The 144179-nt window shown below is 35.7% G+C and overlaps 2 protein-coding genes across 2 annotated transcripts; one reads left to right on the forward strand and one right to left on the reverse strand.

The window, feature by feature from the left end:
* The first annotated feature begins 6123 nt into the window (after window positions 1-6123).
* On the forward strand, window positions 6124-14033 carry LOC100375509 (EF-hand domain-containing protein D2-like). The gene is made up of 4 exons (XM_085508618.1): window positions 6124-6446; window positions 9046-9193; window positions 10718-10852; window positions 13630-14033. The coding sequence occupies exons 1-4, from the start codon at window positions 6274-6276 to the stop codon at window positions 13759-13761; spliced, it is 588 nt and encodes a 195-aa protein (XP_085364744.1). The 5' UTR covers window positions 6124-6273; the 3' UTR covers window positions 13762-14033.
* A 5724-nt stretch (window positions 14034-19757) lies between these two features.
* Window positions 19758-94895, reverse strand: LOC100375660 (ATP-dependent translocase ABCB1-like). The gene is made up of 26 exons (XM_085508619.1): window positions 94408-94895; window positions 93533-93784; window positions 86470-86521; window positions 84179-84520; window positions 81220-81353; window positions 80416-80587; window positions 75650-75774; window positions 66367-66483; window positions 65865-66033; window positions 46010-46120; window positions 45214-45339; window positions 44535-44738; window positions 43660-43830; window positions 42239-42446; window positions 41645-41772; window positions 36092-36235; window positions 33900-34082; window positions 33079-33162; window positions 30388-30591; window positions 29899-29999; window positions 29354-29494; window positions 28852-29008; window positions 27799-27996; window positions 25635-25838; window positions 24835-24981; window positions 19758-20501 (listed from the first exon to the last, which is right to left on the reverse strand). Exons 2-26 carry the CDS (start codon window positions 93640-93642, stop codon window positions 20304-20306), a joined length of 3930 nt encoding a protein of 1309 aa, XP_085364745.1. The 5' UTR covers window positions 93643-93784; window positions 94408-94895; the 3' UTR covers window positions 19758-20303.
* Between the last annotated feature and the right edge of the window lie 49284 nt (window positions 94896-144179).

A 144179-nucleotide genomic window follows, 5' to 3' on the forward strand; every position in this document is an offset into this window, starting at 1 on the left:
ATTATGGATATTAAAAACTGCTAATGTTTTATTATGGCTATTAACAACTGCTAATGTTTTATTATGGCTATTAAAAACTGCTAATGTTGTATTATACCGGTAGTTATTAAAAACTGCTAATGTTGTATTATGGCTATTAAAAACTGCTAATGTTTTATTATGGCTATTAAAAACTGCTAATGTTGTATTATACCGGTAGTTATTAAAAACTGCTAATGTTTTATTATGGCTATTAAAAACTGCTAATGTTTTATTATGGCTATTAAAAACTGCTAATGTTGTATTATACAGGTAGTTATTAAAAACTGCTAATGTTTTATTATGGCTATTAAAAACTGCTAATGTTTTATTATGGCTATTAAAAACTGCTAATGTTGTATTATGGCTATTAACAACTGCTAATGTTTTATTATGGCTATTAAAAACTGCTAATGTTTTATTATGGCTATTAAAAACTGCTAATGTTTCATTATGGCTATTAACAACTGCTAATGTTTTATTATGGCTATTAAAAACTGCTAATGTTTTATTATGGTTATTAAAAACTGCTAATGTTGTATTATGGCTATTAAAAACTGCTAATTTTTTATTATGGTTATTAAAAACTGCTAATGTTGTATTATGGCTATTAAAAACTGCTAATGTTTTATTATGGCTATTAAAAACTGCTAATGTTGTATTATACCGGAAGTTATTAAAAACTGCTAATGTATTATGGCTATTAAAAACTGCTAATGTTGTATTATGGCTATTAAAAACTGCTAATGTTTCATTATGGCTATTAACAACTGCTAATGTTTTATTATGGATATTAAAAACTGCTAATGTTTTATTATGGCTATTAAAAACTGCTAATGTTTCATTATGGCTATTAACAACTGCTAATGTTTTATTATGGATATTAAAAACTGCTAATGTTTTATTATGGCTATTAAAAACTGCTATGTTGTATTATGGTTATTAAAAACTGCTAATGTTGTATTATGGATATTAAAAACTGCTAATGTTTTATTATGGCTATTAAAAACTGCTATGTTGTATTATGGTTATTAAAAACTGCTAATGTTTCATTATGGCTATTAACAACTGCTAATGTTTTATTATGGATATTAAAAACTGCTAATGTTTTATTATGGCTATTAAAAACTGCTAATGTTGTATTATGGTTATTAAAAACTGCTAATGTTGTATTATGGCTATTAAAAACTGCTATGTTGTATTATGGCTATTAAAAACTGCTAATGTTGTATTATGGCTATTAAAAACTGCTAATGTTTTATTGTGGTTATTAAAAACTGCTAATGTTGTATTATGGCTATTAAAAACTGCTAATGTTGTATTATGGCTATTAAAAACTGCTAATGTTGTATTATGGATATTAAAAACTGCTAATGTTTTATTATGGTTATTAAAAACTGCTAATGTTGTATTATGGCTATTAAAAACTGCTAATGTTTTATTATGGATATTAAAAACTGCTAATGTTTTATTATGGCTATTAAAAACTGCTAATGTTTTATTATGAATATTAAAAACTGCTAATGTTGTATTATGGCTATTAAAAACTGTTAATGTTGTATTATGGCTATTAAAAACTGCTAATTTTTTATTATGGCTATTAAAAACTGCTAATGTTTTATTATGGCTATTAAAAACTGCTATATGGCTATTAAAAATCTGCTAATGTTTTATTATGGTTATTAAAAACTGCTAATGTTGTATTATGGCTATTAAAAACTGCTAATGTTTTATTATGGATATTAAAAACTGCTAATGTTTTATTATGGCTATTAAAAACTGTTAATGTTTTATTATGAATATTAAAAACTGTTAATGTTGTATTATGGCTATTAAAAACTGCTAATGTTTTATTATGGCTATTAAAAACTGCTAATGTTGTATTATGGCTATTAAAAACTGCTAATGTTGTATTATGGCTATTAACAACTGCTAATGTTTTATTATGGATATTAAAAACTGCTAATGTTTTATTATGGCTATTAAAAACTGCTAATGTTTTATTATGAATATTAAAAACTGCTAATGTTTTATTATGGATATTAAAATTATTAACGGTAATGAAGTAAAGGAAAGTTATAGCAATGGCAAAATGCCTGTCGACAAAGACAAGGTAAGACGTGCATGCTGCGAAGATGTCTGTATGCTTAGGATGTGACCCGTGAGGCACCATTTCTACACTACTCCAGGTCAGGTTCGCTTAGGCAAGTTCTGTGGTGTAATGGTTCTTCTGCATATGGTTGTTGGCCTCCCTCTGTTTCGTTGACCCTGTGGTGTCCAGCGGAGTGCTGTTTTGGGGATTGAGTCTTGTGGCATTCTAAGAACATGACCCAACCATCTCAGTCTTCGGCTCTTAATTTCAATAATGTGAGAGTTTTTTCTACCAGAAAATAGGATGGTTGTGTGATCCTTTGCCGTTGTTGACCCTGATCCTGTCCAACGGCATTCACTGACTCCAAAAATGTCAAGATTGTATTTGTACAATTAATGTCTTGATCCGTTTTAGATGGTTCATGCATAGTTCTTACATTCCAAGTACCAATACGAAGTTTTTGTTTGGGCTTCAGAAAACTGTCCATCGCACGCCTGACTTCTCCAATGGAGCTTTCATCAGAAGTGGCCAACCTGCCGGTTTCCCGGCTACAGTTCCCATTCTGCCTATTTGTATTAATTAGTTCCTTTCTTGCAGTTTCTGTAACAATAGTTTGAACTGGGCGGGTTGTTGGCCTTCCGCAGTAGGTTTCTTTTTGGGTTTTCCTTCCCTTAACCAGAGCCTCGTTTGCCTAGGACCGTGAGGAGCTAGTTTCCCAGGGTGTACCACGGGCAGGTGAGGTTGACTTGAATGCTCTACGGTTTACTGGCAGGCAGTCTTTTCACTCAAGACGAGCTAGTCAGTCCCAACATCACTGTTTGTGATGCTGAGCGCTTGCGCACCCCTGTCACCCTATATACATACTAAAATCATACTGTTTCCAAGTTGAGGAAAAATGAATTCATGAGATTCCTTTTTTCACATTTTATATTTTAAAATATTTGACCCTAAACACGGTACACACCCCTTTTACGCATTGTTTTCACTTCAGCTTAAGGTAGCGAGACTATTATTTGTGTTGAAAATTACGATTTTCACATTTATTTATTAATTGATGAAATGCACTATAAACTTTCATCTGATAAAGTCAACGTAACATATAATGTCATGTAAGTTGGTTAAAATGTAGATTTTCTGAAGGGAAGCAAGGCAGCTTCAGTAGTGTTTTCCAAAATCAACAACACAGGTTTAATCTGTGTGCCTATAAGTTTCAAAGATTAACTCAAGACAAAGCAATGTTAGGATGTGTTATCAGTAGCTTTCTGACACACAATGAGTGTTTCAAAACATTTGAGTGGTTTGTCTCCGCCCCTGTTTATTTCATAGATTAGTCATTTGCATATGAATGTGTCAGACACAAGGTCACACAGCCACTGAAAAAAAATCATTGATTTTGGTGTTTTCATCTGCCGATTTTATCGAACTATAGCTATCCCATTCCTTTATTTTTTTGGTTTCCAATAGCCTTACACATTTAGATGCCCCTACACATGTTAAAACAGACCTTGATGGGAAAACAAATCGCTTGTGCAGATAAACAAGCTTGAAAATCTTTGCTGTGACTTCATCAACGTTTTCTAGGAGTTTATATTTTTCAAAATACAAGGTCTTTAACAAAAAATAACGTATACTTATTGTCGTCGAATTAACACCAAATTTTCACAGCTTTAAGGTGACAATGAGAGGAACTTGAATGTGTCCAGACAAACTATTTCATGAATTATTTACCGATGTGTTGTGGTTTGAGGTGGGGGCAATGCGACTAAAACAGAAATTAAAATTCAGGACACTACTTTTCAAAACGCGTTGCTTGAATAAAACTGACCAGACACATTCAATTTACCAGTCTATTAAACAACTAGGAAAAGTGAATATAAAACTTCTTATCACCAGCATAAATGCGTAATTATTTTTTTTTACAAAAAAAGTAATTTTTCACTTTTGATTAAGTAACATACTGTAGAATGCAGATACGGGCATGGCAAACACACCTTTGAAAAGCTTGAAGTCTGGCGTTTCCAAAAATATATACTTTCCTGGGTCTATTTGTAGTCATTTGGTCACAATTAGAAGATGAAAACAAGTATGCAAATAATAGTCCCGCTACCTTAAGTACCATATTTTATTCAGAGAAACCCCCTCCAAAAATACAGAACTCAAATTTCAACTTTTCAAGAGAACTTGAATAAATAGCTCGGATAGACCTACTTCGGTTAATGTAGAAGATGATATCTCAGAGACGTGACAAAGCAACGAACTATGACGAATGGTAATACCAGCCAACGATATATGTTTGGCAATGATAATATGAAATGAACAAATAATGTGAACCGTAGTATACTAGTAATCGAGGAAAGACAGCTTTCCATACTTCAATAGTCTGCATAGATAAGGTTTAAATGTCGCAATGTAAATAACGCTGGCTGACTGTATGTCTTTTTATTTACTTTTTTCAATAACTCACCCCCTCCCCACGAGGGGTTGAAACAAACAAGAGTTTAGAAACGAAAACAAAACAGAAAGCAGCAAAAAATAAATGATTGACCTTGTTTGATTTTGTTTAATATCTCGTTCACATGCTCCTGGTACTTATTACTTCTGGAAAGATTTCATCTTCTACCTGATTCTGATTACACCGATTACACATTACAAATATTTTCTGGCAGGGTATACTGGTTGGGTGAAGTGAATGCAACAAGTGGTCCGTGTTTACACACGTACGTAGGTGACATACTCTACAATACAACAAGGTACTGATACTGGGTCAGCAATTTCTGAAATCCCTATTCTCAAATGGATACGATTTTAAAATGAACACCAATGAATAAGCGGAATGAATCTTAAATATGTTAACACCTTTTTCTTAAAATTAATTCGAGGCGAAGCAAAGGCATTTCCTTAATCTTTATTCATAATTATAAATTTCAATGGCAGTTGAATCCAATTAGCAAATTAAATAACATATTACACAACGATGTCATTTAAAAACGTTCCAATGTTATGTGGTAAACACGTAGACTTCGTTAACAGTGAGTTTACTGACATTTTTAGGTAAGTCGTTTAGAAAGTTGGACTTCTTACGTGTCCTTAATATTATAATAATTGCCCGACTAACACATCCTATATTTAATTTTATAATTAACTTTACACATTTTTAATGGTGCCAAACACCTATCTAGAAATACCATACTGAAGTAGTTGTGAACATAAACTATTATGCCACAATTTATCAGATGCAATAGTTTAATTTCAATCTTGTGTTAATAGTAATGTACCGTGTTTTAGTGCAAGGTTGGGGGAAGAAATCGCAAGTACATGTTTTTTATGTTAGAAGTTTAGTGCAAGGGATAATAACACGTCCATTGTCAAAGTTACCATAGTGACCACTAACACTGAGCATGGAGCTAATTTTTTTTTTAGCTCCTTGCACTGAGATACCACGTTGTCCATGTCATGACCGGGATGCATCATGGGATCGGCCGCTAAGACACCTGTACGTGAGTTGTCCCTTCCTCATATCCTGCTCTATGTAAACCAGAGATTGTTGATCTACGATATATGAAACGATAACTTCCTCAATGTTGATAGGGTATTATCTATAATCAACAAGTCAACGTGATACCGATGTGATGCATAGTGACCAAAACACGCTGATGGAACCAGACAACTTAAATACATGTACAGGGGATGGGCATTTGAACATCCTACTAGTATCTACAGCTTCACGATAACGTGAACAAATTTGCATATCCACAAATGTAGTGGACGAGACCACTTTCAGTAGGGTCCACGTTATTTGAATATTCTTGCGCACACGCCGTTTGTCTCTAATAATTTTCTGACCAAGGAATTAACACCATACACGTACGCCCATACACACACATACATATGTATTATTTATAATACTATGTAGATTCATTAAAAAAAAAATAATAGAAACGACACAGCGAAATTTCACCCGCCTTGCCAACGAAACAATAGAATAGACCGTTGGGTCATGACATACATAAACATGCGTGTTGACGAGACTCCGGAAACGGTGAAAAACTACTTCCTCTATGCGATTCTGTAATTGTTTCCTCGTTGTATCCCTCTTTAAATACATTTAATATTTTCACCCATTGCATGTAGTTTTCGGTGATAGATCCGACTGTATAATAACCATGGCAGTAGAAGACGAACTGTCGAAGAAATTGGCCAGAAGACAGGCTCTTAACGAGGGCGAAGAGGTTGAGGAACTGCCTGTCTCGCACTCCATGGCCGTATTCAATCCATACACCGAATTTAAAGAATTTTCACGAAAACAGATCAAAGAATACGAGAAGATGTTCGCCAAGTGAGTACCTGGTTTTCTATAACCCAAATTGTGATCACTAGTATGATTTGGTTACTAGTATGAATTACAAGATCACTGATTTTAATTGGGCGTGTCGTTGCGGGTGGCCATGAAAACCGTAATCTGACACTTCCATGTGAATCCCTGTCGCAGTAATAGCGGTGTACAGTTCACGTAAAGAATAGTCAAAGGAGATACAAAAAAGTCTTCAAAAATATTTTCTTTTCACAAGAAAAAGGTATGTTTGCATACATACTAAATGAGAGAATTCACATATCACAGTAATCGTAGATTTGGGTCAATCATGGGTCAGTTCAAGTGGCCTGACACCCTGTTGTCTATCCCAAACCGCTACTGTTCAAAACTCAAGCGGGTAACTAATTATCGACGGAAGACGACGTCACATTTTCATGGAGCTAGTTCCATGCATTTTCAACTTTTCTGTAGTATATGGGATTTTCACGCCCTGAGGGAAGGACAATGAAACCTGAGAAATGAAACACCAATGGATTATTTACTTTAATCTTTTGTTAAATAGTTCAGTGAAATATGATGAATATGGCACAAATTTTTGTTTACATAGTTTAGGAATGTTGTTGTCTGAAACGAAACATGGTTTCAGCCAGAATAACATCACTAACTATTCATTGTTTAGTTTTCATGAATTCTGAATTTTCTAAATTGTAAACATTAAATGTAATCACTTAGCTGGACATGCAGAACTGCTATGATGTAAGTTAACTTTGTCATTATATTGTACACAATATGATCACAATAAGACGCATTTGGTTTTTGGGTAATGTGGGCATTGACCTCTGTGACATGCTGTTGGAAGGATGCCATTGAGCAATTGGCAGGCATTGTCAACAATTTTTAAAAATGTAGCCACGAAATGAATATTCATGTTACTGATAATTTCATGCGTCAGTTTCAAATCTGTGAATCTCAGCTGTATTTAGGTGTATTTGTCAGCTGTTCAAAAAAAATTAGGTTGAATTAATAAAATTATTTTAATTAACCAACGAACAATTTTAATCATGCTTCAATTTTGAGGAACATGAAATATTTTTTTTTGACCTTGTATGAACTTACCTGAAAAAAACATAGTAGAACTCGCTTCTTTTTTTTGTCTGTTTTCTACTTGAGTGTAATAATGTAAATTGTACTCAGGGTCATGTTAATTTTTGTTTATCCAAACGTCATAGCAATCGTTGTCATATTTCAAAATAAATATTTTATTTTCTTAAGACAGTTTTACATTAAAATAAAAATAATTATAATTTCTACTAAGTCAAAAATAAATATAGGATTTCATCAGAAATTATAAAAGGAAAATTATATGAGAATTAGTTTTCAATTGCAAATATTATTTATATTTAATACATGACTCAGTTGAGATGACTCACCCAGTCTTGATGTGACTGTGAATAGATGTGAAAACACAAGGACACTGATGAGATTAATTCAATTGATGTAGAATGAGATGGGAGGAGTTGTTGAGAAATGAAATGAATGGCTGTTTATGTATAAGTGTTCACAGAACAATATATGGTATAAAGCGGTATAATTCAAATTCTAAAGTAATTCTCTCTAGCAGCTGTTTGTTGATATAGCTTGGTCAGCCAGAAATAGAATATTGTGACCTGTCATAGACACATACAACAAACAAACATACTTCATTGCTCAACATAAATTGACTATCTTCTTCTTTTAAACAAATCTACTGCTATTAAATTTGATGTCTTAATTTCCTAATAAAGCTTTATAAATGTGGTATGCTAATTAGGTATTATTAATATACAAATAGGCCACCATGTTGGGACATACAGCCGAGTTACTTTTGAGTCCCCGTTTCAGGCGCAGCCTGAAAGACGAACTATTAATTTGTATTTCAAGTGTTCGTCTGTGACGTCTAACATTTTCTCAGAAATTCTGCAGCAGATATCGATGAAACGTGGCAGGTTGATGAACAAGTCTCTGCCTAAGTGGGTCTATTTCATGATTTTCATCCAAAACTACCTCTCCCAACACCACTGAGAGAACAACTGAGCATGCTCAGAATAAATAATTAACTTGAATTGTAATGCTAGGGTTTTTAGTGATGTCATGACCTTGATCTGAATCAGTGACAGATGGGTCGTACCATTACCAATCTCAGTGGAAAATGTAAGAGGTGTCTCAGGGCTACATTTTGATGGGAATTATAGTGGTAATACTGAAACAAACCCAGGTCCTGGTAATATACAAAGACCTGAATTAACAAAGAAGTGAAGTTGTTATTAAAGGTACATCAAAATTTACTGAGATTTATGAATGCAGTTTCTTGAGCATGTATGAGACATAGTTTGATTGCAATTGTGTACTCTGAGATTTTAGACCCGGGTCAATGACAGTTTTCAGTTATCAGATTAAGGGAAATCACTTTATGATGAGTTGTACCCACATTGAGTACATATTAATTCAATTGTTTGCAGATGTTCCATATAGTATTTTAACATGAATATTTTTTAATTAAATAACGGACTGTGACATTCATGTCTTGTTTTTCTAGGAACAAAGGTACTGTCTTCCTTGATACTAATATTTTTGTTACATATAGGTATGACGTTGGCGGAGACAAATTTATTGATCTCATGGAACTGAAACTGATGATGGAGAAACTTGGTGCTCCACAAACACATGTAGGACTCAAGGAAATGATACAAACTGTAGATGAAGATCATGACGGGAAAATTAGTTTTAGAGAGGTACTTGTTTTGTCAATTTTTTAACTCAAAGTTTCTGAAATGCTTGGGTACTATGATAATCAAAATAGACAGGAAATATGAGTTTGAACATTCATAATTGAAAAATATTCATATTTATGTTTGGTTGAAACGCATAGATAGATTCAAGCCTGCTTGGCTCAATAACTTGATGTGGTGATGTGTCATGTGACATATTGCTGATTGCACATTGACCAGCTACATTGAAAGGATGAGTTATTTATATAACTTTGTCGCCCCCTTGTAAAAAAGAATTATATCAGTAAATGACGAAATGTAAAATTCTTAGTTTTATTTCAACGTATATATCATTTGTAACATGTTTAAAATTGTTTTTTGTAATATCATTGAAGTGATAGAATATTGAGACAATATTCAGACATCGTGATTAGTGAAAACATTTATTGTTATTATAATTAGCGCATTTTTCTCATGGTGTATATATTTATCAGTCACATGGAGGTTTATGTGTTGACAGCATCATGTCATCCTGTACATAAAGTGACAATTATGGATTTTACACTTTATTTGTCTTTGATTACAAACAAAGAAAACACTTCTACTTAGTTGTTGTTGCCCCTGTACTGTCCCAACTCTCGACGCAGCTGACGTAAACATTAAACTGTGTGTACCATAATGTAATGTGTACTTGTAGAACACTGTTATCTTAGTTATAGGTAATACTCACGCAACAGTTCCAGTGTAAACATTGACTGGCAATCTTGGAAGAGCTGAAATAATACAAACCATGTCCATATTTGGGGGCGTGGCTTACCCTTTGTTTTTTAGTTTTTTTATGTCTTGCATAGGGATTTTAAAAGTGAAATTAACAGCGCTCATTCTTGAAAGGATTAACAGTAACATATATTTAAAGGCAATGATAGGCACTTAACTTTAATGATTTAGTGCTAATGTCCATTTCAAGGGGCTGTGAATGACCAGTCATCTATACACTAAACATAATGCATAGGCATATATTTCTGGGACAACCAGTTCAGGACATTTTTTGTCTACCTAATAAATGATATGAAAAATATTGCCCTCACAGTTCAAACACTAAACTCACAAATGGATAAGATTTGAACAAAAATAGCACACTCAGTTTTATTCACTCATGCACTGAAATCTTAAAAAAAGGCAGACTTTGAATGAGATCATTGTAGTTTTTTTGAGAAGAAGACTGTTTTTACTGGCATTCTCATACAAAATCTATATGTACTGCTATTAATATTGAAACAGGAAATGTATTTTTGTATTTATTATTTATCTTCATGGTTGTCCCATGTTGTCCAGGATGATCTCAGACTGGTATTGACAATAAGTATGCATATCATTTTTTTTATTCAATCAAAAATGTATATGAATTATGCCCATATCACCATATACATATATGTGTGATATTGAATGCATAAGAAAATTGATATCATTCTGAAATTATTTTATTAATACCAATTATCTAAGTTTCATTTTTTTTATACAGAAATCCATTTATTTATTTTTTTCTAGTTCCTACTGATATTCAGGAAAGCTGCTGAAGGTGACTTGATTGCAGACAGCGGACTTAGTCAGCTTGCCACTTTATCAGAAATTGATGTTGACAAAGAAGGAGTCAAAGGAGCAGCGGATTTCTTTTCAGCTAAGGTAATAATAATATATTTGTGACAAGAATACAACAAAATACTATCAAAATTTGAACCTTTTAATAATTAGTTATAAGAAAATACAAAATTAAATTGAAATTTTGACTGGTTGAATTATCAGAGGAAAAATCAGTGAAAACAATAAGTGACATGCATTGTATAAGATGCATCATTTGTTGTCACAAGATTGCAAGTAAATTAGTGTAAGTTTATTGAGTTGAGTACGTAATACAAGTCATCTGTTCATTTTATCATGAAAGTTGTTAAAACTCATTCAATACTTGTTCTACTTTTTGAAATATACTAATCACATTATGCAGTGAAATCAGTGCCAATACTCTGATTTTGATAATAATGAAATTCATTTCCAAAACAAGCAGAACTTTATTTGCTATCACCAATATTCAAACAACTGTACCTGACTTTATCTGATTGGTTAATAGCATTCTTGATAGCCATGTATCAGATCAAAGGTCACTGTGCCTCAGAAAATATATGGCAGTCCTGAGATTTGTATGAAATTGATCTAAAACATTTGTTCATGATCAAACTGAATAATATTAGATATAGCCTTGAAAAGTTATTTTTTTCTGTGTGTACCTCTTATTTTTAGTTAATGTTTGAAAACATGTCTGGGCAGATATTCAAACTTAACATATGCATGTCCATTTGTTTTATATTTTGATTCAAGATAGCCAAAAACATTTTTTCTGCTTAAAATTCATCAAAATCAAACATTTTTGGTTGTGTATTGATGCATTTTGTTCAAACTACAAATGTAGGTACGTACATTAGACATAATGAGACTATGATTGAATTCAAAATGACTGACTGGTGGCCATTTTGATTTACTAAATATTGTTTTGGAGCCATATCTTTAACATGCCTTGACCAATCACATTAAAACTTAATATGTCTGGTGACCTCAATTTTTTTTCTATTTTTGATATCCTAGTGGCATTATAATTATAGTGAAACATAAAGATGATAACATTTAATCTTCAGTTCAACTCCTAAAAAACTTGCCTAAAGCAGTGATAAACGGTTTGAAATTGAGTGAGTAATGTGTGACTGGAGAAAAAAAGTGACTTTTGTTTGTGGAAATTAAGACCTAAAAAGCATGTCAACAGTGACGAAATAAGTAAAAACAGATTGGTCCACTATTTCTGGTAGTTTGTTTGGTGATCAGAAACATTACTTGAAACATTAAAAAAATTCTGACTAAGACAACTTTCCAGGGACATTCACTAATTTAGTAGCTTTGTACTTCCCAGCACAGCTTTTGGCCTTTGTGGGTGTGTGACAAGATGAATGGGGGAACACTTTGATTAATTCTGAGAATGGCTGCTTGTCTGAATGGTTTGCTGTCTGTTATTACCTTGCCCGTACCATCAAAGATGGAAGGGAAAGGTATATTAAGCGAAAGATTTTGTCCGGCGTTGTCGTTGTCGTTGTTGTTGTTGTTGTCGTTGTTGTCGTTGTTGTTGTCGTCGTTGTTGTCGTCGTCGTCGTCGTCGTCGTTGTCATCGTTAATAATTGTTATTGTGTGCATAATAACTTTTATTACTAATTCTATTCCAAACTTCATCAAACTTGGTCACCTTATTCATCAGTATAATGTCTTCCCTGAGTTTGAACAACAGATGTCCTGTATGAAAATATCATGCAAAAATTGAGAAAATCTGATAAAATATTTTGACTGTTTCTACTTGACTGATCACTGGTGATACACATCAAAGGTCACTGATCTCAGTGGAAATATGCATTGTTGTATGTGTTCAATGAAGCAAATGATTTATCTTGTAATAATATCCTTGGTAATCACATTTTTAAACCTACCAATAAAATCTTTACAGAAAACAGATGTCAGAAAATCAATATAAGCACTCCTATGAACTGGGTGCCAAACTTTGATCAAGATATGAAGCTAATAGAAAATATGTTTAGTTATCAAATCAAAAACAATACACAAAAAGCAAAACATTTCATCCACATTTTAAAAAGAAAATTGTTCTAAAATATATGTATTCTGTATTTGACAAACAGTTCATTCGACAAATGAAAACTCGCAGGAATATGTTTCAGCTATTAGAACAGAATGATAGTTTTCATAATACTAGTTCAAAAACGCACTTCGAAGATTGCAGTGTTTGAAGATGTAGATTCTCAGGAGGCAACAGTACTGTTGACTTCTCCCTCCACTGGACACCAACTATTTAAGTTGATTTGCATACAAAGCAGAGCTTGCAACATGATAGCTATTCATAAAGGGTGTTTTTTTACTTTTCATATAATACAGTAGTCACACAATGAGGCAGTTCGTATTTGTCTCAGTGAATCATTATTTTTTGACAGACACCTGTACAAAATATTTGGACAAAAGCCAGCTTAGATTTTCTGTTATCTTGCATGTTTTATGAATCTATTCACATCTAAATGCAGAACTTTTTTTTTGCGATGAGGCATTTGTTTTTATACTAAAATATCTGAATTACTTTGAATAAAGCTGGAAATTATGTCCCTTAAAATAATTAAACAAATAAGGCACCAATGTTTTTGTAAGAAATTTACATCTTTTAAGGACATTCGGTAGACTGATTCCCCACTGTTGGTTCAACCCCAAAACTTGTTTGTATTCAAAATTAATTATGACAATGCATATTTATATTGAAACAAACTGTGATAAAGGGAATTATATTATATAACAAAGGGCAAGGTCACCAGAGTTCAACTATGTTTCTTATAGCAGTTTGTAATCATATTTCTTTTAATTCATAGATTGATGAACAGTCTCGTGGTATGAAATTTGAAGAGGAAATAAAACAAGAACAGGAAGAAAAGAAAAAAGAACTAGAAGAAAAGAAATTGAGACGTCAAGCTTTTAAAGAAAAACAGTCCCAGTTTATTTAATGACTTTTTTTTTCTCATTGAATTGTCTTCCTGTCTTATCAATTGACAAGAGTCATTAGTCCTGAAATGTTTCTGATCTGGGATTGTAGAAGTTTTTCTTATTTTTTTCTATATCCTCACATCCAGGGACTATATTCAGAAATATTGTTTATATTTAATGCATGTAAATCAAATATGTGGGTGCTGTATTGTGTTGGTGCATAATTGGCTTTGTGGATGTTTAAAATGTCAAACTTTTAATAATAATAAGAAACACTAACATAGTACCGAAATTCTTGATGTAGTCAACCTGAAGTGGGTGCTGCACATTATCCTGGCCAATTGGTCCTATACATGTACTGATTCATATTTAGTGGACATCTCAACTCCCCATGGAATATGCAACTCTGCCTGTCACATTCCATACCAGGGTCTCATTTATTCCTGGGTGGATAGAAGCATTAGGAGTAAAGTATCCTTCTCCAAGGATACTACAACATCAAGGATTAGCCAGGACTCCAGGACAACCCTGTGATTCCCAGTCCAGTCCAGTGATAACCATTGTACCATGGCATAGCCAAGATTCAAACTCACAACCATGTAGTTCCCGGGCCTTTATGCAAAAGCCAGGTTGCAAGACTGGGCCTTTATGCAAAAGCCAGGTTGCAAGACTGGGCCTTTATGTGTCAGCCATGTCACAAGACATCACATTTATGCAAAAGCCAGGTCGCAAGACAGGACCAGGTTAATGTTCAGCAACACTTTAAATATGTGTATTAAGCAGGCATGATTGACTCATTACTCAATCATGTAAATTTACTCATGAAACTGGGAAAGCACTTTGTTGGTTGTTACAACTTTCTTACTATACTGCATGGGTACATTGCAGTTACTGATTCCAAGTTTTGATATAACATTCCCCTAATACGTTACTTTAAAATAAACTGTTTTACATCTATAAGCCTCAGCAATGCATTCCAAGTTACATTAATAATCAAATCTACATTTTGTACATTTTTTATCCTTAACCAAAAATTAAATTGGAAGATTGCAGCTTATGTTATTGAATTATTATTACATTATTTACAACACAAAGACATGCAGATTTGTAGCAACTATTGTCATGCCTTTGGGTTTCTATAGTAACTATTGTCATGCCTTTGGGTTTCCATAGTAAGTACTGTAATGACTTTGGGTTTCCATAGTAACTATTGTCATGCCTTTGGGCTTCCATAGAAAATACAGTTGCAACATTCTAGAAAATGTGTTGAACAAGAAAATCATTTCTTGTGAGTTGAATGTTCTTTGTGTATTAGTAAGAATATCTGTAATTGCGTAATGACAAGTGTTTGGGATTTATAAACCGTGCCACTGTACCCCACGTGTAATATTGTAAGGGGGGTGGCTCAGAAATGTTGGCAGATTATTGTTTTAAAAAAAAATGATAGGCTTGTGTACTGCACATACATTTTATCTTATTTGCTAAATTGTTCTGTGATTATACCTTGCATAAATAATGGTTCAGACCATTTGTGTCCCATTATACTCCAGTATCGATCAAAGAGAAACATTTTATGGTTTTCAAATCTAATATCATTTTAACAAAATGAGTTTGTTACTAAGTTTACTTTATATTTTACTTTTTACATTAAAATTTCAATTTCAATCAAAGTCCTTTGAGTTGTGTCTGTGTGTACTTTTAACTTGTTGCTAAGGTAACAGACAGATGCAGGATGTTCTGTTAAAGAGGGGCATGCCTTCAGAATGTCACTGCTGCACTGTATTGGGGGGGGGATGTATGTGCAACCACGGATTTAGAGGTGCATGCGCCTCCTGCAGTCTACCAGTGGTAGATTTAGCCTTCCTAAGCTCTGCCATCGACTTTGTCGAGCAGATCTTATCATACGAGTGATTGTCCGTTGCGTCAACTTTTTACGTTTTCGACTTCTTGAAAACTACAATTCTTATTCTTTGATACTTGTATATGTAACCCTTGGCCTTCAATGGCGATATCTTTAATTCTCTAATTTTGATGAAATATTTTGTAGATGAAATCACTAGACACTAGGCAAGGCATATTTCAATGAAACTGTCAAAATAATCTCATACCAAAATCTGATCACATATTTGTGAAGTAAAAACTGAATCTCACTAATTTGCATACAGGCATTTATACAGGCATAAACGCAGGCATGTAAATTTGTTGGTTAGAACATTTCATAAAGCAAGTCAGATAAATCACATAATGTACACGCAACAAGTTTGTTTAGACAAAACTCCATCAAATTAAATACTGCCTTTACAGTATTGATACATTATTTTGGCTACAAGTATCACCAGGCGGTTGGGAGACATCACTTTCATGATGACAGAGACTGGTGATGTGCAACTTGTGTGAGTTTTTGCTCAATACAGTAACTTAAAGGTTGCTCAATAAAATTCATGGTGGGTTTGAAATGAACGTGAAGGCTGTTAAGCTTGTGAACATGCGTTAGCATTGGGAAAATTACTGAATCTGTCTTTAAAAATACCCCTTCTCTATTTTCAACCCAAACTAATTGTAATTACCACAGAACATACAATGTATCAAGTCTGATTAGTGATTATTTAGATATGTCAAAAAGGTAAAAATATACTAATTTATGCAAATTAGATAACTAACATGCACAGATTCCAAATAAAGTATTAGCAGATCTTTGCATTGTCCCCAGACACCTACATGTATGTAATAAATTACAATGAAATGCAATGATTGGTAATTTGATATAGTTCTTTAATATTGATATATTCTATATCAATATTAATTTTGTGCCTAAAAACTAATGACATTTTTGCATTGTCCCTGGGCATCTGAGACAAATTTCCTTGAAATGCGATTAGTTAATGAGAGATCAATGGAAAAGCAAAAAGTTAGTTGATATTAGGTGATTAATATGCATTACCTCAAAACTAATCTCTGGGTTTTCCCAGAGCCTCTATATGTATCAAGTGATTTGTTCTTCACATATCAGAGAAACAGACCGTACACACACCCACACAGACACAGTAACTGCAAAGATATCCATCACACATGAGTCAATAAATGGGAAGTGGAAACGATCAAATGTGTTGAAAATTGAATTTATCCCACAATTTGCACATATTCTCTACCGTTCACATAAGAGTTGCAAAACTTCAAATGAACTTTAAATCTTTGACACTCATTTTAACACCAAATTTTACAACAATCAAAGTAGTCCAATTGTGTTGCTCATGTTTTTGCCCCCAAAAAATAAAGTATTATGCATAAATTTTGACTGAAACCATATCAGGTCTGCGCATTATTACAAAGCATCATTGAAATCTAATAACACACATAAATCACAGACATCCATAAATACATATGAACTAAACTGTAGAACTTCACACAAGTTGCATACATACCAAGTATCAAAACAACAAGTCATTGTCAATGACACGTCCCCGTTCCGTTCATATTTGAGTGACATATACATTCAAAGCAGATCATGACCGAAATGCACCTGCATATGTACAACACATTGTACTAAATCTGAACAAAATCCATCCATGCATGACTGAGATCTGGTTCCGGAATTGTGAAAATACGTGATTTTAATGCATTTTCGGTCTTAAAATGGCCATCATTCAGCTATTGTTAAGCGGATCATGAAACAAATGCACATATCTATTTGTGACATGATATACCATGTGTGTGTGAAGTTTGAACTTGATCAATCCAGACATGTCTTGGATACGGATCCAGAACTGAATTCTTTAAGAAAATGGCCGCCAGTCGGCCATTTCGAACTTGATCCGGGAAAAAAAAATAATGTGCATCAAGGTCCTATTATGTTTAATGTAAGTACCAAATTTGAACGAAATCCGTCCATGCATAACTGAGATCCGGGTTCGGAATGGTGAAAATGTGCGATTTCAATGCATTTTCGGCCTTAAAGCGGCCGCCATTTGGCTATCGTTAATGGGATCATGAAACAAATGCACATATCTATTTGTGACATGATGTACCTTGTGTGTGTGAAGTTTGAACTTGATCAATCCAGACATGTCTCGGATACGGATCCAGAACTGAATTCTTTAAAACAAAATGACCGCCAGTCGGCCATTTCGAACTTGATCCGAAAAAAAAAATGACGTGCATCAAGGTCCTATTATGTTTAATGTATGTACCAAATTTGAACAAAATCCGTCCATTCATAACTGAGATCCGGGTCCGGAATGGTGAAAATGTGCGATTTCAATGCATTTTCGGCCTTAAAGCGGCCGCCATTTGGCTATCGTTAATGGGATCATGAAACAAATGCACATACATATTTGTGACATGATGTACCTTGTGTGTGTGAAGTTTGAACTTGATCAATCCAGACAGGTCTCGGATACAGATCCAGAACTGAATTCTTTAAAACAAAATGACCGCCAGTCGGCCATTTCGAACTTGATCCGAAAAAAAAAATGACGTGCATCAAGGTCCTATTATGTTTAATGTATGTACCAAATTTGAACGAAATCCGTCCATTCATAACTGAGATCCGGGTCCGGAATGGTGAAAATGTGCGATTTTGATGCATTTTCGGCATTAAAATGGCCGCTATTCGGCTATCGTTAATCGGATCATGAAAAAAATGCATGTGCACATGTCCCATATAATGTGTGATGTATGAGTGAAGTTTGAACTTAATCGGTCCATGCATGTTCGAGATACAGGTGATCACGGACGGACGGACGCACACACGGACGGGCGCACACAGGGCAAAACATAAGTCCCCGTTTTCGAACTACGTCCGAACGTGGACTAATTAAGCTGGTAAGAACTAGAGATATCATTAGAAAATGAACAATATGTGTAGTATCAAAGCAGTCAGACTTGTGGTTTTCAAGAAGAAGTCAAAAAAGTAAAACATTGACACGAACGACGACGGACAATCACTCATATGATAAGCTCCGCTCGTCAAAGTCGACAGCAGAGCTAACAAAACTGATAGAAGTCAACCCAATACATGTGCACTGTCAATATCAGCACTGTAGCCCAAACAGTGACATAGTAGAAGTCATTTATTAAGCATTTTAATAGTGTTTGGTATCTAATTTGCATAATTTTTGGTAGATCAACTTCTCATTAACAATCTATCTACATTCATCAAGGCAAGCACAGAACAAAGAAGTCAAATGGGTCAGCGGCTTTTGAAAAGAATTCACCCACATCGAGATCGAGAGAGGAAGAGAGAGAGAGATCGAGAGAGAGAGAGAGAGAGAGAGAGAGAGAGAGAGAGAGATCGAGATCGAGAGAGAGAGAGATCGAGAGAGAGATCGAGATCGAGATCGAGAGAGATCGAGAGAGAGAGAGATTGAGAGATCGAGAGAGAGAGAGAGATTGAGAGATCGAGGGAGAGAGAGAGATCGAGAGAGAGATAGATCGAGAGAGAGATAGATCGAGAGAGAGAGAGATCGAGAGAGAGAGAGATCGAGAGAGAGAGAGAGAGATCGAGAGAGAGATCGAGATCGAGAGAGAGAGAGATCGAGAGAGAGAGATCGAGAGAGAGAGAGAGATCGAGAGAGAGAGATCGAGAGATCGAGAGAGAGAGAGAGATCGAGAGAGATCGAGAGAGAGATCGAGAGAGAGATCGAGAGAGATCGAGAGAGAGAGAGATCGAGAGAGATCGAGAGAGATCGAGAGAGATCGAGAGATCGAGAGAGATCGAGAGAGAGATCGAGAGAGAGATCGAGAGAGAGATCGAGAGAGAGATCGAGAAAGAGATCGAGAGAGAGATCGAGAGAGAGATCGAGATCGAGATCGAGAGAGAGAGATCGAGAGAGATCGAGAGAGAGAGATCGAGAGAGATCGAGAGAGAGAGATCGAGAGAGATCGAGATTGAGAGATCGAGAGAGATCGAGAGAGAGAGACATCCATCTAGACGCCAGACACAGCTCAGTGGACTTACAGAACTACACCCATTGTTGGTCTGTCATGATTACACTCAATTCAGTTACTGGTAAAAATCTACATTTCTTGTAATTACTTTATTGATAATATTTGCATTCATTACAATCAATTTCAGATTACATCATAATTTTAATCTTTGTACTTGTTTACTAAAAACTCATCTATAAATTATGAAAATATGTATTTAAATTAAGTAGAATCAAAGTTTATGTAATTTTAATGTTTTTTTTAGGGGACACAGGGATGAAAGATTATCTCAATAAATGTCATGTTAAAAAATGTTTATAATGCAATAAAACGTGTGTTCAAAATATTGAAAATTTCAATTAAAAATATTGATCATAAAATAAAATTTAAAAAATCATTCAATTATTGCAAACAAAGATAGTACATAAAAATGATGATGTATTTACGATACTGCCATATATAGAATTATTGAAATAACTGGAGAATACTATTATAAGTACCGTACATGCCATATATGGCAATCGTGAAAAATATATAGATTTGGCAATTAAAAATAAACTGGAATGTTGAACACTACTAAATATGGTAATAATATGGGAATGGACATCATCAGAAAAAATAATACAATTCTTGAAGTTTATGTTAACCGCTGTCCACTAGTCAAGGTGTAGTATGCCCCCTGCATAGCTATGAGCTGTTTATGCGTTCCTTGTTCAATTACACGACCATCTTCAATTACTAATATCTGATCAGCAGACTGAATTGTTGAAAGACGATGCGCTATTACGATGCACGTTCTTCCCTCCATGGCTTTGTCCAAGGCATTCTGCACAATCTGAATATAAACATGTTAAAACTTCATTATTTACAATTGTGGTGATACAAGAACTGCTATACATAATACTGTATGTGGAGCAGAGTGTGAAACAATCATGCTATCTCTCAATGACAAAATATTCTCAAAAATCATTCACACCAATCCTAGCAGTAGCATAAACTTTGTGTTGTTTACATGGATTCAGTAGCACAAAATGTCATGAAAGGTTTTTAAATACTTCCACTATTTTTGTTATGCCAGCAAGGCACTTTATAACAATACTAGCTAATGGTATGAAAGCCAGCAAAAAATGGATTATTAAATAGAAAATTAAATGCTTGTGGCCAGTGTTTCTTTCCTTGTTTGACCATATTTGGACAAATGTTTTTGAATTGAAGCAGCATTTCTAGTCAGGTAAAATGTCTTGTTGTGTGAAATACCGAAAAGTATGCACGAAAACAGTACAGTGGGAGTATCGACCAACATGCAGCGGAGGTCGATCCAATGGCATACTGTCTGAGTGCATACTTCGTGGTATCCTCGTAATAACCTTATTTTTATACATCTTTTCCTCCCAGGAATACATCATGGGAATGCTGAAATCCAAAAAGTTTAGAACAGAACTAGCTGACTTCTTTGTGTGTGGAGCCCGGTCAAACCCTGGGAGCTGCCATGTTTGTTTTTAATATTAGAGGTCGTTCATGCGCGTAATCGCTCCATATTTGGAATTTGCATTTCCTAATATGGTGGGATCAAAATACCCAGTGCAATACTTCAAAATTTCGGCACGCTGTAACTTATGACGTTATGATGACAGATGTATAATAATACATATTATGTTGTGTGATTACATATTATGCAACTACAATATTTGCATAAATCATCAGAATTGAGATTAATAACAAAATCAAAGAAAGCTTAGAAAGAACTCCCATGTGCTGAGAGTATTGGAGACACATTAAATATAATTCGAAATTACTTAGCTGAAAACTAATTATGCAAATCAGAAAATTAATATGACCAGATTTGAGTGTAAAACTAATGAGGTCTGCGCAATGTAACAGAAAATCTATGTCTCCAAGTTTAATTGAAATGTGATTAGAACCAAAAAATTATGAATTATTATGCTTATTAGGGAATTAATATGAACAGATTTTTACCCCAAACTAATTAGGTTTGTACATTGTCCTAGAGCATCTTTGTACTAAGTTTCATTGAAATGGAATAATTAGTACCGTGAAAACTCCAAAACTTCGACCCCTCTAAAAATTCGGCCGCCTATTTATTTGCCGGGTTTCGGTGTTTTATTTACCTCCAAATTTTCGACTCCACTAAAAATTGCCGACTCATTCTTATTCGAAAATTGCGACCAGTTTTAGTTTTCCCTCAAACGAAAAAAAAACCGATGTGAGCGTTCAAACGGGACCTTCCTCGAAGGCATGAATCCGGGTTTCTGATTGACTGAGAGATTTTTATTTTATTGGTAACGAAAATATATTCTAAATAAACGAACACAAAAATCTCGGCATGCTGCGTTTCTGAATTGTTGATTATTACTGTACTCAGTAGTGATTATAATAATGTACACAAAATAAATTTGTTGAATGGTTATGAAATACAAATAAAAGTCAACTTAGTTTCATCGTAAGCGAATGATTCCGGTCTCGTATAAACGTTTGATGCTGTAGGATATCCGCCATGTTCTCTTAGGTCAAATAGGTCAAATCGCTAATTAACCAATCAAAAAGCTGGATGATGCCAACGTGTTCAAATTACCATAGCTTATTTAAATATGTTATGTTATTGAACGCAATGCGGAAGAGATTGATGTTGTAGTACGATATTTTGGCTTGGATTTTGATGCGAATACGGCATGATTTTTTTTAAATAAAAAAATTAGTTGTTTTTAAAAAATAAACTGGTCATCTGAAGAATAATTTAACATTGTTCACAGTGATAACAGCTCATTCTCGAAAGGAAGCTTACCCGCTCACGCTAGTCACGATAAAAATCATACACGTGTACTCTTGAATAGACAAACGTCAATGACTACGGTAAAACTTAGACTATTTTAGCCGGCAGGATTGATTGAAATGTTCGAAAAATGACGCCAAAATACACCTTAAAAGTCCCATTTTATTTTCTTAAATCCCATTTTATTTTTTAATCCAGGGGCGAATTTACGGCAGAATTTGGTCCCTCAAATAAGGGACACGTGAGCTTTGATTCTAACCGGATACATTGCACTGGGTCGGGGAGATCGTTTGCTAAACTTCCATGTATCTTTTGTCCAATGGGTACCTGTACTTCGAACATTCGCAAGTTTTCCTAGGTAGTGCGAGACAGCTTTGTCTTTTGACCTATTAGTTTTGTGCTGACCTCTTCTCGCGTCTTGATGTTTTGTTTTGCTTGTCATAATACTGATTGATGACTTTGTTTAGATTTTGAGTTACAACTCGGCCACGACCTTTGCTTTTACCGTGAAACATGAGGAAGTTTACGTCAATTGACAGACATTGCATTTTTTAAAAACTAATGAAGCACACTGTCTATCATCCCCATTTTTTCATTTGCTGATTTCTATTCTGAAAAATTCGACCGTCCGAAAATGCACCTTAATTTTGACTCTAAAAACACGTCACATTTCTAACACCAATTATTTAAAACCGGTCGAAATTTTGGTGTTTTTACGGTACTTTAGATATCAGTGTGAAAGCTTAAAATTGGTTAATTATGCAAATTAGGTAATTAATATGTACAGATTTTAACCCACAATTATTCAGGTCTGTCTATTGTCCTACAGCATCCATGTACATTCATTGATATGTGATGTATAGTACCTGAGATATCTGTGTGAAAGTTGGTTAATTATGCAAATTAGGTGATTAATATGCACAAACATTTACCGGAAACTAATTGGGTCTGCATAATTCTAGATTCATTGAAATGTGATGATTAGTACTTTAGATATCAGTAGAAAAGCTGAAAATTAATTATGCAAATTAGGTAATTAATATGCACAATTATTTACCCTAAAACTAATCAGGTCTCTGCATAGTCCTAAAGGATCTATGTACCAAGTTTCATTGAAATGCGATGATTAGTACTTGAGATACCCGTGGAAAAGCTGAAAATTAACTAATTATGCAAATTAGGTGATTAATATGCACAAATATTTATCGAAAACAATCAATCTCTGCATAGTCCTTAAGTATGTAAGTACCAAGTTTCATTGAAATGTAATGCTAACTACTTATATCAAATGCTGAAAATTAATTAATTATGCAAATTAGGTAATTAATATGTACTGATATTACCATAAAAACTATCAGGACTGTGCAGTGTCGTATGACATCTATGTACCAAGTTTCATTGAAATGTGATGATTAGTACTTGAGATATCAGTGGAAAAACCGAAAATTGACTAATCATTATGCAAATTAGGTAATTAGTATCCACGGATTTTTACCAAAAACTAATCAAAACCTAGCATTAGTTCAGAGCATCTATGTACCAAGTTTCATCAAAATCCAATGAGTGGTTGTTTAGATATCAGTGGAACAGTCATGGAACCACTAAAAAATAGCTAATTATCATGCAAATTAAGTAATTAATATGCACGAATTTTTACCAAAAATTAATCAAATCTGCGCATATGTTCAGAGCATCTATGTACCAAGTTTCATCAAAATCCAATGAGTGGTTCTTTAGATATCAGTGGAACAGTCATAGAACAGCTAAAAATTAGCTAATTATCATGCAAATTAGGTAATTAACGAGCATGGATTTTTACCAAAACCTAATCAAATCTGCGCATATGTTCAGAGCATCTATGCACCAAGTTTTATCAAAATCCAATGAGTGGTTCTTTAGATATCAGTGGAACAGTCATAGAACAGCTAAAAATTAGCTAATTATCATGCAAATTAGGTAATTAACGAGCATGGATTTTTACCAAAACCTAATCAAATCTGCGCATTGGCCCAGAGCATCTATGCACCAAGTTTCATCAAAAACCGATGTATGGTTCTTGAGATAGCAGTGGAACAGTCGGACACACATACACACACACATACACATGCACATACACACATACACACATACACACATACACACATACAGACACACTAACTGCAAAGACTCCCATTTTGTGCTTCGCACATGGGAGTCAAACAGCAGTAATTAGTTATTTCTCATCAATTAATCTGAATATGCAAATGTTAAAATTAATCCCCACCCCCCCATGCATATAGTGCAATGTAACATAGCTTCAAAAGTTGAATTTCTCCCCATAATGCATTGCACATATGCTCAGTGGATTAAAATCTTGATAGGTATCAAGAATTCTCACCTTTTCACTCTCTGTATCTAATGCTGATGTGGCTTCATCTAGGAGTAGTATGGTTGGATTGGTTATCAGAGCCCTCGCTATAGCCACTCTTTGTTTCTGACCACCTGACAATAAAGAACCTTTCTCTCCAACAACAGTTTCATACCCCTGTAATCAAAAGTCATACGTACAGTTACAGCTCAGTTTTACAGTAAGTTTAACACAAAATGAATGTACCTGATACAATTATGTGTGCACACTCCACCTGTGAAAAGGTGTGAAACTCTGGAAAGTCTTTTAACAAGCTTCAAAGAATCTGAATCTGTTTCCCCAATAGGGAACTATTTTTAATCAGATCAATAAATGATTGTGTATGTGTGCCGTAAGATTTAACTCACAAGTATTTGAACAAATTTAGACCATAGATGGTTCGGTAATAACATTTTTGAACAAAATGTCCATACATATAAATAATGTAATATTTGAGTAGGATAATCAAATCAATCTTTGAGTATGTAATAATCTTTACATTCTAAAATTTATGCAAAAAAAATGAATCAGGAGGTACATGTATATTCAATTATTACTGTATTTGTTCTATTAGAGACACACATAAACCATTTCTTTATTGTATGCTGGAACTTCTAAATATGACAATATTTTGATCACAGCCACTACCGTTATCGTTTATGTAAGTCACTATAAATACAGCAAATATGGTGAGAATTTTACAATTACTCATAAATATAAATTGTATTTATTGTATATCAATATTAGAGAATTTATAAAACATTAAGACTATTGTGATTATTTGTTTGTACCTTTGGAAGTGATACTATAAAATCATGTATGTTAGCGGTTTTGGCAGCCTCTTCAATCATAACATGGGGAATGTCTTCTTCAACACCATATGCTATGTTCTCAGCAATTGAACAGTTAAAGAGAATTGGTTCCTGACTCACAACACTCATCTGATGTCTCAACCAATTCAAATTAATATTACACACATCTTTCCCATCAACCATCTGTAAAAGTGGAGAGATTGGAAAAAAAATTAATGACAGATTTATTGAGAATAACGGCAGACACAGACAACTACTACAAACTAATACAAATACAGATTCAATAAAATACAACTCAATAAACTACAAATTGGGCAAGGGACCCACCTCAACCCGCCATGATAGCATGTGCCCCTGAGCACTGGATTTTGGGATCAGAATGAAGGAGGGGGAAAACCTGCATGAGGCCACCCAACCTTGAAATGGGGGTCAGGATGAAATCTAATGCCCAAACGAGGGAACATGGCTGCTAGTGGAGCCGAAGCGACCCCCATGAAATAAAGAGACTGAAAATGAAATAATGGGTTAGTAGAGTGACTCAAACTTGACAAAGGAGTGGTGCGGAGGGAACGGATGTTCACGGTCTGCGTGGTCTGCTCAAGAATACGATAATTAAACTGTGAACTTCTCATGGCCCAGAGGACATGAACTGAGCGACACAGGGGGAGGTAGCAACCTCGCAGCCTGTGGGGCAGCTATGTGCGGCCTGGAGGGGGTGGGGGTGGTTGGGCGACATGGAACTGTGAAATACAGGTGGAGGGAAGTGCCTCGGGCCTGTGGAACAGCCATGTGTGGCCCATGATGCTGGTGGCAAATGTGCGAACCACGGTTCTATCTCTAACAAGCAATCATCACGAAATCTGAGAGGTTTACCTGAGGTACCTACATGTATAGTATCAAAGCAATCAGACCTGTGGTTTTTAACAAGAAATCAAAACAAGCAGCCTGTCGGCTGAGATAGCTCTGCTGTTAGCAATGCACATTTCAATTAAGAACTAGAGATATAATTAGAAAATGAACAATATGTACAATGTATAGTATCAAAGCAGTCAGACTTGTGGTTTTTAACAAGAATTCGAAAATATCACTTTTTACTCAAAATGACAAAAATATTCATCAAAATTAGAGAATTGAATATATCATCACAAAATGAAGAAATTTGAGAGAGGTCCACATGTAGTACCTAGATACATTGTATGTATAATCAAAGCATTCTGACTTGCGGTTTTTAACAAGAAATCGAAAATATCACTTTTTACCAAAAATGACAAAAATATTCACCAAAAATAGAGAATCTGAGATTTTGACATGAAATGAACAAATCTGAGAAAGAACCATCCAAGGTACTTGCATATCAAATTTGAAATCATTCTGACTTAATTGCGGTTTTGAAGGAGAAGTTGAAATTGTAAAGTTGATGACGGACGCCGATGACGGACAATCAGTAATATGAACAGCTCCGCTGTGTTGACAGCGGAGCTAAAAAACTACTTCTATTTGTCAAATCGTGTTTTAGGTTTGATCTCCTGCATAATATAGGGTCTTGCACTTAACGGAAAATGGTCTGTTACCATTTGACGATTGTTTGTCTTGTAATAATTAAGAAGGTGGCCATATTCAAGTCATAACATGTAGTTTTCCATAATTTTTTTTTTGCATTTAAATTTAAGGTGTAATTTCACAAACATTTTTTAATATTACAAAATCAGTGTCAAGTGAAAGTATCCCTCAATAATATAATATAATATAATATAATATAATATAATATAATATAATATAATATAATATAATATAATATAATATAATATAATATAATATAATATAATATAATATAATATAATATAATATAATATAATATAATATAATATTTTGTATAAGTCTTCTCTTGAACTCATAATATATTTAAATATCTGGACAATTCTTCTTGAATATTGTATTTGACAAATAGAAGTAGTTTTTTGGTATTTTGATCCGAAATGTGTTCTGTGGGTTACATGGGGAATATTTGTACCAAGTTGAAGACTTTTCCCTTGAATTATAAGGCCTGCGAGCTGTTTTACAGTGGCACACGTATAATAATTTTGAAAATATAATTATTGATATGTAGCAGTCTTGTTCAATTTAACAGCAGAATAAAACTTACAATTTGTCCATCATAAGGGTTGTAAAACCGTTCCAGTAAAGACACCATGGTACTTTTACCACATCCACTGGCACCAACTAAAGCTACACGCTGATTTGTATTCACATTAATATTAATGCCTCTTAACACTTTAACATCAGGTCTACTTGGGTAATTAAAATAAACGTTTCTGTAAGTCACTTCACCAACAATGTGGTCCTAATAAAAAAAAAAAAATTATGTACTGTAAAAGGATTAATTATTCACTGGGTTTTAATTTTTCTTATTTCGCTGACTGGAAAATGCGTTAAATTAAAACCCAGTGAATATGTAAAATTTAGCATAGAACACATTATCTTAATGATAAGACCGTGAATTTAAAACCCAATGAATATGCCTGAAATGGTAAATCAGCGAAATTTAAGCCCAATGAAAACTAGTCATTTTACAGTATTAAGAAAATTACAAGTTTTTGGAACACTGGTACATGTGTAGAAACACTAACACTGTTTAAATCAAGGAATTGCCATATTTGGAACATCAAATATAATAATTTGCCAATTCAAATGCTTCATTTACATATGTTCATCATTTAATTTACAAATAATGGTCATTTGCATAATTAACTAACATAAATTCCACAATATTCTAAACTTTATTATTTTTGCTGCCAGAAACATATATGATTTATTTTTAATACAGTTTGTTACAAGATTTTTGGGAACTTGTATCCACTAATTTGTGAGCTGCTTAAAATTGTGTTCACAATTTGTATTAAATGTACTATAAAACTATTTATTTTCACTGGCATTTAATTTCACTATTTTCATGTTTTGAGCAATTTCACTGGGTTCATTAACTTGGCAGGGAAACAATAAATTCTTCATGTTCATGAGAATTTAATTTAGCAAATATTACATATCAACAAAAATAGTGAAATTGAAAAGCAGAGAATAATTCTTGTGATGCAAACCAAATCACACATTCTAATGTACAGTGTTGCATCCATCATTGTGACCAGAATAAACATTACCGTTGCAAAATAAAAATTGTTATAATCCCGCCTGTACTTACTGGTTTCATGCCATCCTGTGAATAGATGTCTATTGGTGGAACCGTGTCAAATAATTTGAATATCAGACCGGCTGAATGCTTGGCTTTTGAGTAATCAGGAAGGAAGGAAGCTGATTGGCCGAGAGCCATACCAGCAAATGAAACCGCAAAGAAGACCCTGTAAGTAATTTTAGTTAAAATAATATCATTGTATAATTAATTCATTCAAACTTTTAATTTGTAACTAGAAATAGAGTATTGCTGAAAAAACAGTGAAGTATAGTGAAGCCCAAACAAATATTAACATTTTTGATCATCACCTGTATCAGTTAAAAACATGGGCTTCTCGTTTTTTTGGATATTTTGACAGAATTTAAAATAATAGGCTGCCTGTGCATGTTGATTTCAGAAAACAGATTGACCAGAAACATAATTTGCTTTTCTTTCTTTCTTTGGCCTAATTAAGCATTTCAGTTGCAACTGTTTCCAACCTTTGTACATACCCAGTAGTATCACAACTTACTTGAAAACATCTGCCAGTTCTATTTCATCAATACCGACTAAAAAAGCTCCAAATCTAAAAGCACCAGCATACAGCAGTAGCATTATGCCTTGAGCAAATCCAAACGATATACCATAGACATGAGCATTTCTCATTGCATTGCTGTAAAGTCAAGTAAATTAGTGAGTTATTAATTTTCATGGTTAATTACATAATTTGCATAATTATTGTTATCATCTCAATTAAATTGCAGTAGTAAAAACAATTGTTTTTTCCAGAGCACAGAAAAGTATAAAAATGAAAGTAGTTCTTTTCAAGTGCACAAATTAAAATAATAATGTTTTTAAAATTAAAACAAATAAAAAGAATGCATAGTTTATTTTTTTATTTTTTAGGAATAAAAACTGAACATCAAACATTAACTCGATTAGATCCAGCATCAGTCAGTTGGGCAAGAAGATCATGTGCTAAGCATATCGAAAGAGGATGCTAATGGACAGTACATACATTTCAGCCAAAAAAATAATGAATTAACATATTCATAAAAATAGTTAAGATATACATACAAATAGGGTTTTTTCAAATGTTTACTGTAAGTTTCATAAAATGTTGGTTCCCGAGTCAATGACGCTACTGTTCTCATATTTTCAATTGCTTCAGATGCTGTCTGTAACAAGGAGAACAAAAATGCAGTTAATTTAGTGGTTAAAAATTGAAAAGAAATCTGACAAGTGGAAAAAATCATTTTATCCATAAATGACAAAAATATTCCCAAAAAATAGAAGTTATATGCCACCAGTTCTCTCTTTTCATCACAAATCCACAACAGTCATGTTTATAGTCTGCACTTTCCTTCAGAAGACTGGGATAAAAATAGCCATATTTTTTGAGTAAAAACTGAAAATTGATTCAAATTTTATCTGTTGGCTTCAATATTAGGGTTCATATCCAGAAATATTGAAGAAAACAAGAAAAATTTTGGACAAGAAAGTCAGAAATTCACAGTTCACAGCGTTCTCCAGATATAATACTTATATCAAAATAGAATGTCTCACCTTTCCAGCATTTTCCAATAATTCTTGATCTTTCTTTTGGTGACCATGAACAGCCTTCATGTTGAGGAGTCCGGCAAGTCCTACCAATGGCACGCAAGCAAGCAATGCTAACGCCAGCTGCCAGCCATATATGAAAGCTATTACCATAGCAGCAACCATAGAGAAAAATGCTTGTAATATTGTACCAATGCGAACACCTGTAGCCTGAAAATTGTCAATCACACTGATATAATCACTTACTAACTTTTAACCTGTAGACTTTTTCTCCCAAAATTGTGGTGCAAACTTTTCAGTATTTGTTATGATTTTTTGATCAAATGGACTAATTTTCTATTGGCTAGATGTCTTGAAAAACAAGCCATGCATGGCACAGTCCCTGTTAGTTATCAAATTTAAGATATATAGTTTTGTTTATAGTAATATAGCTGTAATATAACCATGTCAGGAATATGATTATGATGATTGTTTAACATTAAAATGATTGACATTTGTATCTGATCGTCAAACGAGTATTGAGAGATATTGTTCTGGAACAGCATTAATTAAAACAAAGTCAGCCATTTTGAATCCGATCTGAAAAATAAAATGGCATGCATCAGGAACACATAATGTCTATTGTATGTACCATGTTTGAACAAAATCCATCCGTAAATGCCAGAAATGCTTGATGTTTGATGATTTTTTTAGCACAAAAATGGCCACCATTCTGCCATTTTTAATAGGATCGTCAAACCAATATATCTGTATATATGAATATTTAAAATTTGAACATATATGCATATGTATAATATCATGTATGATGTATGTGTGAAGTTTGATTGTGATTGGTCCAGGCATTTCTAAGATACAGGCACGGATGCACGGAGGTCAAAACATAAGTCCCCGTTTTCGGACTGCATCCGAACGGGGACTAATAAAACAAGCAGCCGCTCGCCTAAGATAGCTCCGTTGTTAACAATGCACATTTCAATTAAAGAACTAAAAATATCATTAGAAAATGAACAAATCTGAGAGAGGTCCACCTGTAGTACCTATATATAATATCAAAGCAATCAGACTTGCGTTTTTTAACAAGAAGTCAAAAATTTTACCAAAAACGACAAAAATATTTATCAAAATTAGAGAATTGAAGATATCATAACAAAATGAACAAATCTGAGAGAGGTTTTCAAGAAGACGTCGAAAAAATAAAATAACGACGGCCATCGATGTGCAATTACTCATATGATAATCTCCGCTCGACAAAGTCGACAGTGGAGCTAAAAGTTGACAGGAATGGTGACAGACAATCACTCATATGAAAAGTCGACAGCGTAGCTAAAAAAACAATTATGAGGTTTCCATTTCATGAAATATGTTCTCCCATAAAGAATTGCATATATGTGCAGTAACACGCTCAGTAGTTGGCTCAAACTACCTTAGCAGAGTAGTATTAAGTGCATATAGTTACATAACATAGTGGGGAAATAAATAACTTTTGTTAACATTCTATTCAAGTGTTTAATAGTACCCAAATTTTGGATTCATCAAGTCCAGTTATAGAATATGTCTGTGAATTAGTAGAGAGTTTGTCTTATGACACAAAATAATCTAATCTAGAGGTTAACCAAAAGTACATATATACCACGATTTAAAGCAATTGGAATAGAAGTCTTTAAGAAGTTATAAATACATTTTTGAGCAAAAATTGTAAAAATATTCATTAAAAATAGAGAATTGAAGATATTATCATGCAATGAACAAAATTGTTGGAGGTCCACCCAAGGACGATGGACGAACCAATCGCGTACATGAACAGCTCCACTCTGTCATCTTGAGAATTCTAGCAGCAAAAAGGAAGCTATTACATTTTCTCTTGAGTCAAAATGTTTTACACTGCATACAATACATGTATAACAGATTTGCACCAACCACTTGGAATATGTCATATAGCATACGATTATAGGTTACTATATACAATGACAAGCCATGCTTGTAAATGACAAGCCATGCTTGGCACAGTCCCTGATAGTTATCAAATTTAAGATCACCAATAATATAGTTTTGTTTATATTTGTTTGAACATAAACATGTCAGAGATTTGGATCAAGAAGCTGATGCTTGATTATGTTGATTTTTTAACATTAAAATGATTGACATTCATTCATTTTGTATCTGATTGTACTTGTCTGTGTTGAGAGATATTGTTCTGGAACAGCATTAATTAAAACAAATGGCCACCAGTCGGCCATTTTGAGTAGGATCGTCAAACTAATACATAATCTATGTCATGAATATATAAAATTTGATCATAATCAGTCATAGCATGTCAGAAATATGGCACTTGAACAAAATGGACGCCTATTGGCAATTTTGAATCCGATCTGAAAAACAAAATGATGTGCATCAAGGTCCCGTAATGCCCAATGTATGTACCAAGTAAATTTGAACAAAATCCATCTGTAATCAGCCAAGATCCTTTTCGGACAGTGTCTGAAGGGGGACTAATAATGACTGTTTTTTTGTTATATCAGTGGAACAAATATATAACTATATAATAAATATGCAAATTAGGATAATTAATAAGCTTTGAATTGTGCCAAAAACAAACAAGGTCTTGACACGTAATCATACTTTTTTCTGAGTTTAATGACTGCACGATTCTAGAATTCGTAGAGAAAGGTGAAACAAAATACATTTGACAGTTCTTACATTTTTTATATTAGATGCATCAGTAGCCAGTCTGGTTGTCAAGGCACCAGTATTGTGCCGTGGATCATCAAACCATCCGATGTCCTGCAATGCAATAACCCATTGAAGATATTAATAAATCGTTTGATCGTTATGCAACACAAGTAGATAACATATTTGTCAGTACTACTTGATTAAGATAGTTAAAAATTGTCTTGTAATTCGGGAATTCCCTGAAAGTTACTATAAGCATGGTATATAACCTATATATCATCTGAAAGCTTTGATATAGGCAAATACCTGACAGCATGTATCGCTATTAACAACACTGTTAACACTTCCTGTTATGCAAATGAAGCATGAATTGTACAAAATGTAGGATAGATGATCAAATCTGTTTTCCTTTGCCTTTGTTTTCTAGCTATGACAAAACAACTACAGGTATGTTACCAAAATCTGTTGCCAATAGGATGTATGTAGTTATTTATTCACAGCTAGATAAAAAAAACTAGACACTATTCTCTAGCCTACAGCATTATCAATGTTCTGTTAAGTTTATTCATGAGATTAGAAATGTGAAATTAACCATGAGGTAATCCCTTAAACAAACATTGGTACAGCATATGTACTATTGTACTATATATAGGTTGTTATAGTAGCATGCTAAGTAACTTTTAGAGAATGTCTGAATCAAGATCAATTTTTAATCCACTTTAAACTGCCTTATGAGTCACATAATGGCACCGAGTTGAGCTATCATTTATTCCAATTATAGATCAAGTCAGTAGTTAACAATTTTTTGAGATACATAGGACCAAATTCACAACATGACTTAAACATACCTGACGTAAAATAGCTTTAAACGATTTTGATCTCATGCGCAGTGTTAATTTTTCACCGGATACACCAAACATCCAACTGAAAAATAAATTTGACACTCCAAGAACACCACCGAGAGCTAAAAACATCAGAGCCCAGAACATAGCTTCCTTTCGCATCTCATTAGCATCTGTAAGCATGAATACCTAAATAGAAAATAGACATTGATGGAGATTTGGTAAAGCGAATATATATCTGTACAGATAATAAAGTTTAGGCTTTCAGACAATCAGTAATATGTACAGTTCAGCTGTCAACAGAGCAATAAAATAATACAATTTTTAAGATAACACAGATTTTCTAAAAAAAAATAAGTGAGAATTAATAACAAGAACAAATCAAAGAAAGCTTAGAAAGAACTCCCATGTGCTGAGAGAGTATTGGAGACACATTAAATATAATTTGAAATTACTTAGCTGAAAACTAATTATGCAAATCAGAAAATTAACATGAACAGATTTGATTGTAAAACTAATGAGGTCTGCGCAATGTAACAAAAACTCTATGTACCAAGTTTAATTGAAATGTGATTAGAACCAAAAAATTATGAATTATTATGCTAATTAGGGAAATAATATGAACAGAGTTTTACCCCAAACTAATTAGGTTTGTACATTGTTCTAGAGCATCTTTGTACTAAGTTTCATTAAAATGGAAATTAGTACTTTAGATATCAGTGTGAAAGCTTAAAATTGGTTAATTACGCAAATTGGGTAATTAATATGTACAGATTTTAACCCACAATTATCCAGGTCTGTCTATTGTCCTACAGCATCCACGTATAAACATTCATTGATATGTGATGATTAGTACCTGAGATATCAGTGTGAAAGTTGGAAATTGGTTAATTATGCAAATTAGTTAATTAATATGCACAAATATTTACCAAAAACTAATTGGGTCTCTGCATAATTCTAGATTCATTGAAATGTGATGATTAGTACTTTAGATATCAGTAGAAAAGCTGAAAATTAATTATGCAAATTAGGTAATTAATATGCACAATTATTTACCCTGAAACTAATCAGGTCTCTGCATAGTCCTAAAGGATCTATGTACCAAGTTTCATTGAAATGCGATGATTAGTACTTGAGATACCCGTGGAAAAGCTGAAAATTAACTAATTATGCAAATTAGGTGATTAATATGCACAAATATTTATCTGAAACAATCAATCTCTGCATAGTCCTTGAGTATGTAAGTACCAAGTTTCATTGAAATGTAATGCTCACTACTTATATCAAAAGCTAAAAATTAATTAATTATGTAAATTAGGTAATTATATGTACTGATATTACCATAAAAATTATCAGGTCTGTGCAGTGTCATATGACATCTATGTACCAAGTTTCATTGAAATGTGATGATTAGTACTTGAGATATCAGTGGAAAAACCGAAAATTGACTAGTCATTATGCAAATTAGGTAATTAGTATCCACGGATTATTACCAAAAACTAATCAAAACCTAGCATTTGTTCAGAGCATCTATGTACCAAGTTTCATCAAAATCCAATGAGTGGTTGTTTAGATATCAGTGGAACAGTCATGGAACCACTAAAAAATAGCTAATTATCATGCAAATTAGTTAATTAATATGCACGGATTTTTACCAAAAAATAATCAAAACCTAGCATTAGTTCAGAGCATCTATGTACCAAGTTTCATCAAAATCCAATGAGTGGTTGTTTAGATATCAGTGGAACAGTCATGGAACCACTAAAAAATAGTTAATTATCATGCAAATTAGGTAATTAATATGCACGCATTTTTACCAAAAACTAATCAAATCTGCGCATATGTTCAGAGCATCTATGTACCAAGTTTCATCAAAATCCAATGAGTGGTTCTTTAGATATCAGTGGAACAGTCATAGAACAGCTAAAAATTAGCTAATTATCATGCAAATTAGGTAATTAACGAGCATGGAATTTTACCAAAACCTAATCAAATCTGCGCATTGGCCCAGAGCATCTATGCACCAAGTTTCATCACAAACCGATGTATGGTTCTTGAGATAGCAGTGGAACAGTCGGACACACACACACACATACACACACACACACACACACACACACACACACACATACAAACACACTAACTGCAAAGACTCCCATTTTGTGCTTCGCACATGGGAGTCAAAAAAAGATTATTACCTTTATTACTTCAGAGAAAAATATAGCCCATATGGGGAAGGCCACTCCAGCTACAGCACTCCAAAAACATCCAAACAGAATGTATCCGCATTCAGGTAAATTCATTTTTAATATACGGAAATAATGGGGATTTTCTACTTCTTCCTGTTGAGAAATATAGACATTAAAGAGATTAATCACTATCAGCATCACTGTGTTGGTGTTCAGTTTAGACAGGTTTCACTGTGTTGGTATTCAATTCAGACAGGTTTCACTGTGTTGGTGTTCAGTTCAGGCAGGTTTCACTGTATTGGTGTTCAGTTCAGACAGGTTTCACTGTGTTGGTATTCAATTCAGACAGGTTTCACTGTGTTGGTGTTCAGTTCAGACAGGTTTCACTGTGTTGGTGTTCAGTTCAGACAGGTTTCACTGTGTTGGTGTTCAGTTCAGACAGGTTTCACTGTGTTGGTGTTCAGTTCAGACAGGTTTCACTGTATTGGTGTTCAGTTTAGACAGGTTTCACTGTATTGGTGTTCAGTTCAGACAGGTTTCACTGTGTTGGTGTTCAGTTCAGGCAGGTTTCACTGTATTGGTGTTCAGTTTAGACAGGTTTCACTGTATTGGTGTTCAGTTCAGACAGGTTTCACTGTGTTGGTGTTCAGTTCAGGCAGGTTTCACTGTATTGGTGTTCAGTTCAGGCAGGTTTCACTGTATTGGTGTTCAGTTCAGACAGGTTTCACTGTGTTGGTGTTCAGTTTAGACAAGTTTCACTATGTTGGTGTTCAGTTCAGACAGGTTTCACTGTGTTGGTGTTCAGTTTAGACAGGTTTCACTGTGTTGGTGATCAGTTCAGACAAGTTTCACTGTGTTGGTGTTCAGTTCAGGCAGGTTTCACTGTGTTGGTGTTCAGTTCAGACAGGTTTCACTGTATTGGTGTTCAGTTCAGACAGGTTTCACTGTGTTGGTGTTTAGTTCAGACAGGTTTCACTGTGTTGGTATTCAGTTCAGGCAGGTTTCACTGTGTTGGTGTTCAGTTCAGACAGGTTTCACTGTGTTGGTGTTCAGTTCAGACAGGTTTCACTGTGTTGGTATTCAGTTCAGAAAGGTTTCACTGTGTTGGTGATCAGTTCAGACAGGTTTCACTGTGTTGGTGTTCAGTTCAGACAGGTTTCACTGTGTTGGTGTTCAGTTCAGGCAGGTTTCACTGTATTGGTGTTCAGTTCAGGCAGGTTTCACTGTATTGGTGTTCAGTTCAGGCAGGTTTCACTGTATTGGTGTTCAGTTCAGACAGGTTTCACTGTGTTGGTGTTCAGTTCAGACAGGTTTCACTGTGTTGGTGTTCAGGTCAGGCAGGTTTCACTGTGTTGGTGTTCAGTTGAGACAGGTTTCACTGTGTTGGTGTTCAGTTCAGGCAGGTTTCACTGTGTTGGTATTCAGTTCAGACAGGTTTCACTGTGTTGATATTCAGTTCATACAGGTTTCACTGTGTTGGTGTTCAGTTCAGACAGGTTTCACTGTGTTGGTGTTCAGTTCAGACATGTTTCACTGTGTTGGTGTTCAGTTCAGGCAGGTTTCACTGTATTGGTGTTCAGTTCAGGCAGGTTTCACTGTATTGGTGTTCAGTTCAGACAGGTTTCACTGTGTTGGTGTTCAGTTCAGACAGGTTTCACTGTGTTGGTGTTCAGGTCAGGCAGGTTTCACTGTGTTGGTGTTCAGTTGAGACAGGTTTCACTGTGTTGGTGTTCAGTTCAGGCAGGTTTCACTGTGTTGGTATTCAGTTCAGACAGGTTTCACTGTGTTGATATTCAGTTCATACAGGTTTCACTGTGTTGGTGTTCAGTTCAGACAGGTTTCACTGTGTTGGTGTTCAGTTCAGACATGTTTCACTGTGTTGGTGTTTAGTTCAGACAGGTTTCACTGTGTTGGTATTCAGTTCAGGCAGGTTTCACTGTGTTGCTGTTCAGTTCAGACAGGTTTCACTGTGTTGGTGTTCAGTTCAGACAGGTTTCACTGTGTTGGTATTCAGTTCAGAAAGGTTTCACTGTGTTGGTGATCAGTTCAGACAGGTTTCACTGTATTGGTGTTCAGTTCAGACAGGTTTCACTGTGTTGGTGTTCAGTTCAGGCAGGTTTCACTGTATTGGTGTTCAGTTCAGGCAGGTTTCACTGTATTGGTGTTCAGTTCAGGCAGGTTTCACTGTATTGGTGTTCAGTTCAGACAGGTTTCACTGTGTTGGTGTTCAGGTCAGGCAGGTTTCACTGTGTTGGTGTTCAGTTGAGACAGGTTTCACTGTGTTGGTGTTCTATTCAGGCAGGTTTCACTGTGTTGGTATTTAGTTCAGGCAGGTTTCACTGTATTGGTGTTTAGTTCAGACAGGTTTCACTGTATTGGTGTTCAGTTTAGACAGGTTTCACTGTGTTGGTGATCAGTTCAGACAGGTTTCACTGTGTTGGTATTCAGTTCAGACAGGTTTCACTGTGTTGGTGATCAGTTCAGACAGGTTTCACTGTGTTGGTATTCAGTTCAGACAGGTTTCACTGTGTTGGTATTCAGTTCAGACAGGTTTCACTGTGTTGGTGTTCAGGTCAGGCAGGTTTCACTGTGTTGGTGTTCAGTTGAGACAGGTTTCACTGTGTTGGTGTTCAGTTCAGGCAGGTTTCACTGTATTGGTGTTCAGTTCAGACAGGTTTCACTGTATTGGTGTTCAGTTCAGGCAGGTTTCACTGTATTGGTGTTCAGTTCAGGCAGGTTTCACTGTATTGGTGTTCAGTTCAGGCAGGTTTCACTATATTGGTGTTCAGTTCAGACAGGTTTCACTGTGTTGGTGTTCAGGTCAGGCAGGTGTCACTGTGTTGGTGTTCAGTTGAGACAGGTTTCACTGTGTTGGTGTTCAGTTCAGGCAGGTTTCACTGTGTTGGTATTCAGTTCAGACAGGTTTCACTGTGTTGGTATTCAGTTCAGGCAGGTTTCACTGTGTTGGTGTTCAATTCAGACAGGTTTCACTGTGTTGGTATTCAGTTCAGGCAGGTTTCACTGTGTTGGTGTTCAGTTCAGACAGGTTTCACTGTGTTGGTGTTCAGTTCAGGCAGGTTTCACTGTATTGGTGTTCAGTTCAGGCAGGTTTCACTGTATTGGTGTTCAGTTCAGGCAGGTTTCACTGTACTGGTGTTCAGTTCAGGCAGGTTTCACTGTATTGGTGTTCAGTTCAGACAGGTTTCACTGTGTTGGTATTCAATTCAGACAGGTTTCACTGTGTTGGTGTTCAGTTCAGGCAGGTTTCACTGTATTGGTGATCAGTTCAGGCAGGTTTCACTGTATTGGTGTTCAGTTCAGACAGGTTTCACTGTATTGGTGTTCAGTTCAGACAGGTTTCACTGTGTTGGTGTTCAGGTCAGGCAGGTTTCACTGTATTGGTGTTCAGTTCAGGCAGGTTTCACTGTATTGGTGTTCAGTTCAGACAGGTTTCACTGTGTTGGTGATCAGTTTAGACAGGTTTCACTGTGTAGGTGATCAGTTTAGACAGGTTTCACTGTGTTGGTGTTCAGTTCAGGCAGGTTTCACTGTGTTGGTGTTCAGTTCAGACAGGTTTCACTGTGTTGGTGTTCAGTTCAGGCAGGTTTCACTGTATTGGTGTTCAGTTCAGGCAGGTTTCACTGTACTGGTGTTCAGTTCAGGCAGGTTTCACTGTATTGGTGTTCAGTTCAGACAGGTTTCACTGTGTTGGTATTCAATTCAGACAGGTTTCACTGTGTTGGTGTTCAGTTCAGGCAGGTTTCACTGTATTGGTGATCAGTTCAGGCAGGTTTCACTGTATTGGTGTTCAGTTCAGACAGGTTTCACTGTATTGGTGTTCAGTTCAGACAGGTTTCACTGTGTTGGTGTTCAGGTCAGGCAGGTTTCACTGTATTGGTGTTCAGTTCAGGCAGGTTTCACTGTATTGGTGTTCAGTTCAGGCAGGTTTCACTGTATTGGTGTTCAGTTCAGGCAGTTTTCACTGTATTGGTGTTCAGTTCAGGCAGGTTTCACTGTATTGGTGTTCAGTTCAGACAGGTTTCACTGTGTAGGTGATCAGTTCAGGCAGGTTTCACTGTATTGGTGTTCAGTTCAGACAGGTTTCACTGTGTTGGTGTTCAGGTCAGGCAGGTTTCACTGTGTTGGTGTTCAGTTCAGGCAGGTTTCACTGTGTTGGTGTTCAGTTCAGGCAGGTTTCACTGTATTGGTGTTCAGTTCAGACAGGTTTCACTGTGTTGGTATTCAATTCAGACAGGTTTCACTGTGTTGGTGTTCAGTTCAGGCAGGTTTCACTGTGTCAGGGTTCAGTTCAGACAGGTTTCACTGTGTAGGTGATCAGTTTAGACAGGTTTCACTGTGTTGGTATTCAGGTCAGGCAGGTTTCACTGTGTTGGTGTTCAGTTCAGGCAGGTTTCACTGTGTTGGTGTTCAGTTCAGGCAGGTTTCACTGTATTGGTGTTCAGTTCAGACAGGTTTCACTGTGTTGGTATTCAATTCAGACAGGTTTCACTGTGTTGGTGTTCAGTTCAGGCAGGTTTCACTGTGTCAGGGTTCAGTTCAGACAGGTTTCACTGTGTAGGTGATCAGTTTAGACAGGTTTCACTGTGTTGGTATTCAGTTCAGACAGGTTTCACTGTGTTGGTATTCAGTTCAGACAGGTTTCACTGTGTTGGTGTTCAGTTCAGGCAGGTTTCACTGTGTTGGTATTCAGTTCAGGCAGGTTTCATTGTGTTGGTATTCAGTTCAGACAGGTTTCACTGTGTTGGTGTTCAGTTCAGGCAGGTTTCACTGTGTTGGTGTTCAGTTCAGGCAGGTTTCACTGTGTTGGTGTTCAGTTCAGGCAGGTTTCACTGTGTTGGTGTTCAGTTCAGGCAGGTTTCACTGTGTTGGTATTCAGTTCAGACAGGTTTCACTGTGTTGGTGCTCAGTTCAGGCAGGTTTCACTGTGTTGGTATTCAGTTCAGGCAGGTTTCACTGTGTTGGTATTCAGTTCAGACAGGTTTCACTGTGTTGGTATTCAGTTCAGACAGGTTTCACTGTGTTGGTATTCAGTTCAGACAGGTTTCACTGTGTTGGTATTCAGTTCAGACAGGTTTCACTGTGTTGGTATTCAGTTCAGACAGGTTTCACTGTGTTGGTATTCAGTTCAGACAGGTTTCACTGTGTTGGTATTCAGTTCAGGCAGGTTTCACTGTGCTGGTATTCAGTTCAGACAGGTTTCACTGTGTTGGTATTCAGTTCAGACAGGTTTCACTGTGTTGGTGTTCAGTTCAGACAGTTTTCACTGTGTTGGTATTCAGTTCAGGCAGGTTTCACTGTGTTGGTATTCAGTTCAGACAGGTTTCACTGTGTTGGTATTCAGTTCAGACAGGTTTCACTGTGTTGATATTCAGTTCAGACAGGTTTCACTGTGTTGGTATTCAGTTCAGACAGGTTTCACTGTGTTGGTATTCAGTTCAGACAGGTTTCATTGTACTGATGTTCAGTTTAGACAGGTTTGTATGTCTCAGTAGTGACAAAAGAATGTATATTATACATAAAAGTTGTTAATAAATCTTATACCTTTAGCAATTTAGGGTCCTCCTCCTTCAAAGACTTTTGACTGACTGTAGATGATTGCCTCTTCAGTGATGCCTGTCTTTTCAGTAGCAGTTTTTCCTCATGTGATATAGTGATAGACTCCTCAGCATCTTAAAAATAGATTTGTATTGTAATATAGTGAGAAGAGACATTACATAAGAAACATATCTAGCAGTCTTTTGAAGTTCTGTTTTGATATTTATTTTATTAAGAGGAATACGTCAGTTGCCCAGTGAAAAGCGCTACTTATGAGACTCAACTCGGTCTTTTTATGTGCACAGGAATGACAGCTTTAGGTCCCCTCTGAAATGCCATCATGCTGCAATTCTCCCAAATACGAATGGTGAAAGCCTGACTGGTGGGCAGAATGTAATCTTTTTTTTATTCAATGTCGAGTGTGCAGCTAACCGTAAGTCAATTTTAAACGACAATATTGGTGAGATAGGTAGATACGATAACCACTGTGTTATGAGTAATATATACCTGGGTATAGTGTGCAGTGTGGCAAGGTGGAAGTAAAGATAGACCAGAGAACAGAAAAACAATACTAGTTCTGACAGCAATGTATATACATACTAATGGGTATGGCTAATTCATCCGCTTCAACTTCGGCCACCATTTGTAGCACCACCAACTGTTTATAGATGCCATCTTGCAGCATGAGTTGTGAATGTGTTCCTCGTTCAGCGACATGGTGGTCATCATCCATGGCAATTATAACGTCTGCATTTTGAATAGTTGATAGTCGGTGTGCAATAACAATGGTTGTACGACCCTGAACGGCCTATGAAGACAATGTGTGTAAGGTATGGTTTAGTACTTGTACCATCAATGTGTGTAAGGTATGGTTTAGTACTTGTACCATCAATGTGTGTAAGGTATGGTTTAGTACTTGTACCATCAATGTGTGTAAGGTATGGTTTAGTACTTGTACCATCAATGTGTGTAAGGTATGGTTTAGTACTTGTACCATCAATGTGTGTAAGGTATGGTTTAGTACTTGTACCATCAATGTGTGTAAGGTATGGTTTAGTACTTGTACCATCAATGTGTGTAAGGTATGGTTTAGTACTTGTACCATTCAATGTGTGTAAGGTATGATTTAGTACTTGTACCATTCAATGTGTGTAAGGTATGGTTTAGTACTTGTACCATCAATGTGTGTAAGGTATGGTTTAGTACTTGTACCATCAATGTGTGTAAAGTATGGTTTAGTACTTGTACCATTCAATGTGTGTAAGGTATGATTTAGTACTTGTACCATTCAATGTGTGTAAGGTATGGTTTAGTACTTGTACCATCAATGTGTGTAAGGTATGGTTTAGTACTTGTACCATCAATGTGTGTAAAGTATGGTTTAGTACTTGTACCATCAATGTGTGTAAAGTATGGTTTAGTACTTGTACCATCAATGTGTGTAAGGTATGGTTTAGTACTTGTACCATCAATGTGTGTAAGGTATGGTTTAGTACTTGTACCATCAATGTGTGTAAGGTATGGTTTAGTACTTGTACCATTCAATGTGTGTAAGGTATGGTTTAGTACTTGTACCATGTGACAGATATTACAAGACGAATGTTTAATACTCAGATCATGTGTTATTCTCTCATGTAGTCATGGCAACAAAAACAATCTAGAAATTCTAATGTATGTGATATTGCAAAAATGGTTGATGGTGTTTCATAACAAAATACGCAATAATCATTATTTTTCACTGTTTTAGCTAATCCTAAGCATAAATATATGCCAAATTAAATTGTAATAATTTAGTTATCACAAAAGTAAATGACAGTGATCTATTTTTAGAGATGCATGTATAATATATACAAAATGGTAGTAGGTAATCGTAGTCCTTGGTAAATATTCAAAATAACCAGATGTTTTGGACAAAGTATAGATAGGAAGGACTATGATTACCTATACCACCATTTCTGTATATTTATTGGTCCTAGAAGTTTTCACTAATTTTATAATTTATTTATATACAATATATCTACCTTATCCAATGCAGTCTGTACAACTTTCTCACTTTCCGTATCAAGGGCTGACGTTGCTTCATCTAAAAGCAGTATTCTTGGGTCACGTACTAATGCTCTTGCAATAGCAATTCTCTGTTTCTGCCCACCTGAGAGTTGCGCTCCTCGTTCACCAACTAAAGTATCATACCCCTTAAAATGACATAAAATGTTTATTAGACATCTCATCCCTGTTTTCAAAATTTATATCGTCTGTTAGATCAGGACCTCCTTTTTTGCTATTCTTAAATGTTAGTTTGAAATGTTTTCTTTTACAGGATTAGTTTTGACTAGACATTATAAAAATACTCACAAAAGATATTAACATCATAAAATCTGAATATTGTTGGACAACAACAGAAAATTACTTGATTTACTAAAAGGAATATGTAGCATTCACCAAACTTGGATGTAGACTAAAGTGAAAGATGGAATGCAGTCTAAACTTTTAGGATTATCTATGAATGTTGAGCATTTTCTTTCATCATCATTGACAAACTTTATATACATCTTATTTCAGTTTTTGTCTGACAAAGTAGTGTTAAACCTTACACAAAAGTATATTTTATTATCTTCAAATATCTGTTGACATATTGTAGAAATATGTGTAGAAACCAAAAAAGAATTGTCAAATTTTCTTTAACGTTGTAATAAAGCAATATTCTATTCTATTCTATTCCATTCTATTGCCCTACAACTGAAGAATTATTGGCATAATTTTATTAACATATTTAATAATAACCCTGTGTTATAAAGACCACCTGTCTATAAAGGACAATTTTCACAAGCACCTAAGATACAGTCACTATACACCGGTCCCACTGTACTGTCATATAAAATTTGAACTTCACACTTACGTTTGGAAGATTACTAATGAAATCATGAGCATTGGCGTCCTTGGCCGCTTTGACTATTTCATCAAAGGTAACACCCTCTTGTCCAAGTTCTATATTTTCCCGGATGCTGTAACCGAATAGAACAGGCTCTTGACTAACCAATCCAATACTCTGTCGAAGCCATTGCAGATTTAATGATTTGATATCATGTCCATCAATCAGGATCTGTAACAAATTTAAACATTTGATTAACAAATATGATTTTGAAGAATAAAAAAAATTATTCATTTTCTAATTTATTTGTATATTTATTGGATTGAAGAAGCATATCTCGTGCTTATAACAAAAATGAGTTACTGAGCTACGTTAGCATAATGCATTTAGAGAAATACAACAACTATATCTTTTACATGCATTGAGGATAAAAACTGTTCAAAGGATTAAAGCTTAATTTATGTCTGCCTTGAAAAAACATTCTTTCAAATACGAATGCCCAATTAAAGCCTGGCAAATGCATTCTTTTTTTTCACTGCTGAGTGTGTAGCCACAATCTCTCTGATAACCATTACGTTATACATCAGGTTTAGATGTCTATATATTCAACATTTAGAACAGTGTTAACCCTTTGACCTAAGTTTTACTTTGACTATTCATGAGTTACACTCAAAGACTACCTAAGTAAGTGATAATAATTACTTACTTCACCGGATGCTGCATCATAGAATCTTAACAGTAAACTAACTGCAGTAGATTTACCACATCCACTGGCCCCTACAAGTGCTACAGTCTGGCCTGGTTTCACTTCTATTGAAAAATCTTTCAAAACCTAAAAAAAATGTATGTTAATTACTCCATCAAAGACTTAGGCGCTGTATAAATATTAATAATCATATTATATAAACATCTAACTGCCAAATTATTTATATATATTTTTTAATAAATTTTGTGTTGGAGATATACAAGCACTAAGTAAAGAAACATGGAACTAACAACTTTACTTCCCATCTTATCAGATAGACACAATTCTCCTAAATATGAATGATAAAAACCTTGTAATAAATTTCCTAGGTCAGTATGCAGCCAACCATCAATGTCAAACCTGCTTTCTCTGTAACACTATGAGGGCACTGTGTCCTCTAAGTCGATATGACAAGCCACTGATGTACAAAGATTTGATATGTTGCAACTAGTTTTGTAATTTACTGGCGTGTTATTGATGCAACAGAAAATAATACATTGAGAGTGATCTTCTCATGAAATGAATAAGTATAAAAACAAAAGAAATCAGAAGCCAGAACATTTTTGTTTTGGGCCTCAAGTCACCTATACAACTTTTTTTTTTTTTAAGACTGACCACTGCAGCAGTCAGCAAGCTAATTCAACTTGATTTTAGGAGATTTCATTTTGACCCAGGATTCCTACAAATTGAGTCTTGTTTGACAAAATGCTCCACACATACACAGGAGAGTAAAATAAAAAATAAAAAATAAACTTACTGTGACGTCTTCTCTCGTGGGATATGCAAATGAGACATTTCTAAATTCAATATGGCCTGATAAATTATCTAATTGGATACCATCATGAGAGCTCGCGTCAATACTAGGTTCCTACAAAAACAATAGTAAATTATTATTAGATGGACCACTGTAAAACATTTTAGAGCAAAAATTTGAATTTTTGGTATAAAATAACAATTTTTATCAATAAGTCCAGTCATTTTAAAGATAACAAAAAATATTGGTATTCACTAGAATGAGAATTTTTAGTTATCGACACTACCATACTCATTATCACTCAGTGTCCTCAACTCAGAAAATCATGATTTTTTTAGGGGTGGGCGCTTACCCAAGCACCCCCCTCGGACAAGAGCGCAAATGACAATTTTAATTCACCATGTGACAGATTGAGATAATACGTCTTTGAGGAAAAAGATTAAAAATATTAAAGTCTGTTGGAACACAGTTGAAGTCAAAATCTTCATCATTATCTTCACTGACCAATATGTTGGTTTGTACGCCAACTCTCAATAAAATTAGGCAGAGGGTTTTCAACCTGCCTATTCACATAGTTCAGACTCTTGTCAGTCAAAATGAGATGCCGAGAGGTGGTGGGCATTTATCTGCAATTCAGCCAATGATGGAGAGAGAAATCTAAGTCAGGGGACGTCCCATGACCTCATAGATCTTCTTCCACATTACGTAACACGCGACCAAATTAAAGAGGGCAACGCCATCTTGTCTTAGGTTCACTCCCCTGGTTTTCTCCGTATGGTGGGTATGAACTATGTGAATTCACTATGTTCAATTACCCACCATAGACTCCGGTCAGTCAAAATGACCATTTTGAACTGTAGGCAGAGGTAGACGCCAAGAGGTAGTGGGTTTCCGAGCAAAAACAGAAACAAAGAAGTACTTGAAACAAGACATGAAATGTCACAGTCCCCGTTATTTGATTATAAAGTAGTACAAGGAACATCTGCAAACAGGTGAATGAATATGTACTCTATGTGGGTACAACTCATTATAAAGTGATTTCCCATAATCTAGTTTTGTACTGACAACTAAAAACTTACACTGACCCATGTTCAGAATCTCAGAGTAGACAAGTGCAACAAAACTATTTGTCATACATGTATACTTGCTCAAGAAACTGCATTCATAAATCTGAGTGAACCTTGATGTACATGACTTCTTTGTTAATTCAGGTCTTAGTATATTACCAGGACCTGGGTTTGTTTCAACATCACCACTGGGCATCAGAATCATTCTCATGTTGTCAAATACAATTTGTTATTAATACAGTAAGGTTTATTATTTAAAATGTATTCATTGTACATAGAACAACATCTGTTAATTTAAACAATTGTAAAAGCTATGTTTTCAGAGCAAGTACATATAATAATTAAGGAAGCCAGTAAAGGTTGGTCTGCTCATAACCTTCAATGGAGAAGTAACAATAATTGTTCGAAGTCTTTTTAGTGCAGTGATATTATTGCATTTCAATCATTATTAATGGGTATAAAATACTGTAAACCATTTAATTTTCACTTCTAGATATATTCAGGATTCTATGAAATTTCAATAAAGTCCCTGACACTCCATGTTGTAGGAACCCAGAAAAAATTGCCTTGCGAAATTGAAGCAGTTCACAGCACCACTGTAAAAAAAAAAAAAAAGTTTAAAATGAGTATTGTCCAAGATATACACATGTGGGTTCATAAGACATATGTACCAATCTGAGTGGTTCTAGAGATTAGTATCACAAAATTTTACTCTCCGTGATTCAATATCAGCCCTATGTATAACGCTGTGTTGATCAGGTGAACTAATTGACAATGGCCCTACAGGTATCGCTATGCAATCACAGTAGTTTTGTATTCTTCTTGCATTTCGACCATGGAAAAATATTTGTTTTTGAGAGTGGCCGAATTATTAGAAGAAAAACAAAAACGATTTTTTTTTAGTATAAATTCTAGTAACTGAAATGCAGGATTGGAAAAGAACAAGACAATAAGCAAGATTGATAAACCTTCAGCGAGCACTCCTGAAATTTCAGATCATTGGTACCATGTTTTTGGATACATTCAATAAAATTGGGTTACTTATTTGATGTAACGAAACATGCATTCACAGCAGATGGAAATTCGTTTGAGATGTTACTGGATTTTTGTATTCAGTTTTCCATTTCAACCACCATCATCACTTAGTAAGCTGTGATCGCGCTTGGGATACTATTCACACTTATTGTCAAGACCATCAATGAACACAAAGAACTGGGAAATTAGAAGGATCACAAAGTTCTAATGAAAAATTAAATCAATTTGGCTGAGCCAAAAGATAGGAAACTAGTCTATAATAGTTGACATTATTTTATTTGCCTGAGCCTTGGAATAAAATCACAAAACGATCCAGAAAGACGTAGAGATCAACATAATATAAAATATGATCGCATTCAGTTATTTTGTGAATATATATCATGCATGGTCTCAGAAAATGTTTAGAAAGATTAATGTTTCGCGTAGACCAAATATAATCACGCATAGGTATAAATTCAAAGCGTTTTAATACATTGGTGAGAGGTCGCATTTACGTGAACAAGAACATGCACTAAGAAGGAAATGCAAGCCAAAGTCGAAACAGGGTGTATCATGGACTTGGTACAACATGCGCTGCGACAATTGAGTGATCGTCGACATCATTTTGGGGCACAATTGAACTTCAAGTACGTTGCTAAACTTGCTACGCGCGCGGCGATGCTGACATCAAGTGTGTGTTGACCGAAGTTTGACCCTAAGTCACGCGCTGAACTGGTACGTTACCTTGGCAACCTTTTTCTGATTTGGTCCGCGCGTCGATCTCGTAAAATTGTTATTATATCCGGCGGTACTGTAATAACACAACTTGTATCCAACTCTGTATTGGCGTTGAATATTTCAACATCGTTTACTTTAATAATAACTTTATTACACAACTTAACCATCTGTGGGTTTAGTAAGGTAAACAAAAAAATGAATACAAAAGACAAATAAAATAAGACACACTAAAATTAAAATACACTGAAATTCAACATAGAAAGAAATACAAATTAGAAAATCTCTGAAAAAAATGATTAAACAGCAGCAAGGTTCTCCCAGACCACAGTTACATATTTATCTTTTAGAAAATTGTATTTTTTAAATAATATGACAAAGCCATATTATTTCCCATTATTTTCACAAAGCTTTCCATTCTGGACAAGTCATTAATTTTTATTTTAAAATACTCCAAGACATGTTTTCTCTCTACGTCATAGAAATTGCAATCTAAGATGAAATGCATTTCATCTTCAATTTGATCTGAATTGCATTTTTTGTATGTTCTTTCATTTTCTGGGGTTTTTGGTTTACTTTTCCTTCCCAATTCAATTTCAAGGTTGTGGTCACCGAGCCTAAACTTTGCTAAAACTCTACGTTGGCTGAAGTTTTTCATTTCATTTAGATAGTTTTCTAATTCAAATTTTTGTTTAAATACACTATATGTTCTAAGTTTGTTCCCCTCTTTTTTATTTAATTGTTTTCTCCATGATTGAATAAATTCATTTGATAGCTTTGTTTTTACAACATTGGTTAGTTGATTAATATTGTTGATCCTGTAAGTTTCCTTTATTTTAGACAAGTTTTTTTCTCCAAAAATTGTTTTTATTTGAGTAATCCAGGTAGAATTATTTTGTATTTCCTTTAATGCACATTTTAATATGTGATTTTCAGGAAGCAAATTTATTCTGTACCAGTATTTAACCTTTGAAACCATTGCATTTATTCTTACTGGTAATCTACCTAGTTCACCCCTTATACCAACTGATGGTGTAAATTTACTAACACCAAGAATAAAACGATAATAATTATTACAAACTTGCTCTAGGTTATTTGTGTCATTTGTTAGTTCACCTGCCCAAATTTCTGACCCATACATTAGAATGGGTGTAACCAACTGATCAAATAATTTTAAACACAATAAAGTTGAAATCATTTTATGACTCAGTATAGTTTGTCTAATGGCAAATAATGTCTTCATTGCTTTATTTTTTAGCATACAATGGTTTGTTTTAAATTTTCCATTCGGAGTGAATATCATACCCAAATAACAGAACTCCTTGACTGGTGTTATGTTTTTACCATCTATAATAAAAGTTTGGTTTTTCAGTACTCTGTTACTTGTGTTGAATATCATCACTTTGGTTTTCTTAACATTCACATCAAGATTCCAGGTTTTACAATAGTCTGCTAATTTATTCAGACAATTTTGTAAACCCTCTGCAGTCTGTGAAAACAAAACAAGATCGTCTGCATATAAAATAGAGTTTAAGGGTTTATCACCAATCATGATTGGTGTATCACCACTTTTACAAAAATGACCTGGAAGATCATTGATGAATATGTTAAAAAGGGTGGATGAAATATTACAACCCTGTTTTATTATAATTACAATAGTGTGCTGCTTTTCTAATAACGCAAATATGTTTACAGTATTTCACGGGCTCTAAATATTTAAACTTTGCAATGTATTGCTCTTATAATAATTACGCAAACTAAGTTATTTTTATTATTGTTGGGACACTAACCCGGGCTATTGGGTCTGTGAATATTTCAATATTACCGACTTGATAATGCGTTGCATTCGTAATTATTACGCAAATATAAACATGGGCGCATTTAAAACATTGAAAAAGATAGTCAGGTCCCGGAGTCAGGTGTCCAACGAAAGTCGAGAAAATATTTTAAATACTTGTGACTCATCGGTGAATTATTTTATTCGAAATATAGTGAATATGTAACCATACAACAACATACAATATCATGCGTAATGTTAATTTTTTCTATAATAAACTCGCAGTTCACTTCGATCGCATAATTCGCGTACATGACTGAACTATAAATAACCACGTGTTTGAATTACGTGCGGCAATGGGCAAAGACCTCAATGAGTTCACGCACTGACATTTAAATTCGGGCCACCCAGTTTGACGCAAAACGATATAGTTACTTAACATTTGTTCAAAAAATCGGTAAACTCTCGCGAAGAGTTAACTGAAAGGCAACGTCGTTTTTGACAAAAAAAAACAAAAACACGTCAATACAAGATTATGTGTGCAAGATTAGATTTTTAGAACGTACATGACCGCTTTAATAACTGTTTTTTTTAATAATCATGTTGCTCGTGAAACACAGGAGACATTTTAGTTCGTCCATTTCTTGTTTACCGATCTTATACATTTTGTCTGGAATGCGATACAGGCAAAGAATAAACATTAATGATACCCACCGTTGTCAAATCAACAAGAGGCTCGAATCAAGAAGGCTCGGCTATTTAAAACTTCGTAAATAACATTCTTTTCATGCTGTAGACTTTATTCAAGTGTAACAAACGTAAGTGCAATGTATGGACGAGTCATAATACTCGTACCTTTGAAAGTTACGACTTTTACTCTTGGAATTGGTGATAAATACATGCATTAAATACAACATTGTTTCACGCAACAACAATTCGTATACAGCATTGGACTTCTGGATTTTTATATTAATATCAAAGAAAGCTTAGAAAGAACTCCCGTGTGCTGAGAGTATTGAAGACACATTAAAAATTAATTCAAAATTACCTGTACAAGAGATATTGATAGAAAAGCTGAAAACTAATTATGTACATCAGGTAACTAATATGAACAGAACAGAACAAAAAAATTATGAATTATTATGCTAATTAGAGAATTAATATGAACAAATTTTAACCCAAAATTAATCAGACCTGTCTATTGTCCTAGAGCATTTATGTACCAAATTTTATTCAAATGTGATGATCAGTAATTGAGATATTAGTGTTAATTAATTATGTTAATTAGGTGATTAATAAGCATAAATATTTACCAAAAACTAATTGGGTTTCTGCATAGTTCTCTTTAAAAGTTTCATTAAAATCCAATTTGTGGTTCTTTATATATCAGTGGAACATTATGCAAATTAGGTAATTAATATCCAATTAAAACTAATTAGGTCTCTGCATAATCCTAGATCTATGTAGCAAGTCTCATTGAAATATGATGATTACTACTTGATATATCAAAAGCTGAAAATTAATTAATTATGCAAATTAGATAATTAATATGTACTCATATTACCCTAAAAACTATTAGGTTTGTGCAGTGTCCTATGACATCTATGTACCAAGTGTCATTGAAATGTGATGATTACTACTTGAAATATCAAAAGCTGAAAATTAGTTAATTATGCAAATTAGCTAATTAATATATACTGATATTAGCCTAAAACTATCAGGTCTGTGCAGTGTCCTATGATGTCTATGTACCAAATTTCATTGAAATGTGATGATTACTACTTGAAATATCAGAAGCTGAAAATTAATTAATTATGCAAATTAGGTAATTAATATGTACTCATATTACCTTAAAAACTATCAGGTCTGTGCAGTGTCCTATGACATCTATGTACCAAATTTCATTGAAATGTGATGATTACTACTTGATATACCAAAAGCTGAAAATTAATTAATTATGCAAATTAGCTAATTAATATATACTGATATTACCCAAAAAACTATCAGGTCTGTGCAGTGTCCTATGACATCTATGTACCAAGTGTCATTGAAATGTGATGATTACTACTTGAAATATCAAAAGCTGAAAATTAATTAATTATGCAAATTAGGTAATTAATATGTACTCATATTACCTTAAAAACTATCAGGTCTGTGCAGTGTCCTATGACATCTATGTACCAAATTTCATTGAAATGTGATGATTACTACTTAAAATATCAAAAGCTGAAAATTAATTAATTATGCAAATTAGGTAATTAATATATACTGATATTACCCAAAAAACTATCAGGTCTGTGCAGTGTCCTATGACATCTATGTACCAAATTTCATTGAAATGTGATGATTACTACTTGAAATATCAAAAGCTGAAATATAATTAATTATGCTAATTAGGTAATTAATATGTACTCGTATTACCCTAAAAACTATCAGGTCTGTGCAGTGTCCTATGACATCTATGTACCAAGTGTCATTGAAATGTGATGATTAGTACTTGAAATATCAAAAGCTGAAAATTAATTAATTATGCAAATTAGGTAATTAATATGTACTCATATTACCCTAAAAACTCTCAGGTCTGTGCAGTGTCCTATGACATCTATGTACCAAGTTTCATTGAAATGTGACAATTACTACTTGAAATATCAAAAGCTGAAAATTAATTAATTATGCTAATTAGGTAATTAATATCTACTGATATTACCCTAAAACTTTCCGGTTTGTGCAGTGTCCTATGATATCTATGTACCAAGTTTTATTGAAATGTGATGATTAGTACTTGAGATATCAGTGGAAAAGCCGAAAATTGATTAATCATTATGCAAATTAGGTAATTAATATTGCACAGATTTTTACCCAAAACTAATCAAATCTGCACATTAGTTTGGAGCATCTGTGTGCCAAGTTTCATCAAAATCCAATGAGTGGTTCTTTAGATATCAGTGGAACAGTCATGAAACAGCTAAAAATCAGCTAATTATCATGCAAATTAGGTAATTAATATGCATGGATTTTTACCAAAACCTAATCAAATCTGCGCATTGGCCCAGAGCATCTATGCACCAAGTTTCATCAAAAACTGATGTATGGTTCTTGAGATATCAGTGGAACAGACGGACACACATACACACACACACACACACACACACACACACACACACACACATACAGACACACTAACTGCAAAGACTCCCTTTTTCGCACACGGGAGTCAAAAATCAGCTAATTATCATGCAAATTAGGTAATTAATATTCATAGATTTTTACCAAAACTTAATCAACTCTGCGCATTATCCCAGAGCATCTATGTACCAAGTTTCACCAAAATTTGATTAGTGGTTCTTGAGATAACTGTGGAACAAAAAAAGTGACATACATATATACATACATACATACATACAGACATACAGACAGGGTAACTGCAAAGACTCCCTTTTGTGCTTCGCACACGGGAGTCAAAAATACGCGAGTCGATAATATTATCATATGCTTAGTATTTCCATGCCAGCGATGCTCGTAACCTGCTCGATTTAAAAACAGCTATTTGAAACAAAGACCCATGGAATCACAAAGGAAACTGTTAAGTACATATTTCATACCTTTCCTACGACCGCGGTTGCAACCGGTACCGGTGGCCACCGCGGGAGAAACCCCTAATTATAAGCAGTCCGCGGCTCTCCCCGGTTTACCGCGGAGAGCCGCGGTGAACCGCCCGTTTGATTTCCGACTCTTCCCTTAGACTTCTTTTGGCGTCAGGAGTGAATGAAATATCCAAAATATTAAAAAAAAAAACTGCCGAAAAAATGCCGGGCGATTTCATGGTCCATTCACAGTCCCTCCACAGGGACTGTGGCCCGTTGCAGACTGCTCGACCGACTGTCCATACACGTGTTGTCACTGTACATCCGCCATGTTGAATCGCACAAGATCGGCAAAATCTTCATTGCAACTAACAGTTCAATGCTCACAACATAAAAAATACGAATATAATCATAGGCAACCTGCTATTAGATAATGAATAAATTGATCGACACAGGGAAATTCTCCCCCCCCCCCCCCGAGTTGTGAATATTTCGGAAATCGCTACACAAGCAAAAGACCGGAAACGATTTACCGGTACTTGAAAACTATGTCCTCGTGAATTAATCGTTCGTGTACAATAATTTGACAGGGTATACAATTCACAAACTATTTTCGTAGATTAGAGACAATTGTTTGCTTTTTTTTTTGGTTTTTCACAAGAATATAAAGCTGGCAATCATCATAATATTCACGTCCGTCCATACGTCACGGAATGTACACCAATCGTACCCCAATAAACTGGAAAACTTACCTTTGCAAACATGTCTCTTATGCCGCCTTCTTGAAGTTCTTGAAATCAAATAAGGTTACTAGTTCTTTTAGTAACTAGTGAATGAGACCACTGAGCCGAACAGAATACATGTATAAACAGTACTATAATAAATTGCACGCAATGGAGAATTCACGTGCCGTAATAACAGCAGCATTACTCACAGATCTAATCTACTGTAAAATATTTTATTTCAGCTGGAATTATCATTCGCTGAAAAAGATTTTTTCTGGGTGTTTTGTATTGAATTTATTTTCATTGATTTTTGACAAGTTGACTGTAAAATATAGGAAAAAAGGTATAGTCGCTGGATTTTATTTTTACTGAAACATTTCTTCAGCGAAAATAGTAAAAAAATGTTGCAAGCGAAAATAAAGCATTTCACAGTAATTAATTTATTCTGAGCATGTGCAGACGTTCTGTCAATGTTGCCGGGAGAGGTATTTTTTGATGAAAATCGTGAAAAAGACCCACCTGGGATTTTTAGATCGGAAAAAAAAATTACGTGCATATGTTCATCAACCTGCCAAGTTTCACTGATATCTGCTGTAGAATTTCTGAGAAAATGTTGGAGACGGAAAAAGGAATATGGAAAACGGAAAATGGACATTTGACATAACCAGAATTATAAGTCCCCTTTTCAGGCTGTGCCTGAATGGGGACTAATAAACGATGTCTCAGCCCAGTACAAAATTTTTACTTATGACTACCACCTACATGTAGTTAAGACCAGTGAAAAACAGTGTCTTACCTTGCCAGTGTCGTGCCCATAACAAAAGCATACTGCTGATAGGGTGACAGGGTCGGCATTGCCAAAGGACGCTAGACCCAAACCCAAATTCTGGGGGTAACTAGCATTCCAAAAAGAAAAAGAAAAAAGGCCGAAATAGTTCTGCATGAGGGAATAGGCTGAAAGCGCTCCCCAATCTGTGAGGTACATATCAGTTATCATAGTCATAGCCGTGGCGTGTGGGTCCAATTGGGCAATTGCCATCCACCAGGGCAGGGAATCCCTTGCTTGGTCTGAGAGAGTTACTTGCCTCTGCAGTTCCTGTGGGCGAGACCAGTGTTGTAACAAATTGCATTGCACTGGGCGACTACGCAGTGCAACTTGGGGAACTACCCTGCGAACTGACGTCATCATTCCGATGATACGCATCAGGTCTCGGAGAGACACAGAAGGAACGCTGACTAGACGTTCGGCTAGGCCGCTTAGTGCAAGGCAACAAGCCTGCGATGGATACACCAAGTCTGCCTCCGTGTCAAACTCCATGCCCAGAAACACCAACTGCTGTGTTGGATGTGGTTGGGACTTTTCTAGATTTAATAGGAAGCCCAACTGGTGTAGTAAATCTTGTGCCTTACTTGCTCAGCAAAAAAACCTCTTGTTTTGGTTGTGTAGCAACCAGTCATCTAGGTACGGGTTGATGTGTACCGACGACCGGTGCAGCAGCACCACCACCTGTTTCAACACTCTAGTGAAGACGTATAGAGCCATGCATAGCCCAAAGGGGAACACCCGAACCTGAATTGAAGGAGTCAATGACTAGCTGGGTGCATTGGTATGTGAAGGTAAGCATAGCCTAAAACTAATGACGTTAACCAGTCAAAACGATGAATGGAGAATAAAACGATGCTCGGGTTCTCCATGCGGAATCAATTGAGGAGCACATACTCATTTAGTCCAGAACTGGACGCTGGCCACCTGTAGCATTTGGAACTACAAACACATGTGAGGAGAAGCCCGGACTTGTCGCCGGGTCTACTATCATGTGTATGGCGCCCTTTGTCAGCAAACTGTCTACCTCTTGTCGGATTGTTTTCTCCTTGCGGAAATCCCCTGGCAGCACTTCCAATGGGGGGGGGGCGTGGGTGGAGATAGCAGCAGAATTTAGTATCACCAGCTGGAGAGCCTAGGGATCGGTTACCCACTGCCTCCAAGCCGGAATACACTGGCGCAATCTGTGTGCGACAGGGATATATGGGTTTAGCGCTTGTACATGGGGCATTCTCTCCCCTCAAGGCTTGTAGGAGTCGAAAAGTTCAGACTCTGCCTCCCGTTATACGTATGCCTATCCCCTGTTACAGACTGAAGTATCAAAGTTGGTTCCCCTGCGATCTGGGTGGGCAACCAACAGAGGAAGAGAAGGAACCATCACCTGGTTCCTTCTTCCTAGGGGGTGCGCCACCACTCTTCCCTCCACCGGAAGAGTAGGGGTGCTTGCCTCCTGGCTGCTTTTGTCCAGTGGGTGCCGCCTCTGCCAAGAGAGCCAGATGAAACTGCAGGAGATCACACACAGCCGTGCGATGCCCCACCAACAGCTGTGTCTGCTGGTCTGGGGGGCTGGTGCGTTCCGCCTCCGAGTCCTAGAGACGCAAAGTAATGTGTTCCAGTGTGCCGGCCACAAACTCCAAAAAGTTCGTGTGTCTCAACTCTGCTCTCAGGGAGTGGTGGATCGTTTCGGACTGAGCTGCAAAAATATTACATGGAGCTCGGCCATCCCCCTTTGCCCATCCCGCTGAACAAAAGTTTGTGGTACCGGGGTTGGGAGAATGAACTGAGGGATCCGGTCGGGTGTGAGGTTTTGCTCCAGACTTTGCTGGTACCGGAACCAGACACCACACCAATCGGGTAGAGCTTTATCCAGCGGAAAGAGTTAAGCATAAGATTGCCCCACCCTGGGGCCTTAGGACTAGACACCTCCGCAGGGAACCAACGTCCGCCCATCAACACCGTCTGTGTACCCTCCGCTATGTTCAGCACTTAGCCAGACCAGGAGAGAAACGCAGACAGTGTTGCGTTGGATCCTGGAGCCTGTAATCCCGAAAGCGACAACACTACAGAGAGTGATTGCTTCAGGATCGAGGGCGAGGGCATATACATCTGGTAGTTAGACTCGATGATACCCTGAATCACCCCCACGGCGTGGCTCACAGAGTTGACTCAGAGGGACCTCCTGAGGTTGTATATACCGAATCAGATAACACCAAAACCCCTCCCTTCACCTTAAAATAGTGAGCAAGGGTCTGTCCGGTAGCACTTCTGATGGCTGGCTCGGACCCCTTTGTGGCGGAAGCCGGGCTCAGGTAAAAATTCCTGTTACCGACTCCAACAGACAATCCCTGGTTGACAGGGAGGCGGCGAAACGAACGTCCTGCCCTGGTTGGTTCACTCCGAAATCGCCATGATGCAATTCTTCAGAACTTTCTGGTAACAGAAGTGAATAATCGATGCACGGTTACCATGGTCTACGCATTCACAACGGTAAATATCCAGGCTGTATTAAACAAGTCGTCAATGACACGTCCCCGTTCCGTTCATATTTGAGTGACATATACATTCAAAGCAGATCATGACCGAAATGCACCTGCATATGTACAACACATTGTACTAAATCTGAACAAAATCCATCCATGCATGACTGAGATCCGGTTCCGGAATTGTGAAAATACATGATTTTGATGCATTTTCGGCCTTAAAATGGCCATCATTCAGCTATTGTTAAGCGGACCATGAAACAAATGCACATATCTATTTGTGACATGATGTACCATGTGTGTGTGAAGTTTGAACTTGATCAATCCAGACATGTCTTGGATACGGATCCAGAACTGAATTCTTTAAAACAAAATGGCCGCCAGTCAGCCATTTCAAACTTGATCCGAAAAAAAAATGACGTGCATCAAGGTCCTATTATGTTTAATGTATGTACCAAATTTGAACAAAATCTGTCCATGCATAACTGAGATCCGGGTTCGGAATGGTGAAAATGTGCGATTTCAATGCATTTTCGGCCTTAAAGAGGCCGCCATTTGGCTATCGTTAATGAGATCATGAAACAAATGCACATACATATTTGTGACATGATGTACCTTGTGTGTGTGAAGTTTGAACTTGATCAATCCAGACATGTCTCGGATACGGATCCAGAACTGAATTCTTCAAAACAAAACGGCCGCCAGTCGGCCATTTCGAACTTGATCCGAAAAAAAAAATGACGTGCATCAAGGTCCTATTATGTTTAATGTATGTACCAAATTTGAACGAAATCCGTCCATGCATAACCAAGATCCGGGTCCGGAATGGTGAAAATGTGTGATTTTGATGCATTTTCAGCCTTAAAATGGCCGCTATTCGGCTATCGTTAATCGGATCATGAAAAAAATGCATGTGCATATGTCAAATATAATGTGTGATGTACGAGTGAAGTTTGAACTTATCGGTCCATGCATAACTGAGATCCGGGTCCGCAATAGTGAAAATGTGCGATTTCAATGCATTTTCGGCCTTAAAGCGGCCGCCATTTGGCTATCGTTAATGAAATCATGAAACAAATGCACATACATATTTGTGACATGATGTACCTTGTGTGTGTGAAGTTTGAACTCGATCAATCCAAGCATGTCTCAGATACGGATCCAGAACTGAATTCTTTAAAACAAAATGGCCGCCAGTCGGCCATTTCAAACCCGATCAAAAAAAAAAATGACGTGCATCAAGGTCCTATTATGTTTAATGTATGTACCAAATTTGAACGAAATCCGTCCATGCATAACTGAGATCCGGGTCCGGAATGGTGAAAATGTGTGATTTTGATGCATTTTCGGACTTAAAATGGCCGCTATTCGGCTATCGTTAATCGGATCATGAAAAAAATGCATGTGCATATGTCCCATACAATGTGTGATGTATGAGTGAAGTTTGAACTTAATCGGTTCATGCATGTTCGAGATACAGGTGATCACGGACGCACGCACGCACGGACGCACGCACGCACGCACGCACGCACGCACGCACGCACGCACACACGTACGCACACAGGGCAAAACATAGGTCCCCGTTTTCGGACTACATCCGAACGTGGACTAATAAAAAAGATTACCAGTATTCGTTAAGCAATGATCAATGACCAAATTTTTAAAATACGTGCCAAGTTTCATCAAAATCCAATGAGTGGTTCTTTAGATATCAGTGGAACAGACACAGACAGACACACTAACTGCAAAGACTCCCTTTTTGTCCCGGTATCGGTCACGATCATATTTACTTCAAAGGTAATTTAAAAGTGATGATAGATTCATTGATATTGAATTACAGTACTTCTAAATTTCATCATTGCTTTCAAGCAGTCACGGTTGGCCGAACTTGACTTGTGTTTTCTCGATAATTCTAGTCTAATATGTCGTCACGAAACCAAGTTTCACACCGGAAATAGCTATCGTGCATAACAGAATCACGATCAGCGTGTTCTAAACTTTTACGTTTTTATTATTCCAGTATTTTATATGCCAAACGTTATTCCCAAGCCTCCTAAATGACGAGATAAACTTTCGATTTACACGTTTCATAACTCGTTCTTACAATAATATCAGGACTGTTTTTCTGGCAAAGTGTGACACTGTGCGATCGCTAGTTTCTCACCAAAGTCAGGACACAAAAAAATAAATCAAAGTTCATAATAAATACCATAAGCACAGTTTCTTACCTTTGATATAATTTAATCTATATAAGCCTTGTGCAAAGAAAGATACAGTCCCGGAATATGGACGAACGGACGGACGGACGGACGTACAGACAGACAGACATATAGACGGACAGACAGAAGCCAATCTATAAGCCTTCGTCTTCGAAGGCTAATAAAAAAATATTCACTAAGACTAGAGAACTGAAAGTATCGTCATGAATTTAAGATATATATTTTTGTTTATAGTAATATAGTTGGAACATAAACATGTCAGAAATATGGATCCAGAAGATGCTTGATTATGATGATTTTTGTATCCGATTGTCAAATGAGTACTTATTGCATTAATTAAAACAAAATAGCCACCAGTCGGCCATTTTGAATATCTATAACATGATGTAAAATGAATATATAAAATTTGAACATAATCAGTCAAATCATATCAGAGATATGGCTCTAGAAGCGCATTCATTTAAACAAAATGGCCACCAGTCAGCCATTTTAAATCCGATCTGTAAAATAAAATGATGTGCATCAGGAACCATAAACTCTAATGTATGTACCAAGTTTGAAAGAAATCTATCCATAAACGCCAAGATTCAGTTCTGGAATGCCAAAAATGCTTGATTTTTGATGATTTTTTAGCACAAAAATGGATGTCATTTGGCCATTTTGAATCAGATAGTCAAACCAATATATGGCACTAAAACTGCATTCATTGAAGCAAAATGGCCACCAGTTGGCCATTTTAAAAATAAAATCAAAGAAAGCTTAGAAAGAACTCCCGTGTGCTGAGAGTATTGGAGACACATTAAAAATTAATTCAAAATTACTTGAACTTGAGATGTTGATGGAAACGCAGAAAATTTATTATGCAAATAAGGTAATGAACAGATTTAAGTGTCAAACTAATAAGGTCTGCACAATGTACCAAGTTTCATTGAAAGGTGATTAGAACCAAAAAAATATTAATTATTATGCTAATTAGAGAATTAATATGAACAGATTTTAACCCAAAATTAATCAGGCTGTCTATTGTCCTAGACCATTTATGTACCAAGTTTTATTCAAATGTGATGATCAATACTTGAGATATACAGTATTAATTAATTATGTTAATTAGGTGATTAAGAAGTATAAATATTTACCAAAAACTAATATGGTGTATAGTCCTAGGTTCATTGAAATGTACTCTTGAAAAGTTTCGTTAAAATCCAATGAGTGATTTTTAGACATCAGTGCAACAGCCATAGAACAGCAACAAATTAACTAATTATGCAAATTAGGTAATTAATAGGCACAATTATTTATCCCAAAATTAATCAGGTCTCTGCGTAGTCCTAGAATATCTATGTCGCAAGTCTCATTGAAATGTGATGATTAGTACTTGAGATATCAGGTGAAAAGCTGAAAATTAACTAATTATGCTAATAAGGTGATTAATATGCACAAATATTTACCCCAAACTAATTAGGTCTCTGCACAGTCCTCAAGTAACTATGTACCAAGTTTCATTGAAACGTGATCATTTTTACTTGAAATATCAACCCCTGAAAATTAATTAATTATGCAAATTAGGTAATTAATATGTACTGATATTACCCTAAAAACTATCAGGTCTGTGCAGTGTCATATGACATCTATGTACCAAGTTTTATTGAAATGTTATGATTAGTACTTGAGATATCAGTGGAAAAGCCGAAAATTGATTAATCATTATGTAAATTAGGTAATTAATAATATTAACAGATTTTTACCCCAAACTAATCAAATCTGCGCATTAGTTCAGAGCATCCATGTGCCAAGTTTCATTGAAATCCAATGAGTGGTTCTTCAAAAATCAGTGGAACAGTCATAAAACAGCTTAAATCAGTTAATTATCATGAAAATTAGGTAATTAATATTCATAGATTTTTACCCAAAACTAATCAAACCTGCATATTGGTTCAGAACATCCATGTGCCAAGTTTCATCAAAATCCAATGAGTGGTTCTTCAAATATCAGTGGACCAGTCATGGTACAGCTTGAAATCAGTTAATTATCATTCAAATTAGGTAATTAATATTCATAGATTTTTACCCAAAACTAATCAAATCTGCGCACTAGTTCAGAGCATCCATGTGCCAAGTTTCATCAAAATCCAATGAGTGGTTCTTCAGATATCTGTGGAACAGTCTTGGAACAGCTAAAAATCAGCTAATTATCATGCAAATTAGGTAATTAATATTCATAGATTTTTACCAAAACCTAATCAGCTCTGCGCATTATACCAGAGCATCTATGTACCAAGTTTCACCAAAATTTGATTAGTGGTTCTTGAGATAACGGTGGAACAAAAAAAGTGACATACATACATACAGACATACATACATACATACAGACATACAGTACAGTTCTCGCGGAAGCTTTGGCTTTTGTGGCATCATTGTCGCATACGCATGGCTTCATTGTCGCCTCAGCATCGCATCATTGTGGCATCAGCTTCGCGTCATTGAAAATTGAAGCTGTGTTCGCCTCTCTTATTTTGTGGCATCATCGTGGCCTCAGCTTCGCAGTCTCATGGCATCAACATGGCATCAGCTTCAAAGTATTGTGACATGAGTATGACCTCATTATTTTCACATGGAAAGGCAGTAGAGAAAAAACACATGTACAGAAGTTCGATATGTAATCAATTTGAAATTCAAAGCGGTAAGGGGAATAAAATAATATGACCAAGAGTAAAATGACATTTTAAAAAGATATCTTGTTTAATTATTTAATGTTGCGAGTATTGGGTACCAAAAACTATGTGAAGTACATTGCAATCTGCAAGGTCATATTAACTGCAAGGAAAATCGTGATAAATTTAAATCGCACGACGCAATCGTCGTTCGGAAACAACACAATTTGCTATACAAAATGAAACTGTTCTTGTTATAAAACTACCTTATTTTCGTTCATTTTATTTGCTGGTAAGAGAACAGATTCAGATCCCTCATTTTGGTGGTATTTTTCTGTGTTTCGTTTTAGCCGAGCCCGTTCCCATGCCCGGACTACTAATACATGCAAAACACGCGAACGCCGCCTGGCGTTGTCGCCTGCCATCTTGATACAAAGTTCCAAAACAAGTGCGTACATTTCCAACTATGATTGGATGGTTGTGGTGGCGTCGGTCTGGTAAAATTTTACATCCAATTTTCAAAATTAAGTCACGATCAGTGACCTGAGCTCGATCTATACGTACTTTAAAAGTATTCTCACAAAAAAATATTTTCGAATAAAAACAAGCCACAGGCCTGGTAAAAAATCGAATAGCACTTGACGTGCAGAAATAATTTATTGGGCTTCAGAAAAAAAAGTATTCATTTAGTTGTAGCCGTAAATATTTGGTGACCAGTCGATGAACAATTTGAAACTCATTATACACACGGAAGTCCTTCGATACTGAATATCATCGACCCCAATCTGGTTTACCTTATTTCCCAACTTGCAAAACTGATTTGTATCTCCGCCCAGTTTTTCTTTTTTCTTTTTTTGAACTGAGTTCAAATCCCAGCAGTTTGTCAAAATATACCGATGTTTTTCAGTGAATGATTGTGAAGCCTGTCACAGCACAGTGAATCGACGCCGGAGATTGGACAGTACGACGACCTTTCAATTAGCGTCAAATATGCTTTGTTACAACATCATTGATTTGCTGAAAGTCACCTGATCGGAGCACGACCTGGGTCACAGAACCATATTTGTCTGTATTATCAACGGGACTTTGCGAGAAAACCACACCCACATTTTCAACCATTTTTAGCGCGGAAGTTGCCAACAAATGTCGAAAAACTCATGAATTTTATGGATTTGAATAAAATAAAGCTAGCGATTGGTAAGACTGGTTAATAATATATCCCCCGATGCTCTTCGATTTTTTTTAAATTTTATTTCAAGGCGAGAAATGGATAATTGAAGTTCCATCGATTTCAAGGTGACTGTTTCACCGCGACAACTCTACGCTGTGTTGTAGTTTCACGAGGTAAAAAAATATATATAATAAATAGTACATGTTTAATAATTTGGTTTTACAGCCCGCAAATTACGGGACATGATCCCCATGAATTACGATAAATAAATGCTGATTGTGTTGAATAATGGACATCGGGACCGTTTGGAGAAACCAACGGGGATCGATATTCCAAACAAATCATTGGGACACGGTCGGTAGACATTTCAAACAAATGAAATTATTAACGAAAGACGAGATTTTTCCAGATATTTACGAACATACTGTCACAACAAATATATGCAAAATTGACAAATACACAAAGAGATATTAGGTTTTATTTTAGCCTTAGAAATATTTTCTTTCACTCAGTCCATGCGAGGGACTTCTATTTAGCTTCATGGTCCTTCGACTTGTGTTCTCCTTGGGGGAAATAACAATAATTATACAAATCGTAAACTCAACACAGTCAGGAAAAGAAACCCGGACAACCATGTCGTACTTCTGTTGAAATACATTTTGTAGCAGTGCGTTGCGTCAGAATATTGTTTAAAATGAAATAGTCAATACCAGCCAAATCTAGGTCAAAGGGTCAGATTGCGTGCATATAATTATAGATATATAGTTAGTTAAAACAAAAAGTATTTGAACTTTTGACGGTTGTTTAACATCTATGCACGGTTACTAAACTAGTAACCGTGATATATGAAAACCAGAAAATTGTTAGTAGTCCAAATTTTTGCACAGTCGAAAATAAAGCGGAAATTCAACAAGCGGTCGCAAAAGCGAGCGATTGAAAAGCGGAAGCGGGCGAGAGGTTGGGCGAAATGAGTTCTGTACTTCTTTGTTTGATGAAGCGATGCTGATGCCACATTGTCGCCATAATGAGGCCACAATGAAGCGAAGCGATAACCGCCTAACTTTTTAATGTCGCGACATTGAAGCGATGCTGAAGCCATAACAATGCCATAATGATGCGATGCTGAAGCGAAGGTGAAGCTAAAGTGAAGCCAAAGCTTCCGCGAGAACTGTACTGTACATACAGACATACAGACAGGGTAACTGCAAAGACTCTCTTTTGTGCTTCGCACACGGGAGTCAATGATGTAAATCAAGGTCCCATAATGTCCAACGTACTAATATGTACCAAGTTTAAACAAAATCCATCCATAAATGCTTGATTTTGATGATTTGTTAGCACAAAATGGCCACCATATGTATAATATTATGTATGATTTATATGTGAAGTTTGATTGTGATTATTGGTCCAGGCATGTCTAAGATATAGGTCCGATTGCACGCACGCACGCACAGACACATAAAAGATCAAAACACAAGTCCCCTATTTTCGGACTGCGTCCGAACGGGGACTAAAAATGTTTTTTATCAAAATTGACAGAAATATTGACTAAAATTATATAATAGAGAAAATAAACGAATCTGACCGAGTTGCCTTTAACAATATTACTTACATTATCAATTATTTTGATGAGAGTTGCAGCGGCTCCTTTGGCTGATGCTACAAATTGTAAATTAGGACCAGCATTACCAAGAGACATAGAACCAATCATGACACAGAAGAACACAGTCAGCACTTCTCCCCCTGACATCTCACCACGAGACACTAAGAGTGGGCCATACCTGAAATGAAAGCAACTCTTCAGTATTTCAGGGGACATATTTTTCTGTTCTATCTACCAATGAAAAAAGTTGTTGAATTCTTTTGTTTTTATTTTTATAATTCGTACTAAAATTACAGAATTAATGTCCTAGGATGAGTAGTCCTTTCTAATAAGTAGACAACATACAACTTAGAGTTATCACAGACCTATAGTCACTCCATATGGGAAATTTTCACTCCTCTAAAATGTTATACTTTTCCAACTATTTGTGAAGTTTTTTCTCTTGTATGAAATGAGCATAATTTACATTTATAGACATAATCTGATGATGTCACATACTGTCACAACTTACCAGAAGGCCAAGGCGTAAGCAGAAAATATAATGAACATAGTAAGCATTAAACTAATTCCTGTAACCAGGGATTTACGAATACCAATATTTTTAGCGACAACAAGCTCCTTATCGTACCTACAGAGACAATATCAGCAAAAAACAAAACAAATTATTATATGAAAGCGAAATTGATGAGTAAAAGCATAGAGTCAATAATTAAAGCATGTCAGCAATTATTCTGATAGTAACTGTTCAATGTGTGTTATGTGACATATACACTCACTGGCATAGAAACACAAGACAACACTGTCATCATATAACCATACATGTACAGTCTTGCCATCATCTATTAACATAGTTTAGTAATTATAAACTCTGTCAAACTGACATTCTTTTGGGGTGGATGTCAAGGTGGTCTTAGTATTTCTTTGTCTTGTGATTTTCTGATATCATAATTTGTGTGACATCAAATTTAGGTCTTCATTGCATATCACACAAATTGCATCTTATAAATTCTCAATAGTAGAAAATTTCAAGAAAGAAAAGAAAATTCAAAATTGGTCTAGTTGTATGCTTTGGCACTACTTGTGTTTGGATTTTACAAAAAGTTACATCTTACATCCAACCTTCCAAGTAACCAATCAGATTCATTCATATAAGTCAACCTAATACACTCTTTAGTATATCCATTTTTTTTCATGACAACCAATCACATTCACCAAAAGTTGAATCTTAACTAGTGTATTTAATATTAATTGTTAAACAATGTAGTGTTAAGATATAAATTTGATTGGCTTGTAGGAAAAATTGACAAGTGTATTACTGGTAGGTAGGATACAATTTCTGTGAAAGTGAATATGATTGGCTGCCATGAAAAAATAGATACATTAGGTACTTCCTAATCCTCATGTATCCATTTTATCATTGCATCCAATCATATTCACTTTCACAGAAAAAAAGCAAAAAAAAAAGAGCAATTGAAAAGCGGAAGCAGGCGAGAGGTTGGGCAAAATAAGTAGTATATGGTCAGAAACTAGACAGGATATGCTATTCATGCAGTGTTTGGTAGTATATGGTCAGAAACTAGACAGGATATGCTATTCATGCAGTGTTTGGTAGTATATGGTCAGAAACTAGACAGGATATGCTATTCATGCAATGTTTGGTAGTATATGGTCAGAAACTAGACAGGATATGCTATTCATGCAATGTTTGGTAGTATATGGTCAGAAACTAGACAGGATATGTTATTCATGCAGTGTTTGGTAGTATATGGTCAGAAACTAGACCGGATATGCTATTCATGCAATGTTTGGTAGTATATGGTCAGAAGCTAGACAGGATATGCTATTCATGCAGTGTTTGGTAGTATATGGTCAGAAACTAGACAGGATATGCTATTCATGCAATGTTTGGTAGTATATGGTCAGAAACTAGACAGGATATGCTATTCATGCAATGTTTGGTAGTATATGGTCAGAAACTAGACAGGATATGCTATTCATGCAATGTTTGGTAGTATATGGTCAGAAACTAGACAGGATATGCTATTCATGCAACGTTTGGTAGTATATGGTCAGAAACTAGACAGGATATGCTATTCATGCAATGTTTGGTAGTATATGGTCAGAAACAAGACAGGATATGCTATTCATGCAATGTTTGGTAGTATATGGTCAGAAACTAGACAGGATATGCTATTCATGCAGTGTTTGGTAGTATATGGTCAGAAACTAGACAGGATATGCTATTCATGCAATGTTTGGTAGTATATGGTCAGAAACTAGACAGGATATGCTATTCATGCAATGTTTGGTAGTATATGGTCAGAAACTAGACAGGATATGCTATTCATGCAGTGTTTGGTAGTATATGGTCAGAAACTAGACAGGATATGCTATTCATGCAACGTTTGGTAGTATATGGTCAGAAACTAGACAGGATATGCTATTCATGCAGTGTTTGGTAGTATATGGTCAGAAACTAGACAGGATATGCTATTCATGCAATGTTTGGTAGTATATGGTCAGAAACTAGACAGGATATGCTATTCATGCAACGTTTGGTAGTATATGGTCAGAAACTAGACAGGATATGCTATTCATGCAGTGTTTGGTAGTATATGGTCAGAAACTAGACAGGATATGCTATTCATGCAGTGTTTGGTAGTATATGGTCAGAAACTAGACAGGATATGCTATTCATGCAGTGTTTGGTAGTATATGGTCAGAAACTAGACAGGATATGCTATTCATGCAGTGTTTGGTAGTATATGGTCAGAAACTAGACAGGATATGCTATTCATGCAATGTTTGGTAGTATATGGTCAGAAACTAGACAGTATATGCTATTCATGCAGTGTTTGGTAGTATATGGTCAGAAACTAGACAGGATATGCTATTCATGCAGTGTTTGGTAGTATATGGTCAGAAACTAGACAGGATATGCTATTCATGCAGTGTTTGGTAGTATATGGTCAGAAACTAGACAGGATATGCTATTCATGCAGTGTTTGGTAGTATATGGTCAGAAACTAGACAGGATATGCTATTCATGCAATGTTTGGTAGTATATGGTCAGAAACTAGACAGGATATGCTATTCATGCAACGTTTGGTAGTATATGGTCAGAAACTAGACAGGATATGCTATTCATGCAATGTTTGGTAGTATATGGTCAGAAACTAGACAGGATATGCTATTCATGCAATGTTTGGTAGTATATGGTCAGAAACTAGACAGGATATGCTATTCATGCAGTGTTTGGTAGTATATGGTCAGAAACTAGACAGGATATGCTATTCATGCAATGTTTGGTAGTATATGGTCAGAAACTAGACAGGATATGCTATTCATGCAGTGTTTGGTAGTATATGGTCAGAAACTAGACAGGATATGCTATTCATGCAGTGTTTGGTAGTATATGGTCAGAAACTAGACAGGATATGCTATTCATGTAGTGTTTGGTAGTATATGGTCAGAAACTAGACAGGATATGCTATTCATGCAATGTTTGGTAGTATATGGTCAGAAACTAGACAGGATATGCTATTCATGCAACGTTTGGTAGTATATGGTCAGAAACTAGACAGGCAGGTATGTACGACCTAAAAATAGTGCCGTATGCGAGTACCAAGTTGCGAGTCGCAAGTAGCAAAATATGCCATATGCTAGTGGTAAAAACGGCATATGCGAGTGGTAAAATGTATCGTTTGCTAGTAGCAAAAAAGCCCTATGCGAGGGGTAATACAAAGGCTTGTAGCGTTTGCTTATAATATAACGACGTACGTTCAATTGTGTTTTATCACAGTAAAATCAAATATTTACCATGGTTATGAAATGATGTGTACTTGGTTGGTTAAGATTGGCAAGATGCTGTTAAGGTTTTTACTTTTAATAGGGGTGATTCATATATAAAAATAATGGTAGAAAATAGGTGTCGTGCGATCTAGCCTAGGTGTCAACCGGCGCACGCCGCCCTGTACTCAACATTACAGTCGACTAGTGTACGCGGATTACGTTGCGAAGGTCGCAAATAAAAGCAGCTTTAACTACTATTTCCAGTGCTTTTTGTTTATTATTCATTTAAGAGTTTATATCAAAAAGTTTGTTCAGTCGTTTGCATAGAATCGATGTTTGCTCTTCACGAAATTGCACAGGAAACGTGAAAACACAATAATTTAATAAACGACCATGACCAGCCAGCACACTCCGCATAACATGTGAAAATTGTTTTTTTCTTTCGGTAAAATTTATAGTATGAATCCGTGGTCAGCGATTAAAGAATTATAAAAATATAATTGTAGTTAGTAACGGGTGCATGTTCACCGAAGCATGGAGCTAAACTATTTTAGCTCCATGACCTAAGGGTCACAGAATTCTTGTGTCACGCGCCGCCGTTTAAATGAAGACAATGGCAGGTTTCAAAAGTAGTCACACCTCGGAGAGGTGTTAAATTTGCCACAACCCAAGTGTTAACTAGCACACAATTCCATAATACATAGTATCTAATAAAGAAATAAAGTGCATGTTGAGTGATAAGTCCGCATGTTTACGAGACGTCCCTCACACATGGAATGTATTTACACGCAACCCGGATCAAATTTGAATTGAAACAAAGAAGCGTCTGCCGTTGCTTGGTCAGGACTCAGACTAGTCTGAGGTCAGGATAGAGAGACACTTTTCATGAGTAAATGCTAGTAGAAGACTTAGCCTCAATGCTCCAAATACTTCGACCTAACCACTTTATTTGTACAAGTAGAAAAAGTGTTATGTTTCGTTGAAACATAGACCTTAGAAAAGATAATAACAATAAAAAAATTTACACGAAGGCAATAAAGTTATTATTATTACTACATGCCCGGGACTTCACGTTCAAGTATCAAACTTTCCAATACAAAACATGATTAGTATCAGCAATAATTTCTAGTACTGCCTGGATAATTGCGTATTATTAGTTGACATTTTTCTTGTAGTGTTTTTCGTCAATGTATTAAATATAAGTGCGTTGGGAAATAGCATAATTATATTGCGTGAATGAAAGAGGCTGGTGATACTGTGTCACAACGCAGTTGAATGCGTTCTATTTATTTCCCAACGCGCGTGGTCGGCGCCTCTGATTGAGTTTATTTTGTATTTTTATTTTCGAAATGTATCACTGGCTGCGTTTTTTGTTGTTACGTCTCGCAAATGTCCAAGATCCAAGTAGTCTGGTTGAAACGTGCGTTCCCATTGGTCAACAGAATCAACAGTTTATAGGAGGATTTAGCTGAGGGCCTGTACTTCATTACAAAGCTGTTGAAATACCACGAAATTGTCATCACGCGTTATTCCTAATCAGCAAAACAGCGAGTTTGTTGTCCATGTCTTGTCTGAGACAAAATTGCTTTGAAACCAGCCATTGTTTCCATTGGCTCGCGTGTGACTCTGTTCAGCGAGTCTACTTGTACTGATGATAACTGTACTTCTATGATTATTTCAATGCTAACATGTCCATGCTTATTTTAACGAAACATAACACTTTTTCTACTTGTACAAATAAAGTGGTTAGGTCGAAGTATTTGGGGCATTGAGGCTAAATCTTCTACTGGCATTTACCCATGAAAATTGCCTTTCTATCCTGACCAAGCAACGGCAGACGCTTCTTTGTTTCAATTTGTTTCAATTCAAATTTGATCCGGGTTGCGTGTAAATACATTCCACGTGTGATGGACTCTCGTAAACATGCGAACTTATCACTCAACATGCACTTTATTTCTTTATTAGATACTATGTATTATGGAATTGTGTGCTAGTTAATGTAACATTTGGGTTGTGGCAAATTTAACATCTCTCCGAGGTGTGACTACTTTTGAAACCTGCCATTGTCTTCAATTAAACGGCGGCGCGTGACACAAGAATTCTGTGACCCTTCGGTGAACATGCACCCGTTTTTACTAACTACAATTATAATTCTATGATTCTTTAACCGCTGACCACGGGTTCATACTAATTTTACCGAAAGAAAAAACAATTTTCACATGTTATGCGGAGTGTGCTGGCTGGTCATGGCCGTTTATTAAATTATTGTTCTTTCACGTTTCCTGTGCAATTTCGTGAAGAGCAAACATCGATTCTATGCAAACGACTGAACGAACTTTTTGATACAGCATCATGCCAATCTTAACCAACCATGTACACATCATTTCAAAATCATGGTAAATATTTGATTTTACTGTGATAAAACACAATTGAACGTACGTTGTTATATTATAAGCAAACGTTACAAGCCTTTGTATTACCCCTCGCATAGGGCTTTTTTGCTACTAGCAAACGATACATTTTACCACTCGCATATGCCGTTTTTACCACTAGCATATGGCATATTTTGCTACTTGCGACTCGCAACTTGGTACTCGCATACGGCACTATTTCTAGGTCGTACATACCTCAGACAGGATATGCTATTCATGCAGTGTTTGGTAGTATATGGTCAGAAACTAGACAGGATATGCTATTCATGCAATGTTTGGTAGTATATGGTCAGAAACTAGACAGGATATGCTATTCATGCAACGTTTGGTAGTATATGGTCAGAAACTAGACAGGATATGCTATTCATGCAGTGTTTGGTAGTATATGGTCAGAAACTAGACAGGATATGCTATTCATGCAGTGTTTGGTAGTATATGGTCAGAAACTAGACAGGATATGCTATTCATGCAGTGTTTGGTAGTATATGGTCAGAAACTAGACAGGATATGCTATTCATGCAGTGTTTGGTAGTATATGGTCAGAAACTAGACAGGATATGCTATTCATGCAATGTTTGGTAGTATATGGTCAGAAACTAGACAGTATATGCTATTCATGCAGTGTTTGGTAGTATATGGTCAGAAACTAGACAGGATATGCTATTCATGCAGTGTTTGGTAGTATATGGTCAGAAACTAGACAGGATATGCTATTCATGCAGTGTTTGGTAGTATATGGTCAGAAACTAGACAGGATATGCTATTCATGCAATGTTTGGTAGTATATGGTCAGAAACTAGACAGGATAAAAAATTATTATGCTATTCATGCAATGTTTGGTAGTATATGGTCAGAAACTAGACAGGATATGCTATTCATGCAGTGTTTGGTAGTATATGGTCAGAAACTAGACAGGATATGCTATTCATGCAATGTTTGGTAGTATATGGTCAGAATCTAGACAGGATATGCTATTCATGCAGTGTTTGGTAGTATATGGTCAGAAACTAGACAGGATATGCTATTCATGCAGTGTTTGGTAGTATATGGTCAGAAACTAGACAGGATATGCTATTCATGCAGTGTTTGGTAGTATATGGTCAGAAACTAGACAGGATATGCTATTCATGCAGTGTTTGGTAGTATATGGTCAGAAACTAGACAGGATATGCTATTCATGCAATGTTTGGTAGTATATGGTCAGAAACTAGACAGGATATGCTATTCATGCAGTGTTTGGTAGTATATGGTCAGAAACTAGACAGGATATGCTATTCATGCAGTGTTTGGTAGTATATGGTCAGAAACTAGACAGGATATGCTATTCATGCAATGTTTGGTAGTATATGGTCAGAAACTAGACAGGATATGCTATTCATGCAGAGTTTGGTAGTATATGGTCAGAAACTAGACAGGATATGCTATTCATGCAATGTTTGGTAGTATATGGTCAGAAACTAGACAGGATATGCTATTCATGCAATGTTTGGTAGTATATGGTCAGAAACTAGACAGGATATGCTATTCATGCAACGTTTGGTAGTATATGGTCAGAAACTAGACAGGATATGCTATTCATGCAGTGTTTGGTAGTATATGGTCAGAAACTAGACAGGATATGCTATTCATGCAGTGTTTGGTAGTATATGGTCAGAAACTAGACAGGATATGCTATTCATGCAATGTTTGGTAGTATATGGTCAGAAACTAGACAGGATATGCTATTCATGCAGTGTTTGGTAGTATATGGTCAGAAACTAGACAGGATATGCTATTCATGCAGTGTTTGGTAGTATATGGTCAGAAACTAGACAGGATATGCTATTCATGCAATGTTTGGTAGTATATGGTCAGAAACTAGACAGGATATGCTATTCATGCAACGTTTGGTAGTATATGGTCAGAAACTAGACAGGATATGCTATTCATGCAACGTTTGGTAGTATATGGTCAGAAACTAGACAGGATATGCTATTCATGCAACGTTTGGTAGTATATGGTCAGAAACTAGACAGGATATGCTATTCATGCAGTGTTTGGTAGTATATGGTCAGAAACTAGACAGGATATGCTATTCATGCAATGTTTGGTAGTATATGGTCAGAAACTAGACAGGATAAAAAATTATTATGCTATTCATGCAATGTTTGGTAGTATATGGTCAGAAACTAGACAGGATATGCTATTCATGCAGTGTTTGGTAGTATATGGTCAGAAATTAGACAGGATATGCTATTCATGCAATGTTTGGTAGTATATGGTCAGAAACTAGACAGGATATGCTATTCATGCAATGTTTGGTAGTATATGGTCAGAAACTAGACAGGATATGCTATTCATGCAGTGTTTGGTAGTATATGGTCAGAAACTAGACAGGATATGCTATTCATGCAATGTTTGGTAGTATATGGTCAGAAACTAGACAGGATATGCTATTCATGCAATGTTTGGGAGTATATGGTCAGAAACTAGACAGGATATGCTATTCATGCAGTGTTTGGTAGTATATGGTCAGAAACTAGACAGGATATGCTATTCATGCAATGTTTGGTAGTATATGGTCAGAAACTAGACAGGATATGCTATTCATGCAATGTTTGGTAGTATATGGTCAGAAACTAGACAGGATATGCTATTCATGCAGTGTTTGGTAGTATATGGTCAGAAACTAGACAGGATATGCTATTCATGCAATGTTTGGTAGTATATGGTCAGAAACTAGACAGGATATGCTATTCATGCAATGTTTGGTAGTATATGGTCAGAAATTAGACAGGATATGCTATTCATGCAATGTTTGGTAGTATATGGTCAGAAACTAGACAGGATATGCTATTCATGCAATGTTTGGTAGTATATGGTCAGAAACTAGACAGGATAAAAAATTATTATGCTATTCATGCAATGTTTCGTAGTATATGGTCAGAAACTAGACAGGATATGCTATTCATGCAGTGTTTGGTAGTATATGGTCAGAAACTAGACAGGATATGCTATTCATGCAATGTTTGGTAGTATATGGTCAGAAACTAGACAGGATATGCTATTCATGCAATGTTTGGTAGTATATGGTCAGAAACTAGACAGGATATGCTATTCATGCAATGTTTGGTAGTATATGGTCAGAAACTAGACAGGATATGCTATTCATGCAATGTTTGGTAGTATATGGTCAGAAACTAGACAGGATATGCTATTCATGCAATGTTTGGTAGTATATGGTCAGAAACTAGACAGGATATGCTAGAGATATAGTAGTATGGTCAACGATACATTTTGAAAAAACAAGATGGCTGACAGTTGGTCATTTTGTATCCAATTTGAACAAAAACCTGACAAATTTAGTCCAAGAAACCACATACTACAAAAAATAAGATGGATGCCAATCAGCCATGTTGGATTGAATCAGTAAACCACTGCATGTGCATATGTCCCAGATGAAGTACTAGGCACATGCAAAGAATGAACAGACTTGGTTCGCAGGGTTCTAAAATATGAATTCGAACAAACTGACAGACGAGGACCGAATTATTAGTTCATTCGAACAGGGACTCAAAAATTGCATTTTACCTAATGCACTCCTTAGGTTGTCCACTAAATAATGTCACAGTTCGTATGCATGATAACACTTCCTCAGCAACACTACCAGCCTTGGCATATGCTTCTTGCTCTCGAGTGGCAAACGATTGAATGACCTGACAACAAAAAATATTGTTCTTTGAAAATAAATACAACAAGTCATTGAAAATGACACAGTCCCCGTTAAATTTTTGAAAGTTGTCTTTGTGCTCGTCATATTAAAGCGAAGGGGTTGTTGCGAGCGTGTCCTTGAAACTTGAGTTCCAAGTGGCATATACAACAGATTGTTTATTTACATCAAAACGCGTGTTCCGTGTAGTAGTAATATGGCCAAAAATAAAAACAGCTGTTATTCGGCCATCTTTGATCTGAATATGAAACACACTGATATGTAGGATGTATGTGCCAAATACGAATGAAAATGGTACATAAATTGTGGAAATATAGTAGTAAGGCCAAAATGTCAAATGGCTGTCAATCGGCCATCCTTGACCAGATTTTGAAACAAATTGTCATGGACATGTATCCTAACATGTATAATCTATGTACCAAGTTTGAATGACAACTGACAAAGCATGTCCAAAATACAACATTTTCAAATAACAAGATGGCTGCCAGTTGGCCATTTTGAATCAAATCGCTGAACCACTGCATGTGCATATGTCCCACATAAGGTACTAGGCACATGCAAAGAATGAATGGAATCAGTCCACAGGATTCTGAAATATGACTCTGGACAGACTGACGCACTGACGCACGGACACACGGATGGACGGACAGACTCAGGAACTCACAGATGGTCGGGGACATGTATCCTAACATGTATGATCTATGTACTAAATTTGAATTAAAACTGACAAAGCATGTCCAAAATACAACATTTTCAAAAAACAAGATGGCTGCCAGTCGGCCATTTTGAATCGAGTCGCTAAAGCACTGCATGTGCATATGTCCCACATAAGGTACTAGGCACATGCAAAGAATGAATGGAATCAGTCCACAGGATTCTGAAATATGACTCTGGACAGACTGACGCACTGACGCACGGACACACGGATGGACGGACAGACTCAGGAACTCACAGATGGTCGGGGACATGTATCCTAACATGTATGATCTATGTACTAAATTTGAATTAAAACTGACAAAGCATGTCCAAAATACAACATTTTCAAAAAACAAGATGGCTGCCAGTCGGCCATTTTGAATCGAGTCGCTAAAGCACTGCATGTGCATATGTCCCACATAAAGTACTAGGCACATGCAAAGAATGAATGGAATCGGTCCAAGGGATTCTGAGATACGACTCCGGACGGACGCACAGACGCACAGACGGACGGAGACCAAATTATAAGTTTCCGTTTTCGGACTTCGTCCGAACGGGGACTAACAAGCCATGCATGGCACAGTCCCCATTAGTTATCAAATTTAAGATATAGGAATATGATTATGATGATTGTTTAACATTTAAATGATTGACATTTGTATCTGATCGTCAAACGAGTATTGAGAGATATTGCTCTGGAACAGCATTAATTAAAACAAGTCATTGTCAATGACACGTCCCGGTTCCGTTCAGTTCATATTTGAGAGACATATACATTCAAAGCAGATCATGACCGAAATCTCAGACCACTGAAGTGGTCTGATCCGAAATGCACCTGCATATGTACAACACATTGTACTAAATCTGAACAAAATCCATCCATGCATGACTGAGATCCGGTTCTGGAATTGTGAAAATATGTGATTTTGATGCATTTTCGGCCTTAAAATGGCCATCATTCAGCTATTGTTAAGCGGATCATGAAACAAATGCACATAATCTATTTGTGACATGATGTACCATGTGTGTGTGAAGTTTGAACTTGATCAATCCAGACATGTCTTGGATGCGGATCCAGAACTGAATTCTTTAAAACAAAATTGCCGCCAGTCGGCCATTTCGAACTTGATCCGAAAAAAATTACGTGCATCAAGGTCCTATTATGTTTAATGTATGTACCAAATTTGAACAAAATCCGTCCATGCATAACTGAGATCCGGGTCCGGAATGGTGAAAATGTGCGATTTCAATGCATTTTCGGCCTTAAAATGGCCGCTATTCGGCTATCGTTAATCGGATCATGAAAAAAATGCATGTGCATATGTCCCATATAATGTGTGATGTATGAGTGAAGTTTGAACTTAATCGGTCCATGCATGTTCGAGATACAGGTGATCACGGACACACAGACGCACGGATGCACGACGCACGGACGCACACAGGGCAAAATACAAGTCCCCGTTTTCGGATTACGTCCGAACGGGGACTAACAAAACTAGCCATTTTGAATACATGTATAATGAATATATAAAATTTGAACATAGTCTGTCAATGCATGTCAGAGATATGGCTCTAAAAGCCCATTCATTAAAACAAAATGGCCACTAGTCAGCCATTCTGAATCCGATCTAAAAAATAAAATAATGTGCATCAGGAACCCGTAATGTCTAATGTATGTACCAAGTTTGAACAAAATCCATCCAGAAATGCCAGAAATGCTTGATATTTGATGATTTTTTTAACACAAAAATGGCCACCATTCGGCCATTTTTAATAGGATCGTCGAACCAATATATCTGTATATTTATGACAAGAAGTATAATGAATATTTAAAATTTGAACATAATCAGTCACAGCAAGTCAGAGATATGGCACTAGAACCACATTTATTAAAACAAAATGGCTGCCAGTCGGCCATTTTGAATCTTATCTGAAAACAAAATGATGTGCATCAAGGTCCTAAAATGTCCAACGTATATACCAAGTTTGAACAAAATACATCTGTAAACAGCGGAAAAATGCTTGATTTTGATGATTTTTAGAACAAAAATGGCTGATGTATGTGTGAAGTTTGATTGTGATTGGTCCAAGCATTTCTAAGATACAGGTATGGACGCGTGCACGGAAGCACGGACGGACGGACGGACGGACGGACGGACGGACGGACGGACGGACGGACAGACGGACGGACGGACGGACGGACGGACGGACGGACGAACGGACAGACGAACGGACGGACGGACGGACAGACAAACGGACGGACAGACGAACGGACGGACGGACGGACGGACGGACGGACGGACGGACGGACGGACAGACGCACGGACACACAGAAGTCAAAACAAAAGTCCCTGTTTTCGGACTTCCTATTCTGTCATGGATTGCACGTAGGCATGGTTAATGCAACAAATATTAAAATCATTTTTATGTGTTGAGTAGACAACATACCTAAAATTCAGTCATTTTATTATGTATCTTGTTTAATGTGCAAGATGCATGCTATGAGCAATTTGCATGAACGTTTATATTGTACATGTGATATGTTAACACATGGCCTGCTATCTGTGGATGTTTTCATCAGGTGATATGTTAGCACATGGCCTACTATCTGTGGATGTTTTCATCAGGTGATATGTTAACACATGGCCTGCTATCTGTGGATGTTTTCATCAGGTGATATGTTAGCACATGGCCTACTATCTGTGGATGTTTTCATCAGGTGATATGTTAACACATGGCCTACTATCTGTGGATGTTTTCATCAGGTGATATGTTAACACATGGCCTACTATCTGTGGATGTTTTCATCAGGTGATATGTTAACACATGGCCTACTATCTGTGGATGTTTTCATCAGGTGATATGTTAACACATGGCCTGCTATCTGTGGATGTTTTCATCAGGTGATATGTTAACACAAGGCCTGCTATCAGTGGATGTTTTCATCAGGTGATATGTTAACACATGGCATGCTATCTGTGGATGTTTTCATCAGGTGATATGTTAACACATGGCCTGCTATCTATGGATGTTTTCATCAGGTGATATGTTAACACATGGCCTACTATCAGTGGATGTTTTCATCAGGTGATATGTTAACACATGACCTGCTATCTGTGGATGTTTTCATCAGGTGATATGTTAACACATGGCCTACTATCTGTGGATGTTTTCATCAGGTGATATGTTAACACATGGCCTACTATCTGTGGATGTTTTCATCAGGTGATATGTTAACATATGGCCTGCTATCTGTGGATGTTTTCATCAGGTGATATGTTAACAAGGCCTGCTATCTGTGGATGTTTTCATCAGGTGATATGTTAACACAAGGCCTGCTATCAGTGGATGTTTTCATCAGGTGATATGTTAACACATGGCCTGCTATCTGTGGATGTTTTCATCAGGTGATATGTTAACACATGGCCTGCTATCTGTGGATGTTTTCATCAGGTGATATGTTAACACATGGCCTGCTATCTATGGATGTTTTCATCAGGTGATATGTTAACACATGGCCTGCTATCTATGGATGTTTTCATCAGGTGATATGTTAACACATAGCCTACTATCTGTGGATGTTTTCATCAGGTGATATATTAACACATCGCCTACTATCTGTGGATGTTTTCATCAGGTGATATGTTAACACATGGCCTACTATCAGTGGATGTTTTCATCAGGTGATATGTTAACACTATCACTGGATGTTAAATAAATTTAATACATGTTCTATGTTGATTCATGTCAATGAATTAACTTACATAAGTGTGATGACTACTGGGGCATATTTTATAAATATTTTAAGACTTTAATTACATATAATTTGATTTGATCACATTTTATCGATTAATTATGGCAAAAATAAATTTCTAGAAAATTGTCATAAGGCATAAAAACACAAGTTGTTCAAATAACAGCGTTTATTTACCTTAGCCATTGTTCCTGCAGCTATGGCTAAAAGTGGAGTCAATGACATCATCACAAGCGCAAGCTTCCAACTTTTCCAAAATCCTATGGCAAACCCACTGAAGAATGCAGCAGTAAACTGAATAATTAGACTAAACTTATCACCAATACCAGTGCGTACTTGCTCCATATCACTGAAAATACACAAATAATGATTTTTTGGTAAAATGGGCAACACTTTGGATAATTTTGTGTATTTTTCTTTAATTTCTTCATTAATTTTATAAATGTTGATTTATCGCAAAAAAGTGATAAAATTCAAACAACTGACAAAGGTCATAGTTCATGACTGAGTTGCCAGGATAATCTTATAATGTACTAAATAGAGAACAAATATTTTTAAAGGTGAAACTCCCAGCGTTCTATTAGCCTCATTTTCTCAAAAACTAGACTGTAGTTTTGTTGGGTTGTGTTTTATTTGACAATTTATTGAGTATTTTTCTAGTTTTGAATCATTAGAGAAAGGAATTTAATAAATGTTCAATAAATGTTCTATGTTGATTCATATCTATGAATTAACTTACATGAGTGTAATGACAAATGGGGCATATTTTGTAAATATTTTAAAACTTTAATTACATATAATTAGATTTGATCACATGTTGCATTTTGGTGATTAATTCAAATTCAGAGAGGTGTAAATTGCAGGAATTGATTTTGCTTTATTGGATACTTTCATAAAAATAACTGGCAAACAAGAATTTCTAATAAAATTATAAGTTTTTTAACAGTCTGCCACTTGGTGGCAGCATATACCAGTACATACTCTGTCAAGCGTGTAGTTAACTCTCCACTTTGGTGTTTATCAAACCAACCAATCTCTTGTCGTAGAATAGACTTGAAAAAGACTTTACGTATTTTTAGTGTTTGCCTTTCAGCAGACATGGTCCAAAAACAAACCTAAAAACATAACATAGCGTAATGGTTAAAACCTAGCCCATATAGTATGCAAACAAGACAGTATGAAATGGCAATATGAGCTTGAGTTATATAATTAATGACTGACAAGTGCATTGGGTTTTAAATCTGGTGTCAACTGTCATTAAAATGGCTGCCATTCAGCCATCTTGAATAGGATCATGAAAAAAAATGCATTTGTGTATGTCTGATGTTTGAACTTGATCAGAAAAACCACATAAAGGTTGTCCCACCAAAAAAGTGTGAGCCACACAGTAAGTGTACTTTAAAAACAAGTCACATGACTATTTAGATGTTGCATAATGCATCAGAGAGCTGTTATTAAACTTTATTTGAATAGTCAATCAGCAACCATTATTTTCGTCAAAAACAAGACAGAAAACAAACCTAAAAGCAGCCTGTCGACTAAGAGCAATGCACATTTCAATTAGAGAATTAAAGATATCATCACGAAATGAAAAAATCTGGAAGAGATCCATTAGAGGTACCCATATGTATCAAAGTATATGATTTGCGGTTTTCAACAAGTCAAAAATATCACTTTTTACCAAAAATGACAACAATATTCATCAAAATTAGAAAATTAAAGATATCATCACGAAATGAATCAGTACAATGATTAGCACCACTCGATAGCGGGGCTAAGAAACTGATCTCAATTATAGAGGGCCTAAATCACAATAGCGATCTAAACACTTTATTGCATTTGTTGATATAGAAATCATTATAAATCTTTTAAACTTTTCACCACCAGTTTCCCCTTTTTCATCCTAAATTCACAAAATAGTCCTGTTCATAGTCTGCACTTTCATTCAGAAAATTTGTTATTTTAGCTAATTCACCTAATAAGTAATATTGCTATTTCAAGATGTTGCTAACTTTAACAGAAAGTATATTACCACAATGAGATAGTTGACACTTGTATGGAGTCAAACTCACTAAAATTGTATGGAGTCAAACTCACTAAAATTGTATGGAGTCAAACTCACTAAAATTGTATGGAGTCAAACTCACTAAAATTGTATGGAGTCAAACTCACTAAAATTGTATGGAGTCAAACTCACTAAAATTGTATGGAGTCAAACTCACTAAAATTGTATGGAGTCAAACTCACTAAAATTGTATGGAGTCAAACTCACTAAAATTGTATGGAGTCAAACTCACTAAAATTGTATGGAGTCAAACTCACTAAAATTGTATGGAGTCAAACTCACTAAACTTGTATGGAGTCAAACTCACTAAACTTGTATGGAGTCAAACTCACTAAACTTGTATGGAGTCAAACTCACTAAACTTGTATGGAGTCAAACTCACTAAAATTGTATGGAGTCAAACTCACTAAAATTGCATGGAGTCAAACTCACTAAAATTGTATGGAGTCAAACTCACTAAAATTGTATGGAGTCAAACCCACTAAAATTGTATGGAGTCAAACTCACTAAAATTGTATGGAGTCAAACTCACTAAAATTGTATGGAGTCAAACTCACTAAAATTGTATGGAGTCAAACTCACTAAAATTGTATGGAATGAAACTCACTAAAATTGTATGGAGTCAAACTCACTAAAATTGTATGGAGTCAAACTCACTAAAATTGTATGGAGTCAAACTCACTAAAATTGTATGGAGTCAAACTCACTAAAATTGTATGGAGTCAAACTCACTAAAATTGTATGGAGTCAAACTCACTAAAATTGCATGGAGTCAAACTCACTAAAAATGCATGGAATCAAACTCACTAAAATTGTATGGCGTCAAACTCACTAAAATTGTATGGAGTCAAACTCACTGAAATTGTATGGAGTCAAACTCACTAAAATTGTATGGAATCAAACTCACTAAAATTGTATGGAGTCAAACTCACTAAAATTGTATGGAATCAAACTCACTAAAATTGTATGGAGTCAAACTCACTAAAATTGTATGGAGTCAAACTCACTAAAATTGTATGGAGTCAAACTCACTAAAATTGTATGGAATCAAACTCACTAAAATTGTATGGAGTCAAACTCACTAAAATTGTATGGAATCAAACTCACTAAAATTGTATGGAGTCAAACTCACTAAAATTGTATGGAGTCAAACTCACTAAAATTGTATGGAGTCAAACTCACTAAAATTGTATGAAGTCAAACTCACTAAAATTGTATGGAATCAAACTCACTAAAATTGTATGGAGTCAAACTCACTAAAATTGTATGGAATCAAACTCACTAAAATTGTATGGAGTCAAACTCACTAAAATTGTATGGAATCAAACTCACTAAAATTGTATGGAATCAAACTCACTAAAATTGTATGGAGTCAAACTCACTAAAATTGTATGGAATCAAACTCACTAAAATTGTATGGAGTCAAACTCACTAAAATTGTATGGAGTCAAACTCACTAAAATTGTATGGAATCAAACTCACTAAAATTGTATGGAGTCAAACTCACTAAAATTGTGTGGAGTCAAACTCACTAAAATTGTATGGAGTCAAACTCACTGAAATTGTATGGAATCAAACTCACTAAAATTGTATGGAGTCAAACTCACTAAAATTGTATGGAATCAAACTCACTAAAATTGTATGGAGTTGAACTCACTAAAATTGTATGCTGCTATTTCAACATGTTTTACAGTACATCATTTGTAGTCAATTCAATTCAGATGAAAACAATAGAAAGGTGCAGTGATTTTTTTCTCTCTAACAGAACGACCTTAATTTATCTTATAGCTTAATTACAGTAAAAACAATGATAAAAGTACTGTACTTCTATACTTCCCCATTTCTTTCTCAACAATTCATACACATAGGAGTTACCTGAAAATAGGATGCCACAAATACTGCTCCTCCCACAATGCAATAGTAGATGGAATAACGTGTCATTTCCTCTTGCCAATGAGAGAGGCTGGGATTAGCAAATGGATAAAGAGGAATAACTGAACTACCATTGGTAAAGTTTGTCAGTGGAAACGGTGTCATTATCGGTAGGATTGGCAACGCTGATGTGTTGTGACCAGTCATATTCTGACCAAGATTTATAAACGAGTCGGTCATCTGACCAAAAATGATCATCATTACAGGCCATCCTGCTCCATGTACAACGGCAAAAATACTACCGATTATCATGAACATAACATCTAATGCTGTAGCATATCGAAACTGAAATAGAAAAAACAATTAACTCATTATACAATACATCATACAAGACTATGAACACCTCAGTTATACTGGAAAAATTATTTGTTTGTATTTAAATTATTTGTATTTGTTTTAATTTTCATCATGTCTATAGTCCAATTTTCTACAGAACCATGTACATGTAGTCAATATACAGCCCTGCAAAGTCTTAAGTTGGTAGAGCTAGGCTTTTAATATAGCTAGTAAATAACACCAAATAAACAGCAAAGTAAAAATGTACTGTGTGCGTGTGTGTGTGTGTGTGTACTTGGATTGCTATATGTTGCGAGGACAAAAATACAGATATATAGCTACTTCCGAGGACATACACACCTTCCGAGGACCTTTTTCATAGTCCTCGGAAAACATAATTTATATTAATAGTTAATTCGATTATTAATACGTTTTGCGTAGCTTAGGTTTAGTATCGGGGGAAGGTATGGTTCACGTTATATTAATATTAATATAATTATACCATACCTTACCCCGATACTAAACCTAAGCTTCGCAAACATTTCTATGTTCAGTCACGGGATATTCAACTCTTGTTTAATTAAACTTAATTAAAATGCAATTCTCCATTGTATTGCATTGTAATTGAGTTTAATTAAACTCCAATTAAAACGCAACCCTATATAGGAACGCGTTTTAATCGAGTTCATATCGCAACTATATTAAAAGTTAATTCAACTATATTAAAAGTTAATCCAATGGAGTCCTCGGAACATATTGCAATACAAGTATGTGTGTGTGTGTGTGTGTGTGTGTGTGTGTACTTGGATTGCTATATGTTGCGAGGACAAAAATACAGATATATAGCTACTTCCGAGGACATGCACACCTTCCGAGGACCTTTTTCATAGTCCTCGGAAAACATAATTTATATTAATAGTTAATTCGATTATTAATACGTTTTGCGTAGCTTAGGTTTAGTATCGGGGGAAGGTATGGTTCACGTTATATTAATATTAATATAATTATACCATACCTTACCCCGATACTAAACCTAAGCTTCGCAAACATTTCTATGTTCAGTCACGGGATATTCAACTCTTGTTTAATTAAACTTAATTAAAATGCAATTCTCCATTGTATTGCATTGTAATTGAGTTTAATTAAACTCCAATTAAAACGCAACCCTATATAGGAACGCGTTTTAATCGAGTTCATATCGCAACTATATTAAAAGTTAATTCAACTATATTAAAAGTTAATCCAATGGAGTCCTCGGAACATATTGCAATACAAGTATGTGTGTGTGTGTGTGTGTGTGAATCAAACCAACAACCATGTCACAGCATTTCTTCCTCTTGGACACTAGGCATCCCCAAAACAGGATGCTTAATAGCCAAGTTTATATCAATGCATAGAATGTGAAACTCATCCACACTGATCCACGCCACACAGCATACAAGAGATCTGACTGTACTGCTGACTAACTACTTAGTATGCAAATTATATTCATGCAGCTCTCCTTTGATGGGATTGCCGGTCAACCAATCAGAACAAACTTTAACAGGGTTAAAGAAAGTGGCCATATAACACTATTTCTAATTGGTTTCAGATTGCATTACCTTTACCTTTATTGATTATCTTTGCTATTCCATAAACTGTTTAAGGTTGTATAAAAGTGATTTGAAATCAAAAAACAAGAAGAGAGGGCGGTTTACAAGCACATTAAATATTCCAAAAATCTAACCCCTTGGCTTTGCATGTGTACAGACTGATTTCATGTAGGAGCATCATGAAACAGGGATTACAGACGATGCTGAACCTCAATGATCTCATTACTGTATTTTGTTTTCTCAAAACCACAAATCCTAGTGACACACTGACATCAAACAAAGAATCATTAGTAAATAGACTTATTTTTGAGTATACTCAAATATCCCTAATACTCAGGTTTATGTATTGTCACATTACATACTTACCAGCTGACCTAATGAAGCAGGCTTTGGTAGAATTTTTACTTCAACTTCTTCACTGAAAGTAAATGATATTCTTATCAATCACTAAATATAACTACTATTTTGAATCAGATCTTCAAACCAATAAATATGGATATCTATGACATGATGTATATAAATATATAAAATTTGAACATAATCAGTCAAAGAATGTCAGAGATATAGCACTGAAACCACATTCATTAAAACAAAATGGCCACCAGTCAGCCATTTTGAATCATCTGAGAAATAAAATGCAGTGTGTCAAGGTCTCATAATGTGCAATGTATGTACCAGGTTTGAACAAAATCCATCTGTAAACAGCTGAGATCTGGTTCCGGAATGCCAGAAATGCTTGATTTTGATCCTTTGTCAGCACAAAAATGGTCACCATTTGGCCATCTTGAATCAGATCACGAAACAAATTGATATGCACAAATATGATGTATGCGTGAAGTATGAATGTAATCGATACACACATGTCTAAGATATAGGTTTGTACGTACACACAGATACACACATGTCTAAGATATAGGTTTGTACGTACACACAGATACACACATGTCTAAGATATAGGTTTGTACGTACACACAGATACACACATGTCTAAGATATAGGTTTGTACGTACACACATACACACATGTCTAAGATATAGGTTTGTACGTACACACAGATACACACATGTCTAAGATATAGGTTTGTACATACACACAGATACACACATGTCTAAGATATAGGTTTGTACGTACACACAGATACACACATGTCTAAGATATAGGTTTGTACATACACACAGATACACACATGTCTAAGATATAGGTTTGTACGTACACACAGATACACACATGTCTAAGATATAGGTTTGTACGTACACACAGATACACACATGTCTAAGATATAGGTTTGTACGTACACACAGATACACACATGTCTAAGATATAGGTTTGTACGTACACACAGATACACACATGTCTAAGATATAGGTTTGTACGTACACACAGATACACACATGTCTAAGATATAGGTTTGTACGTACACACAGATACACACATGTCTAAGATATAGGTTTGTACGTACACACATGTCTAAGATATAGGTTTGTACGTACGCACAGATGCACACATGCACAGAGGTCAAAGCACAGAGGTCAAAGCACAGAGGTCAAAGGGTTCTAATAAATGAATGTTCACTATTTTCATAATCCTGTTCATATACTTTGTGACTGTTGCATATGAAACGATCCTATTCAGTGCAAACAATCAAATTTATTTCACAGTCAATGTCATTATAGAATGGAGTGAATGATGGGATAAGTTTGATAATAAGCACATAAATGCAAAATGCATTAATTACAAAATTTTTGGGAGTAAGCAAGAATACCATAAAAAACAATCTGAGATGAACACTAATCACTACATTCACAGACTCACTAACAAATAGAGTACATGGCATTTGAAAGTGACACACAAGGTATTTTTTTCCAGATATGTCATAAGCAATTTTGACGTCCTTGTTTGTAATTAGGTATACACAAGTTACATTTATAGTGTTTGCATGGTATTATTTGGGTCTATCTTGGGAACCCAAATTTTTGTAATGCAGATTCAATAAAATATAAAATCAAAGAAAGCTCCCATGTGCTGAGAGTATTGGAGACACATTAAATATAATTCGAAATTACTTAGCTGAAAACTAATTATGCAAATCAGAAAATTAATATGAACAGATTTGAGTGTAAAACTAATGAGGTATGCGCAATGTAACAGAAAATCTATGTTTCCAAGTTTAATGGAAATGTGATTAGAACCAAAAAATTATGAATTATTATGCTTATTAGGGAATTAATATGAACAGATTTTTACCCCAAACTAATTAGGTTTGTACATTGTCCTAGAGCATCTTTGTACTAAGTTTCATTGAAATGGAATAATTAGTACTTTAGATATCAGTGTGAAAGCTTAAAATTGGTTAATTATGCAAATTAGGTAATTAATATGTACAGGTTTTAACCCACAATTATCCAGGTCTGTCTATTGTCCTACAGTACCCGAGATATCAGTGTGAAAGTTGGTTAATTATGCAAATTAGGTGATTAATATGCACAAATATTTACCAGAAACTCATTGGGTCTGCATAATTCTAGATTCATTGAAATGTGATGATTAGTACCTTAGATATCAGTAGAAAAGCTGAAAATTAATTATGCAAATTATTTATTAATATGCACAATTATTTGCCCTAAAACTAATCAGGTCTTTGCATAGTCCTAAAGGATCTATGTACCAAGTTTCATTGAAATGCGATGATTAGTACTTGAGATACCCGTGGAAAAGCTGAAAATTAACTAATTATGCAAATTAGGTGATTAATATGCACAAATATTTATCAGAAACAATCAATCTCTGCATAGTCCTTGAGTATGTAAGTACCAAGTTTCATTGAAATGTAATGCTCACTACTTATATCAAATGCTGAAAATTAATTAATTATGCAAATTAGGTAATTAATATGTACTGATATTACCATAAAACTATCAGGTCTGTGCAGTGTCATATGACATCTATGTACCAAGTTTCATTGAAATGTGATGATTAGTACTTGAGATATCAGTGGAAAAACCGAAAATTGACTAATCATTATGCAAATTAGGTGATTAATATGCACAAATATTTATCGGAAACAATCAATCTCTGCATAGTCCTTGAGTATGTAAGTACCAAGTTTCATTGAAATGTAATGCTCACTACTTATATCAAATGCTGAAAATTAATTAATTATGCAAATTAGGTAATTAATATGTACTGATATTACCATAAAATCTATCAGGTCTGTGCAGTGTCATATGACATCTATGTACCAAGTTTCATTGAAATGTGATGATTAGTACTTATATCAAATGCTGAAAATTAATTATGCAAATTAGGTAATTAATATGTACTGATATTACCATAAAAACTATCAGGTCTGTGCAGTGTCATATGACATCTATGTACCAAGTTTCATTGAAATGTGATGATTAGTACTTGAGATATCAGTGGAAAAACCAAAAATTGACTAATCATTATGCAAATTAGGTAATTAGTATCCACGGATTATTACCAAAAACTAATCAAAACCTAGCATTAGTTCAGAGCATGTATGTACAAAGTTTCATCAAAATCCAATGAGTGGTTGTTTAGATATCAGTGGAACAATCATGGAACAGCTAAAAATCAGCTAATTATCATGCAAATTAGGTAATTAATATGCACGCATTTTTACCAAAAACTAATCAAATCTGCGCACATGTTCAGAGCATCTATGTACCAAGTTTCATCAAAATCAAATGAGTGGTTCTTTAGATATCAGTGGAACAGTCATAGAACAGCTAAAAAATACTGTAAAATGACTAATTTTCACTGGGTTTAAATTTCACTGATTTACCATTTCGAGCATATTCAGTGGGTTTTAAATTCACGGTTTTGTCATTTAGATAATATGTTCTATGCTAAATTTTACATATTCACTGGGTTTTAATTTAGCACATTTTTCCAGTCAGCGAAATAAGCTAAATTAAAACCCAGTGAATAATTACCCCCTTTACAGTAGCTAATTATCATGCAAATTAGGTAATTAACGAGCATGGATTTTTACCAAAACCTAATCAAATCTGCGCATTGGCCCAGAGCATCTATGCACCAAGTTTCATCAAAAACCGATGTATGGTTCTTGAGATAGCAGTGGAACAGTCGGACACACATACACACATACACACACACACATACACACACATACACACACATACACACACACATACAGACACACTAACTGCAAAGACTCCCATTTTGTGCTTCGCACATGGGAGTCAAAAATGAAAAAGAAATAACGAGGGGAAGATAGGTGACTTCTGTTAATCTATATTTGCATAAATACAGTTATTACAGCATCACATTTTCTTTATTTCCATATTTTTTTTTCAAAGAAAGCAAGACTAGTATAAAAATTAAATAGTTTGTTGTGTTTGAAAATTCTTGTTTATATTGAGATATTATAAACCATACATTATCAACCAGCTGGTGGTTAAACTCTATGATAGAATGATTCAATCACTCAAACTCATCACATGACTCATTCTACGCACAGTTACTATCTTTTTTAGTAACAGTGTCACATGAATATATCAATCACATACTTGAACTTTGACCAACATACAAACTTCATACAGTTCACTGAGGGTACAGTTAACAATTGCACTGTTTAGAATTCAATATAATATTAATGGAATAACTACATTTTTTCCTCTCATGCCATATAAATAGGATTTGTAAAATCAGAAAGCTACAAGTGTCAATATTTGAAGTCAATGAATGTTTGTTCAATGTCAGGATGACAAATACATCCATTACCCACAGTTCATCAGCATGACAATAGTAACTTTTATTGTTAACATGTCTGCAATGTCTCACAGAAAGAACCAAGTATTATATCTTATTTCAGCCGTAGAATACTGATATTCCAAAGTTTTTTGAAAAAAAAATGTATTTTTAGCTGATTTTAGGTTTTAAAAATGTGACTTTACTGAACCAGACTATACACAAGTTATTATTTAAATATAAGGTCATATTAAACTGCAAGAAGCAGACGGCCATTTTGCCACCACCTGTCGCTTTAGAAAAATATATGATTTATTGGTTGCAACACACTATGTTAAATCAGACAACCAAAGTCTGCAATGTCTCAAATGTACACTGAATTTATGTCCAGAATAGGAAGACTATTTTACTTGTGTCTAAACTTAATACTTAAATACTAACATGTTTAGAATGCTTCTGAAACAGAATTCAAACAGCAAGGCATGATAAGATATAATTTAGCTAAGACAGGGAATAACTTATAAATAAATAAATGACGCTTGAAAACGCTGAAAGTTTTAGATTTTATTCTTGTATAGGTTACAAACATTATCAACAATACAACTTTAAGAACCAGACCAGATATTCACAGACTGAAAAAAATCGTCTAGCATGCAAACATGAGATCTACAGTGTACATAATAGCATGTTGAAAAAGCAGAAAAATAAAATTGAGAAATCAAAACAAATTCACAAATAAAAATGATGATGTCATAGTACATATGACATACATTTCCTAATATGGTAAAGCAAAATGTCTTTGTATTTTGGTTCCATGGTGTAATGCTTGAAGCAATGACATCACTTGTTTGCCAACATACTATGTCAATAGATGAGATCACTGACTCTTGATTTGAAATGCCTATTTATGGTCAAGATCTGTATAGGCCAAATTTACTTACTTGATTGAAATTATAACAAGTATTATCACATGCACTAGCCAAGTTACTCCCTTTTATACCCTGGTCATTGTACATCCTTGAAACCCTTGTCTCTGTCTTTAGTTAGATACACAGAAATAATAGTCCTGTTTTCCTTTAAGTGTAATGACAAAAATTATAATAAGATATTCATCATAAACTATTTTCAATCAAAAAAACTATGTATATTAGTATTTTAGTAAGTCGTTGCTATACTGAAACACTGTATCCAATCTTCAGAAATGCGCTATGTATCAGTGTGACAATTTGTGCCTCCAATGATGCACAGCGTGTCTATGGAAGCTGTGGCTGGTTTCTCAGTTTTCAGCCTTTGTACAGAATAACCAAAGAGTGTTACTCGGGTTCAAATATTATGCGTCTTTTGGAATACTATGTTACCATTTATACAAAATATACAGCATTTATTCACACAGAATATTCAGAAATTACACATTAAGTGGAATAAGAATACATATATATTCTTAACGACAAAACCCCCCAAAAAGTCGGGAAAGAAAAACAAAATAAAAAATTCAAAATTCATTGAAAAACAACTTGGTTTATGCATGTGATAATAACATTCAGCTAGAGCAAACACTGTGGTATATGAGCTGTATCACTACTATAAGTCCCTCGTATCATAGAAAAATATTTGGAAATAATGTACAACTATGAAAAAAAAACAGTGCAGTGCAGACCATTGGAGAGGAGTGTAGTTCAGCATAGTGTTGTGTGGTTCAGTGCAGTGCAGTGCAGTGTAGTGTAGTGTAGTGTAGTGTAGTGTAGTGTAGTGTAGTGTAGTGTAGTGTAGTGTAGTGTAGTGTAGTGTAGTGTAGTGTAGTGTAGTGTAGTGTAGCGTAGTGCAGTGTAGTGTAGTGCAGTGTAGTGTAGTGCAGTGTAGTGTAGTGCAGCAGTGCAGTGTTGTGTGGTTCAGTGCAGTGTAGTGTAGTGTATTGTAGTGTAGTGTAGTGTAGTGTAGTGTAGTGTAGTGTAGTGTAGTGTAGTGTAGCGTAGCGTAGCGTAGTGTAGCGTAGTGCAGCAGTGTAGTGTAGTGTAGTGTAGTGTAGTGTAGTGTAGTGTAGTGTAGTGTAGTGTAGTGTAGTGTAGTGTAGTGCAGTTTCCTCCAAATATTTTATTTTTTTCATGTTAATTATTTTCCCATATCCTTTTTTGTGCTCTCCACCCTAAAAACCCTGAAGCTCACCCCTTTTATAAAATGAATAAACCCCTATTCCAAATACTTACTGGGTACCCCTCTGCATTAATACCACAGCCCTTAGAAATACAGTCTATGGTCAACGACACAATGAACAACAGGTACAATGAACAAATCCGGCTGGACTCACTGTGTGGTTTAACTGGTTCAAACATGGGGCGGGGCATATCTTAAATCACAAATCCATGGCAAACACTTTGTTGATTGGAGCAGCCATTGCATGCGATTTCTAAACCAATGTATGTACATTACATACAGTCAAATGTGGTTTTCAGGAATGCACATACTCCAAAGAAATGAACTGTGATAACTATAGTGTCATGGTCAAGTGTCTACAGTAGTACAACTACAAGGTCACAGTTAACGGCCATTATCGCTTAGATCACGATAACCGACCCTTCGTGTAAATGACCTAAAAGAACTACACACATGCACCATCTGCAACGCGATCAACTGCAGAATGAACCTAAAAACAATAACATCGAGAAAACTATGAAACGAAAGACAATATAAAATATACCTTTTAATACTTTCAGTGTCTTCATGTTCCTTCCCAAGTTGCCCTGTCCCATAGCCATCTGTAGTCACTTCGTGGTCTACTAATACTTTTCTTTCGTCGTTCTCAGACATTATGTTCGCTGTTGGCTTTCCACCGCGTACATGTGCATTACGTTGTTGTAGCTACACGATGTTGGTCGCGACTCATCAAGTTTTGATACTCAAGTCAGGTGGCAGAGCGTTAAAATGCCCGGATGTGTTGTGACGTCACCTTCTAAATTTAGGGACACGGTCATTTCTCTCAATACCGTCGTACTCAGGGTAACAACAAGTTTTTAAACATTGCCGATTTTTGCTTGCCACAATAAATTAGCAAAAAAAAGAAAATATTTTGTGGCCTAAGACTAACTGCGCCATCAACATATAATGGTAACCTCTGATCACGACGGGATCACAACAACTGTTACAGTTCGAAATGGCATAAATTAAAACAATTGTAAAAAAATTCAACAATTTAAGATTAATTGTATACAAGATTTTGAAGGCACTCGGCGCTGAGATTCTTTGCCTAAGTCATAAATGAGTGTCCGGGTGAGTGTCATGTAACCCCTTGCAAGTTTTGGGTCAACGACCTTTGAGCGAAGCATGACGCGTGTAATAGAAATAGGCCATATCCAACAAGAGAGCTGCATGTCTCAATTACGACAGAAGACACAGTAAACACAATCCCCAATGCCCAGATTTTATCATCGCATATATAAATTGGGTTAATCCAGATTTACGAAAAATGTTTATTCAGATATCAAGACACTCCTTTGACATATTGACATCTTTGCCATGTAACACACATTGTCAAGATCGACTCGACGCCACGAATTTTCTGTTTATGGTACGTACCTTTTAACATTGTTGACGTGCTGACGCTTTGGATACAAATATTCGATTCGATTTGTTACACTAACCATGATGCCGAAATGTTGTCATCCTTTGTCCGACTGTACTGCCGAAAAAAACTAATTATCGAATTACATGTCAACAGTGTACCTCTACTGAATATTGGCCAAATATCGAAGAAACCGGTTACATGTGACGACATATTTCGTGATGTTATTTGATCTGTGTATCGAATAGTTACTATAACTACCCGGTAAATAGACGAGTTGTAGAATTCAGTATCACGTCATATTTCTTGTGCGATAACATCATATCATCTTCTGTCTTGTTTGTGCTGTCAATCTAGATTCCATTTACAGTCTCTGTCCCTAGTGTACGTAATTGACGTTTCTGTTATACTGCCTTCATAGTATTATACTTCGACAAACGGCTCGCCACCGCCATTCGGGATGGCTGATCGTCCTATATTTATTTCGGCATTCCCATGATGTATCCTTGGGAGGAAAAGATGTATAATAATAAGGTTATTACTAGGATACCGAAATGTATGCACTCTCAGAGAGTACGTCGTCGCATCGACCCCCGCTCCGCCACAGGGGGATCTCTGAATAAAATATGGTACGCAAGCTGAAGTAAAAAAAAACTCGTAAAAGGGGTTTATTTAGTTATTTGACGCGTATACGCGTGTACCGTTTGTAACATTTGTAGGCGTGTGCATCGAAAAGTAGAAAACTATTGGAAACAAACAAATCATTCCGCTTTCTTCGAACTATTTTTGTAATCAAGTACGCAATCTAGGTCAATTTTAACGAAGTTCAAACAATGTTTCAATTCTTGATCCTTTAATTTTACAGTCCCTTTTTATCAAAATTGCCCAGTAGTTGGACTGTCATTCTGCGCCATCGAAAAGCAACGTAATGTTGTTTTATATGGCGCAATCTAGGTCTAACGTTATGTAGTTGAAACGATGTTTCGCTTCATTGTACTTAAATCCACCGGCCAATTCTTTTTGTATTTCATCATGCGATTTTATGAAGTTTATAAACACAAATTTCCAGATATGAAATTGAACACATTTGTGACGACTTTTGGTAAGTCTGATATTTTTCTGACTTTGTAAAGTGTCCTATTTTTGTCATTCAAGAAGCCACAATTGAATAAATGTTATTGAAATTATCCAATAGGCGCCTGATGATGCAGTGCTTCTACACAAGTGTCTGGGCTTTAAGTGGTTCTTTAGATTTGTCACACTAATTGTAGCTTTCAATGAAAAATACTTATGGAATCGTGGCAACTGTTGCTGGTGAAGTCATTGAAAATGTAAAGAAATTTCAGAACGTAGACCATATGCGACTACAACAAGTAGTCCTTTATTCAAGCCAGAACGTCAAGCAACCACAGCATGTCTTGGACAGATTACTAAGTAATGTAGATAAGTGCGCATCAAATTTACTAAAGATTATCTACATACAGTACAGTTCTCGCGGAAGCTTTGGCTTCACTTCAGCTTCACCTTCGCTTCAGCATCGCATCATTATGGCATTGTTATGGCTTCAGCATCGCTTCAATGTCGCGACATTAAAAAGTTAGGCGGTTATCGCTTCGCTTCATTGTGGCCTCATTATGGCGACAATGTGGCATCAGCATCGCTTCATCAAACAAAGAAGTACTCTACTCATTTCCCCCAAACCTCTTGACCGCTTCCGTTTTTGACCGGTCAATTTCCGTTTTATTTTCGACCGTGCAACAATTCGGACTACTAAAAATTTTCTGGTTTTCATAGATCACGGTTACTAGTTTAGTAACCGTGCATAGATGTTGAACAACCGTCAAAAGTTCAAATACTTTTTGTTTTAACTATCTATAATTATATGCACGCAATCTGACCCTTTGACCTAGATTTGGCTGGGATTGAATATTTTATTTTAGACAATATTCCGACGTGACGCACTGCTACAAAATGTATTCAACAGAAGTACAACATGGTTGTCTGGGTTTCTTTTCCTGATTGTGTTGAGTTTACGATTTGTATAATTATTGTTGTTTTCCCCCAAGCAGAAGACAAGCCGAAGGACCATGAAGCTAAATAGAATTCCCACGCATGGACGTGGACTGAGTGAAAGAAAATATTTCTAAGGCTAAAATAAAAATGACCTACTATTACACCTCTTTGTGTATTTGTCAATTTTGTATATATTTGGTATGACCGTATGATCGTAAATACCTAGAAAAATCTCGTCTTTCGTTAATAATTTCATTTGTTTGAAATGTCTACCGACCGTAATTTGTTTCTCCAAACGGTCCCGACGTCCGTCATTCAACACAATCAGCATTTATTTATTGCAATTCATGGGGATCATGTCCCGTAATTTGCGGGCTGTAAAACCAAATAATTAAACAAGTACTATTTATTGTATTTTTGTTTTACCTCGCGAAACTACAACAGAGCGTAGAGTTGTCGCGGTTAAATAGTCGCCTTGAAATCGATGGAACTTCAACTACTAGTATCCATTTCTCACCTTGAAATAAAAAAATCGAAGAGCATCGGGGGATATATTATTAACCAGTCTTACGAATCGCTAGCTTTATTTTATTCGAATTTATAAAATTCACGAGTTTTCGACATTTGTTGGCAACTTCCGCGCTAAAATGGTTGAAAATGTGGGTGTGGTTTTCTCGCAAAGTCCTGTTGATAATACGGACTAATATGGTTCTGTGACCCAGGTCGTGCTCCGATCAGGTGACTCTCAGCCAATCAATGATGTTGTAACAAAACATATTTAACGCAAATTGAAGGGTCGTCGTACCATCCAATCTCCATCGTCGATTCACAAAGTTTTTTTTTGTGCTGTGACAGGCTTCGCAATTATTCACTGGAAAACATCGGTATATTTTGACAAATGGATGGGATTTTACCTCAGTTCAAAAAAAAGAAAAAGAAAAAAAAACAGGGCTGAGATACAAATCAGTTTTGCAAGTTGGGAAATAAGGTAAACCACACTGGGGTCGATGATTTTCAGTATCGAAGGACTTCCGTGTGAATCATGATTTTCAAATTGTTCATCGGCTGGTGACCAAATATTTACGCCACACGAAATGGACACGTTTTTTTTTTCTGAAGCCCAATAAATTATTTCTGCATGTCAAGTGCTATTCGATTTTTTACAGGGCATGTGGCTCGTTTTCATTCGAAAATATGTTTGTGAGAATACTTTTAAAGTACGTATAGATCGAGCTCAGATCACTGATCGTGACTCAATTTTGAGAATTGGTTGTCAAATTTTACCAGACTGACGCCACCACAACCATCCAATCATATGTTGGAAATGTACGCACTTGTTTTGGAACTTTGTATCAAGATGACTGGCGACGACGCCGACGCACCAGGCGGCGTACGTGTGTGTTGCATGTTTTAGTAGTCCGGGCATGGGGTAGGACTCGGCTAAAACTAAACGAAACACAGAAAAATACCACCGAAATGAGGAATCTGAATCTGCTCTTCTAGCAGCAAATAAAATGAGCGAAAAAAGGTAAATTTTATAACAAGAACAGTTTCACTTCGTATACAGCAAATTGTGTTGTATCAGAACGACGATTGCATCGTGTGATTTGAATTTATCACGATTTTCCTTCCAGTCAATATGAAACTCGTCACCTTGCCGATTGTAATGTACTTCGCAAAGTTTTTGGTGCCCAATACTCGCAACACTAAAATAATTAAACAAGATATCTTTTTAAAATGTCATAAATACTCTTGATCATATTATTTTATTCGCCTTGAATTTCAAATCGATTACATATCGAACTTCTGTACATGTTTTTGTCTACTGCCCTTCTGCGTGCAAATAATGAGGTCATACTCATGTCACAATAAGTTGAAGCTGATGCCATGTTGATGCCATGAGACTGCGAAGCTGAGGCCACGATGATGCCACAAAATAGCGAGGCGAACACAGCTTCAATTTTCAATGACGCGAAGCTGATGCCACAATGATGCGATGCTGAGGCGACAATGAAGCCATGCGTAGGCGACAATGATGCCACAAAAGCCAAAGCTTCCGCGAGAACTGTACTGTAGGAAAAACAAATACACGTAAGTTGTTAGGCAATGATATATATTTTAAGAGAATGGTTGAAGTAAGAGTTAAAAAGCCATTAAAAAAAGCCAAACAAGTTCTCTGTCATCGTGATCTTTGAAAACAAACGACCACCATTAATATTGTAAGATTGCGAGAAGCTCATATTTGAAGTCAATACGAAGCCACTTATAAGATTGTACGTGATTGGCTACCCAATCCAGAGAGTGAGACCAATCACAGAGGAATTTGTTTGTTTGTAGGCTTCTTATTGACGTACCAAATTCCGTCTTGTATGTCATCTTCGTCTCAACTATAACCATGGAGACGACCCAGTGATCACCGGACGATTCTGTGCCATTTGATATTGCAAGTACAAAATGTATTCATGTTTCTGTTTGAGTTAGTAATTAAAACTTAAGTTTAAATGCTGACCCTAAGCAAACTAAACGGGGTACAAAAAAACAGAGAAATATTTCCTGCCATGTAGCAAAAACAAATATTGGGAATAAACGGTCTGCTGAAAGAATAAAGTAAACACCTGACCATATTTATCCATATAAATGATTTGACATGTAATAACGTGCCATGTCACCAACAATGACCATGAATCAGTATTCGGTCTCTGTAACAAGATATTTTAGGTTTGAGAAAAAATGGAAACATATATCTGTATGAAAGTTCTATGAACCATAATATTCGCAATATTAAGCTTGTCATGTGTGGAAATACAAGATTGACCTGAATAATTACGTCAAGTAACGCTGATTTGATATAATAATAAACACGTCAACTAACGCTGATTTAATATAATAATAATGCGTGAACTATCGCTGATTTAATATAATAATAATTCGTGAACTATCGCTGATTTTATATAATAATAATACGTTAACTAACGCTGATTTAATATAATAATAATTCGTGAACTATCGCTGATTTAATATAATAATAATTCGTGAACTGTCGCTGATTTAATATAATAATAATACGTTAACTAACGCTGATTTGATATAATAATAAGGTACACGCCCAGCGATCAGTCGCCCCAGGCAACATCAACACGCATCGTTGACTTTCATTAGCTTTAACAACAAAATTAAATATCTGATCGAAATGAAATTTCTACCACAAGTCCGTGATCCACAACTAAATCGATGTATGGAAAAAAATATAGGCCAACGCAAATAATTTCGTAAAAATACTATATTATGTTGGAAATTAGGTTCCGAACAGCCGAACCCAGGCACCAGCACACACATTAGAACATGGTCTATCGATGTTTGGAAGTGAATCAGCGAAAATAATTCTTAAATAACTCTAAAATCACCAGAAAACATGGACTGGAAACCTTAGTTGAGCCTGGATACCAAAATAAATCCAGCTCAACATCCGAGTTACTGAACTGAACACCAGTTACCATGACTGCCCGTCACAACAGGGCATCACTGTGTATGAAAACAAATATACTATATTTTAACATTTGTTCTTATTTTGCATTATTATCAGTTGATGGTGTACAGCGTCTACTTACAATATCCAACTATCAGTTGATGGTGTACAGCGTCTACTTACAATATCCAACTATCAGTTGATGGTGTACAGCGTCTACTTACAATATCCAACTATCAGTTCATGGTGTACAGCGTCTACTTACAATATCCAACTATCAGTTCATGGTGTACAGCGTCTACTCACAATATCCAACTATCAGTTCATGGTGTACAGCGTCTACTTACAATATCCAACTATCAGTTCATGGTGTACAGCGTCTACTTACAATATCCAACTATCAGTTCATGGTGTACAGCGTCTACTTACAATATCCAACTATCAGTTCATGGTGTACAGCGTCTACTTACAATATCCAACTATCAGTTCATGGTGTACAGCGTCTACTTACAATATCCAACTAACAGTTCATGGTGTACAGCGTCTACTTACAATATCCAACTATCAGTTGATGGTGTACAGCGTCTACTTACAATATCCAACTATCAGTTCATGGTGTACAGCGTCTACTTACAATATACCAAAATGGTATTTGTTGGCACATTAGGAAAATTCTTTCATATTATTTATATTGGGTGTATGGGATCTATGGAGATGATTTTTTGTTTTAAAATTTACCCACAACAAAATTTGTCAGCCACTCACGGGATATTATATAGGCCACATCACATCAGATAGTATTATCGTAGTAGTTGTTTTGCTATGCTATACAATTGCCATGATATTCACAGGGTAACTAGTGTAGTGTGAAAATTTGCTCTATTGGACATTACAAATAGAGAAAGCACATCTGAACCAAGTCATACAACTATTTGTTGTATGCTGCAATATTATTTACAAAAACACTTCTAGCAAGGCAAATATATATGCTCTACCAGAAGTGGATGGGCTTGCGTACCTTGTTGGGTAAATATGCTTGTATTTATTGACCATTCAAGAATTTTGGGCTTAAAATGTGCTTGCTTGTATTAGAAATGTGCTTCTAGTAGAGCAAATTGTATTATTTATTTATTCATTTATTTATCATTGTTAAATTTTGTGTTACAATAGTTCTCTTTCTGGAGGATGTGGTGACCATGAAAAGGGCCGCTTTGTTTGTGTGGGAAATTCCACATATTGGATTAGATATCTGGGCTTCAGTGGACTAAACTGGACTGGACTTTATTCATCTGTGAAAAAAAATAAGAAAAAATTATAAGTCATTAACATTTAATTTTGTTTTGCTTGAAACCTCAGGCTAACAAGAAAACAATGTTGGTCCCAAGCTTAAGAATTTACTTGCCAGTTCCAAATATCTACTTGCCATGATGTTTTGCATATTACAAATGAGGACAAAAACAATAGTACCATATTTGCTCTATTGGTTAGTAAGCATAATACAAAACGCAATGTTTTGAGTTACGCATACATTTTTTCAGTTAGTAATCAATAAACTGGATGTTTTGGTATACATGTCTTGACCTGACATTTGTAAGATATATGTTACCTGTCACTTTACTGTTTCGTTTATCTTGACGTCTGTCACTGAAAGGAGGCTGTATCTTGTGTATTTGTTTTTTGGAATTGTTTTTTTCTTTTTCCTTTTGAGCTTCTAAAAACTTAATTGGCTCTTTATTCGTTGTGAAGGGTGTCTTGGTTTAGCTAGCTCAGGAAGAAGACAGTTGAAGTAAAACCAATGTAATTTTGGATACATGTTTTCTTCCCAGTATTTGTTGTCTTTTTTTATGGTTTCAATGTATGTCCCCTTAGGAGTCCACACAATAAAATCACACCTCTGAAATCCTGTTATATGCAGCTGTCCCTGTACTTGCTTATAGTATTTGTGTTTTCTGTCCAGTTGAATTGTGCCATCTGTTTGTTTTTTAAGCATGAAACTTTTAATATTTCCAACAGCCTCTTCAGGTGTGAATGCCCTTAGTTCAGCTGTTTTGGGACATTTCACTTCAAGTAGGTACTCTTCATTTATAGTTAGATCAGTGGCAACCCTGTCAGGTGATGCTGCTAACCAGCCATGCTGTGTATATAGAGCCCAGAATCTCTTGCTGTGACAGTGTTTAGCTTCATTTTAAGATAGGATTCCACTCCATACTATGCATATTGTTCATTTTCTAATGATATCTTCTGTTCTTTAATTGAAATGTGCATTGCTAACAGCGGAGCTATCTCAGCCGAGAGGCTGCTTGTTTAATAAAACACAACTTTCTGAGGAACTGTAGATATTGAACCTAGGCATCAATTTTTGATCCTCTGCATTCCTATCAATCTCTATCCTCATCGCAAAGAATGTCAGTATCGGCACTATCACCAGGATCATTAGAACCACTTTCACCATCCTCATAACTCTCTCCACTGTAACTATCAGACAGGCACTCATATTTTAACTTCAGTTCTTCATACAGCTTCATCATCTGCTGCTTAGCTGCATCACAGAAGACATTGCGATGAATGAGGTATTGCAAATATACTGCATCCATCTTTGACAACTTCAAATTGGCTTCAGTTTGATCTGAGATTTCAAAATGTACTAAACCATGTATACCATCAGGGAAACATCTTTGTACTACCTCAGTGGATGTTATCCTTTTTAACAAAGCTGTAACTCCTCTTGCAAAACGATCTCGTTTTCGCTTCTTCACTTTTCTTCTGTTTTCTTTTCTCTACTTATTCTTCTTTTACTTACATCTGACAGTCCATGAAATACATTTCTTAACCAAGTCAGTGTTTTATCAAGATCTGCCATGAACTCAGTAGATTGACTGCAGTTCACTCACCATGCTGTCATTGTAAGCCGTCTGTTCAGTAGCCCACTGTTTTAGGTGTCTTCCATAACTGGTAAATAAGTCACAGTAACTTTCCCCAACCAGTGACAAACAGTGAGAGGCCGTACCACTTCTTAAGCGTGCATGAGACCCCATGTGTGAATAGTAATAGTGAAAGAAGACAGCCAGATGATTGGCAGCCGCGTTTCAACATCACGCAGAATTTCAAAAATGGGCTTTTATCTTTGGAGAATACTGAGAGCATCAAAGAATTTTCCTCTAAGTATGCAGTGAAAGAGCAATATGTCATAGACTATTTAAAACACCTTACCACACTAAAGCAAATGAAAACCATTAGGGAAAAAGGTAGAAAGAAACAACAAAAAAAGAAGCAGGAAAAATGTCATAGTGATTATGACTGCATTTCTTTGGTGTTGAATGGGACACTAAAAACATTGAAAGCAATTACCAGTGATGTAATCAGAAAATCATATAAAGATCAATCAAAAACACATAAAATCACTGAACATTTACAAACTGTAAACACCAGAATGTACAACACTGACGAAACTGAATCAGAGGACTCTGATGGTGATGATCTCGTTGACAGTGCAGAGGAAATAGAGACTGATGACTTAATAGTTCCTTAAACTGTAGTGACGAGGTCAGGGAGAAGAGCTGGAACCTGGAAGCATGCAACGATTCATTAATGTAAATCTTTATTGTTTAAAAAAAAAAATTCATGGGGGGGGGAGGGGGCTACCATATTTTGTCTTTTTCTAAGGGGGGGGACAGCCCAATTTTTAATATACACCTAGGGGGGACTTGTGATTATTTAACAATAAGATGTGAAATTCACCGGCACCCCCTCGGTCAAATTAACTGGTGATTCCCTTAGAAGGCATCCCCAACACGTCTAAATGCAGTGCCGTTTCCTGTCTCCTTTTTTTTTACAGACAGCAATCACTTTCAATCCCTGACGTCCGCGACGTGATTTTTTGGAAGTACGATATCCATATTTTGCCCCCATTTCAAAAAAAAGCTAACGAAGCAACCAATTTTAAAGCGCGGTAGTCATCGTGTCGCGTCCTGTTCGATATGGGACTCATAGCCACGTATACAACGCCTGTAAAATACATTGTTTATTTACATGAAATTTGAACACGCGCTGCGCGACGACCACCGCGCTTTAACAAAATCGAAGTCGAAATAGGCCAAAAACACAGAGAGACACCTTGATCCGGTGACACACCGTCCCTCAACACCTCAACTAACGCTGATTTGATATAATAAACACGTTAACTAACGCTGATTTGATATAATAAATACGTTAACTAACGCTGATTTGATATAATAATAAATACGTTAACTAACGCTGAATTGATATAATAATAAATACGTGAACTAACGCTGAATTGATATAATAATATATACGTTAACTAACGCTGAATTGATATAATAATAAATACGTGAACTAACGCTGAATTGATATAATAGTAATCCATGAACTAACACTGATTTGATATAATAAATACGTTAAATAACGCTGATTTTATATAACAATAAATACGTTAACAAACGCTGATTTGATATAATAATAAACACGTTAACTAGCGCTGATTTGATATGATAATATATACGTTAACGAACGCTGATTTGATATAATAATAAATACGTTAACTAACGCTGATTTTATATAATAATAAACACGTTAACTAACGCTGATTTGATATGATAATAAATACGTTAACTAACGCTGATTTGATATAATAATAAATACGTCAACTAACGCTGATTTTATATAATAATAAATACGTTAACTAACGCTGATTTGATATAGTAATAATTACGTTAACTAACGCTGATTTGATATAATAATAAACACGTCAACTAACGCTGATTTGATATAATAATAATTACGTTAACTAACGCTGATTTGATATAATAATAAACACGTTGACTAACGCTGATTTGATATGATAATAAATACGTTAACTAACGCTGATTTGATATAATAATAAATACGTTAACTAACGCCGATTTGATGTAATAATAATACGTTAACTAACGCTGATTTGATATAATAATAAATACATGAACTAACGCTAATTTTATATAATAATAAATACGTGAACTAACGCTGAATTGGTATAATAAATACGTTAACAAACGCTGATTTGATATAATAATAATACGTTAAATAACGCTGATTTTATATAACAATAAATACGTTAACAAACGCTGATTTGATATAATAATAAATACGTTAACTAACGCTGATTTGATATAATAATAAATACATGAACTAACGCTGATTTGATATAGTAATAATTACGTGAACTAACGCTGATTTGATATAATAATAAACACGTCAACTAACGCTGATTTGATATAATAATAATTACGTTAACTAACGCTGATTTGATATAATAATAAACACGTTGACTAACGCTGATTTGATATGATAATAAATACGTTAACTAACGCTGATTTGATATAATAATAAATACGTTAACTAACGCCGATTTGATGTAATAATAATACGTTAACTAACGCTGATTTAATATAATAATAAATACATGAACTAACGCTAATTTTATATAATAATAAATACGTGAACTAACGCTGAATTGGTATAATAAATACGTTAACGAACGCTGATTTGATATAATAATAAATACGTTAACTAACGCTGATTTGATATAACAATAAATACGTTAACTAACGCTGATTTGATATAATAATAAATACGTTAACAAACGCTGATTTGATATAATAATAAATACGTTAACTAACGCTGATTTGATATAACAATAAATACGTTAACTAACGCTGATTTGATATAATAATAAATACGTTAAAATAACGCTGATTTGATATACTAAACAATACGTTAAATAACGTTGAATTGATATAATAATAATAATAATAATAATAATAATAATAATAATAATAATAATAATAATAATAATAATAATAATAATAATAATAATAATAATGAAAATACTGCCGCCTACGGCGGGTCCCGGGATCATTGCGTCTAGGTATGAGCCAAAATATATCCGTGGTTGTTTTCATTGACGCTAAATCGAACATGTGTTATTAAAACATACACATCTCCCTTTATTTCAACACTAAAATAAGCATTGTTCCCACACTGCCATTACTATTCAGCATTACTTCAAGTGAAAATTATACATGCCCGTATATGCCGCCATTTTCCAGGTGCATAGTATAAAACAATTCAAGGCCCTCCCCCCACCCGTGGTGGGGTTACCGGTCTATCAGAACGCACATGACGTGATATAAAGAAACGTGTTTAATAAGTCCCTGTCGGAATTAGGGGAAATGTTATTCATGCCAAAAATAAAGTAATATGAACCAAAAGCATAGTTAGTAATTGAGAGGTAATAATTGGCTGGTCGAACGAATATCAACAGAAATTAGATTTAATATACAACACTTCATACATTTTCCAAAAAACAAGAAGGATGCCAGTCGGCATCTTTGATTATAGAACATGACATGAACATCATGAACATGTACGCCTTTATGTGAGATGCATATGCCAACTATAAATGAAAATGGTCCAAAAGCCTTAGAGATATACCGGTAGCAGTATGGTTGAAAAGCAAGATGGCTGCCAGACGACCATCTTTGATCTGATTATGAACCGAACAAACATGGACACGTAATCCTGAAATGTTCAATGTACAAATTTGAATGAAAGTGAAAAACTAATGTCCAGGATACAACATTTTCAAAAAACAAGATGGATGCCAATCAGCCATGTTGGATTGATTGAATCAGTAAACCACTGCATATGTCCCAGATGAAGTACTAGGCACATGAAAAAGATTAACAGATTTGGTTTGCAGGGTTCTGAAAATATTACTCTGAACAGACGGACGAAGACCAAATTATAAGTCTCCATTTCAAATGAACGGGGACTAACAAATCTGTATCATTCCACACTGAGGTTTCATAGTCAAATATATTGTCAAGAGGTAATTCACAATAAACTATATTGTTATTTTCAAATTAATTCGGTTATTTTTTATGTCGAATCAGTTTGAAATAATTTCCCACAGCTACAGTCACCATAGTCCAGCCTACAGTGCTTGTAATTTTGTTTTCATATTTCTTTCAAAAATAGGCATTACTGTTTTATAGTGACAACTGTTTATTCGTTTTTACATAAATATCCATGTAAACATTAAACAGACAACATTATATAGTATGTTCCAATTTCCTTTTATTGTAAAAGTTGTTATTTTGACGCATTTCTACGAATAACAAAACATTTACTCGGTCATCCTCATAAAATCAAACATAAAGTCAAATTTGCACCATACTTTTCAATATATTTAATTTTACACAAAATGTGACAGCAAGTCCTGACATTATTTTTTTTATTAAACATGTCAAATGAAAGAGTTTTTAGTGATGTAAATCTGTAAAAGATTATCTATCATAATAGAACAGGTAAATGCATTTTATATCAGCCTTTCATCAGTAATTTTATAATTTGCATTACTACTACTGTGCAAATATCCAGCACTTGGCAATGAATGCAGTCTCACAACTTTATGACAAAATGTATGCCTCTATTGTTGACAAACATACATATTTAAAAAGACAACAAGTCATTGTTAATGACACAGTCCCCGTCCAAAATTGTGTGATCTGATATATCAATTTGATGCCAATGAAGTCATTGAGATTAGATTGAAACCATTAATAGGAGATGGATTTGTAAAAAAATATGATTTAGTGCTTTTACACGAGAATTGGATATTGGGCAGTCATATTGAATCAAATTCCAAAAATAATGTTCATGTTGATGTATCTATTGATATACTGTCTTTGTACAAAATTTAAACAGAAATGTTCATTGCATTCATGGGAAAGTAGGCATGGGTATCATGAAAAACAAAATGGCCACCAGTCAGCCATATTAGTTCGAATCACGAAAATATGACGTGCAACTATAACCAAATATGTATGATCATCATACCAAGTTTGATCCAAATCAGTCCAGTCATCTCTGAGAAACATCTCCGGACATGTAAAAATTACGATTTAGCACTTTTACATGAAAATTGGGCATTGGCCGGCCATATTGAATCAAATCACAAAAATAATGATGGTGCGCGCGTATCTCTTGGTACACTATTTTTGTACAAAATTTAAACAGAAACGTTCATGGCATTCAAGAGAAAGTAGCATGGGTACCATGAAAAACAAAATGGCGCCAGTCAGCCATATTTGTTTGAATCACGGAAAAAGTATGACGTGCAACTATAACCAAATATGTATAATCATCATATCAAGTTTGATCCAAATCAGTCCAGTCATCTCTGAGAAACAGCTCCAGGCATGTAAAAATGACGATTTAGCGGTTTTACATGAAAATTAGGCGTAGGCCAGCCATATTGAATTGAATCACAAAAATCATGTTGGTATCTCTTGCTATACTATCTATGTACAAAATTTAAACAGAAACGTTCATTGCATTCAAGAGAAAGTAGCATGGGTACCATGAAAAACAAAATGGCCGCCAGTCGACCATATTTGTTCGAATCACAGAAAAAAAAATGACGTGCACCTATAACCCAATATGTATGATCATCATACCCACTTTGATCCAAATCGGCCAAGACATCTCCGAGAAACTGCTGCGGACACGTTTAGGTATCAGAAATAGCAAATTTTATATCCAAAATGGCTGCCAGTTGGCCATTTTTGCTCCGATCATAACTTGTAACTTGACGTGCATATGTAAAACATTATGTATTGTCTTCATGTAAAGTTTGAATGAAATCCGTCAATGGGTGATATAGCTCCGGACGGACGTACGTACGGACGGACGGAACAAACCCAAATTAATAGTCCTCGTTTTCGGACTTCGTCCGAACGAGGACTAAAAACAGCAATAAACATGGGGCCCAGGGGCACCGGAGTCCTTTGGAATTAAGTAGAACTTTGGTCTGGTAATTGATACAAATTAGTTATGCATGGTTTGACCAAAATCTTATCAGAATTTGCATGTTCCATATTATCAGACTTGTTTCATCTGAATATGATGATCGCTTCTTGAGATATCATTTGAACAAGTTTCCCACACAGACAGACCGAGCGCTCATTTTGTGCACATTGCTGACATAAGCTCCCCTTTGTGCAGAGCACAACTGGAGCGAAAAATGACAACTGATTTAAACATTAAAATATTTATTAACCTTTCTTTTGTCAGAATTACAATACATTTATTCAACTCAACTTTTTTAACAAAGTACAAGGCAGGATGGCTACAGGTATTTTAACAAAAGTCTGTTTTTTTTTTTAAATAACAGTTGACTTAACCTTTTTTATAGCAATGCTTTATTTTTCTCTTAAAACATTTATTCAACTAAACTTTTTTAACAAAGTAGAAGGCAATGCAGCTAACATTTATTCAATAAACTTTTTTAACAAAGTAGAAGGCAAGGCTGCTAACATTTATTCAACTAACTTTTTTTTGATAAAGTAGGTGGTAAGACGGCTACACACAAAATAGACTATTTTAACTTGTCGACAATCACGTTTCGTGTACTTCAAGAGTTCAGTGAGTAGTCTGTCATGATATCACATGCGATGAAAGGTGGCTGGATGGAGCTGTTTTCCGAAAAGAAATGAAATTTCCCCCTCCCTGGCATTACAGCCAAAACAAGGTCAGCTTGGACGTTCAGTTGCGAGACGTATACAAAAACGCAGCCAGTGATACATTTCGAAAATAAAAATACAAAATAAACGCAATCAGAGGGGCCGACCACGCGCGTTGCAAATAAATAGAACGCGTTGTGACAAAGTCTCCCCAGCCTCTTTCACTCACGCAATATACTTATGCTATTTCCCAACGCATTTATATTGACGAAAAACACCACCAAAAAAATGTAAATCAGGCTTGTAATTACTAGTAACTCAACTCGAACGCAATAGTCATCAATGTAAAAGTGGATAAATTCAAACCAGCCAGCTCATGACCAGAGACGTCCGGTCGTCTTCGTTGATAATTCGCCAATTCACCATAATCGTGGTGGTAAACTGTTTAGCTGATTTTTCAAAAGATGGATATTCAATTCATTTTTCGTCTTAGCCTTGTCTTTTCCTCTTAAACGTCGTAGTCCGCTTCATTGAATGTTTAGTTTGATAATTGATAAACATATATTCAGTGTGAGACTGTTGCTTTCAAGTTGTGTTAATGCAAAGATGATTTAAACTTGTCCTTTCCGTTGTCAACGTATTCAATATACGGAAATAGCATGTGTGTGCGTTTGCGTGAGTGAAAGATGCAGGTGAGATTTCTCGTCGCAACGCGTACAATTTATTTCCAACGCGCGTGGTCGGTGCCTTTGATTGCGTTTATTTTGTTCTTTCGTTCGCGAAATCTATCACTGGCACCGTTTATTTTGTGATGTCTCACAACTGAATGTCCAAGCTGACTTTGATTTGGCTGTATTTAATAAAGTACATTAGTCTTTACAACTTTTGGATATATATCAACATAATGCTATCGTCGACGCTCGAGTTCGTTTTTTTCTTCAAAATGTTTAATTTGAAAACGACAAGTTGACAACATCGAGTCGCGTTTCGATCGGTTTTTAGGATTCACAGGGCCAAGGAAACAATGTCAGTACCTACCGATGATGTTGAATAATATTGTTGTGTTTACCCACTGACATGATTGACCGCATTAGGATTTCGTGTGCTTCGCACAGACCATGAAGCTAAAAAAAAACTCCAGGCACAGACCACCCACGCTCAGGTGAAGCGAACGGTACTCGTTGAAATATATGCCTAGCCATGTGTACGCTACCCTACAGTTTTTAGCGGCCGGAACATTTACACAGGGCTGTGAAATGTCATACTGTTAGTACCGGTTTAATATTCTCTCAGTGAAACTCCGTAAAACATGTCAGTACCTTACGATGATGTTGAATAATAGGTTTGCGTTCACACACGACTAACATGATTGACCGCGATTTCACACGATTTCATGTGCATTCGCACAGACCATCCACGCTCAAGCGATGCGACGGTAATCAGTGCAATGTCCCACTATCAGCATCGGTTTAATATTTTCTCAGTGACACGCCGTAAAACATACTTATCTTCTAAATGCACTCCATGATGCAAGACACCCGGGATACGCTAGGAGTTATTACTAGCATTGTATCGAGGTTAACCTTGAACACACGTTCCTGTACCTCGTGTATTTATTCCATCATGATTCGATGAATAGCCGTATGTGATTCATAGCTCTCTTGTCCCCGCCCGACTTTTTTTATTGCTCGACGGTATTAGTCGGCCGCAGAGGCGACTGACAAGATACAAAACCATACTACGAATATAAATAAAAATGTAAAAATCAGTTGTCAGTCGTACAAAAGAGCTATGGAACCGCAGCTATGAATATAGCACAGTCACTTGGGGGCTGAAAATCAATAAATACTAATTTTCAATAAAAATCATCCGCTATACGTATATAAATAAACAAGTTGTGAAACACGGCACCGAGTAAATCGACACCCTGTCGGTTTCAAATGTCGATTTCTTACCTTAAAATGCGAAACAACATTTTTGGAGGGGATCAGGTGTTACGTTAATAACCATTGTTCATAATTGCTAACTTGGTTTTATTCAAAACTGCACAAATCCCGCGTTTTCTGATGATATCCGACGATTTCATGAACGAAAATGGCCAGCAGCCAGAATCAAGGGGGATTCGCATAGAGTTCTGGGTAAATCAAGGAAATACTCGCTGTTACGGCACGCCTGATTGGCTGAAAATGAGTATGCGCACTTGATTTACCCATAACTCTACGCGAATCCCCCTTGATTCTGGCTGCTGGCCATTTTCGATCATGAAATTGTCGGATATCACCAGAAAACTCGCGATTTGTGCCGTTTTGAATAAAACCAACTTAGCGATTATGAACAATGGTTATTAACATAACACCTGACCCCCTCTGCACTTTTTGTTTCGCATTTTAAGGTAAGAAATCGACATTTGAAACCGACAGGGTGTCGATTTACTCAGTGCCGTGTTTCACAATTTGTTTATTTATATACGTATAGCGGATGATTTTTTTTGAAAATTAGTATTTATTGATTTTCAGCCCCCAAGTGACTGTGGAATATAGCCACTGGTTGTTGCCTGTCAGTGCCTAGTTCGTGCAATAAAACAGCGCAGCAAGTGTTCAATTCGTCCAATAACACACACTACTTTATTAAGACAGCGCCCATGTAATCACAAATACACATCAGGCATTGTATTCTATCAAAACAATTGTTATACTGTAATTTTCAGTGCGAAATTTGAAACATCGAATCACACTGCCATATCGTCGAATGGTCGTTTTATGCGTAACTGCGCATGCGTGATAAATTCAAATTAGTACTATTTAATCTATCATTAAACGAATAATTTATGCGATAAACTATCACAACATACATGAACACATCAAATAATATACATTCTTTATTATGAAACTACAATTTGATAAGAGAAGTGTGTATCAGGAAAAATAACACAAAATGTTTACTATGCAAATTGTGCCACTCACCATGTATGGTAATTGGACAGAGATTACCTACACTAGAAAAGCCTGATTTTAGGGGGGTTTTGGGCCAAAAAGTAATTTTAAAATGATTCAAGCCAAATAAAAAAAAAAATGCCCTGGAGATATTCACACAAGCTATCATGATGCCAAGTTTCAGAAAAATAGACTGAAGGGTTTTTGAGATATCTTTGTCTACAGCACACGGACTACGGCCTACGGCTTACAGATTGTGATAGCATTAGTCCATTGGACCATTGGTCCAAAGGACTAAAAAGGGAAGTTGGTTGTTTTGATTTAATTAGTATTCTACAATTGCAGTTAAAACAGGAGATTGATACAAGTAGCTTTCTAAAATTCCAGAGAACAATCCCAAGTGAAGAAGCCCAAGATCTTTACAGGCTTTACTTTACATTTCAAGACTATACTAAAAAGAGAAAGAAACAAGTCATTGTCAATGACACGTCCCCGTTCTGTTCATATTTGAGTGACATATACATTCAAAGCAGATCATGACCGAAATGCACCTGCATATGTACAACACATTGTACTAAATCTGAACAAAATCCATCCATGCATGACTGAGATCCGGTTCCGGAATTGTGAAAATACGTGATTTTGATGCATTTTCGGCCTTAAAATGGCCATCATTCAGCTATTGTTAAACAGATCATGAAACAAATGCACATATCTATTTGTGACATGATGTACCATGTGTGTGTGAAGTTTGAACTTGATCAATCCAGACATGTCTCGGATACGGATCCAGAACTGAATTCTTTAAAACAAAATGGCCGCCAGTCGGCCATTTCGAACTTGATCCGGAAAAAAAATGACGTGCATCAAGGTCCTATTATGTTTAATGTATGTACCAAATTTGAACAAAATCCGTCCATGCATAACTGAGATCCGGGTCCGGAATGGTGAAAAGGTGGGATTTCAATGGATTTTCGGCCTTAAAGCGCTCCATTTGGCTATCGTTAATGAGATCATGAAACAAATGCACATTCATATTTGTGACATGATGTACCTTGTGTGTGTGAAGTTTGAACTTGATCAATCCAGACATGTCTCGAATACGGATCCAGAACTGAATTCTTTAAAACAAAATGGCCGCCAGTCGGCCATTTCAAACCCGATCCAAAAAAAAAAAAAGACGTGCATCAAGGTCCTATTATGTTTAATGTATGTACCAAATTTGAACAAAATCCGTCCATGCATTTTCCGGAATGGTGAAAATGGCCGCCTTAAAATGGCCGCTATTCGGCCATCGTTAATCGGATCATGAAAAAAATGCATGTGCATATGTCCCATATAATGTGCGATGTATGAGTGAAGTTTGAACTTAATCGGTCCATGCATGTTCGAGATACAAGTGATCACGGACACACGCACGCACACACGCACGCACACAGGGCAAAACATAAGTCCCCGTTTTCGGACTACGTCCGAATGGGGACTAATAACCAATGACCACTCAAAAAAAAAGAATGCAATAAGGCATACAGCAAAAATTAGATACAGTAAACAGTCCACTTTATTCTCATATATAAATGTCACAAGTTGTACAACACAAATCATGGTTTTTTTCATGGATAAAAGATTAATATCAAACAATAATATTATGTTACTGTATTCTATTTTATTATATCGATAAAATGTAATAAGGTTCAAAACATACCCCTGATAATCACATTAATATTGTATGATGATTTTCATAATATTCATGGCTTACCCTCAATGTCATCAGTATACAAAGAACTGAAAACCAGCCAGGTGCTGCACATGACGACGTCATTATTGATATCCTACCATTGAGGCTGCTATCTATACCACAATATAGTCCAACATCAATACATTGGTACAGATAATTGCTACTAAGATGGTAACACGCTGCAATACATTTTACATCAAATTTACATCAACCAACAACTTTCAGTCTTATAGTGGGATACAGGCTTTATGTACACACATGTGGATAGAAAATATTGCTAACTGTCATGATACGCAGCAAATAAACTTTAAATATTATGTTAACATTGAGTATTTCAGACCTATATATAATCAAAGAAAGCTTAGAAAGTTCTGTGTGTTAAAGGTACTGAAAGCATAAAGTACAAATAAGAAATATTGCACTATATTAGAAGCACATCTCGAATTCACATACACCAAAAATTGTATTAATTGCAGTGTTTCATTTTGACCACAGACTTGCTTAAGTACAGTCAAGTACACCTAGTATTAGCAGCACACAGCCAATCATCAACCAATCATACACAGTCACACTGCATGAAAATTCAAATTTCCACCCTAACTACTTGCTGGATGGGAACGTGTTGTACCATGAAACCGTCGTTTACGTTTGGGTAAATATATGTTCGAATTGCTGTTGTGTAACCGTCAAAACTGAAACAAGATAAATTTCAAAGTTGTGTTTGATACGTTCAGTGTAAACAACGGAAATTCGCAAATGTGCCATCATTTTACGGTGAACTTAAAGTGCCTGTGAAATGGCTGCTATTTTCTCGCCTAAAATCATTCATTGGTACATCAATATTAATTTTTATGTTTCTAATCATAAAATATTTTTTTCAAGTGAAAAAATGTGTTTCAAACTCAGTCAACGGCAACTTTTTTGTTGTGTATTTTAAAACGAGGCTCTTCAGTAGCTTCTTTTTTTTGTATTTAAAACATTTTTATTGAGTCAATTTACATAAGCACTTTACATAGTTACATGTATGTGTACCAAAAAATTACATTGCACAACAAACAAGTACAAAGTCTCCACAAAAATATTACAATTTTTTCAGGAATTCATGCTGATATGCTAGGTTGTTGCTACAATTTTCATAAATTTTCCCCATTTTTTTAAATGTTTTCCCAATTTACCTTTTCTGTTTGCAATCAAGTACTCAGTTTTCTGTACCCTCTGCATGAAGTCTTTAAATTCCTAAAATTTTGGTTTGTTACCCTGACATCTGCAAATATAAATAAACCTCCTGGCTACCAAAAACAAAAAGTTTAACAGGAGGGGGAGAAGACTATCACCAAACAAGAAGCATTCTGGGTCGTTTACCCGAAGGAAACTCAGTTTTGTCCCCCATATCTCAAAGAATGTATCCCAAAATAATTTTACTACTGGACATTCATAGAAAAGATGAAGCAGATTTTTGTCAAGCCCCTTACAGAACGTACAGGCTCCTGATTCAATTTTTGGTGGGGTCATCTTACAAAGAACAGAGTTGGTTACCAGGATATTGTGGCTGATTTTCCATTGAAATTTCCTAAGCTTTGACTCTATTGTAAGTCTAAATGGTGCTAAGTAAATACTTTCCCATTCAGTAATATTGGAGTTTAATGTTTTAACATGATAAATTTCAGATCTTGGCGAAATAAAATATTGCTTTATCACTTCTGGGGTCATCAACTTAGTATTACATTGTTTCAAATGAATTTGAACGCCCACAAATCTGATACCCAACATATCATCCTCAGGGTTAGCAAATTTGTTTTGTGTTAACGACCACCTGTGCAGAGCGGCCACCTGCTCATAGCGACCACCTTAGTACAGTCCCTTCGCAATTTATACGTTAAAGACACTGGATATAGCGACCACCTGTCCAACGCGACCAGCGACCACCCTATTGTAGACCTATGCACACTTTAACCTTTGTATAACGACCACCAACATTTCCATCAGACTGTCTCAGCAAAAAGACAATAGCTACTTGCGAATCGCTAACAGGAAAGTGGCCATATGTTACGTTCAGATTACCGAGTACGCAATCTTTAGGGCTAATATCGCAACTTGGTTTGTGAAGTTGCGAAAAAGTAAAAAAAAAAGTTGAATATCATCTGAATGTAACGTCTGGAGACTGGAAAGATTTTAACAACAAATTAAAACAGTTTCATTCAAAGTTTGAAATGAACAACTAGCTTGTTTCCGATCGGTACTACCCCCGGTATACTAACGATCCCCAGCCGGCCAGCGGCACTTCTGTGGACTGTCTCGCACATGAAGAGCAAATTTCCCCCGTCTCGAAAACAAGAAAAATGAGCCAGTTTTATTAAATGAGAGATGTTTTATTTACCTTGTCGACATGAAATATCCAAACAAAATAATAAATATAACATTCGTTTATTTCGTTTTCATTGCGGGATTGCAAAATCCGACCTATTTTACCCACCATGTTGTTTGTTGTTGATAGTTATAAATTATGCTAATGAAGCTAGCACATGGGCAAAACGTATTGTTACTGAGGGGTCATCTCGGGGTTATTCTCAACGAAAGATGTTTTCTATTTTGATCCTCTTTTTTTATAAACGGTAATATCAATAATTCGCAATCGTGAAAATTCGTTTGGGCAGTTTTGACACGTCGATGCTTGCAACAAATAACTGTAAAATTGCGTGTACGATCACCGTGTTTCATTTCCGGTTCGTTTGACTTTCTGATTCAACACCGAGCAATCATTATGAGTTTGGTCAATTTTGTTTATTACCAATACTTCTTCATTTTTAATGCTTGTTTGTTTTTTCAATCACGGCAACTTTGTCACAGTGTACAATCGACAATACTAACGATGGGACTGATTACCGCCTGTGATGGAATATGTGTAAGAGACTGGGGAATAAGACTGCTTGGCGAGAGTGTGAAAGTACGAGCTGAAACGCCAATGCGGGCGATCGTTGACAATTGTTCTTATGCATTAAATACACCAATGAATCCATGGGCAGAATCACTTGGCTTCAGTGAATTTACATGATATAATTTGTAGTAAAAAAGTAAAGCTGTAATTATCCAGATGAAAATGAGTGACTTTTATTAATAAAGACCTATTCATTATAGGTTTGTTTTTATGTATTGCTTATGATCTCCCTTAAAATTCCGGCCCTAATTAATATTCATGATTAAATGAATAAATTAGGCCACCTCCATATAAAGACCACCTGTCTATAAAGGACAGTTTGGCTCAGTCCACTGACTGTCCTTTATAGACAGGTTTGACTGTACTTCCCTTTTCCATTCTCGTGGTGGTGTGGCCACAATTCCAAACCAATCCAAAAATCTTTTGCGAGGTATTCCCCTTTTTTCCACTTCACCCCACTGAAGAAGTTGGCCCTTATTATCAAAAAGATTTCCAACATAGTGGAAACCAGCCTCCCTGAAATCTCCCAAAAATATACGTCAGCCTCCTTGTAAAATATGTTTGTTGTTCCAAATACTTTGATTTAGGGGATGCTTTTCACCATCTGGCGGAGCTGTGACCGCTAACCACGACTCTAACATACTACGAAAGAAACCCCTCACAGTAATGGGAAGAGCATTAATATTAAAATTACTCTTTAAAAGAGTTTCTATTCCCCCAACTCAAGAGTTTCTTCTGAAAAATCCATTTCCAAGGGTGGACTATATCGTTGTCAAACAGATGACGTAGCCAATCTGTTCGTTGAGCCTTCACTATTGCAAAAATATCCAGTACTTTTAGGCCACCTACACAAATGTTCCCTATCATTGTTTTCCTGGCCACCTCATCTTTTCCTTTCCAAAGAAATGCAAATAGCATTTTGTTTATTTCTTTCAGATTAGGGCAATCTGAGAGACTAAGAACATACTGAACTCTTGAAATATCCATATAGCTTTAATAATTTAGATTCTGCCAAGCAGTGTTAGGTCTCTCATTTTCCAGAAGTGTAAAGATACTTTTAGTTTCTCCATGGGGATTGTGACATTTCTATCCGTTGCCATTTTTCTGTCATTTGAAAAGTAAACACCAACAATTTGAATCATATTTGGCCATTTTACCGCAAGGGGTTTCTCTTTACATTTGCTTTTGTTTCCAATCCACATTGCTTCACACTTATCCTGGTTAATTGCTAACCCAGATATTTTTTCAAAATATTTCAAACAGTTTTCTACATGAGGGGAGGTCACTAAGGAAGCATGTCAGATCGTCTGCAAACGCTGCACTTTTAAAAGAACCAAAACCCGGAACCACAACCCCTTCAATATCCTGACTGGACCGCAGTGAGCACAGAAATATCTCCAATCCTAAAATGAACAACAGGGGAGAAATTGGATCCCCCTGCCTAACTCCTCGCCCCAGAGGGAAATATCCTGTACTGGTGCCTTTGTTCATAACACAACTGGAGATGTCAGAGTAAAATACTTTTATCCATTTTATAAAACTTGGGCCAAAATTATAAGTCTCCAATGCTCTAAAGAGGAAAGGCCACTCCACAGTATCAAAAGCTTTTTCAAAGTCTACTGTTAGTAACAAACCAGGGATGTCCTCCTCGTCCATGTACTCCATTACACAGTCAACCAATCTCACAACCTCTCCTATAAATCTATTTTTGACAAAAGCCGATTGGGTTATATGTATTACCGGGTAACTGTGGAAGCTAGGACTTTTTCTAATCTTTTAGCTATACATTTTGTACCAATCTTGTAATCTGAATTGAGGAGTGATATAGGCCGCCAATTTTGGATCTTGCTATTATCCCTTCCTTTTTTCTCCAGCAATATTATTACAGCTTGTCGTTGAGATGTGGATAGCCTGCCTTTCTCAAAGGACGTATTTAGAGCCCTCACCATAAATTTTTTAACCAATGGCCAAATTTTTTTATAAAAATCTGCTGGCAGACCTCCCAGGCTTCCTCGACAGAGATGAGGCCTTCACAAATGTTTGCCTGATCTTCAGTGAGTTTTGGAATGTCTGGATTATCAAAAAAGTAAGCATTTTCCCTCCTCAACCCTTTCATTTTGGTCAAGTTTTGAGGCATACAAATTTTCATAATACCGTATTACCCCGGGCACGCGCCTCTCCCTGGGCAAGCGCCCACCCACCTGTTTTCACAAAAGTTACATGTTGGGGACATCCTCGGTTAAACGCCCAGGGTGATTTTTAGCCAAGAATTAGGTCAACAATAAAGTTGTATTTGTCAAAAACGAACGCGTTTGATTTATTTAAATAGTGTGTTCGTTACGTATGGAAGGCCAAGTGTTGCAATATTCATTAAAAATATTTATGTGCGAGAATTTAAATTTATATTTATGAATTACATATTTGTATTCATAAAACCTTTATTTATATTCTTAAAACCGTCATTTGTATTTGTAAAACTTCCATTTGTATTCGTAAAAACCTCCATTTGTATTCGTAATGCAAATTTGCATTTGGTTTTGTGAAATTTGCATTTATATTCGTAAAATCTATATTTGTATTCGTGATTCATCTATTTGTATTTGTAAAAAAAAAACGTGATAAGTGAGCATAGAGGGCGCTATGTATACAATAAAAATGTATATTTGTATTGGTGAAACTTCCATTTATATTAGTCAACCTCTATTTGCGTTCGTTGCATCATGTTTATATGCGCCGAGTGAGCGCAGAGGGCACTCTTTGTCATTGACTTCGATTCAACACATAGATTGTAACAACAGCATGGCGGCAAGTGTTAACTCGCATTGGGTGCTTTGCCAAGCAAACGGAAGTGATCCAGTGAATGTGCCTTTGCGGGACGGTGTTTTACACCGTTCCATCCTGGTCTCTCAGTTTCCAGGCGCAACAGGTGCTATATGATCGAAAATGCTCAAATGGCAATTGCTTATGACGCAATAAATGACAGTTTTTTGGCGCCGGAAGGAGGTTGGGCGAGCAGAACATACACAGTAGTTTCCTCAGCGACCACCGGCACTGTGGTTGATCAACCAAAACAATCGGGTGTTATTGGTGAGTATAGTTTGTAATGTACAAAACTGGATCTTGAACAGTGAATATTTTGAGAATTTGGGGATTTTGGAGTTCTTTCTCAATATGATTTCATTTTGAGCAATGGATGACTATAAAAAGAATTTCGAGTTTCCGGGCATCATTCCTTGTTGCCATGAAAAAAGATTTTACATTTTGTAATTATATCAGCTGTTATTGTTTCACGGCATTCTAGAATCAAAGTGCATATATAAAATATTGTTATTGTATTTTTTAATTATCTCTTGTCACTGTTAGTATCATATGTAGTTCTGTTCAACTTAAACTTATCTTATTGTGCAGATACTGTTAAGAATGAACAATGTGCGAGCATTTTGCAAATGCCTACATGCTACATTAAAAATACTTAGGGGGGTCTGAAGAGATCATGGCCGGGTCATTAATTAATCTCAGTTGTGGGAGGTTGAAATAAACCACTGTTGAGGGGGGGGGGGGGGGCTTGAAAGTTTGTTTAATGTCAGAAGACAAAGGAAATCCTTATCCATATACTTGAAACAATATGTTTAAATAATCCAGTCAGTGTCAACCACCACCCTCCCCATACATGTGTATCAGGGTTTAGTGGGGATTTAGAAATTATTGTGGGCAAGAAGGATAGGCACCCCTCCCACACACACACACACGCACCAAGCACAATAAAATCTCACACATACATCATACATAATATTGTACATATGCACATTAATTTGTTTCACGATCTCTTTCAAGATGTCAGAATAGTGGCCATTTTTGTGCTAAAAAATCATCAAAATCAAGGATTTATGGATGGAACTTTTTTAAACCTGGTACCGGGACATAAGTTTGACTTTATTGGACCTTGATGCACCACATTTTATTTTTCAGATCCAATTTAAAATGGCCAACTATCAGCCATTTTGTTTTAATGAATGCAGTTCTAATGCCATATATCTGCCATAATTTGACTGATTACGTTCAAATTTTATATATTCATTATAGATCATGTCATAGATATACAAATATATTTGTTTGACTATCTGATTCAAAATGGCCAAATGGTGGCAATTTTTGTGCTGAAAACTCATCTAAATCTGGTATTTCTGGCATTCTGGAACGGGATCTTGGTCGTTTATAAATAGATTTTGTTCAGACTTGGTACATACATTAAAGATTATCGGTTTCTGATGTACATCATTTTTTAGATCGGATTGAAAATGGCTGACTCGTGACCATTTTGTTTAAATAAACATGCTTTTAGAGCCATATCTCTGATATGCTTTGACTGACTCGTAATTAACCCTATTTTGGTGGGACTGAGATAGCTGTGGGTGGAGGTGGGGCTAAAAATTCTATGCCTGGTTTAGGGGGGTGCCTGGAAAAAAATGTGGAATACAAATCCATCTCGTCAGGGAACCCCCCCCCCCCAACATTTTTAATGTAAGCAGCCTAAAATTTAAATGCATGCTGTAATTGAATTTGAGGTGATGGCTAATTTAAATATTGAATACAATACAATTACACCACTTATATATAATTATAACACAAATTTTGATGGGGGTGGTGGATTGACGAACATTTCAACGACTGAGGGCAGTATTGCATTAGCTAACTAAATACGTAACAGATGTAACATTCCGTGTTAAAATATTTTTCAGGTGTGATCCTGATAGAAGTAAACACGGAAACAATAATGGAATACAAAACTGAGTACGAATCACATTTATCATAATTTCCATGTTTTTTAACCCATAAACAATATATAATTTTGTTTATAGAAAATGAAGTAGAAGCAGTGTTCTCCACAATCCAAATTAGCTGGTGGGCGGCCTAATTAGCATAAATTTGCATATTAATTTGCATACCATTTACATACAGCATTCTCGCATTTATGACATGAACTGCAATACACACTAAGTTATTTACTATTCTCTTTTTAATTTAATTTAATTGGAACATGTTACAATTTTTCGAAATACAGATTGGTCACTATCAATATTTACGAAATGCAAAAAGTTGGAAATCGGTGATTTATGCGTTCGCAAATTATTCTGCGTTCATGAAATGCAATTCGAGTAACCAAGAGCAAGTACAAAACATAATTGAGTTATAATGTAGAAAATATACGAGATGATTTGCCCACGAAGCCAAAACAGACAATTTGTCAAAACAAAATCCATAACATTTTTATTTGTGGCATCAGTACTCACCCGTGCCGACGGACGGTAAGATGCATTTACGCATGTACGGCCACGATACGTTGCGTTTTTACACATTGTTTTGGAATTCAAGAAAAAAATGCTAGCAATCGGCAAAATAAAAGAATCTGATATGTTCTCGAAAGATTAGACATAAAAAATAGATAAATTGAAAAAAGTATGTGGAAAAGATAACTAAAATATTATTCAATTACAAATACTCGCGGTAAACTAATCCAGCAGCCATGTTTGATGTTTATTACCGCTTTCCGAATTCAGTACACGAACACCCAGAATGCGCTGTTCCCCTATGCAACTTAGATACTAAATCGTTACAGCGCCAACAGCGGTGGGTAGCAGACGGTCGTTGAATGGGGTAGGCCAAAAGGTCATCAGTTTGCCTTCTCCATGCTGTTTTCACAATGAAAATCGAGCGAACGTTGTAAATACGGCTAGAATTTAAATTTTTGTTCGAGTTTACATGCAATCTGCTAATATATTTGTTTATTTTCTGTGCATATACATTTCGTTCGTATTTACTTCTTTCTTTCGTGATCGGAAGACGATTATTAAAAATACAGCTGTAAATTGAAACCACTGTAGTTGCGTATCGTGAGCAATAAGCCCCAACAATGTCGGGCGACAATGAATTCAAGCGATTGACACATTGCCATGAATACACTTGATAACTGCTTGCAGACTTCCAATGGACATTGTTTATGTTTGGACTGTTGAAACAATAGCAAAATAAAGAGTTGGGCAACTACTCTTTTGTTTAGGCTTGGGAAGAACAATGCAAGCTTTTTACAAATAATTTCAGCTGGAAGTACGTTGGTGGGCGGGTGTTGAGAGTTACTGGGCGGCCGTAAAACTTGATGGGCGGGCCGCCCGCCTAAAACCCCTTGTGGAGAACACTGAGAAGTAACTCTAAAAGACATTGTGGTGTTTGCCATCGGTTTGGAGAGTATTCCTCCTCTTGGATTTATTCCATCTCCAAGTTTAGAATTTTTAATTGGTGAAGACAATAATATGAATTTGCCAGTTGCAAACACATGTGGCAATGTGTTGCATATACCTGTAGTCAAGTCATATGAAATATTCAAAAACTCAATAGAGTTTGGAATTTTGAACAGCCCAGGATTTGGTCGTGTGTAAGGTATGATGTTGCTCATTCTGTTTTTAACTTGTTTGTATCATCATAGATGGTACAAGGTATTTGTTGTTAACTTTTTCTTGTTACAATAACTCTGTTTCTCTCAATAACTCTCAATTAGTCAAGTTCGAAAACAAGGACTTATAATTTTTATTATTTGTTTAAAATGTAATAACTTGAACATGCTTAGACATTTTTTAATCGAGCCTAGCTTACTTAACACATTATTTTGAACTGTTATTTATTAAAACTGCAAATTTGAGGACACTGCCTTCACCATATTTTTCAACACAAGAGGGCGCTTGACTTGTAGAAGGGGTCTATTGGCCACTTTAGTCCAGAACTAACAATACAATTACAAAGAGTTTGCAATTGCTGTATTTCCAATCCCTATCGAGTTTGATGTAAATAAACAATCTGTTGTATATGCCACTTGGGACTCAAGTTTCGACTCAAGCTCATTGACACGATGAAAATAAAAGGAATTACTGGTTGGAATTGGAAGTGAGGCAAAGTTCACATTAGTATTTATTTGTGCTGCAAATTTAGGCCTTATATTTGTGAAAAAGTTGTATGTGCCACTTGGGACTCAAGTTTCAAGAACATGCTCATGGCAACCCCTTCGCTTCAATATGACGAGCACAAAGAGAACTTTCCAAATTTTAACAGGAACTGTGTCACTTTCAATGACTTACTATACATCTTTTTCTTTAAGGGTACATCATGAGAATGCCAAAATCCAAAATATTCAGAACAGAATCAGAGAACTTTTTTTTGTGGAGTCAGGTCAACCACTGGTGGCAGCCATGTTTGTTTTTACTATCAGAGTATGCTTACGTGCGTAATCATTCCATATTTGGAATTTGCATTTCCTAATATGGTAGGATGGAATTACAGAGTGCTGGAACTTATGGCGTTACAGTGACAGATGATGTATAATAATAATTTGTACTAAGTACTTCCCAAGTGAATTCATTTGCTCAAAGCTATAATTCATATGCTATTTAATGATTTCTTACCCAACACTTCAATCACTTCACAAAGTCAAGTGTCAATGTTGGTGGATCTGCCCTGAGCCTGAAATATAATATTTGCTGAACAGCTTTTTCAAATTGGACCAAATTTGGTAGAGATAAACATTGATGTAAACATTTCATGTAATTTTTGGTTTAATTTGCCAAGAAATTTATAGGTTAGATATAGCTTAAAATCCCTGTGATTTAAATTCAAATTATATTTTATTATATATATATTTAATTTATATTATTTTTCCAGCTCTTTTCAACCCGCTCCATTGCATTGGAGAAGTAGGTCAATTCACACAATGAAAAGCATTTACTTGTGTAAGGGTGTTGTTCCTGTGTTCATATTAGCTGTATTCAAGCAGACGTTCATTGAGGCACAAGCTCACAATCTTTTCTAGAATCATGTTTGATTGACAGATATTGCATTACTTAATGTATTTTAACTGTGTCCAGAAACATGCATAGTGATTGTTGATTATAGTTATGAGATGTTTAAATTTTGGGAACTCACTTTTACTTCAACTCTGTACTTCTAATTTGTTATATTTGTTATATAATTGATTGCAATGAGTCATGGGTAAAATTCTATGTTTTTGTTACATTGTCATGTTGATATAGTGTAGGTATATTACAGTTCAGTAGACTGTTTAAGTGATAGTTTGGATGTTAGAACAGTGAAATTAGTATTCATTGGCCTGATATATTTCACCATTAAGTGGTATGAATGCTATACTTCTTTCCAAGTTTAAGTCACTGGATTTTAAACACTATTATTCATGCAATTGTGTGAACACTTTGATTCCTGCTTACATTGTTTATTTGGGATTGAACAAGCTATTTTTTGTGTACCATTGATGTCTATTAAATTGCAGTGTCAGTTGTGTAGTATGGAGTCTGAATGTAAAATTTATTAAGTAGTTCTCATAGCTACATGATCTAATGTGTGTATAGTTCTTTAAACTTGGTTTTGCCTCAATATTGTTGGGATATTATGTTTTCTGTTATCTACTGAATAAAAGAAAACTGCTTCTCATAAGGTTTAAGCACTTTATTCTACAGGTTTGCTTACACGCATTTACATAAAGAGTTCTTACCAAACATCCTTAGTGACTACTACCAAGATCCAGATGCAACACAAATATTGTCACAGATCTGAGGATTGGCTAAGCACGCGGGAGCACACAATGAATGGTGATGACAAAGTGCATACAGTTAACTAAGCTATTTTATTCTCTAGACCTCATCAACAGATATTCATACTCAGAAATTAACATGAAACTTTTGCACAAGAACTTATCACTAATAAATCACGTTAATCGACAAATCAACGACTTCAATCTATTATCCATTTATGCGAAATACAACAATATGCTTAATACATAGTTACATAAAGTTAAGTTGGGCCATACAAGACCTTTGGGTCAGGGAATTAAGGCAAAGCTAAACTTTGATAAAGTTTACAGTATCAGTGTCCTACTGTAGTCCTGCAGTGTTTTATTACGCTCCTCGCATCTTGGCATCGACGATACTTCAGCTACCATCCACATCAAGTCCATAGAGCTTCTAACACTGCCTGTGCCACCAGTAACCGATCCGGGTAGATATAATAGAAACCATTCACCACCACCAGTAGCCAATATTAAAGTACGTCCACACGACCACGATACACCAGTTCACAATTACCAAGCCAAGGTTGACATGCCGTCACTCCTCCCTGTTCCACTCAGCAAAGGACAAAACCACTGAAACCAACAGACTCATGCTATCTGTACACAGTTATAAACGTAACGCTGGTTGACTATTAGTTGGGATCTGCAGCATGAGCAAGGTGACGAAGAGCCTGAAATGCCCTTACAAACTGCTGCTAGGCAGAGCTGAATACGGTGCTCATACTTCGACGGCTCGTGGTCTACTGACTTGCCACGTCCACCACACAACTCGCATGAATTTACATAACAAAGCCACCTGCAAGACTCGTGCAACCTTACATTCCCATTCATACGCAAATATCCACATCATACGTTGTACAAAGCAAATGCAACACTTTGCTTGGTTAAGCTCGACCAAGGGTCGGGCCAATTTTATTTATAGATTTAGCTCGCATTTACATAGCAGAAAACTAGGCTGATTTTCCTACAACAAATATTGATCATTTGATTAATGTATTGGATCATTCTAACACTATGACAAGCAATAACAATATCTATTCTTTTTGTTGATTTGATTTCACTGTAAATTTCAGCTGTTTTGTTACAATATAGATGAAATATTTTTCATTAAAATTTACCTACTCATTTGTTACACATCTGTATTAAAACCCAACCAGATATGACCATCATTCAAGTGTACATGACTGTCAAGTTAGATATGAAACTGCACAGAACTGGTTGAGATATCAGAACAATTGTTTGAAAGGCGGTGGTCGTCGTGCTGTGAATGTGTGACATTTGTGTTGATACACATTGATTTCCCACAATCTAATGCACTCTTCTAATGGAAGCATATGTATGAGGTTTGGCCTTGGTACGACTTGCACTAATTACCACTGATGACTCTTTTGATACCTTCCAATCACCTAAAAAATACCTAATTAAAGTTTGGTAGCATCTCAATTTGTACTCGTTGATCTGCGCAACAGTCAAAGTCGCCATCTTTGTTTATACAACCCCTATATATCTCGCGCATGCGTGGTGCGACGACTACCGCTCTATAAAGGAAACATCAATCCAAACCACATAATGACCCCTAAAGAAATAGCTCCACAAATGTAGGAGAATGCAATTTACAGTATTTTTATATCACTTTTCATTCTCTAGATATTCAACTTTTCATTAGTATTATGTAATCAGCCATCTTCATTCTCAAGCAAAGGAGCACTATAAACTTTCATGTGATAAAGTCAACATAACATAGAATGTCATGTAAGTTTGTTAAAATGTAGATTTTCTGAAGGGAAGCAAGGCAGCCTCAGTAGTGTTTTCCAAAATCAGCAACACAGGTTTAATCTGTGTGCCTATAAGTTTCAAAGATAAACTTATTAAGACAAAGCAATGTTAGGATGTGTTATCAGTAGCTATCTGACACACAATGAGTGTTTCCAAACATTTTAGTGGTTTGTCTCCGCCCCTGTTTATTTCACAGATTAGTCATTTGCATATGAATGTGTCAGACACAAAGTCACACAGCCACTGAAAAAAATCATTCATTTTGGTGTTTTCATATGCCGAACTTATCCAATTATAGCTATCCCATTCCTTTATTTTTTTGGTTTCCAATAGCCTTACACATTTGGATGTCCCTACACATGTTAAAACAGACCTTGATGGGAAAACATATTGATTGTGCCGTTAAACAAGCTTGAAAATCTTTGCTGTTACTTCATGGACGTTTTCTAGGAGTTTATGTTTTTCAGAATACAAGGTCTTTAACAAAAAATAACGTATACTTATTGTCGTCGAATTAACACCAAATTTTCACAGCTTTAAGGTGACAGTGAGAGGAACTTGAATGTGTCCAGACAAACTATTTCATCGATTATTTACCAACGAGTTTTGGTTTGAGTTGGGGGCAATGCGACTAAAACAGTAATTGAAATTCAGCACACTATTTTTTAAAACGCGTTGCTTGAATAAAACTAACCAGACACATTCAATTTACCAGACTATTGAACAACTAGGAAAAGTGAAAAAAATACTTCTTATCGCCAGCATAAATGCGTAATTATTTTTTTTACAGAAAAAGTAATTTTTCACTTTTGATTAAGTAACGCGTCATAGAATGCAGATACGGGTATAGCAAACACACCTTTGTAAAACTTGAAGTCTGGCGATTCTAAAAATATATACTTTCCTGGGTCTATTTGTAGTCATTTGGTCACAATTAGAAGATGAAATTTAAAGCTGCAAGCAGCATCACAGGGGCCCAAGTATACATACCATAAATAATGTCAAATGATACACGTGATACACAATTAGTTTGAATGATTAGTACCATGAGGTCGAAATGCAGTTGGTTCCATATATTTATTTGAGATATAAAGGTTATTAATATATGGTCATCATCTGTTATTTTAATCAAATCTCTTGTTCAACATAGTCATGATAACACAGGATTCATCTTCCTAACTGCAACAGTGTTTGAGATACAACGATTATGCATATTAATGAGCTCACATGACCATATATGGTCATCTGTTATTTTATTCAAATCTCTTGTTTAACATCATCATAATAACACAGGTTTCATCTTCCTACCTGCAACAGTGCTTGAGATATAACAGTTATGCATATTAATGAGTTCACATGACCATATATGGTCATATGTTATTTTAATCAAATCTAAGGTTCACTGTTGTCATGATAACACAGGAATCATCTTCCTACCAGCAACAGTGCTTGAGATATAACAGTTATGCATATTAATGAGTTCACATGACCATATATGGTAATCTGTTATTTTAATGAAATTGCTTGTTCACTGTTGTCATGATAACACAGGAATCATCTTCCTAACTGCAACAGTGCTTGAGATATAGAAGCTATGCATATTAATGAGGTTAGAAGCCCCCACCCCATGGGCGTGTAGCCACATGACCTAGCCATATGCCATTCAGGGGAAAGAATGTATCTAAAGAGTAGAATACACATACAAAATTTTATTCCAATCGGACTAATACAAAACATGTAGTTGCATAATTTCAATTTTCACAAAATGCAAGATGGCGGCCAAACCACGTGACTTATCGAAAATATATTATTTTTTTCATATGCAGTTGAGCCCAGGCATGGTAAATATAAAAACATCTAGTAGATTCGTTGACTCACCTCTGAGAAACAAATGCCCAAATTTTTAATCAATTTTGCTTAAAATCCAAGATGGCGGCCAAACCATGTGACTGATCTGAAATTTTTTTTAGGTTTCTGAAAGGGTTAGTTAGAGACATGCCATGACGCAATATTTGAGATAATCGCTCAAGTGCGGCATGAGTAAAAAACTACTTCCTGTTGAGAACAAACCCAAAATGGCGGCCGAACCACGTGACCAATCATAATGAATTTCTCAAATCTAAATCTGCTCCATATGTAGAAGCTAAGTACTGAATATGAGAACATTTTACTTGGCGGTTCTGAAGAAGAAGATTTTAAAGTGTTTTTTGCCGTTTTTAGGAAAAACAAAATGGCGGGAAAAGTCACATGACCGCTAAAGTTTTTATTTCTGATATTTATTACACATGAGTTGTACTATATACCATAAAAAAATCTAGACGCCTAGACCCTCAGAAAGTGGTCAAACAGCCACTTCCGGTTTTATTTCAATTCAATATGGCTGCCAAACTAATTGGCCAATCAAAATTCTGAAAGCATGTTGCACCAGTTCACATTAGGGACTATCGGTATAGAGCATTATCAGACTATTCCGTTCAGCGGTTTTCTCAAACGGCTTGACGAAAAAAGTTATGGAAGAAAGAAGAAGAAAGAAGAAGAAGAAATTAAAGCCGCAAGCGGCGTCACCGGGGCCCAAGCTGATAAGATTCTGTTTCATAATTAATGAGGTCACATGTTAGACAATCAGGTAGCTCTTATTATCAGTAACATGAGGTCGAAATAAAGTTGGTACCATGTATTTACCTGCTTTGGTTATCGAAATATGGTTTTCAGGATATATAATGAGCCATGTTCTTATGCACAATAATGAGATTACATAATCATATATAGCCATTTCTAATGTCAGTTACATCTTTCATTCAATGTCTTCATAATAACACTAGTTACATGTCCTGTTCTGTGACAGTGTTTCAGATATGACTGCTATGCATATTAATGAGTTCACATGACCATATATGGTCATCTGTTATGTTAATCAAATCTCTTGTTCACTGTTGTCATAATAACACAGGATTCATCTTCCTAAATGCAACAGTGTTTAGGATATAATGGTTATGCATATTAATGAGTTCACATGACCATATATGGTCATCTGTTATTTTAATCAAATCTCTTGTTCACTGTTGTCATAATAACACAGGATTCATCTTCCTAAATGCAAGTGTTTAGGATATAATGGTTATGCATATTAATGAGTTCACATGACCATATATGGTCATCTGTTATTTTAATCAAATATCTTGTTCACTGTTGTCATAATAACACAGGATTCATCATCCTAACTACAACAGTGCTTAAGTTATAACAGTTATGCATATTGATGAGGTTAGAAACCCCCACCCCATGGGTGCCCAGCCACGTGGCCAAGCAGTGTGCTATTGTGGCAAAACGATGCATCTAATGACACAAATGCACATACAAAATTTGAAAGAAATCAGACTAATACAAAACATGTAGTTGCATAATGTCTATTTTCACAAAATCCAAGATGGCGGCCAAACCATGTGACTGATCAAAATAATATTATTTTTCTCATATGGAGCTAAGGGCAGGCATGGTAAATATAAAAACATCTAGTAGATTGGTTGAATCGTCTCTGAGAAACAAATACCCAAACTTTTGGTCAATTTTGCTTAAAATCCAAAATGGCGGCCAAACCATGTGACTGATCTGAAATTTTTTTTAGGTTTCTGAAAGGGCTTGATACACAGATGCCATGAAGCAAAATTGAAAATATTCCCTCAAGTGTTGCCAGAGTAAAAAACTACTTCCTGTTTAGAAGAAATCCAAAATGGTGGCCAAACCACGTGACCAATCGTAAACATTTTTTCAAACATAAATGGGATTCATATATAGAAGCTAAATACTACATATGAGTGCATTCTGCTTGGTAGTTCTGAAGAAGAAGATTTTTAAGTGTTTTTTGCCGTTTTTAGGAAAAACAAAATGGCGGGAAAAGTCACATGACCGCTAAAGTTTTTATTGCTGATATTTATTACACATGAGTTGTACTATATACCATAAAAAAATCTAGACGCCTAGACCCTCAGAAAGTGGTCAAACAGCCACTTCCGGTTTTAATTCAATCCAATATGGCTGCCAAACTAATTGACCAATCGAAATTCTGAAAGCATGTTGCACCAGTTCACATTAGGGACTATAAGTATAGTGCATTTTCAGACTATTCAGTTCAGCAATTTTCTCAAACGGCTTGACGAAAAAAGTTACGGAAGAAAGAAAGAAGAAAGAAAAAACCGGACAATAAGAATAGGGGCCTCGCCCTTCAGGCTTGGGCCCCTAATTAAAGCCGCAAGCGGCGTCACCGGGGCCCAAGCTGATAAGATTCTGTTTCATAATTAATGAGATCACATGTTAGACAATCAACTGCAGGTAGCTTGTATTATCAGTAACATGAGGTCGAAATGAAGTTGGTACCATGTATTTACCTGCTTTGGTTATCGAAATATGGTTTTCAAGATATATAATGAGCTATGTTCTTATGCACAATAATGAGATTACATAATCATATATAGCCATTTCTAATGTCAGTTACATCTTTCATTCAATGTCTTCATAATGACACTTGTTACATGTCCTGCTCTGCGACAGTGTTTTAGATATGACTGCTTTGCATATTAATGAGTTCACATTACCATATATGGTCATCTGTTATTTTAATCAAATCTCTTGTTCACTGTTGTCATAATAACACAGGATTCATCTTCCTAACTGCAACAGTGTTTAAGATATAATGGTTATGCATATTAATGAGTTCACATGACCATATATGGTCATCTGTTATTTTAATCAAATCTCTTGTTCACTGTTGTCATAATAACACAGGATTCATCTTGTTAACTGCAACAGTGTTTAAGATATAATGGTTATGCATATTAATGAGTTCACATGACCATATATGGTCATCTGTTATTTTAATCAAATCTCTTGTTCACTGTTGTCATAATAACACAGGATTCATCTTCCTAACTGCGACAGTGTTTTAGATATGACTGCTATGCATATTAATGAGTTCACATGACCATATATGGTTATCTGTTATTTTAATCAAATCTCTTGTTCACTGTTGTCATAATGACACAGGATTTATCTTCCTAACTGCGACAGTGTTTAAGATATAATGGTTATGCATATTAATGAGTTCACATGACCATATATGGTTATCTGTTATTTTAATCAAATCTCCTGTTCACTGTTGTCATAATGACACAGGATTCATCTTCCTAACTGCAACAGTGTTTGAGATATAACAATTACGCATATTAATGAGCTCACGTGACTATATATGGTCATCTGTTATTTTAATCAAATCTTTTGTTCAATGTTGTCATAATAACACAGGATTCCACTTCCTAACTGCAACAGTGTTTGAGATATGACAGTTATGCATATTAATGAGCTCACATGACCATATATGGTCATTTGTTATTTTAATCGAATCTCTTGTTCAAGGTTGTCATAATAACACAGGATTCATCATCCTAACTACAACAGTGCTTGAGTTATAACAGTTATGCATATTAATGAGGTTAGAAGCCCCCACCCCATGGGTGCCCAGGCACGTGGCCTAACAGTGTGCTATTGGGGCAAAATGATGCATCTGATGACACAAATGCACATACAAAATTTGAAAGAAATCAGACTAATACAAAACATGTAGTTGCATAATTTCTATTTTCACAAAATCCAAGATGGCGGCCAAACCACGTGACTGATCAAAATAATATTATTTTTCTCGTATGCAGCTAAGGCCAGGCATGGTAAATATAAAAACATCTAGTAGATTGGTTGAATCGTCTCTGAGAAACAAATACCCAAACTTTTGGTCAATTTTGCTTAAAATCCAAAATGGCGGCCAAACCATGTGACTGATCTGAATTTTTTTTTAGATTTCTGAAAGGGCTTGATACACAGATGCCATGAAGCAAAATTGAAAATATTCCCTCAAGTGTTGCCAGAGTAAAAAACTACTTCCTGTTTAGAAGAAATCCAAAATGGTGGCCAAACCACGTGACCAATCGTAAACATTTTTTCAAACATAAATGAGATTCATATATAGAAGCTAAATACTACATATGAGAGCATTCTGCTTGGTGGTTCTGAAGAAGAAGATTTTCAAGTGTTTTTTGCCGTTTTTAGGAAAAACAAAATGGCGGGAAAAGTCACATGACCGCTAAAGTTTTTATTGCTGATATCTATTACACATGAGTTGTACTATATACCATAAAAAAATCTAGACGCCTAGACCCTCAGAAAGTGGTCAAACAGCCACTTCCGGTTTTATTTCATTTCAACATGGCTGCCAAACTAATTGACCAATCGAAATTCTGAAAGCATGTTGCACCAGTTCACATTAGGGACTATCAGTATAGAGCATTATCAGATCATTCCGTTAAGCGGTTTTCTCAAACGGCTTGACGAAAAAAGTTACGGAAGAAAGAAAGAAAGAAGAAAGAAGAACAAGCGGCGTCACCGGGGCCCAAGCTGACAAGATTCTGTTTCATAATTAATGTGGTCACATGTTAGACAATCAGGTAGCTTGAATTATCAGTAACATGAGGTCAAAATGAAGTTGGTACCATGTATTTACCTGGTTTGGTTATCGAAATATGGTTTTCAGGATATATAATGAGCCATGTTCTTAATAATGAGATTACATAATCATATATAGCCATTTCTAATGTCAGTTACATCTTTCATTCAATGTCTTCATAATGACACTTGTTACATGTCCTGCTCTGCGACAGTGTTTTAGATATGACTGCTTGCATATTAATGAGTTCACATGACCATATATGGTCATCTGTTATTTTTAATCAAATCTCTTGTTCACTGTTGTCATAATAACACAGGATTCATCTTCCTAACTGCAACAGTGTTTAAGATATAATGGTTATGCATATTAATGAGTTCACATGACCATATATGGTTATCTGTTATTTTAATCAAATCTCTTGTTCACTGTTGTCATAATAACACAGGATTCATCTTCCTAACTGCAACAGTGTTTAAGATATAATGGTTATGCATATTAATGAGTTCACATGACCATATAAGATCATCTGTTATTTTAATCAAATCTCTTGTTCACTGTTGTCATAATAACACAGGATTCATCTTCCTAACTGCGACAGTGTTTTAGATATGACTGCTATGCATATTAATGAGCTCACATGACCATATATGGTCATTTGTTATTTTAATCGAATCTCTTGTTCAAGTTTGTCATAATAACACAGGATTCATCATCCTAACTACAACAGTGCTTGAGTTATAACAGTTATGCATATTAATGAGGTTAGAAGCCCCCACCCCATGGGTGCATGCCCAGCCACGTGGCTTAACAGTGTGCTATTGGGGCAAAATGATGCATCTGATGACACAAATGCACATACAAAATTTGAAAGAAATCAGACTAATGCAAAACATGTACATGTAGTTGCATAATTTCTATTTTCACAAAATCCAAGATGGCGGCCAAACCACGTGACTGATCAAAATAATATTATTTTTCTCGTATGGAGCTAAGGCCAGGCATGGTAAATATAAAAACATCTAGTAGATTGGTTGAATCATCTCTGAGAAACAAATACCCAAACTTTTGGTCAATTTTGCTTAAAATCCAAAATGGCGGCCAAACCATGTGACTGATCTGAATTTTTTTTTAGGTTTCTGAAAGGGCTTGATACACAGATGCCATGAAGCAAAATTGAAAATATTCCCTCAAGTGTTGTCAGAGTAAAAAACTACTTCCTGTTTAGAAGAAATCCAAAATGGTGGCCAAACCACGTGACCAATCGTAATAATTTTTTTCAAACATAAATGGGATTCATATATAGAAGCTAAATACTACATATGAGAGCATTATGCTTGGTGGTTCTGAAGAAGAAGATTTTTAAGTGTTTTTTGCCGTTTTTAGGAAAAACAAAATGGCGGGAAAAGTCACATGACCGCTAAAGTTTTTATTGCTGATATTTATTACACATGAGTTGTACTATATACCATAAAAAAATCTAGACGCCTAGACCCTCAGAAAGTGGTCAAACAGCCACTTCCGGTTTTATTTCAATCCAATATGGCTGCCAAACTAATTGACCAATCGAAATTCTGAAAGCATGTTGCACCAGTTCACATTAGGGACTATCAGTATAGAGCATTATCAGACCATTCCGTTCAGCGGTTTTCTCAAACGGCTTGACGAAAAAAGTTACGGAAGAAAGAAAGAAAGAAAGAAGAAAGAAAAAACCGGACAATAAGAATAGGGGCCACGCCTTACAGGCTTGGGCCCCTAATTAAAGCCGCAAGCGGCGTCACCGGGGCCCAAGCTATCAGACGAATTATGTAATTAAAGTGGTCAATGAATTGCCATTAAAGTACTTTGAATGATTTGTACAATAAGGTTGACGTGCCGATGGTTCCTTCTTTTTACCTGGTTTGGTTATCGAGATATTTTTTTAGAATATGCAAGGAGCCATGTGCTTATGCATATATTAATTAGTTCACCTGACCATATATGTTCATCTGTTATTTTATTCAAATCTCTTGTTTAATGTCACCATAATTCAGCGAATTGCCATTAAAGTACTTTGAATGATTTGTACAATGAGGTTGACATGCTGATGCTTCCTTCTATTTACCTGGTTCGGTTATTGAGATACGGTTTTTAGAATATACAAGGAGCCATGTGCTCATGCATATTAATGAGGTTACATAATCATAAATGATATTCTCTTATATGAGTTAATTTTTTTGGGAGATGTCTTCATTATGGCACTGGTTGCATGTCTTGTTCTGCAACAGTGTTTCAGATATGACAATTATGCATATTAATGAGTTCACATGACCATATATGGTCATCTGTTATTTTAGCCAAATCTCTTGTTTAACATCATCATAATAACACAGGTTTCATCTTCCTACCTGCAACAGTGCTTGAGATATAACAGTTATGCATATTAATGAGTCCACCTGACCATATATGGTCATCTGTTATTTTATTCAAATCTCTTGTTTAACGTCATCACAATTCAGCAGGTTTCATCTTCCTAACTACAACAGTGCTCAAGATATAGCAGTTATGCATATTAATGAGGTTAGAAGCCCCCACCCCATGGGCGCGTAGCCACACAACCTAGCCATGTGACATTCAGGGAAAAGAATGCGACTCTTGAGTAGAATTGACATACACAATTTCAGCCAAACCTGACCAATACAACACATGAAATTGCACAAGTTTCATTTTCACATAATCCAAGATGGCGGCCAAACCACGTGACTTATCGAAAATATATTATTTTTCTCATATGTAGCAATGTTCAGGCATGTTATATTCAAAACCAGAAGTTAATCGGTTGAATCAACTCTGAGAAACTAATGCCCAAACTTTTGGTCAATTTTACCTAAAATCCAAGATGGCGGCCAAACCATGTGATTGATCTGAAATCTTTTTTAGGTTTCTGAAAGAGTTTGATATAGAGATGCCATACAGCAATATTGAAAATAATCCCTCAAGTGTGGCATGAGTAAAAAAACTACTTCCTGTTTAGAAGAAATCCAAAATGGTGGCCAAACCACGTGACCAATCGTAATAATTTTTTCAAACATAAATGGGATTCATATATAGAAGCTAAATACTACATATGAGAGCATTCTGCTTGGTGGTTCTGAAGAAGAAGATTTTAAAGTGTTTTTTGCCGTTTTTAGGAAAAATAAAATGGCGGGAAAAGTCACATGACCGCTAAAGTTTTTATTTCTGATATTTATTACACATGAGTTGTACTATATACCATAAAAAAATCTAGACGCCTAGACCCTCAGAAAGTGGTCAAACAGCCACTTCCGGTTTCATTTCAATCCAATATGGCAGCCAAACTAATTGACCAATCGAAATTCTGAAAGCATGTTGCACCAGTTCACATTAGGGACTATCAGTATAGAGCATTATCAGACCATTCCGTTCAGCAGTTTTCTCAAACGGCTTGACGAAAAAAGTTACGGAAGAAAGAAAGAAAGAAAGAAAGAAAAAACTGAACGATAATAATAGGGGCTTCGCCCTTCGGGCTTGGGCCCCTAATTAAAGCCGCAAGCGGCGTCACCGGGGCCCAAGCTGACAAGATTCTGTTTCATAATTAATGAGGTCACATGTTAGACAATCAGGTAGCTTGAATTATCAGTAACATGAGGTCAAAATGAAGTTGGTACCATGTATTTACCTGGTTTGGTTATCGAAATATGGTTTTCAGGATATATAATGAGCCATGTTCTTATGCACAATAATGAGATTACATAATCATATATAGCCATTTCTAATGTCAGTTACATCTTTCATTGAATGTCTTCATAATGACACTAGTTACATGTCCTGCTCTGCGACAGTGTTTCAGATATGACTGCTATGCATATTAATGAGTTCACATGACCATATATGGTCATCTGTTATTTTAATCAAATTTCTTGTTCACTGTTGTCATAATAACACAGGATTCATCTTCCTAACTGCGACAGTGTTTTAGATATGACTGCTATGCATATTAATGAGTTCACATGACCATATATGGTTATCTGTTATTTTAATCAAATCTCTTGTTCACTGTTGTCATAATGACACAGGATTTATCTTCCTAACTGCGACAGTGTTTAAGATATAATGGTTATGCATAGTAATGAGTTCACGTGACCATATATGGTTATCTGTTATTTTAATCAAATCTCTTGTTCACTGTTGTCATAATGACACAGGATTCATCTTCCTAACTGCAACAGTGTTTGAGATATAACGATTACGCATATTAATGAGCTCACGTGACTATATGGTCATCTGTTATTTTAATCAAATCTTTTGTTCAATGTTGTCATAATAACACAGGATTCCACTTCCTAACTGCAACAGTGTTTGAGATATGACAGTTATGCATATTAATGAGCTCACATGACCATATATGGTCATTTGTTATTTTAATCAAATCTCTTGTTCAACGTTGTCATAATAACACAGGATTCATCATCCTAACTACAACAGTGCTTGAGTTATAACAGTTATGCATATTAATGAGGTTAGAAGCCCCCACCCAATGGGTGCCCAGCCACGTGGCCTAACAGTCTGCTATTGGGGCAAAATGAGGCATCTGATGACACAAATGCACATACAAAATTTGAATGAAATCAGACTAATACAAAACATGTAGTTGCATAATTTCTATTTTCACAAAATCCAAGATGGCGGCCAAACCACGTGACTGATCAAAATAATATTATTTTTCTCGTATGGAGCTAAGCCCAGGCATGGTAAATATAAAAACCTCTAGTAGATTGGTTGAATCGTCTCTGAGAAACAAATACCCAAACTTTTGGTAAATTTTGCTTAAAATCCAAAATGGCGGCCAAACCATGTGACTGATCAGAAATTTTTTTTAGGTTTCTGAAAGGGCTTGATACACAGATGCCATGAAGCAAAATTGAAAATATTCCCTCAAGTGTTGCCAGAGTAAAAAACTACTTCCTGTTTAGAAGAAATCCAAAATGGTGGCCAAACCACGTGACCAATCGTAAACATTTTTTCAAACATAAATGGGATTCATATATAGAAGCTAAATACTACATATGAGAGCATTCTGCTTGGTGGTTCTGAAGAAGAAGATTTTTAAGTGTTTTTTGCCGTTTTTAGGAAAAACAAAATGGCGGGAAAAGTCACATGACCGCTAAAGTTTTTATTGCTGATATTTATTACACATGAGTTGTACTATATACCATAAAAAAATCTAGACGCCTAGACCCTCAGAAAGTGGTCAAACAGCCACTTCCGGTTTTATTTCAATCCAATATGGCTGCCAAACTAATTGACCAATCAAAATTCTGAAAGCATGTTGCACCAGTTCACATTAGGGACTATCAGTATAGAGCATTATCAGACCATTCCGTTCAGCGGTTTTCTCAAACGGCTTGACGAAAAAAGTTACGGAAGAAAGAAGAAGATGAAGAAGAAGAAAAAACCGAACAATAAGAATAGGGGCCTCGCCCTTCGGGCTTGGGCCCCTAATTAAAGCCGCAAGCGGCGTCACCGGGGCCCAAGCTGACAAGATTCTGTTTCGTAATTAATGTGGTCACATGTTAGACAATCAGGTAGCTTGAATTATCAGTAACATGAGGTCAAAATGAAGTTGGTACCATGTATTTACTTGGTTTGGTTATCAAAATATGGTTTTCAGGATATATAATGAGCCATGTTCTTATGCACAATAATGAGATTACATAATCATATATTACATAATCATATATAGCCATTTCTAATGTCAGTTACATCTTTCATTCAATGTCTTCATAATGACACTAGTTACATGTCCTGCTCTGCGACAGTGTTTCAGATATGACTGCTATGCATATTAATGAGTTCACATGACCATATATGGTCATCTGTTATTTTAATCAAATCTCTTGTTCACTGTTGTCATAAGAACACAGGATTCATCTTCCTAACTGCAACAGTGTTTAAGATATAATGGTTATGCATATTAATGAGTTCACATGACCATATATGGTCATCTGTTAATCAAATCTCTTGTTCACTGTTGTCATAATAACACAGGATTCATCTTCCTAACTGCGACAGTGTTTTAGATATGACTGCTATGCATATTAATGAGTTCACATGACCATATATGGTTATCTATTATTTAATCAAATCTCTTGTTCACTGTTGTCATAATGACACAGGACACATCTTTCATTCAATGTCTTCATAATGACACTAGTTACATGTCCTACTCTGCGACAGTGTTTCAGATATGACTGCTATGCATATTAATGAGTTCACATGACCATATATGGTCATCTGTTATTTTAATCAAATCTCTTGTTCACTGTTGTCATAAGAACACAGGATTCATCTTCCTAACTGCAACAGTGTTTAAGATATAATGGTTATGCATATTAATGAGTTCACATGACCATATATGGTCATCTGTTATTTTAATCAAATCTCTTGTTCACTGTTGTCATAATAACACAGGATTCATCTTCCTAACTGCGACAGTGTTTTAGATATGACTGCTATGCATATTAATGAGTTCACATGACCATATATGGTTATCTGTTATTTTAATCAAATCTCTTGTTCACTGTTGTCATAATAACACAGGATTCCACTTCCTAACTGCAACAGTGTTTGAGATATGACAGTTATGCATATTAATGAGCTCACATGACCATATATGGTCATTTGTTATTTTAATCGAATCTCTTGTTCAAGGTTGTCATAATAACACAGGATTCATCATCCTAACTACAACAGTGCTTGAGTTATAACAGTTATGCATATTAATGAGGTTAGAAGCCCCCACCCCATGGGTGCCCAGCCACGTGGCCTAACATTGTGCTATTGGGGCAAAATGATGCATCTGATGACACAAATGCACATACAAAATTTGAAAGAAATCAGACTAATACAAAACATGTAGTTGCATAATTTCTATTTTCACATAATCCAAGATGGCGGCCAAACCACGTGACTGATCAAAATAATATTATTTTTCTCGTATGCAGCTAAGGCCAGGCATGGTAAATATAAAAACATATAGTAGATTGGTTGAATCGTCTCTGAGAAACAATTACCCAAACTTTTGGTCAATTTTGCTTAAAATCCAAAATGGCGGCCAAACCATGTGACTGATCTGAAATTTTGTTTAGGTTTCTGAAATAGTTTGATATACAGATGCCATGAAGCAAAATTGAAAATAATCCCTCAAGTGTTGCCAGAGTAAAAAACTACTTCCTGTTTAGAAGAAATCCAAAATGGTGGCCAAACCACGTGACCAATCGTAAACATTTTTTCAAACCTAAATCGGATTCATATATAGAAGCTAAATACAACACATGAGAGCATTCTACTTGGTGGTTCTGAAGAAGAAGATTTTTAAGTGTTTTTTGCCGTTTTTAGGAAAAACAAAATGGCGGGAAAAGTCACATGACCGCTAAAGTTTTTATTGCTGATATTTATTACACATGAGTTGTACTATATACCATAAAAAAAATCTAGACACCTAGACCCTCAGAAAGTGGTCAAACAGCCACTTCCGGTTTTATTTCAATCCAATATGGCTGCCAAACTAATTGGCCAATCAAAATTCTGAAAGCATGTTGCACCAGTTCATAGTAGAGCCTATCATTATAGAGCATTTTCAAACTATTTGGTTCAGCAGTTTTCTCAAACGGCTCGACGAAAAAAGTTACGGAAGAAAGAAAGAAAGAAAGAAAGAAAAAACTGAACGATAATAATAGGGGCCTCGCCCTTTGGGCTTGGGCCCCTAAAAAACCGGACAATAAGAATAGGGGCCTCGCCCTTCAGGCTTGGGCCCCTAAAGAAGAAGAAGATTTGATTTTAGAATGCTCATTTATTAACAACTTTACAAGTTGAGACAATTAAATACACTATAATCTGGTTTGCTCTAAAAAGTTACGAAATTGCTATAAAAGTTACGATTTAAAATTATATGGCATTTACAGCATAATACATAGTGTGTCACTCATATTTACAATTTTGAGTATATATACATAAATGAGTATTACAGTAAAAAATTATTTAGAATTACATTAAAAATCACTTTAATTCATCTGAAATATACAGTTGACCATTTTCTGCTATAGCGATGGCTTCGTTAATACTCCATATTTTGTTAAAATTGTTTACTCCATATTCTGTGCTACTGTAGAAGTAGTATTCTCCATGGATTCTTGAGCGCAGTCTTGTCTTGAATACTTGCACAACATCAGTAAGTGTTTCGTCGTTGAGGGCGTTATGACGTGTGATTTGAATGGCCAGTTTTGCCGATATCAAAATATAGTTAAACAATGCTAAAGCCTTCTTCTGGGCTCCCCCGAAGGATGGTGGACCCAGAATAAACCACCAATGTGGAAGAATAAAGTCATCATTGATTAGTTTGTGACTTATTTTTCCAATAAGCTCAAACAAAGGTGGGAGTCGAGGGCATTGGAAAAAAACATGCATGAGATCATCTTCTTCATGACAAAAAACACACTCAGAATTGGGGCGATAGCGGGCAGCATGCAGGAAACCGCCAGTTGGATATGCACCATGCAAAATTCGCCATTGGAGATCTCCCTCTCTTTTAGTAGTAGGAGGTAAGTAGCAATATTTGTAGACTGGTCTAATTGTATCAGGGAGAGAGAGTAAATCCCGCCAAACTGTATCAACATAATTGGGAATGGTTGCATACATTTGTGACAGTATAAGAAACCTATAGATGGCGCCCTTTTCAATTTTGTACAAAGGACAGTTTAAAATTGTTTCATCCTTTTCAAAAACTATTTCCAATGAATACTGCCATGTCTGTAATTGTGCAGGATTACCACTTGCAAGAAATGTGTTGACTTTTTCCACAAGTGGCAGTGGAATTGACTGGTGTAATATGGAGAAAGCTTTTTCTAGAACGCGCAGAGAATAGATAGGCACCTTTTCATTGATTTCTGTTATGTTGAACCAGCGTTTCTCGGCCAAGTTGACTAGATCACCAATGGTGGATATGCCACCCTCTACAAAATGTGTGAGAATGAAAGGCTCTTTGCGAACAGAGTGTAACACCAAATTATTGTTAAAAAGTGGTTCAATCAAAATAGATTCAACTGAAAAGGGTCTATCCTTTCTGAGTGTCTTGTTTGCAGACCAGGTCACAAGAAGCTCACGATAGAAATCGTGGTTGCTGTACAAACAAGTCGAAGTTAGATTTATAACAAAGAGTTGTTTATCATAGTTGAAATCATTGGTTTCTTGCAGAAAATGGTTTGTGAAGGCAAAACATGGGTGATCTGAGTGAGAGTACAGGTACCTTTGAATATATTGGAGGCGAAATGCCCTGATACGACTCGTGATGTGAACCAATCCTTGTCCACCATATTTTAGTGGCGCATATACCAATGTTTCCGATTTCCAGTGCCGCCCTTGCCATAGGAAGTTAAGAAAAAGCGTTTCAATCTCTTTGATAACATGAACTGAAGGACTGAAGCAGAAGAGACGATGGAAAAGTTTTGTTGCTGCCAGTTGATTTACTATGATGACGCGTCCTTGATAGGAGATTGCACGTGCATAGCGGCCCCACCATTCTAGTTTAGATTTCACTATTCTCACTGCTTCATCCCAGTTTTGGTTATTGTAAGCTGTGGTGTTTCCAATATATACTCCAAGTATTTTGAGACCGGTGCTGTTCCATTGTATATTCATTGGCGCATCGATGCGCCCTTTCCACGAACCAACCCATAGTCCTTGCGATTTTCCATAATTAACGCGTGCATTGCTAGCTTTTTCATAAACTTCCAGCCAGTAAGACAGTTTCTGAAAGTCCTCATTTCTGGTTATAAAGAAATTTATGTCATCAGCATACGCAGATAGCTTGCATGTGCGCTTTGCATATTTAGGAATTAAAATACCCTTTATGTGACTTTTCGTGCGAATCTTATGAAGCAATGGCTCAATTGCAATGGAATACAGTTGACCAGATAGGGCACATCCTTGCCTGATTCCACGTAGAAAAGGTACAGGGGAAGTTAAAGCATTATTTATTCGTATCAAACTTTGTGTATCAGTGTAAATTAGTTTAATGTATGAGATAAAGTTCTCACCAAAGCCAAAGGCATTTAATGCGTTGTACAAATAGTCACGATGAACCCTATCAAAGGCCTTTTCTTGGTCGAGAGCTACAATACCTAATGGGATGCTCGACTGATTGGCGTAGAAGACAGAATCGCGCATTAAGTTGATGTTATCATATATCTGTCTGTGCGGTATTGTGTAGCTCTGGTCAACGTGTATTATC

Source organism: Saccoglossus kowalevskii, chromosome 15 (assembly GCF_978046115.1).
Source record: "Saccoglossus kowalevskii chromosome 15, keSacKowa6.1, whole genome shotgun sequence".
NCBI lineage: Eukaryota > Metazoa > Hemichordata > Enteropneusta > Harrimaniidae > Saccoglossus > Saccoglossus kowalevskii.

What these genes read in the sequence shown, in the direction of transcription:
- LOC100375509 (XM_085508618.1), top strand. Translation starts at nt 6,274, where the DNA reads ATGGCAGTAGAAGACGAACTGTCGAAGAAATTGGCCAGAAGACAGGCT. An exon ending in TACGAGAAGATGTTCGCCAA is followed by an intron (nt 6,447 to 9,045) that starts GTGAGTACCTGG and finishes TGTTACATATAG; the next exon opens with GTATGACGTTGGCGGAGACA. An exon ending in GGAAAATTAGTTTTAGAGAG is followed by an intron (nt 9,194 to 10,717) that starts GTACTTGTTTTG and finishes ATTTTTTTCTAG; the next exon opens with TTCCTACTGATATTCAGGAA.
- LOC100375660 (XM_085508619.1), bottom strand. Translation starts at nt 93,642, where the DNA reads ATGTCTGAGAACGACGAAAGAAAAGTATTAGTAGACCACGAAGTGACT. An exon ending in ATGCATCTAATATAAAAAAT is followed by an intron (nt 30,592 to 33,078) that starts GTAAGAACTGTC and finishes GACAATTTTCAG; the next exon opens with GCTACAGGTGTTCGCATTGG. An exon ending in ACCCTTATGATGGACAAATT is followed by an intron (nt 25,839 to 27,798) that starts GTAAGTTTTATT and finishes CCACTTTTACAG; the next exon opens with ATGGTTGATGGGAAAGATGT.